This window comes from Salvia hispanica, chromosome 4 (genome assembly GCF_023119035.1).
Source record: "Salvia hispanica cultivar TCC Black 2014 chromosome 4, UniMelb_Shisp_WGS_1.0, whole genome shotgun sequence".
Classification (NCBI taxonomy): domain Eukaryota; kingdom Viridiplantae; phylum Streptophyta; class Magnoliopsida; order Lamiales; family Lamiaceae; genus Salvia; species Salvia hispanica.
In genome coordinates, this window is record NC_062968.1 from 5,104,517 (window position 1) to 5,232,302 (window position 127,786).

The 127,786-nt window shown below is 36.4% G+C and overlaps 13 protein-coding genes, 7 non-coding genes and 1 pseudogene across 21 annotated transcripts; 13 read left to right on the forward strand and 8 right to left on the reverse strand.

Annotated features, from left to right (window-relative positions):
- The first annotated feature begins 6,271 nt into the window (after positions 1-6,271).
- On the forward strand, positions 6,272-7,741 carry LOC125185632 (putative F-box/LRR-repeat protein 23). The gene is made up of 2 exons (XM_048082192.1): positions 6,272-6,596; positions 7,120-7,741. The coding sequence occupies exons 1-2, from the start codon at positions 6,280-6,282 to the stop codon at positions 7,649-7,651; spliced, it is 849 nt and encodes a 282-aa protein (XP_047938149.1). The 5' UTR covers positions 6,272-6,279; the 3' UTR covers positions 7,652-7,741.
- A 1,703-nt stretch (positions 7,742-9,444) lies between these two features.
- On the forward strand, positions 9,445-11,193 carry LOC125220225 (putative F-box/LRR-repeat protein 23). The gene is made up of 3 exons (XM_048122389.1): positions 9,445-9,852; positions 10,564-10,858; positions 11,138-11,193. The coding sequence occupies exons 1-3, from the start codon at positions 9,445-9,447 to the stop codon at positions 11,191-11,193; spliced, it is 759 nt and encodes a 252-aa protein (XP_047978346.1).
- Positions 11,194-19,373: 8,180 nt separating this feature from the next.
- Positions 19,374-20,406, forward strand: LOC125220227 (putative F-box/LRR-repeat protein 23). The gene is made up of 2 exons (XM_048122391.1): positions 19,374-19,753; positions 19,860-20,406. Exons 1-2 carry the CDS (start codon positions 19,374-19,376, stop codon positions 20,404-20,406), a joined length of 927 nt encoding a protein of 308 aa, XP_047978348.1.
- Positions 20,407-40,759: 20,353 nt separating this feature from the next.
- Positions 40,760-40,830, forward strand: TRNAG-GCC. The gene has a single exon. It is a non-coding gene; the product is annotated as a tRNA-Gly (tRNA).
- An 18-nt stretch (positions 40,831-40,848) lies between these two features.
- Positions 40,849-40,937, forward strand: LOC125185799. The gene has a single exon (XR_007170296.1). It is a non-coding gene; the product is annotated as a small nucleolar RNA snoR114 (small nucleolar RNA).
- A 3,394-nt stretch (positions 40,938-44,331) lies between these two features.
- Positions 44,332-44,527, forward strand: LOC125185826. The gene has a single exon (XR_007170315.1). It is a non-coding gene; the product is annotated as a U2 spliceosomal RNA (small nuclear RNA).
- Positions 44,528-45,407: 880 nt separating this feature from the next.
- LOC125185825 lies at positions 45,408-45,604 on the reverse strand. Its single transcript, XR_007170314.1, has one exon. It is a non-coding gene; the product is annotated as a U2 spliceosomal RNA (small nuclear RNA).
- Positions 45,605-52,546: 6,942 nt separating this feature from the next.
- Positions 52,547-52,617, forward strand: TRNAG-GCC. The gene has a single exon. It is a non-coding gene; the product is annotated as a tRNA-Gly (tRNA).
- Positions 52,618-53,480: 863 nt separating this feature from the next.
- Positions 53,481-54,446, reverse strand: LOC125220229 (annotated as a pseudogene).
- A 4,266-nt stretch (positions 54,447-58,712) lies between these two features.
- LOC125220230 (calumenin-like) lies at positions 58,713-64,343 on the forward strand (the record flags this gene model as incomplete). Its single annotated transcript, XM_048122392.1, has 6 exons — positions 58,713-59,187; positions 59,638-59,740; positions 59,873-59,938; positions 62,767-62,934; positions 63,040-63,136; positions 63,956-64,343. Coding segments are annotated over 6 exons (1,035 nt in total), but the record flags the coding sequence as incomplete, so codon positions are not given.
- A 2,432-nt stretch (positions 64,344-66,775) lies between these two features.
- LOC125217680 (probable protein arginine N-methyltransferase 6) lies at positions 66,776-75,078 on the forward strand. The gene is made up of 13 exons (XM_048119199.1): positions 66,776-67,138; positions 68,322-68,387; positions 68,699-68,767; positions 69,421-69,456; positions 71,158-71,223; positions 71,735-71,803; positions 71,971-72,048; positions 72,383-72,461; positions 72,868-72,962; positions 73,649-73,733; positions 74,010-74,218; positions 74,544-74,662; positions 74,737-75,078. The coding sequence occupies exons 1-13, from the start codon at positions 66,845-66,847 to the stop codon at positions 74,777-74,779; spliced, it is 1,308 nt and encodes a 435-aa protein (XP_047975156.1). The 5' UTR covers positions 66,776-66,844; the 3' UTR covers positions 74,780-75,078.
- A 690-nt stretch (positions 75,079-75,768) lies between these two features.
- LOC125219499 (high mobility group B protein 7-like) lies at positions 75,769-77,571 on the forward strand. The gene is made up of 8 exons (XM_048121489.1): positions 75,769-76,012; positions 76,110-76,192; positions 76,373-76,424; positions 76,520-76,609; positions 76,711-76,768; positions 76,872-76,916; positions 77,003-77,080; positions 77,166-77,571. The coding sequence occupies exons 1-8, from the start codon at positions 75,906-75,908 to the stop codon at positions 77,367-77,369; spliced, it is 717 nt and encodes a 238-aa protein (XP_047977446.1). The 5' UTR covers positions 75,769-75,905; the 3' UTR covers positions 77,370-77,571.
- Positions 77,572-77,707: 136 nt separating this feature from the next.
- On the reverse strand, positions 77,708-79,646 carry LOC125219498 (DNA damage-repair/toleration protein DRT100-like). The gene has a single exon (XM_048121488.1). It carries the CDS (start codon positions 79,584-79,586, stop codon positions 77,829-77,831), a length of 1,758 nt encoding a protein of 585 aa, XP_047977445.1. The 5' UTR covers positions 79,587-79,646; the 3' UTR covers positions 77,708-77,828.
- An 827-nt stretch (positions 79,647-80,473) lies between these two features.
- LOC125185800 lies at positions 80,474-80,562 on the reverse strand. The gene has a single exon (XR_007170297.1). It is a non-coding gene; the product is annotated as a small nucleolar RNA snoR114 (small nucleolar RNA).
- Positions 80,563-80,580: 18 nt separating this feature from the next.
- Positions 80,581-80,651, reverse strand: TRNAG-GCC. The gene has a single exon. It is a non-coding gene; the product is annotated as a tRNA-Gly (tRNA).
- A 3,101-nt stretch (positions 80,652-83,752) lies between these two features.
- On the forward strand, positions 83,753-87,475 carry LOC125222226 (zinc finger CCCH domain-containing protein 17-like). The gene is made up of 3 exons (XM_048124730.1): positions 83,753-84,126; positions 85,179-85,289; positions 85,440-87,475. Exons 1-3 carry the CDS (start codon positions 84,007-84,009, stop codon positions 87,225-87,227), a joined length of 2,019 nt encoding a protein of 672 aa, XP_047980687.1. The 5' UTR covers positions 83,753-84,006; the 3' UTR covers positions 87,228-87,475.
- Positions 87,476-89,981: 2,506 nt separating this feature from the next.
- LOC125223023 (protein TOM THREE HOMOLOG 1-like) lies at positions 89,982-94,670 on the reverse strand. The gene is made up of 11 exons (XM_048125972.1): positions 94,264-94,670; positions 93,839-93,929; positions 93,656-93,708; positions 93,479-93,571; positions 93,320-93,391; positions 92,597-92,669; positions 92,474-92,519; positions 92,002-92,065; positions 91,816-91,869; positions 90,950-91,027; positions 89,982-90,372 (listed from the first exon to the last, which is right to left on the reverse strand). The coding sequence occupies exons 1-11, from the start codon at positions 94,426-94,428 to the stop codon at positions 90,280-90,282; spliced, it is 882 nt and encodes a 293-aa protein (XP_047981929.1). The 5' UTR covers positions 94,429-94,670; the 3' UTR covers positions 89,982-90,279.
- A 456-nt stretch (positions 94,671-95,126) lies between these two features.
- On the forward strand, positions 95,127-97,722 carry LOC125218977 (G patch domain-containing protein 11). Of its 2 annotated transcripts, XM_048120810.1 has the most exons (5): positions 95,127-95,304; positions 95,460-95,513; positions 95,934-96,050; positions 97,126-97,293; positions 97,507-97,722. In XM_048120810.1, exons 1-4 carry the CDS (start codon positions 95,200-95,202, stop codon positions 97,249-97,251), a joined length of 402 nt encoding a protein of 133 aa, XP_047976767.1. In that variant the 5' UTR covers positions 95,127-95,199; the 3' UTR covers positions 97,252-97,293; positions 97,507-97,722. The 2 variants fall into 2 exon arrangements, with proteins under 2 accessions (XP_047976767.1, XP_047976766.1); XM_048120809.1 differs by having other exon boundaries at positions 95,128-95,304; positions 97,126-97,722.
- Positions 97,723-98,415: 693 nt separating this feature from the next.
- On the forward strand, positions 98,416-99,305 carry LOC125218104 (ribosomal L1 domain-containing protein 1-like). The gene has a single exon (XM_048119700.1). The coding sequence runs from the start codon at positions 98,464-98,466 to the stop codon at positions 99,268-99,270; it is 807 nt and encodes a 268-aa protein (XP_047975657.1). The 5' UTR covers positions 98,416-98,463; the 3' UTR covers positions 99,271-99,305.
- A 643-nt stretch (positions 99,306-99,948) lies between these two features.
- LOC125220231 (SNW/SKI-interacting protein A-like) lies at positions 99,949-101,640 on the reverse strand. The gene has a single exon (XM_048122393.1). The coding sequence runs from the start codon at positions 101,638-101,640 to the stop codon at positions 100,192-100,194; it is 1,449 nt and encodes a 482-aa protein (XP_047978350.1). The 3' UTR covers positions 99,949-100,191.
- Positions 101,641-105,901: 4,261 nt separating this feature from the next.
- Positions 105,902-106,885, reverse strand: LOC125220232 (probable proteasome inhibitor). Its single transcript, XM_048122394.1, has 4 exons — positions 106,711-106,885; positions 106,474-106,636; positions 106,266-106,385; positions 105,902-106,028 (listed from the first exon to the last, which is right to left on the reverse strand). Exons 1-4 carry the CDS (start codon positions 106,883-106,885, stop codon positions 105,902-105,904), a joined length of 585 nt encoding a protein of 194 aa, XP_047978351.1.
- Positions 106,886-127,786: the final 20,901 nt, after the last annotated feature.

Consider the following 127,786-nt stretch of genomic DNA (forward strand, 5'->3'; position numbering starts at 1 on the left):
CTTTAGTTGATTTTAGATGTCTGATTAATGGAATTGCTTATGACAGATCAAGCCAGCTTTGACGTCTTGATGTCGGAGAGTATAATTATCCAGCTAGTCGTGATTTGATTCTAGCAATAATAAAATTTCCGCAATTGGAAGAGTTGCACATTATTAAGATGCCTCCGCTCAATGTCGTAGATTTTGAAAGCATTGGCATATCTTGCCCCGCGTTAAAATCATTCACATGACAATCTTTGGTATGACTATATAGAATTTTCTGAGCATGCTGTAGCGATTGGAAAAACGATGCCTAATTTGCGCAGTCTCCAACATTCCAATCAGCGGATGGGAAATCATGCGCTCGAAGCAGTTTTCAATGGCTGCCCCCACCTCGAATCACTTGAGCTTGATCTATGCCCTGGTCTTGATCTTCAAGGGTCTCTTGGCAAAAGATGTTCTAATCAAATAAAAGATCTCAAGTTCAATCCTTATGATTGGGATGATGACACTGACTCCTCAGATTTGGAGCATAAAATTAAGATCTTGGCAGCCTTGAAGTTGAAATCTCTCTTCTTAAGGAAGAGAGAAAAGTTTTCTAGAGAGAGAAATAAAACTAAATTAAACTAAACTAAACTAAAGAAAGTGATAAAGTGACTGGTGGTTCCTGAAATGTTAAAGTCTTTTTAATACATATATCCAATAAATAATATTTCCCTTCTTTTTTACTCTCCAAGGGAAGAAAATGGACATATGTAGCAAGTGGGATATATCCTTGATAAATGTGTGGAAGTGGCTTTAGTCATTTTCCCATCAGGTTCAAACTGGCCAGTCCAACGGCTTGGGCGGTTTGGGTCTTCTTTGCCTTCTTTCTCCACTTTCTTCCATTTCTTGTCATTTTTCTCTCTTTCTTGCATGTTTTTCTTTTCATGCCTTCATTAAGCAGCCTTCAAACCTAATGCTCCATTCCCTGCCAAATAGCATCTTTTTCATGCAAATATTCAATATATAATGCAAATAGTGATCAATTCCGAGTGACGAAAACTAGCCTATCAAACCTCCTCACACTTGGATCATACTTGTCCCAAGTATGTGGTTGGACTCTTCACTCAATTGCTAGTTTAAGTCACTCCCCTCTACTTTCTACACACACACTAATTAAAACAACACACAACACACAACACAAACCTGTACAAGACACAAACACAAAAGTAGACTCAAACAAAAACACACCAAACTACACACAAGGGTCAAGCTTGTCAAACACAAACTATACTCAACCTCCTCGAAATTCAAGCAAGAATGCAGCCCAACTAATTTTTCTCCTCAAAATATGGTTCATGTTGTCAGTTTTGTCAAGATCGTTAAGCACTACACATAAGTTCAAGTTTCACTCAAGTCACCTCTCAAAGTGTAAAGGGTTTCACTCAAAGCTCACCACAATCACTCGAAAAGATATCACTTAGTCAAAAATAGCTCGAAAGGGGCTTTGAGAGGGTTGTAATGTGGCTTTCGGACCTTTTGAATTGCATTGGATGGATCCTAGGGGTCCTAAGCTCGATGTAGAGAGTGAAACTATGCATTTGAAATGTGTACACACTCACAAAAATCAAAATCAAAACATGACGAACTTATGAACTTCAAATATGGCTTTGTCACACGTCAACTTCCTTCTTGTTTTTTTTTTCTTCTTCTTCTTCCTCTTCCTTTTTTTTTTTGCTAAAAACAAAACATTTAATCATACCTATTTTATTCCTTTTTTTTTACTTTACTATTTCTTCTTTCTCTTACTTTATTTCCCCCCTCTACTTTATTTAACTCTATCTCATATTTTACTTTCTTCATTTTAACTCATTTATCTTGAGATAGAAGGAGTACATAATTCATAGTGAATTAATTAAATATAGTATTTAACTTAGTTTAACGTGAATAATAAATTAATAGTACTACCAGTAGTAGTACAATTTTGTTGATGTTTGTATAGAATAAAATATAAAAGAATATTTAGTTTGTAGTACTAGTAAATTGTTCAAAATATGAGGGCCGAATATTATTGAATGGAAAAAAAATTAAAAGAACGGAAAAGGATTTGAGTGTATCTATGGAAATGAAAGTAAAGAGATTATTGCAGCTTAGAAATTAAATAGAGTGTGGCGTCGTCATTTGACTGCACTGACGTTTCAAAAAAAGGAAAAGGGGCTGTCATTTCATTTTTCTATAAATAATTTATAGAAAAATCTAGCAACCACTTATTTTCTTAGAGCACTCCCAATGGTGCCGGCTAAAAGTCGGTGTTTTTTCGCCGTCTATCGCCGATAATTCGGTGATTTTTCCTCCCGTTTTATCGCCAATCGGTGAAAAATCGCTGGATTATCGCCGAATTATCGCCGACCACTATGGGCGATAATTCGGCGATAAATATATTTTTTGTTTTTTTTTTTTTTTTAATTTCCCCCTATAAATACACACCTTCTCTTCATTCTCTCCCCATCCTCATCCCTTTTCTCTCTTCATTCTCTCCTCATCCCCATCCCTTTTCTCTCTTCATTTATTTTCTCTCTCTCCATCTATATTTAATGAATTTTGAATCGTCTTCTCATTCTCGGTCCGACGAGGAGATATCTCATTCTTCTTCCATTCCTGTACTATTTTTTTTTATTAATTTTCGTCGTTGTAATGTTTACCCGTGTTTAATACAACGAACTTTATTACTATTATTTGTTTTGTCTTATAAATTAAATTAGCTAGCTTTATTATATACAAAAATAAAACAATTAAATTAGTGATGATGTAAAAATGAAATGTTGAGTTAGGGAGAAATAAGGGAGAAACCATTGGAGTAGTTGGCTAAAAGTTAGCTAAAAATTGGGGATAAATTATGGTGCTGATGTGGCGCTAATGTAACAGGAGTTAGGGAGAAATAAGGGAGGTTTTAGGGAAACTGTTGGGAATGCTCTTAATCATCCAAAACTTCATATAATACTAAAATTAGACTAAAGGCTAATTTTGGTCTTTAACATATTGCGATTTTATGATTTTGATTCAAAATATTACTTTTTGAATTATCCAGTCTCTTACAAATAAAAGCGGATCACATTTGATCCGAATTTGATAGAACTGTTAAAATTTAACAATCAATAGATTTTAATTACATTGTGACCAGATTTTAATTACATTATGACCAGATTAAGAGTTAATATTAGAATTTTATTTTATTTTTTTAAATGAAGATTTTATTCGAATTATTTTTTTAAAAGAACATCTTGTCTTTCATTTTTAAAATGCGCCGCCCCACCCTAGACCTAAATTTTCAATTGTCTTTCAGCAAACATCTTGAAGAACTCCGTTTCCAGCAAATCCCCGCCGTTCACCATCTTCCTCTGGTTTAAATTGCCGAATAAAGAGCTTGGGTTATGTTTGACGAAATGACTCATAGAGACCGACCTCAATTTCGTGAACTCCACGAAGAAGAAAATCCGGCGCCGCTGCTCCTCTGAATAATCAATTTTCTCGATTTCAAAGATAGGATCGTTGAAGCCGCTGAAAATCTCTCTGCAAACAAACGATTCGAACACTAAGCCTTTGTGATCCTTTCTTTTGAATTTAACACCGCCGTGAATCGTGTTGGAAGCGGCGTCGATATTCCAGCTGGCGGATTCCATTTCGCGGATCAACTGTTTGGTAAAATGCCTCACAGATCTCAAAGCGTATTTAAGCACAACGACGAAACCATTAATGCTTAAACTATGGAACGACACCGAGAACTGACAAATTTCCGGCAGCCTAATCAATCGTCTTCTCCAATAACCTATTATTCCAGTTAATCACTTTCGAACTTTCCCTAAGCCAAGAAATCTGCGACGATTTGAGATCAATTTCCTGCTGCATTTTCCTCATTCTTTTTTAAAAAAATTAAAATTCTAATATTAACTCTTAATCCAGTCAAAATATAATTAAAATTCGTTGACTGTTAAATTTTAACAATTTCGTCAAATTCAGACCAAATGTGAACCGTTTTTAATTGTGAGGGACTGAATAATTCAAAAGATAATGTTTTTGATCAAAATCATAAAATCGTAATATGTTATGGACCAAAATGGGACTTTAGTCCTAAAATTAAATAATCACAATCATATTCTCGCATCACTTATTTTCTTAATTTTTCTATATTACTCCAACGCTAACAAAATCTTCAAAATGAACAGAGGAGCCACCCAATTCATTTTTCAATAACTCATTTATTTGATTTGGCAACATGAATAAGAAAGGTCGAGGGCAGGTGAACCGAGGAGTCTTCTATTTCAATTTTCAATACATTCAAATTATCACACCTAATCAATATATATACGCGAACACGAGCAAATATGGTAAGGGCATACTCCAATTCCTATCTATTCAACATGTTGATCAGCACCTCATCTCCATTTCCGTCTCCACTATCTCTGCCATGTACCGAACTGCCCCACGATTTGACTGCCAATATCTTGCTAAGGTTGCACACCGAAGAGACAGTGATGAGCGTGCAGCACATGGTGGAGATTCTGCAAGAATAATCCCTCCATTTGTTGCACAACCCCCCATTTTCGCAACATTTGCAGCTGTCATGAAGACGTTTGCATTAGTGACTGCGAACTTGATACATGTATTGTCATTTGCGGTTGCATACTCGACAAGTTCAGGAACATTTGCCGCTTTGCAATGGACTGTAGCCAGGGACAATTGGTCGAGCTAAAGCCTGCTGGTATAAATGTGGATGAATTTCTAAGCTATGTAGTCCACCCCCAGCGGTATAATTCTTTTATTCGCTAAGTAAACTTAAAATCTTTGTGATTTTTCTGTCACTGTTTCTTTTCCAATATTCTACTCTTTTGTCAGATCAAGTCAGCTTTGATGTCTCACGATTGTAGAGTATTTACCAAATTATGTATCAGGACAGGAAGTACTCCTTTGACTGATCTAATAGTAAAACTTCCACAATTGGAAGAGTTGCACCTTTTCATGAAGCCATGGGTGGTTGATCCTAAAAATTTTGAAACCATTGGCATTGCTTGCCCAAACTTGAATCATTTACACATTACAACTGTTTCTACCATTATTTTAATTTTGTACAATACTCTACAGCCATAGAAAAAACCATGCATGATCTGCGCCATCTCCGACTTTGTCAAAATTTGACCGGAGACAATCTACCGGAACCAATTCTGGATGGCTGCCTCAAACTCAAATCACTTGATATTCGGCAATGCTCTGTTGGGCAAAAGATGTTCTGATCAAATAAAGGATCTGTGTGACGACTCTGTCAGCAGCGTAACCATGATAGTGAGCATGACAATGTTAGCGAGCATAACTTTGATCTTTATTTGGAGTTAGCTTGTTATCATGAAACCACTTGTAATGTCTTTGACTGGGATTTTTATCATTTTTGTTGACATTATATTGATTCTACTAGTTGGAGCTTTTACTACTTTCTTTCTTTTATTTTTCTCCTTGAATAGTTTTGGGGAAATGAATTTGAAGGTTCGACTTTGATTTTAGTTAAACATTGGGATTCCAATGCAAAAACAATGTTGAGCCCAAGCCGTTTCACATATAAGGAAAAGAAAGCCTAATCACAATAGCAAAATAGTCCTAATTCATTCTAGAACTTGAAACTCATCTTATCTATGCGACTTTGCATGACCCCAAAAGAGCATTTCACAAAAAGAAAATAAAAAGAGCCTTATCATTCTATAAGAAGTAATACCATTCATCAACTCTTCAATTTAGAGCCATAACTAATTAATTTGTGGGCTCAAATAAAAGATCTAACGCTTGATTTTTTGAATTGGCGTAGGGAACCATTTCAACGGCATGATTATTGGGATGGCTCCGATGACTACCTATCACATTTATTAGAGTGATTATTATTAGTATTGTATGAAGATTTTGACGGTTATTGTCATTTCGAGTCCTAATTCATTGTAGGCCATTATTAGTTAACTTGAAACTCATATCTCATCTAGGCTATAGTCCTAATCTCATCTATGACACCAAAAGAGCATTTCACATAAAATAAAATAAAAATAAGCGAGGCCACAATAGGAGAGGTGAAAGCATTCAATCTCTATTAGTATCAATTAATTTAAAACTCATTTGTTCAATTTGAATATTTTAAATTATAGCAGTACTAGAAATTTAAAACATGACATGAATAAGAAGGGTGGTGGGCATTTGAATCGAGGAGCCTCTTATTTCAATTTTCAATAAATTCATATCTTCAAATCCACACCAAAACATTATTTCCATTTTCCAAATTGAACGATGGCCTCTTCATCCTCAGCCGCAATTCCGCCATCGCCGCCATGGACCGAACTGCCCGAGGAATTGACGGCAAATATCCTTCAAAGGCTGCGCACTGAAGAGATACTGAAGAGTGCGCAGAGAGTGTGCACAACATGGTGGAGAGTCTGCAGAAATCCGACCATGTGGCGCGCCATTGATTTGCACTATCGACGTTGCGCATTTGACGAATTTGAGAGCATTTTCCGTTGTGCAGTGGATCGTAGCCAGGGACAATTGGTCGACCTAAAGCTAGCCTGTTTTGAAGGGGATCGGTTGCTAAACTACGCAGTCGAGAGGTATGATTCTCTCTCTTTACAATGCTTGCTGTTTCATTTACCTTTGTGCTACACCAAATTTCAATTTTTAATTTCTCTTATCAATTACTCCATCAAATTTCATTTTCACTTACCTAATGCACATTTTATTTCTACTAACCCAATTGTGTTGATTGTTGAGGGATGATTAGTACTAATATTGATTATGGCTAATAATTAGCTTGTGTTTTGTCTTTAAAAATAAGATTTGAGCAATTGTTCTAACAATTGAACTAGTTTTGGCAACTTAGAACTATATATGTTGATTTCAAACTTGTAAGGTTTGTGTTCTAAAACTCAGTGAAACTTCAAGAATACCAAAATAAAAGGCGTGACTAACAAAGAAATTTTGGTGCTATAATTGAATATTTTCTTATTAATTGCACTTGTGCTGTTGTCACTGGTGTATGTACAAGTTATGGTGAGCTGATTCTTGCTTTTTGAACCTCTATTTTTTGGGGTTCCCAGAATAACTGATATGGTCTATGTTCATCTCTTTTGACAGATCAACTCAGCTTCGATGCCTAACACTTGTGGAATATGGTATCACGGGAATTACTTTGGCTCACGCAATGAAAAAAGTCCCACAATTGGAAGAGCTGCACCTTATGGTGATGCCAATGCTCACTCTCAAAGATTTCGAAAGCATCGGCATCTCTTGCCCCATGTTGAAATCATTTATCTACTACAACTACTCTGGGGTGCATCTAGAATTTACAGAGTATGCTGTAGCAATTGGAAAAACCATGCCTAATCTGCACCATCTCCGACTTTCTGTACATCGTATGGAAAATAAGGGACTAAAAGCAATTCTCGATGGTTGCCCCCACCTCGAGTCACTTGATCTTCAAGGATGCGCCGGTCTTGATCTTAAAGGGGCTCTTGGCAAAAGATGTTCTAATCAAATAAAAGATCTGTGGCTCGATTTAGCGGAACCAAGTTTTCAGCTTGACGATTGGGATGATGAGGACTTATATGTTTTCGACAATGCTGAAATCGGTTACGGTGATGTTGAATATGATCCTGATTATTATTAGGATGGTTATTACTATTTCTAGTCTTGAAAATGCTAGGTTGGTGAACGATAATATTGTTTTGTTTTATTGAAATGGTTGTTGGACTTGGCATATTTGAGCTACTCTATCTATTATTTTAGTCCTTTTGTAGTTTTGACGACATTAACTCAGGTTTGTTCCTACGCGGGTAAAACTAAATAACTAAATAACCGACGATGCTCTGGTTTCGACGAACAAGCAAAAGATATTCTGAAAAGAATAGGTGGCTGTATTCTGATTCTATCAGTTTGATGGATTGGCTTAAGGGATGGCATGATAACTACGATACTGAATTTGCAGTTGCTAGTGATTTACTACTATTATAGTAGTAATGCTTTTTGTTGTGATGTTTTTTATTTGGACTTAATTGTATTGTGCGTTATATTCAAATGGATTCACTTAGTTTCTACAATTCCTCTAGGTAAGACTTTCGTGAAAGCATTTACAAATTACAATGATAATAATCTTTATGAAATGATGTATTTGGACATTGTGCATGCTCAAAATGCTTTTATATATGCATTAATTCGTTTGTATTGATATGATAGTTTATTGTTATCAATTTTGTTGATGGTGAACTTTGTAAAACTTCTGGTAAATTAAATTTATTTTCATTTTGATAAGTCCTATCTTATCACTGGAAAACCAAGAGTGAAGATAGGATTGCTAGGATATATATATATAGTCATTCTTAATATGGACATGTTTGTTAATTTTGATGATATTGATTGCGATTATTATTAGTTGCTAAGATTTTGATAGTTATTAGCATTATTTATAGTCTTGTAGATGGCTATATCTGTTAATCCATATCATGTTTTAATCTATGCATATGAAAATGGCCTAAATATACAAACATAGTTAGAAGTCGAGGTTACAAAATTGGCTGCTGTATATTGATGTTGATTGCTGCGTGCTTTTCTCTTATACCTTTTGAAAGAATTTTGGGAGACAAACATAGTTAGAAGTCGTGAGGTTACAAAATTGGCAGCTGTATAATGAAATTTACTGTGCTATGAGTCAATGGAAGTAGTTAGTTTATCTTGTTCTTCTAAGGATGTGCAGTCCTATCTCAAGAAAGGGGGGCATTACTTTTTTTGCTCATTTTCTTATTCAAAGCCCTTGTGTGTGTGTTTTTTTTTTAATCTTTGCTTGGTATAGTTAGATGGTAAATGTGCATTTCACTTTTAGCACTGTCTTCTTCCTTTGTGCTCATTATTTGTCCTCGTTGTTTCTAGTATAAAATTGGTGTAGGTAGAGAAAAGCCTTTAACAATCTCTTCGCTGTTTCTGTAAAAATATCAGCTAGTATGATGCCATTATGCTCATTATCTTGCGCATACGTATTATTCTTCAACCTTTCTGAATTTTGATTTCCAGTACATCATGTGATTGTTTTGTTCCCAGTATTACTGTTCTTTGTACATGTGATTGTTTTGTTCCCAGTATTTAGTGGTGTTCGGTTTGCAAGATTGTATCCTAAATTAAATATACATTGTGATTGGTTCATATTCAATCACACAATTGGAATGATGCATTATGGGCTGCTCAAGCATTCAATAGAGATTTTGTAATCCATAATCCTAATATAAACGTAAAATCTGCTATCAGTTAAACAGAATAATATGGAAAGAGATTTATTGGATCTACAAATTACCATGTATAAACATTGACAAAATTACCCTTTTCCATTAATTTGCCGTAATTGTTACTAGCTAAATTTCAGCTCACTTTCCATACGTAGGAATTCACCTAATTAACCCCTAAATATTGAAGATGAGGAGCAATGGTACGAAATCGGAATCGATGATCCAAACTGAACCTCCAATTTCCACGGTGGATGCCTCTTCATCGTCCTCACAGCTTCCATTATCGCCACCATGGATCGAGCTGCCGGATGATTTGATGGCGAATATCCTGCAAAGGTTGGGTGTTGCAGAGATTTTGTTGAGGGCGCTGTACGTGTGTGCTACATGGTGGAGAGTCTGCCAGAGTCCCGCCATGTGGCGCTTCATTCATTTGGATCGTCACGGTTACCCGGCCAACGAATTTGATTGCATTTTCTATCGGGCAGTGGATCGTAGCCTGGGACAATTGATCGAGCTAAAGCTTTTCGGTTTTCATCTGGATGCCTTGCTATGCTATGCAGCCGAGCGGTATAATTCTCACTATTCTCTTGGTTTGGTTTGCTTTTTTTTTTTTCCTGCATGATAAACTTATTAAGATTAATTTTGTACTATTAGTAAGTGGTGATTAATGAGATTGCTTGTTAGTCAAAATTATCTTTGAGAAATTGTTTAGACTTATTTTGGCATGTTTGAACCATTTAATTTGATTGAACAATAGTGTTTTCAAACATCTGCGAAAAGTTGAGTGAATGCTAACAATGAAATTTTGGTGGTATATGTGATTGTCATTTTCATGCTTTGAAGTAATAGATCGAGTCAGTTTTAGGGGTAACTATGTAGTTTTTCTAAGTAAGAAATATAAAGAAAATTGGGTAGAACAAAATAATGGAATTTAGATCCCACTTTTATATTGTAAAAGAATGTGACTGAAAAGAGGAGTGAAAAATGTGTGACCTACCTACCATTTATAGCACAAGTAGCGGACGGATTGAAATGGATAAACGGGACTCTGGAGAGAGTACCTCTCTATGGAAGATTTTATTATTCATGGTATCTATTGCTATTAACTTGTTGGATGAACATGCTGATTTCTGCTTTCTCTGTGCTCATTCCTATTCTTTCTTTTTATAAGTGTTCTCTTGTTTTTGGTGTTGATATTCTTTTCCCTTTCCCTTTTCCCATAATCAACAGATCAAGTCATCTACGATGCCTTACAATTAATGTGTTTTCTGTTTTAAACACTATGTCGATAAAAAAACTTACCCAGTTGGAAGAGTTGCATCTTGTCATACTACCATGGCTCACTGCCGAAGATTTCGAAAGCATTGGCATCGCTTGCCCCATGTTGAAATCTTTTACATATTACAACGATTGGGTAGGCTATCCAGAATTTACAGAGCATGCTGTAGCCATTGGAAAAAACATGCCTAACCTGCGTCATTTCCGACTTTATTCTCACAATATTGAAAATAAGGGGCTGGAAGCGATTCTCGATGGCTGCCCCAACCTAGAATCACTTCATCTCCGGAAATGCTTCGGTCTTGATCTACAAGGGGTTCTAGGCAAAAGATGTTCTGACCGAATAAAAGATTTTATTTTCAATACTATTGGAAATGATGGCACAATGAATCGTCTTAGCATTCATAGGAATTAGTATAACAATGATCACTTCTCTATCTTCCAATAATTAATACAATTAGTGATTGTAATTAGGATTTTCATGGTTCTTTTCCTTTAATTATGTTAGGTTCTTGAATGAAGAATCTGCTTTGATTTTTCAAATGGTTTAGTAGGCACCAAATTTGTTTTTCCAGCTATTTACCTCTCATTGTTTTTTCCAGATATTGATTATGAACATGAATATGATCATATTGACTCCATTTGGCCGCCATCTTGATTGTGATCTGTGCTTATTATTGGTGAACTATGACGCTACTATGTTTTTTTAAATGCTATATTTGGCAGCATATTCTATTCTATCTGTCTTCATTCTTTGTTTGGATCTACATTGAGTTCCTTGGCTTTTAAATTCACTAATTTTGTCAATCAGTGGCACTAACAGCCTTATACAAAATACTACTAGTAATTTTATAGTTGCATCTTAACATGATGTCGGCTGTGTTGAATCCCAAAGATTTTGAAACCATTATATTCGTTGCTAGTAATACTACCTGAAACCCGAAGCTAAGGATATAAAATTTTGACCCGATAAAATTATACTCCCTCCGTCAGCCATTGGGAGTTCGAGAAGACTCTTATCTCAACATATTCTCTCAGTATCAAATTTTCAGGGACAGAGGTAGTATCATTTTTATAAAATGAGTGTTCAAAAGTAACGGGACTTCTAATGGCAGACTGAGGGAGTAATTATTAATCAATCTACCGATATGTTTTAGACAATATTGGTTATATTCATATAGAGTAAAATATCAGCACGATAAATCATAAAAATGAATCAATACACTATTGCATGTGTTCGACTTATAATGTGACTATGTATCCATATTTGGTATGTACACACTTAATTAACACAATCTTGAATCTTTCTTCGATATATATGTACACGCTTATCAATACAATCATGCTTAGATATTTAAAGACCCGACTCGCATGAGTTTCTAAGAATTTATTTGATTTGTGAATAAAGTAAAAGAAGAAAGTGAGTGGAATGTGTGACCCGTTTAAAGTATTAGTTTTATACTCCCTCCGTCCCATTAAATATGCAACATTTAGGAATTGGCACGATTTTTACGTAATGTTATTTTGTGAGTTAATGAATAGAGATGAAAAAGTAGAGATAGAAATGAAAGAGTAGAGATAGAGATGTTTCCATTTTAGGAAACGTTTCATTTTTAATGGAACAATCCAAAAAAGAAAACGTTTCATTTTTAATAGGGCAGGGGAGTATTAGATTGTGAGTGTAAAAAGTTGATGGAATTTGGGGTTTGCATACTAAAAGTAAAATAAAGTAATCAATTAATTAAAAGAATAATACGAATATATCTACTTAAGGATATGATCAGTTGATAATTATCTTAAATTGATACTCCCTCCATCCCCGATTAAGAGTCACACTTTGAATTGACATTCAATGTCTTCGTGTTGACATTAGGTTGTTGACATAATTGTCAGTTATCAATTTAAGATGATTGTCAACCTAACATAACCCTTCCTAATATCAATAAATATACATCAAAATTATATAGAATCTGCTATCATTTAAATAGAATAATATTGAAAGAATGAGAAATTTATGAGATCTACTAATTAAGAATTAACAAAATTACCTTTTTCCATTAATTTATTAAATTTTAAAATTAGGCTTAATTATAGACCATTGTATCTTCAAATCTAATGGTTATTAATTTGTAGTAATAGTTGTTATTACCTAATTGTAGTTATTATTTGATTATATATCCATAACCATGATATACCTAGCTAGGAATTCACCTAACCCCTACATATTCAAGATGTTGAGCAAGAGAACGAAATCAGAATCGATGATCCAAACTGAACTTCCAATTCCGACGTTGGCTGCCTCTTCATGATCCTCAGCCGCACCTACGCTTCCATTATCGCCACCATGGATCGATCTGCCGGATGATTTGAGGGCGAATATCCTGCTAAGATTGGGTGTTGCAGATATTTTGTTGAGGGCGCAGTACGTGTGTGCTACACGTTGGAGAGTGTGCAAGAATCCCGCCATTTGGCGCGTTATTAATCTGGATTGTCAAAATTACGACACGCCCAACAAATTTAACTGCATTTCCAACGGTAGACTAAGTCTAAAGTGTTACTATTGATACATAGGAAATTTGAAGTATTATAAAGAGACAATACGGGTAAAACGGCCCCGTATCATAATGTCACTAATTTTAACAATTTTTGTGAATTTAAATGCCAAGAAACTCAATCGAGATCCAAACAAAGGAATTAGAAGGAGAAGGATTTAGAATAAAATATGCTGCCAAATAAAGCATTTAAAAAAACAAAGTAGTAAGTACTCCCTCCGTTCCCTCATAGTTGAGGCGGAACTTTTCGGCACGGAGTTTAAGAAATGAATATTGAGTGTGTTAAATAAATAGATAAAAAAGTAAGAAAGAGAAAAAGGTAGAGAGAATAAAGTAAAAAGTGAATAAAGTAGAGAGAATAAAGTAAGAGAGAATAAAGTAAGAAAGAGAAATAAGTTAAGAGTAAAGGTCAAAATTGGTCCTGAAGATATGCTCATTTTATCATTTTGGTCCTAAATTTTATCTTTTGGATTTTTTGATCCTGAACATATGGAAATTTGATCATTTTGGTCCTCCGTCAACATTTCCGTTAATATTTAACGGTCAACCATTTTAATCACAATTTTGACCAACTTAAGTAATTTTTAATTATTTAATAACTCTTAATCATAACTTTAATTATTTTATTCATTTTTTTTTATTTTTCATACTTTATGAAGTCTCCGGCGGCTGTGGTGAAGTAAATCCCATTTTGTTCTTGCCACCCATTTGCACCGATTTTTCATACGTTATGAATCATGCACTTCCCCATCTTGTCGAGAATCTCCCTCAGGTCCAGCTGCACCGCGACGCAACCGACCAGCTTCCCGCCGCCGCGGAGGCCGCATCCGGCGGCGCCGCGGCGGTGGATCTCGATCTTCAGGGAGGAGGATCCGCCGCTTTTCTCGGCCAATTTCTCGAGGTCGAGCCTGCTGAGGGAGAAGCAGGTGTTGATTTTGCTGTCGACGGCGTCGGAGTCAGAGGATTGGACGGAGAGGTCGGCGAATTCGTTGGGGAAGGGTTTGAATTTGAGCTTGCAGTAGTAGGAGAGGGGGAGGTGGGGATTTAGGGGGAATCGGAGGGAGAGACTGGAGATGAGGATGCGATGGAAGGCGGATCCATTGTGAGGAGAGAGTGATGGATGGGGAAAGGAGAGAGGGGAAGAAGGTAGATAAATGAAGGAAATGGGAAAAATGAAGAAGGAGAAGGAGACAGGCAGCTCGCCGGCGCCGTCCTCTCTCGCGTTTTTAGGGGAAAATGTTGCAGACTTCCTCTTTTATCTTCTTTTTTAAAACTTTAATTTTTTATTTTAAATGATATATTCTTAAAATAATTAAAATTATGTTTAGGAGTTATTAAATAATTAAAATTGCTTAAGTTGTCAAAATTGTGATTAAAATGGTTGACCGTTAAGTATTAACGGAAATGTTGACGAAGGACCAAAATGATCAAATTTCCATATGTTCAGGACCAAAAAATCCAAAAGATAAAGTTTAGGACCAAAATGATAAAATAGGTATATGTTCAGGACCAATTTTGACCTTTACTCATAAGTTAATATATATGGATATGACTCAACTATGAAGAAACTTCCTAAAATAGAAAAATGACTCAACTATGAAGGAACGGAGGGAGTAGTATCATAGTTCACCAACATGACATAAAAGTTATAAAAAACACATATTCTTTATAATCTTATAATAAGCCAAATGACAATCACTATCTTCATCGCAGGATATTTGATAACCCAATCACTAACACTGTAGTCAGAAGGAAGCCTCAGATGTTTTATTCGGTCAGAACATCTTTTACCCAGAGCTCCATCCAGATCAAGACCAATGCATCTCCGGAGATCGAGTGGATTCAAGATGGGGGCAGCCATCGAGAATCGCTTCCAGCCCTTCATTCGTCATGGGTTGCCCCCAAAGTCCGAGATGGTGCAGATTAGGCATGATTTCTCCAATTGCAACAGCATGGTCAGTGCCAAATCTTCCCAATAGGGTAATCCGTAAGCCAATGATCTATATATGTAAATGATTTCAACATGGGGCAAGACATGCCAATGCTTTCAAATTCCTCTACACTCAGTGATGGCATTCTGATAAGGTGTAACTTTTCCAACTGTGGGAGTTTTTCTATTGCATCAGTCAAACCAATTTCAATTTTCTCAAATCCTGCGAGTGTAAGGCATCGGAGCTGACTTGATCGGTCAAAAGACAAATAGTAGAGGTAATCTATAAAGTTCATCCAAAATTAGAATGTTTAGCAAGACCTATGCTAATTCAAAAAATCCTTACTAGTTAATTGCACCCTCTGCATATTCCATTTCCTTTATTTAAGGAAAAACTTTATTATGTTTCAATCTTTATTCTCTACACTCAAACTATCAATTTCTTAATTTCCATCAAAGATGATTTAAACTAAATATTCATGAAGATAAATTACTAGTTCGACGGTTTTGTGTTATTAGAACAAATTAAAGCACAAAAAAAAGAAAGCAATCGCCAAGCAAGAAAGAGTAAAGAATCGTGAATTATACCGGTTGGCGACGTAGTTAAGAAACCCATAATCTTGGTCATAACTGAGAAGCTTTAGGTCGACCAATTGTCCATGGCTACGATCCACTATGCTATAGCATTAGCATACGCTAGCGAATTTTTCGTAAGCCCAATCTCGACAATCCAAGTGAATAACGCGCCACATCGTTGGATTTTTGCAGTGAATCGATTATTAACTATAGGATTCCTCATTTTTTTTTTTTTAATTTAAAGAGAATCGATTATTGATTAATTAATTACTAGTTAATTAATAAGTTAATGGCAGAGACTATTTAATTAATATCGTGATTAGTAATAAATTGATTATTATTTGTTCAGTAAAATTGAATTTTATAATGTTAATTTGGGTGATTCAATATTGATTTTGTATATTCTTTTGCTCTAATTTTCACTGATAAAGATGTATACCCACAAAAAATTACTGTATTGACCAAAACGATCCCACTTGTTCCTAATTGCTTTAGTTCTTGGCATTTACCGCTGTGTTCGAATTTAACTTTATAAATAATTAATCTCATTTATATAACCAAATAATTTCCAATGTTTAAATTAATTTAATTAACCCTCAATTCATTCACAACACTATACATATATATGCACCGAACCCTAAAAATCGAATATGTTGAGCATGGCCGCCTGTTCATCCACAGCTGCGCCTCCACCATCGCCGCCATGGACCGAACTGCCCGATGATTTGACGGCGAATATCCTGCAAAGGTTGGACACCGAAGAGATAGTAATGGGTGCGCAGCTAGTGTGCAGTACATGGTGGAGAGTCTGCAAAAATCCTGCCATGTGGCGCGTGATCAATTTGACATATCAAAGTTGCACGGCCAGGAACATTTGCTGTTGCGGGCCCCGCAAACTTGGGCGCATTTGCAGTTGCGGCGCTGACAGATTTTGGAACATTTGCAGCTTTGCAATGGATCGTAGCGAGGGACAATTGGTCGAGCTAAAGCTTGCCGGTTTTAAAGTGGATGGCTTCCTAAACTACATAGCTCAGCGGTACATAATATATAATAATTCTTTCCATCTGATGTGTTTGCTTTACCTTTTTGTGTGATTTAATTTTATATTTGGAAAAATAGTCATTTAAATCACCATATTTGGTCAAAATCCCACAAAATTTGAAATCCGCTAATTAAATCACCAAGTTTCAATTTTTCTAGTTTATCCCATTAATCAAATTTTAGGTGGAATCTTTGTTGACTTGAATTGAGATTTCAAGATGGATTGAGATTTAAATCACAAAGAAGCTAAATAATCCAAAGTGTAATCACAATGAGCTTAATCTTAAAGTTAGATTGAGATTTCAAGATGGATTAGATACACTAGATTTTGACAAAACTTAGTGATTTAAATGACTATTTACATTTTATATTTTAATGTAAATCGCCAAAAAAATGAATATTAGTCAATTTTAGTCTAATTTCATTTTCATGTTCCCAGTATTTTAATTTGTTCTTCTTACAGATCAAGTCAGCTTCGACGCCTTACACTCAAAAGCTATTATACAACAATGACTGATGTAACTGAGGCACTAATGAAACTCCCACAATTGGAAGAGTTGCACCTTATCACGAAGCTTCGCATCAGTGCAGAAGATTTTGAAACCATTGGCTTGGCTTGCCCATTATTGAAATCACTCACATACACCAACCGTTGGATTTCAAACGACGAATATAGATTAATCACGACTAGAAACTCTAGGTGTTACCAGGATATCGGATTTTCACAACAAGCTTTAGCAATTGGAAAAACCATGCCTAATTTGCGACATCTCCGACTTTCTGGATATATTTGGTTGGAGTATAAAGGACTGGAAGCGATTCTCGATGGATGCCCCCACCTTCAATTGCTTCATCTCGGGGAATGCTCTAGTCTTCTACCAAGTGATCTATACAAAAGATGTAATGAGCAAATAAAAGAGTTTCTATTCTAGTTATTTTAATCTTGTGACTTGTTATCCATGACAATTGACACGAGCCATCATTAATTAGACGCAGCTGAACTGCAGATATATTTAAGCTGAAGCCTCTGAACTTCAATTTGTGGCTCTATCAGTTTTATGGATTGGATAACTATGGTAGTCATTCTGAATTTGTTCATTGTTACTTTTGTTGTGATGATATTCAAGGTGAATATTATTAGTTTTGTTGTGAAGATTTTGATGGTTATTACTATTTCTAGTCTTGAATGTTGTAATGAGATTTTGTTGGAGGCGAATTGGATCCCCTGCTGTGGCAAAATGCACAGTAGGGGATGCTGTGTAGATCTTATCCCTTCATCGATTTTTATTAAGTTAGATTATTTTCTTTTATGCATAAATGAGTGACTTTGATCTACACAGCATCCCCTGCTGTGCATTTTGCCACAGCCGAAGATCCAAGTCCCTTGATGTATTAAATGAAATGAAGGTTGCCTAGTAGTACTACCATTATTAATCACAGGAATGGAAGGGTCGTGAGAAGCTACCATAGATTTTATGATTATAATTAAAAACACGAATACGAAAGGTCGTGACAAGGTGAATATTACTCCTATTAGTTTTGCTATGAAGATTTTGATGGTTATTACTATTTCTAGTCTTGAATATTGAATGAGATTTTGTTGGAGGTTTCATTGTATTGTATCTCCCATTTTGCTTGGTATGTAGCGAGATAGCAATGAACCCCTTTCTGTTTTTTATTAGTAGCATTGTACAGCTTATGACTCTCTCCTTATTTTTCATGCACTTGGAGCTGTTGTCCATTTTTGTTGGGTATAATTAATTCTTATAAACAATATGTTTCACTATGTTTCAAATTAATCAGTGTTTTTCTTCACAATTCCTTCCCACCTTCCTCTCCAAGATTAGCCCACATGTGGTGCACATTCCCAGCAACGTAGTTTGCAGAAAAGGGCCGGATTCATACCCAAGCTTCGCAGCCACGCAATGGGGAAGATAGAGCTCTCGACGTTGCTTTGAGTAATGGCGGAAATTTGAACCTGTCAATGGGGAAGAATTTGGAAAAACCTTTGCGGGGGAAAGGTGTTTGAAGATCTTGTTGGGGAGCTGGCGCGGCAGCGGTCTGTCGGCGGGGATGAAGGTGGGGGATTATGTTTAAGAGGGTGAGTTATGTACAACTAAATTAGTATACTGATTGGGTCAAAATATCACTAATCGGGCGTTGACCATCAGTTTTTAATGCAACTGTAAGAAAAAGACCACTCCAACGGTGATTTCACTTGTTTACGAATTGATTTTCAAAAAATGAATGTTTGGACCAACTTAGCATTTCGATTATATATTTAGGATCATTTTTTACCTTTACTCTTAATTAATCTCAACTTGGGTCAATAAACCATATCTAGTTTTAAACTAATGCAAATAGTTCTGTCATTGACTTAGTGGTCATTAATTTGCTTAAATAATTAATTGGGATAATAAGATAAATATTTTTAGAGTAAATAATAATTAAAATGAAACTGTTATAGTAGAGATATGAGATAATAGAAGTTGTGGGCTGAAATAAAAATCGATCGAATTGCTAATGGGAGTTATGAGTACTTGATATATTAAATGAAAGGAAGGTTGTCTAATAGTACTACCTACCATTATTAATCACAGAATTCGAAGGATCATGAGAAGCTAGCATTATTAAGATGTTAGATTTTATGATTATAATTAAAAACATGAATACGAAAGGTCAAGAAAAGATGAACCGAAACGGATACACCATAACACCAGCAGTATATTAAAATCGAAAATGTTGAGCACAGTAAAGACCGTAATCGTAACTGAACCTTCAATTCCCACAGTTGCATCTTCATCAGTCCTGCATCGGCTTCCACCATTGCCGTCGTGGACTGAACTGCCAGATGATTTGACGGCGAATATCTTGCAAAGGCTTCACACCGAAGAGATACTGGTGACTGCGCAGGAAGTGTGTAGCACATGGTGGAGAGTCTGCAAGAATCCGAACATGTGGCGCATCATGGATTTGGATCATGAACATTGTCGTCGGTATGGGCTCAAAGAATTTAAGAACATTTGTCGTTGCGCAGTTGATCTTAGCCAGGGGAAATTGGTCGAGCTAAAGCTGACCGGTTTAGCAGTGGATTTGTCGATAAACTACGCAACCGAGCGGTATAAGTCTTGTATTCCCTATCATGCACCACACATGGTTCTCTGTTTTCTCGTATATATCAAAATCAGCTCCTAGCAATTTATATATATTCTAATCTTTTGACAGATCAAGTCAGCTGCGATGCCTGACACTATCAGAGTCTCAAATAATGGGGTATGTTTTGCCTGAGGCAATCAAGAAACTCCCGCGATTGGAAGAGTTGCACCTCTGCGTGATGCTAATCCCTAATCCCACAGATTTGGAAACCATTGGCATTTCTTGCCCAATGTTGAAATCATTCACATATAGAAACCATTGGGTTGTGAATCTAGACGTTTCAGAGCATGTCGTAGCAATTGGGAAAACCATGCCTAATCTGCATCATCTCCAACCTTGTGGAAAGTGGATAGAAAATAGGGGACTAGAAGCAATTCTGGATGGATGCCCCCACCTCGAATCACTTGATCTTGGGAGATGCAAAGGTCTTGATATGCAAGGTGCTTTAGTCAAAAGATGTTTCGAGCAAATAAAAGATCTGAGGCTCCGTCCTGTGTCTCCACCCTCTATCAGCTATCAAGATGGGGATTATGACAGTGATTCGTCATATTATGATATCTACAGTTCCAGTGATAGCGATGAAGAAAATGATAGTATTCATTATGAATATAATTAGTGGAACCAAACCGAGTTGATATTAGGTTAACCATGTAACCAATCTGTTAGAACAGACTAGTTGTTTTGTGGCCAATACCCCTATTGTCATTTTTATTCACATTTGGAGTTTGTTTTTCCAGCTATTTACTTCCCATTGTCTAAAAGTTGATTTTCTAGCACTTATGATTCTACTTTTTAGATTAATGTTCTAAGAGCATTTCCACCGTTATACTAAACTTAAACCTATTTTAGTGTAAATGTTACCCTAAATATAATTTTACTCTTATCATTTCTCAAAAGAATATTCACAAACTTACTCACTTTTTATACTTTTCAATCACACCTATATATTTGATCTAAATTACACACTAATCCCATGATCTAAATTACACACCTATATATTTGTCAATAACTTAAATTAAATTAAATAATATATTGTAATAAGATTTTTTTTAAAGTAAGATTCTGTCAATTTTTAAACCAATAAACAATTATTGAAAAATGAAAATTATGTATCTGTAGTAGTATTAAGAATAATTGTGTACGTTTAGTAGTAGAATAGCACAGTACTACTTGATTTACTAACTTTGTTTCAATTACGTACGTGTAGTGTTATTAATACTAGTATTACTCCAGTGCTATGCACGGCTCATTATAATTATATCAAATTATGAAATATTTATAAGAAATAGTACGAAACATTATACTAATATACGAATCTAAAATTATAAAATTATACAATAATACATTTGACAAAAGATAGCAAAATTATATCAAGAATTTAACAAAATAATACATGTAACTGTAAGCAATAAAAAAAATTATAACTCATCAACTTTTTTCTAGTAGTTCTATTTGAAAATGTGTGTGAAATAAAATATATAATATCTATATATCATTTTATTTTGATTAAATGTGTGTGAAATATTTTCTTTCCTCTTTCTTACTTTATCAACTTTGTATTAAAATTTATGTCTTCAAAAATTCAGATTTTTAGGAGAGAAAGTATATAAGAAAAACATCTCTAATATGTAACCTAATAAAACTACTTGCAAAAAGCACATATAGTAATAGGTATATAATATATTATTTCTAAAAACAGTAAATATCCCAAAATGTAACTTTAAAAGATTGAATTTAATATTACAAAATATATGAAGATCTCTTTATAAAATCTTTTCATTTCATCACCTCTTCTAAAACCTTTTCACTTCTCTCTATTTTTACGCGAACCCAAAAAAACCTTTTCACCTCCAAAACCTTTTCATTTCTACTTCCCCAAATTATTACTAAACGTTTGATTAGCAGTGGAGTACCACTATTTAACTTCAAAACTTTTAATTGATGATCAATTTATCTTCAAAAAAACTTTTTACTTTCACCTCTCATCAATTTATTACAAAAACATTTTCATTTCTACTTCTCATAATTATCACAAAAATAAATAAAACCTTTTCACTACCTTAACTGTAATTAAAAATTGGGTTTTTGGCTTTTTAAACCAAAACCTTTCCCCGAATTTCGGTTTTTCCCATGAACTATGAGATTTGTTTTTAATACCACGAACTTTCATTTCGTTAGGATTTTCCCAACCCGGCCCGAATAGCACATTTCCGACCCGAATAGCATAATTCAAAATGTTAAAGTTGTGTCTTGTTTATTCAAAAGTTGTCATTTGTTATGTAATAATTGTGACTGTATGTATTATTGTGCCAAATAGGATCTAAGTAATCAATTTAGTGACAAATAGGATTAAAATTGACATGTTGACAACCCGGGTTTCGTCGTTGACCCGCCGAGGGAAAATCCCAACGAAATGAAAGTTCGTGGTTTTAAAAACAAATCTCATAATTCATGGGAAAAACCGAAATTCGGGGAAAGGTTTTGGTTTAAAAAGCCAAAAACCCTTAAAAATTCATAAATGATTTAAATATTGAAATTTATAAAAATAATATGGGTTAAATTTATATTACATATTTGATTGAAGTAAAAAAATTAATTATCATCATTATTATTGTGCATTAAATATTACTACTACACAACATTATTATCTAATATTTATAACTTTTGATACAATGGAATAGATTCGATCATGCAACAATATGAGTATATTGACAATAATGGTGCATAATTGTATAATACTACTATTATTAACTGAGATTTGATTCATTTATACTAAGGCCGTTATTAAACCTTGAAATTAAGTACATGTAAAATAATAAAATGTAAAACGCATTTTTACAAATTAATTAGTACTACTACAATCTTACCAATTACATTAGCTAAATATCAAGGCCAACTTATTCGGTCCATGCCCTTGAATTTCAGCCATCTTTAACTCATAGAACGAATAATAAGTTCGCCTTTGAGTCTCTTCTTCCTCCACGCCTCTAGAGTCTCTCTATCTTCTTCGACTTCTTATAGGAAGATTTTATGTGCTCCACTACTCCACTAAACCAACTACATGGAAGTTACATATAATTACTATAATTTATAATTATGAAGTCTTTATTTTATTATATTTATAATATTTATAATGACAGTTTTGTAAATATCTCCAAAACTCTCTTTTTTATATTTATAGATTAGTATTAAATTAATTTAACTATTCATTTTTAATACTATTGTATTAATATGGGCCACCCCATGAATTATTAAAAACTAATTAAATATTAGTAGAATTAGATTAGGTTATTATTCCTAATCTTTCACACCGCAGCTGTTCTTCCTCAAGTTTTTCTGTAAGTTTTCTGTATTTTATAATTCCTCTTCCTATCCTTTTTCTATTTTGATAATATAAATTGATTTGGACTCGGAATATGATAAACCAAAATTTGAAAAGTGTTTTAGGTATATTTTTTATTGTAAACCTAAAGATAGATATTTTTTCTTCAAAAATTGTAATATTGTTGAAGGTATTTTTCTACTGCATTTTAAATTTTACAGTATTGTTGGAGATCGTCAACCATTTAGCCTTATGACTATAGTGTTGTACCTATTGTTGTATGGATAATTTTAATATTATAGTAACATCTTAAAGTGTGATTGTTCTGTTTGCGGTAGATATTCAATCATATTGTATTCCATTTATGTGTGTTTGTTTATTTTTTGATTTATTTAATCATATCATTTATGTTGCACAATCTCTTATTATTATATTTCAAATTCATATAATGATAATATGATGTAAAATTAGTTTTCAACAAATTAAGTAAATTGTGCATGGCACTGGGTGGATATTAGTTAACTTCAAAAGTTATAAGAAAATTTACATAGAAAAATAATAAATTAACTTAAAAAGAAACCTTATTTGATTTTCTAACTTCCAGATAAGAAAATATTAAATGATATCAAATATTGAACTTTAGTAATTATTTTATTATAAAATAAATTTAACAAACATTTGGTAGCAATTAATGCAATTTGCCATCCAAATTGATGCGGCATATACCATTTAATGAAAAATTGCCTCTTAATATAAAAAATTCTTCAATCATCATTTCTACATTCCATTATTGATTCAAACTTCCACTTTAATTCATGCAGTATATCCTACATGAAATTTTAGATTAAAATACATTTTTTCCCGATCTAATATTTCATGACTCCGCATTATTCTCTCTCCTATGTCAAAATTCTAAATCGATTAAGAATTTAATTTACCTTACTTAAACAATTACACAAATTACCTTAAATACATGAATAATTAAAATCAGCAATATGAAAAATGTAATTTTATTATTATCATTATTATTATGCATGCCATGTTTACATTACAAAAATTATCTAATTGGAGTCGGTTACCCGAAATGCGCAGATACATGAACAACGAGGTGAATTTGATAGCATATTCTACATGGAACCTTGTTGGAATAAGTGAGCTTCGACAAGTTCAATTATACATTTGTACATTCAAATATAATATCCGAAATTAAGGAAATGTCACGCACCTTGTCGAATACCGATTCTAGGTACCTCTTAGTTCAAATATCTAAGATAATCAAATCAAATATAGATTTTATAACATGTCCAACATTTTATCCTAAGAGTTCAACAAGAACATATGATATCTCATGTCTTTAAAGTTTTTATAAGAATATTGAATTATAACATGTTGTATACATCGACAAGTATATTAAGTACTGAATAATCTTATATAGCAACACATTTATTAATTAATATACAATTGTCGGCTAAACGCAAGTGAATGTGAAGACGTCAACGACATGCGTGCGACAATTGAGATTTCATACGAATGATGACGACACTTGACCAAACGATGCACACATATCAACATGTCTATTAAATAGTGGATAATCATGCAATTTAACACAGTGTACTAAGTAATGGACAATGCCAGTTAAACGCAAGACAAAAGGAATTACACCAACCACAAGTAGTGTGACAGCAAAGATCACACGAGAATGATGGCAACACTTGACTAGACGCAACACGTAAAGATTTTTTTTTAACAATTATTGATTGTGAAATTGAGCATTGCGAGGATCATTTGTCTTAACATAAACATGATACCAAAATGACCTAAGTTTTACTTGATCATACGACACACACATGTAAGAATATTTTTTTAATAGCTATTGATGTAAACAGAGCATTGTAAATATTAGTTGTCTCGACGTAAAAATGATATCATAATGTCATAGATTGTACTCGATCATATAATTCAACACATGTATAATCATACCGACACGTGTATTAACTAATGGACAAAAAGACAGTTAAGCGCAAGGCGAGTTAGAAAACGCCAAGGATAAATTTTAAATTTTGAAAAGACTCTTGGGTCCAGAGCGGAAAGAACTGAGGCTCTGATACCAACTGTAACAGTCCGGGTTTCTAGGGTATAATAAATACGGCGACTGCTACCAAAACGGACTTAAAAGCAATAAATAAAAACATAGACTACGGTTTCATTTAAAGAGATTTAACCAAGGTATTAAAGGAACTACCAACAATAATAAGTCAACGGTTAAACCTAGAAAATTAAATGAAAAGTAGATACCATAGGCTGTGATAAAAAATTAAGGGTTCGACATAAATCCAATAAAACCACAGCAAGTCTCAATCTCCTAACTCAAAAGGAATAAGTTCAAAATAACCAAGTGATACTAAAGTGTTTCAAAAATTCAGCGGAAACGACCAAGAGAAAGTGAAGCCATGTATGAAAACACGATCACACTCGAAGTTCAAAACATCCATCTTAATTAATTAATGTGCTCAACACATGCCACCGCTCGTCGTCGTTCAACCTGCACATAAGGAAAACACATGCAGGGTTGAGTATTTTGGAATACTCAGTGAACTCGTTGCCAAAACATTTTATAAGTTATCACCCTTACCATAGTGAACTCGAGTTTTACAATTATAAAAATAAATCATCGAGTATCACAAAAAATATTTTCATAGACTGGCCATTCAAATACCTCCCATTTTCTCATCATTTCCACAATCACAACATTTCCATAGTGCGACGAAAGTGTGGCCACACTTCCGCTTATGAGACGGCCCGACTAGCAGGGCTCCCGATCCCACCCCGTGTACGGCTGGTAGGGTTGCGGTAGGGTGGCAAATGCGTGCGTGTCGGGTCGTGCTCGTGTCGGCCACGATAACGGCCACGAACACGATAACATGGCACTGCGAACACGACCCGTTAAAGAGAACCTCAAACGAACACGAACACGACCCGCTACCCTCGGACACAAACACGACACGGACCCATTAACGACACGAACCGTTTCGGGTCAACACGACACGAACACGACATGAACCCATTAATGACACGAAAATAAGTATTGAAAAATGAAAATAATAAAAATAATAATATTAAAATATTATGTGTTAATAAGAATAATAATATTAAAATATTATGTGTTAACGGATAACACGAACACGACACGAGCATTGTAAACGGATAACACGAACCCGAACGACCACGACACGAAATTTTCGTGTCCTTAATGGGTCGACCCGATAAGATACGAACCCAATAAGCTTTGACCAAAACCCATTAATTTCGTGCCGGTTCGTGTCGTGTTAACGTGTCGTGTCAAAAATTGCCAGCCCTAGTTTGCGGTCCTACTCAGACCCGAATTCGTTTATACATATCCATAGCCCTATGGCCCAATGAAGCGAACTCACAAACTAGGCATCATGCGCACAATATCATAACAAAACAAACATAGGCATGACATAACAGTTAAACCACCCTTATTTCTCCACATTCATAAATTTGCACATAAAAGAGTTTAAGAATAAAGTCCACCTCGACTGCTTAGATTTCAAGTACGTTTCTCTCTTTCGTTATTCGACTTCGCAACCGAGGTTTCACCTTTTAATCACATAGGCACGTATCACAAATCAGTTTCAACATCAACTCCTAAATCATGCATGTCTCAACGCTTCCCCTTTTTCCCACCAATCCAGATTTACGTTTATCATTCAAACCAAGCCATATTCATCACATAAGTTTTCACACTTCACAATCTTAGATCTAATATCAACTTATGTCACACATGAGTGTTAATCACTGATAAGGCTCGTTTCATGCATCGGTTTAGGGTAAAAATCTGTGCAATTGGGGCGAAGAAAATCTGCGTTATATAAGTTCAGGTGCGTAGTAAATCTGCCGGACCCAGGAGTTGCTGTTACCTGACCAGGCAAATGCAAAAGAGATGGAATTGAAGTGAAAATCAGAAGTCGTCGCCCGGACCTGGGAGAATTAGAAGCTGGCGGCAGGAATAGAATGGAGCATGAGCAGATTCCTTTTCAAGAGTCTTATTCAAGGGCAAAAGCGTCAAATTACCAGAGGGATGCCCTAGGGATCAGAGCCTCACCTATATAAAAAGGCTCCTCGCTCACTTTTGAAGAGAGTTCCATTTTTTCCTTAGTTCCACACTTTAAAAATTCTCATTTTTCACTTTCTGCTCACTTGGAGATGGGGTGATTCCGGCTACCGTGGTGGTTCATCGTCGTTAATTTGCTGCTGTGTAACACCGCCTTGTGAAGGCGAAGAAACAATATTTATTTTGCTTTGTTTAGTTTGTTTTCGGTTTTAAGTACTCGTTCGTTTTAGTTTCGTAACTCTTAGTTGTTGACTTGGATCTACTGGATTTGAACCTATCTCTGCATTTATGGAAGTTTACCTTTGCTTTTGTTGGATTTTGTTCGGTCGATCTTGTTCGGTTGTTTTTATTTTGCGTTGTTGAATTATTGTTGGAATATTCGGAGCTGAGATTTGTTTATTGGTTGCTGGAGGCTGTGGATGTTTGTATGGAGTTGTTAGGATTTGTTGAGTTATGTTGGATTTGAGTTGGAGTTTGGCGGATCTGGTGTTTCTGTTTACGTTTCTGCATGATCATGGCTATTTACGTTCTGTTTCTCTAATTCTCAGGTCCAGTAGCGTAGGTCTGTTAGTTGCGACTTTAATTTCTCGTTTTTAGTTTGGATCCGAAGTTTACTCTGTTTTCATGATGTTAAATGCTCTGTTTTCTCTGTTATTCTCATTTGATTCCTAAAGAAGATGATGTTTGGTGGTAGTTAGAATCAGATCTGCTTTATGTTAGCACCTTTCTGCAAGACCTTTTACTTTTCTGCATGTACTTCCGCTTTTCAGCTGCTTTTCCAGACCCTGGTCGTTTATGGAAATTGGTCCCCACTGCTTGTTTCTCCTTTGTTTGTCTAAATTAGGAAAGTCTGCCTAGTTACTTAACTCCAGTTGTTTTTTTTTATTCTCAAATATTTCATTTCTTAAAGTCATGCATGTTCCGTACGTTCTTGTTTCTTGGACCCAGTAGGTAGAGTAAAGTAGTTTAAGTCTCTCAGACCCAGTAGTTTTAGTACTCAACCCATAATTTGCGTGGCAGTAGCCAACCCCTTTTTCCAAAACATCCTCAAATGCAGTTTCGTAGCACCTTCATCCTAGTGGGATCGATCCTTTACTTCCCTGTGCTAGTTGTAGTATAGTGGGTTGAGGTTTTGAGGGAATAGAGTGCATCCAACGACCCCTTTCTAATAGTTCCACGGTTTTCTAGCCTTAGAAGTCTAGTCGAATCCTTTGGACCTGTTAGATCGCGTGATATCATACCGCACCTGCACTGCACTCGTTAAAGCTCTAGTGCTCTCAATCACACGTCACAACAACACACGCACACACGCATACACACGCACATACATTTTCTATGTCCCACATATCCCACTCTCACTCAATCCAGATGCATGAGGGTTCAAGAATACCGATTTAATCGGTTAGAAATAAGAAGATTAATATGTAGGTACCTCTTCTTGTCAAAACGAACGGTAGAAACGAAATAGAGACTTGATTCTTCAAAAAATCTTGAGGCTCAAACTCTAACTCTTCTCAAAAGATGAAGGATTTTAGAAGAAAATTGAGAGAGAGGGAAAAAGGGAGGGAGGCGTGTGCAATGGGGGTGGGGGCGATTTCTTTGGGGGCTAGGGTTAGGTTTCTCTCCTATTTATAGGGTTAAATAAAATCTTTAGGTATTTAAATAGAATATTTGGGAAGATTTGATTCTACATAATTAAATAAAATAAATATTGTGAAGTAGAGAAGAAGAAACAAAAATGGCGTGAACTAGGGTTGGAGAATATGAAATTTTCAAAAATCTTGGCTACTTATTTAGCCAAGATTTTGTTTGGTATATTTTTTCGGAGTAGAATAAAATATCACGGAGCAAAATAAAATAATAATTCTCCCAATATATAGGGGAATAGGCGCATAATATGGCTCTCTCATAAGGAATGAATTTTGAATATTAACTAAAAAATAAGATATGCCAAGATCTCTTGAGGTATGGTAAGATTTGCTAGAATATTTAATTTTAGGTATGGAAGGAAATCAATAAGGGATCAATTAAACAAATAAAAATAATTCCTCCTTCCCACAACAATAGGTGATTTTCGAAAATCACCTAGAATCAATAGGGTGTCGATTTTTCTTATTAAGAAATAGAGAATAATTGGGTTTTTGGATTTAATTTGGATAAATATCCCAAGAAAATTAAATTAAATCCGGAAAAAATAGGATTTCTCCCCAATAAGGTCAAGGGGTTCGAAAATTTCAAAAAGAAAAATGTGGTTATAGTATTTATGGAAATATCCCAATAATCTCACTCACCCTTAAACAATTAAATCACCACATAATTCTACTTTTAATTCAAATATTTTCATAAGCCACGTCATATACTCATCAAGTTTGACTTTTCAAACTCCAACGCAACCCTAGACACAACTTGGTCATAATAACTCATGCAATAAATTCATTCACCATTTAATTCACGTCTCCCACGTCATCAATTAAAATTTTACGGCTCTAAAATTAGGATTCGAATTTTCGGAGTGTTACAGAAATTGACAGAAATTGAAAAAAATTCAAAAAGTTTCCTTAAAAGAATCTCGTTTTCAAGTCCGCGCCAAAGCCCCAAATTCCTCTTCAATATAAGTATTTGAGAATCCAATAACCAAACAACTCTCTCTCTCTCTCTCTCTCTCTCTCTCTCTCTCTCGCCCGACCACAAACCCTAGCCGACACGGCGCACTGGGAGTGCCCCGACTGCTCCGATTCCTCATCATGCGCGGCGAGGCGGCGCCAGGAGCTGCTCGGAGGGCGAGGAGACGGAGGCTGGAGGTGTTTTGGGGATTTTGGGGGATCAGTTCAACTGCTCCATTTGCATGCAACTTCTAGATCGACCTGTTTCGGTACGCTTTTTTGGATTTTTGATTTCTGTGACTGATTTAGTTTTTGCTTTTCAAGGATCTGAGTTTTTTCGATGGCGGAAAATGATTCTTAATTGAATGGGGTATTACCTCCAGTAATTGATTTATCACTCTATGAGTAGGTGTTGTTGCATATTTTTTTTGTAGAATTACTTTGATTTTTGTTCATAAGATTTGTAAAATCTGAGCAACCGGCTAGCTGATTCCTGGCGCTGGCCGGTCCGCTCGCCGATCGACTGGCCGCCATTGCAGGCGGTCGATCGGCGAGCGATCGACCAACCATTTTTTTTAATTTAAATTTCAAAACACTATATATACGCGATTTTCACGTCATTTTCATTCGCACCACTTGTTTTAGCGAGTTTTCTCTCTCTCTTAATTTTTGTACAGAGAGCGACAACGCGAAATGGATAGCAACAACGAGTCTACTCCAGCTGACGAGCGGGACTCAAACTCCCACGGTGCCGCGCGGAGAGCTGGATGGGAGCCCGATGGGCGGCGGGTACTCACAACATGTACCCTTGTATGAGATGATGCCCGAGATGGCGGCCGGGGACACACTATGGCATCACGGGGGGATCTCGGATGATGTCGCGGGGAGGCGGCCAGGGGCGAGGAGTCACCGGGGATGCAGTCTGGGATGCAGATGATGCCCGGGTGAAGAGCCGGGATGCAGATGATGCGCGCAGATGATGCCGAGGTGGCGGCCGAGGGGGCAGCTTGATGATGCAGGGGACGCCGGGGGGGACAATGTCTATCGCGTCAATGCTTGATTTTTTTGATTGCTTCTTAGCACACTTCGACCCCCAGCGGAGACGCGGTACAACTGGGGTAGAGACTTTCTCCTTAGAGGAGCTGGGGATAGATCTCGAGGAGGCGGACACTCCCATTTAAGCCGGGGGGAGTAGGGGCGGGGCCGGGGCGCAGCAGAAGAAGAAGAGGAAGAGCAATTGGGTGGTCAGCAGAGTTATCGCGGCCGTGATGATGAAGACAAGCCAGCCACGGAGGAAGTGGGTGACGGAGAAAGACAACGTCGCACTGTGCCAAGGCTTGGGTGTCTGTTTCCAGATGATCCCCCTCGTTGTGAACTGTCAGGAGGAGTAATCAACATGTGGGCTAAAATGTGATGCAGCCTACTGCAGGAATTGCCCAGCGTGGGAAGCCCATACACCGGGAGGAGTGCAGGAAGGGTTTGGACCGGGCACGCGAGTGGCCGCGGTCTCCCGGTCTATGAGCTTGTACACCACGCGCCCTCACGCATGGAGACCAAGTCGGCCAAGCCGACGAGGCTGCCGTGTGAGGATAGCGTAGAAAGCCTTCCCCCGTGGCGGGGACTTATAAGGAGTTCACCTACTGGCGTTGCTATGTGGAGCTGATGGATTCGAGAAGCTTACCAGGCCAGTGGCCATGCTTTGGGTGGCCAAGAAGCGGCCGATCGAACTATGCACGTTGCTTACAAGCCGCAGCAACTGTGCTCCCCACGAATTTCCCCTAAGGACGCCTGTGGGAGTTCTCGTCCCACTCCATCGTTTACTCGCCGCACTCGCCCGGTTGGTCAAGAAAGCTAGGCGCAACGGTCACCGAGGGGAGTCGCCCAGGGGTCCCAGGAGGTCCGGTCGGCATCCCCCACTGCTGGCAAGTCGCCATGCCGAACTCGGCTACTTCGAGCGTCAGCAAACGCGGGCTCGAGATGCACAAGATCTTAGGCTGAATCGAGGGAGGCAAGCTGACCTAGTGGAGAAGAGGTTTCTTCACTCAATGCTCAGGAGAGTATGCGGGTCGGATTTGGATGTCGTCATGGCACGGTTGAGGGGGCTCAGAGGCAGGCTCGAGATCGCCGCAGATTTGAGGAGTCCCGAGTGGCGGTGAGAACGGCGGCCAACGGCGACGAGGAGTAGAGTGGGCGCGGGGGCTGGGTGTGTGGAAGCTTGGTTTTTTTTTATTATGTAATTTTTTTTAATTAATGTACTTTTTTTAAATTTTTTAAATTAATGAATTTTTTCGTATATGTGTCATACATTTAATTACGTATTTTGTGTTTAGTTCCGTAAAGTTTTATTTGTTTTTTAAATTTTGATTGTTGTGGTTAGCCTATGGCTAACCTATTGCTTGTCCAGTTGCTTGTCCTGATGATGTGGCAGGAGGAATTTTAGTGCTGATGATGTGGCAGGAGGAGTTTGTGGCTAACCTATGGCTGGCCTATCACCATTGTGGATGCTGTAAGGCATTTAGGAGATATCTTATTTAAATTTTCGGATAGGAACAGATAACATAGTTTTAAGGCAATTATTTGGTCCGTTTTTTATGTCAAAGTCACTCTACATGTTCAATAATTGCATATTTTATACATTTTGGTATTTTGACGTGTTTTGTGAGAAATGTGCATATTTGAGCCGAAAAAGAAGTCAAGACACAAAGTCTGGAAATCTGGAGTTCAGACGGTGACTGGCGACCGCCGCAAGGTGTACGACGACCGCTGGCGCCCGGCGGCCAGTGAAGTGTAGCGGCCCGCCTCGGAAATTCGTGCTTGAAACGGAGTCTCGTCCGGCAACCGTCGGAGGACGTGCGACGGCCCACCGCCGAAGAGACAGGGACTCTGGACTGCAACGCGGCGAACGCCGAAGAATGTGCGGCGGCCCGCTGGAGAAAGGCGGCGAATCCGAGAGCCCTAGATTCTGCTCCAATATTTACCATATTTTGAAGATCTTTTCATTCTACAATGAGGAATGACTTTCCCCTATAAATAGGACCTCAACCTTCATCAAATTAGAGCTTATTTTTGCAAAATAATTTCTAGAGATTAAGAGCTGGAGTACTTCATTATGTTCAAATTGTCTTCTCTTCAATTTATGTGTTTAGCTTATTCCTCCGTGCGTAACTAAACTCATAGGATTCTAGGGATGTGTTAGTAACGACTTTGTTTATACAATTCCAGTTTTCTATTTAATATCCGTTTTGTTTTTACTTTGTTTCTTCCCTAAGTTAATCTCTGATGCCGCATGATTGAGTGACACAATTATGTATGATTTAATATAACTTCGCTTCATAACTGTGAGAGAGTTCTAACGAGTTAGGTCCACTTAGTAGACGCTACGCGCTAGCTTCCATTAAAACGACAATCGTTAATTGAGAGTGAGGGCTTTTCAAGGGTCTTAGGATCTTGTTGGAGTTACGTGTTAGGATTGACAACCCTAATATTGTAATCAACGTTTGTATCGCATGAGCATAAGCTAGGTGACTCGTCCTATCAAAGTAATAACTGTGCTAGTTTGGAATTTGTATAACCATAACTGTGAACGCACATCCCTGGAATTCCCCTTATCTCTATATTTTATCTCCGTGATTTATTTGCAATTAGTTGTAATTTGCTTTCAAATATTTTTAGTTTTCAAAAGTTTCCAAAATCTTTCGGTTCTCTAGATAGTAATTGAGTTTTAGTAGAAGATAGACACTTTATGTTCGTCTTACCCGTGTTCGATATCCGGTACTAACCTTTGGTTATACTATTTCTATTCTGTATACTTGCAGGTATTTATAGTGCTAAAAAATAGTGCATCATGAAACTATCATTTTTCAAGCGAAACTATCATTTTATCGTCTGACTATCATTTTATCAGGGAAAAGTATCATTTTATCAACTGAAACTATCATTTTATGTCAATTCTGCCCTTATTGTATTCGAAAAATGATATTCTTATTTGATAGAATGATAGTTTTGCTTAGATCAAATCTAGACCATACATTTTTAAAGACCATACATTTTTAAATTGTATGGTGCAGATTTAGTTATAAGGTTATCATACAAATTGGTGTTGTCATAATGCACCTCTCTCTATTAATCCATGTCAGATTTTAATCTATGCATTTATCAAAACCGCCTCAATTTATGAGATTAAAATTTTAATTACCTTATTTATACTATGTTATATTTTTATTTATTAGTTGAAATTATATATTATTTTCATCCGATAAGAAGTGATTTGTATTCCTTTTTTTTACGTCACTATTCATATTGTTTGTTCAACTTGGTGTTTATTTTTGTTCCTGTGCTTTATTTTAACCATTAATATCTAGTTGATGCTCGAAATTTTTTTTAAAAAAAATAAGAACAAGAAAAAAGCATTACAAGACTTGAATGCTGGACCCCTAAAACATAATCTAATATTTTTTATTTTTCTTATTGAAATTAATAGAAAGTAAATAAATTATGGATTTTGCATTTTAGGCCTTACAGAATTTTCTTCAAAAACAAATAATGGGACAATTTAAAAAATATTAAAAACATCACGTATTATATTTAAAAATGTCTACTAATATAACCGTCATTTTACCAATATCAAATCCTCCCTCCGTTCCATAAAAATAGAGACGTTTCTTTTCGGCACGGAGATTAAGAAAAATTGTGTTAGGTGAGTTAATTAAAGGGAGATCCAAGTGGAAAATGGAAAAGGTAGAGAGATGAAGAGAAAAAAGTAAGAGAGAATAAAGTAGGTGTGGAAAAATGTGTTGACTTTTACTAAAAAAGGAAATGACTCTATGGCGAAGTGACTCTATTACTTGATACGCTCGGATTTTGCATTGTTTTAAGGCCATTATTTGACCGCCGGAAGACGTGCGGCGGTCCGCCGCCGAGGGAACAGACTCTCTGGACTCCAACGCGGCGACCGCCGGCCAAGGTGCGGCGGCCCGCCGGAGAAAGGCGGCGAATCCGAGAAGCCCTAGATTTGCGCCCAGATTTACCATATTTTGGAGATCTTTTCCTTCTACAACAAGGAATGGCTTTCCCCTATAAATAAGACCTCAAGCTTCATCAAAAAGAGAGAACTTCTACTTGCAAAATACTTCATAGAGATCAAGACCTAGAGTACTTCATTGGTGCAAGGAGTTGGAGAAGGATTTCAAGAACATCAAGAACGACAAGGATTCAACCTACGGGTTTTATTTGCTTTAGTTTTATGTTCAAATTGTCTTCCCTTCAATCTATGTTTTTAGCTTATTCATTTATGTGTAACTAAACTCATAGGATTCTAGGGATGTGTTAGTAACGACTTTGGTTATACAAATTCCTTTTTCTATTTAATATCCGTTTTGTTTTTACTTTGTTTCTTCCCTAAGTAATTTTGATGCTGCATGATTGAGTGACACAATTGTGTATGATTTAATATAACTTGCTTCATAACTGTGACAGAGTTCTAGCGAGTTAGATCCACTTAGTAGACGCTACAGTTAGCTTCCCTTAAAACGACACTGTTAATTGAGAGTGAGGACTTTTCAAGGGTCTTAGGAGCTTTTTGGAGTTACGTGTTAGGATTGACAACCCTAATCTTGTAATCAACGTTTGTATCGCATGAGCATAAGCTAGGTGACTCGTTCTATCAAAGTAATAACTGTGCTAGGGTATTGTAGTTGGAATTTTGTATAACCATAACTGTGAACACACATCCCTGGGATTCCCTTATCTCTATCGTCTTTCTCCGTGTTTTATTCGCTTTTAGTTGGTCTATGCTTTCTATTGTTTTTAGTTTTCCAAAAGTTTTCAAAACCCACTTGTTTTTCCAGATAGTATTTGAGTCTTAGTAGAGGATAGACACTTTGTGTTCGTCTTCCCCGTGTTCGATAATATAAAAATATACTACAAACAATCTATTGTCAAAATGAAAAAAGAAAGAAAATCAAATTCATACTCCTATTAGACTACTAAGAATATAATTAAAGTTAAAAAATGTACAAAATGCAATATATACCTAATCTTTTAAAAAGGAAATAGACTAATTGAGTTTTCAAATTTTATATCACATCAAGAATGTATTTCAGATTATAGTAAAATACAATAAAAAGCAGCATAGAGATTAAAAATAAATTGCAATAGATTATTGAGATAAAATAGAATAAAACTCCGATGCTAAGTGGATAAAATTAAATTAAATAATAATAATATAATAGAATTGCGCCTGTATGAGTAATGCTGCACCGAGAGGAATCGAACACCGGCCAAATGGTAGGAATGGCATGCACTCGACCACCAGACCAACATGGTATTTGTTAAATAATACCCCCTTGCTCCCATGTGGCTCCGCCACTGATTATAGGTGAGGCAAAATATTTTTTGTTTGGAATTCTAAATCAGTTTAAACCTAATCACACGTTTAACTCTCACTCACTCCAATTAATCATACTTTTAATGGCTTTTAAATTATATATATTTAATTTAATATAATATTTTTAATTAAAATAGCAATCTTATAAATTTCTATAATTTAATATAATTGTTAAAAATGTCAATTACGATTCTTTAAAAATGATTACAATGGAATTATAAATTATTTAATTATAGGGAAACAAAATAAATTAGTTACTTCCACAAATTTTGAATTTTAAATTTACAAACAAAAGGGCATTTTCCTAAATATCCCAAAACTCTCCTTATTTCTCTAAATACCCCCAAAAGTTCCATTTTATATATTGTATAGAAATGTATTTGAATGACAGTATAGGTATATGTTTACACGTGGATACTTACTCAATAGCTAAGCAAGCCTATATATGTGATTCATTTAAGCTACTATAAATTTTATATATTGCATTATCATTTGTGTGTATATAGAGGGACGACAGTTGAGTTTTTCTTAGGGAATATACTCATTCATCCATTCAAATATTATTTAGACGCTATATAGCATTAGTAACAAATAAACTCAAGAAATATGTCGTCGAGCATTCACTGAGATTTAATCAAGGATTATGAAGTGAAAAGGAAGTTGAGACGAGAATAAAATCTCATAATCAGGTGTGTATAAATCACACTTTTAATTTTACATATTTTATGTGCTTCTTTGCTAGGTGTTAAATAAAGTGAATAATTTGATTATATGATGTGACTCTGATATAATTATGTGTTATTTGATATAAATGGTGGAATATGGTATGGATATGTTATTGGTGCAATAGATATGTTTTATATATTGTAAATGAATTATATGATAGAAATATGTAATTGATGCAATTGATATGTTTGCACATGGTTTTGGAATTATTTGAATCATTGGATTAAAGAGGATCTGTGACAGTTATGCACAGGGTCTAATATCAATGGCAATGGACCTACGGGTCATATATACAATAGCAATAGACCTCCGGGTCATATATATGTATACAATGGCAATGAGACCTACGGGTCATATATACAATGACAATGGACCTTCGGGTCATATATATATGTACAATGACAATGGGACCTTCGGGTCAGATACAATGGAATCCCGGACAGATGTCAGGCTTGATTTGTCACAGAATAATAAACTGAATAGTGTGGCATTTGCATATGTACATGAAATTGTTTCCAATATTTGTTGGTTATTGTTATATATATTGGTTAAAGAATATATTGATTCTGAGATGTGGAATTAAAGGTAAGGTTTATATACACTGAGTTGTGGCTCATATAAACCACTAATATTTTTCAGGATTATGATATCAGTGACGTTTTTGGTTGACGTGGGTCATAGGAACTTCACATGTTATCAGGGTCGGCGGCTGACGCATTTTGGCAACCTTCTCCTCATCATCATTTTTGCATGTAGATAAATGTATAATATATAGAATGGTGAGAGGGTCCCCCTACGGAGTAGAATGTTTTGAAATATGTACATGATAAATGTTTATTTTTGAAATTATAAAATACGTGTGGATTATTTATTTAAAATTTTGAATTTATTTTTGGTAAGTGCATAAGTCATAAGAGTTGGGGTGTGACAGATCGAGTTAGGCAAAACCATTCCATAGCACCTAGTGACCGAGAGAGACATGATAGGAGTGGCTACAAGTCAAGGTACCATGATGATGGACTTGATAAAGGGAGTAGAAGAGAACTAGCTCCAAAGTTCCATGGAGAGTCTCACTCTAGGTGGATGAGGGATCATGATCATCATAAGGTGCATGAGTGGTTAATGGGGGAGGAAGTCTCAAGTAACGCAAGGATGAGCTCAAGCCCTCGACATGGTGGTGGAGACACAAGCCGAAGAAGCATCCCACCAAAGAAGGTGGACCTATCTCATCCTAGCTATCACACGAAGGTTTTGTCATGATTGTCATTCAATTTCCTTTCTTCAAAGAGCTTGATTCAAAGTAAGTGTGACGTTGTTAACCACAATGTTAATGAGCATGTCAAGTATAGGGTGGATTTTGTTGACGATGATAATGAAGAGCAATGTGAGGATGAAAAATATTCCACGACCTTACATGAAGAAGACGCACGCCCAACTTTCAATGATGGCATGTCTAGCATAGTGGAAGCCGATAACGAGTGTGAGCCATTGAATGCCCTTCAAATCTTGAACAACGAACCAAAGCCACACGAGGTTGATAATGAGAATAAGCGCTTGAGAGGGAATCGAGCGAAAGAGCAAAAGCTAGAAAATGAGAGCATGCTTCAAAAGCTAATAGAGTGTGAGAAAAGGCGAAAATGTGAGACGCAAAAGCCAAGAGAGAGTGGTGGGGGTGAGTGTGAATCCACGCTCTCAAGAGAGAAAAACCACAAACATGTGAGAAAAAAAGGTTGCTTTTTAGATTCTAACATCACCCATGGGAGGGCTCTAAATCGCCCTATCCTTGTTGCCCTTGGTGAGGAGAATGACCTTTATTTCACTAACTCTTATGACTTGTCTTTTCTCTTTGATGACTTTACGAGACAAGAATTGAGAGAATTAGAATGTGACCCCCGAGTTATGGATGTACCGAGTAACTTCTTATCGGTAATAAGCTCATGGAAGAAATATCAAGATGAATCACTCATTGCCCAAGGTTCAAGTTTACTTGATCGTGATTTGAGGACAAATCCTTCAAAAGAAGGAGGGGATGATGTGAATCCGGGTGTCCTAGAGAAGAATCGAAGAACCGAATTTGAGGACAAATCCTTTCACAAAGAAGAGGATGATGTGAATCCGGGTATTCACAATCATAGGATGCAACGAAATCGAGGGCCATGGGTTGATTGTGGTCCGAAAAGAAGGTAGAGATATGGCAAGGAGCCAAGCCAGATTCGGAGGTCTGACTCAAACCTGAATTTTCCTATCAAGATGGTGTCCAAATACTCTTCTAAGACTACCATTGTCTTCATCGTGACAAAAAAAATTAGCGTACTATGTGTTTAAATTTATTTACGTAATATGTACTTGTGTAAAAATTAAAGGCGTGACTGACTAAGTATATTAAATAATGTCATTTAAGTAGTTGAACAGTTTGTCCACATAGTATTTTTCATTTTCCACATCATACATAATTTATCTCGATATGAGATTATGGGACACTTATGAAAAATGTCAAAGTTCAGATATAATCGATCATTTTTTAGAATTATGGAATCGAACATAATTCGACCAAAGTTGATGATTTTTCTTGAACGAATGATGATCTTTGCAAAGTAAAAAAGAATTGCTTAATTGAGTGCCAAAATGTGAAGGTAATTACAAAACCACTAGCAAAATTTGTGAGAGTCATAAAAATGAAGTGCAAGAAAAATGAATAAATTGATATTCCACGTCGAAAATATACTAATGAAATGTTGGAGAGATGTCATGAAATGTCCTAATAAAGGAAATTAAAGACCACATATTTCATAGGGGTCATTGGATGATCTAGCCTAGATTGGAAACCTCTGTTGCATTAAGCGGAGTGCATGTCTAAGATCGGTCGGCCCAAGTGGTCAAGCATATGTCATGATTAATTCAGTTCTATTTTTTTACTAGAGCTGATATTTCTTTTAGTTGATTTGAAAAAGAATTACAGTGAAGGAATTAAGAGAACTTTAAAACTCTTTAATGATGGTATTTTGATATATCACAGACAAGAGTTATATGTAAAAGAAAAAATAGAGGAAAAGAGCAATAATTTTGAGTCATTTTGCTAGAATATCATAAACTATGTGATAATGTGTGTCGTCGATTCAACATGACTTTCTTTAATCATTAGTTATTAGAGCATTAACAACGCATCTGTCACGAACTATTTATGTGGTTGTATTGCTAAGTGAGGAAGGGGGCACCATTACACCTCTGTTTTAAACTATTTAATTACGTGTGACACTTATTCAATATTACTTTGATTCTTTAGTAAGGCCATCATTAATGTGACCATAAATGGGACCAAACAATGTGGATTCCCAGTGTTGTTTGGTCCTAGCGTGTTGCAAGACAAGGTACGGACTGGTTGGGCAGTGGAGGTCGGGTATGGATGGCGGTGTGGTGCATCCATTGACTGCTCTGCAGGTTGTCAGGACCGCATTAGAAGAGGTAGATTGTAGGTTGAATTTTTTTTTACATTTTTGTCTTCAAATATATTTATAATTCACGTTTACAACTCACTTCTTTCAACAATCTCAATTTCAACTTCGAACCAGATATGCAAGCAACGTTCAACAATTTTTGCTATAAGGCAATAAGTTCAATTAAATATTTCCTTTCTTATTTGGAAAAGAGAAACTAACTATTCGTCAATATATTTAATTACTACTCTATGATTATTACAAGCTTGACTATTGTAGTACTAGCAACAAAGCTATCTACCATATTAACTTGACAAAATTATGTGGTAAACAAATTGTTTCACTATTAGTGTCAATTCAAGAAGCACCAGTGGTCTAGTGGTAGAATAGTACCCTGCCACGGTACAGACCCGGGTTCGATTCCCGGCTGGTGCATTTAATTTAATTTGTGGGTTGCGGTGACGAGTCATCTGCGCCATCAGCGATGGTTGGGTCCATTGCGCCTTCTGATTTCAGAAGATAAATCCGGTGCATCTGAGCAACAATTTTTTTATTCTCTTTTATTTTAAAATTGCTATGACATTTTTATAAAAGCTATGTTGCCATCAAATGTTAAAACCACACACAATAACACATTTAATTTTAAATTAATTCAAATTTTGAGTCTCTTTATTCGTAGGCTTGTAGCATATGAATATGATGTAACAAAGTCTTTGTCAACAATCTTCAATAAAAATGTGAAAACCATAACCATTAGTCATTACATAATAATTCTTGTACTATAAAAAATAAGATAGTGAAAAATCATTATCAGATCAAAAAATAAACTACTGTGTCTTTAATCTTTAATCTTGTGGTAGTACATAGAAAATAGCAATATTCGGCTGAAAAAAAACTATCACATATATTTAATTTTTATTTCCAAAAAGAAAAGAAAATAGACCTATAATCTAGCCTTAAAAACAGCCTCCTAGATTACACATATATAAAGTTTTACTATTTCCAAAAAGAAATTTATCCTATAATCAGCCCATACACAACTATACACATTTATAGGGCCATACAACTAATTTTAGGCCATAGGATTTTAGAAAACGTGTGGTCTACAATTTTTGCCACGTGTAATTTTCGTTTTTATTAATAAAATAAAAAAAGATTAAAAAAAACGCCAAATTAGGGTTTTAGATGAAAATGTCGATATAGTGTTTCGGAAATATCAACACAATGCTTTGAGAAAGTCAACACAATGCTTTAAGAATGTTAACTCATTGCTTATATTGACATTCTACATGTATTATATTGACATATTTTTATAGTATGTTGACATTTCTGCTTTATGAAAAAATTGAAAAAATTTTGAATTTTTTTAAAATTTTGACGTCGGAACATATGCATGTATGATATCGTTGGAATCCTTATAAAATTATCTTTAATTTGATATATGTTATATGAATTTAACATTTTGAGATTTCTTTTAAAAGTTAGTTATAACTAAACATGTAGTTAATTGACATTAATACCCCTATTGATATTTTATGGAATTAATCCTATGGCTTTATTGACGTTTTTTGTTGATCGTATTGACATTTCGTGGTTGATGATCTAGGCCCTTAATTTGAATATATAATGGCTATTATTTAGTTGTAGTTAGCAATTAGATATTGAGTTTGCAATATAACACTCCCCCACATTTATAACAGTAACTCATTTTTGCATATTTGGACATTTGAGAAATTTATATGCCATATATACACACTATTAAACATACTACTAAATGTTAGCCTAGCTGAAAAATTGCTTGATCTCTTCTTCTTCTCCAAATATTTATGTATCTTCTTTTTCCAGATGACAAACTTATTCCTACCCAAGCTCTGCTTGTCGACCAGTTCAATCAGGTATATCTCTCTCTTCCTCTATTTGATCATAGGCAAAGAAACATGAATGTAAATGAAATTTTCAAAAAATTGAAAAAAAAAACATACTGGAATCACGATAGTTCAACACTAAAAATCATAGATTTTGTGCAAAATTGCAAAAAGAAGAAGAATGAGATGCCCTTTGCAGAATGGTTGGAGTTATTTCAATTCAACAATGAGTTGCGGTATTGTTGAAGTTGCCCCTTTCAAAAAGAATTTCTATTAATTCTTTGAGCTTTCTCACGGAACTAAATTATCTTCTAGAACGTAGTCGAATCTGATTTCGTGTTTCCATGAATGTAAATCATCATTGTACAAACAAATTTATAGTAAATTGGTAGCTTTTCGTATTCTTAATAACTTTTTGAATATAATGCCATTTATTATAAAATTAAACTAATAGTATTAAATGACTTTTAATTATTTGACATTTCAATCATTAATAGAAATCAATTTTATAACTAATAGATGTTGTCTGGTTATCCTAATAACATTTGAATAAAAACGTTTAGTCATGTGCGCATTTAATGCATTAAACTGATCAAAATTATTTTTTTTTACTCAATGTTCTAAACGCATGGTAAATTAATATTACTGTATTATAACCCTAAAAATTTCTAAACCATGATTGAAAAAATTAATTATTTTACATAGCGGAATGCATTTATACATGTGAAACTGCCGCATAGGATTACAAAATTGTATCTAAAATTATTACTCCTACTACAAAAATTTAATTTAATTTAATTGCAATGACACCCAAAACTTATAAATTGTTCAATTTTATTTGTGGCTCGTGGGGTTTTAGATTTAATTGCTTTGTTTGCTATCGTGTTACTTACAGTCTATTCTTAGAGCATCTCTAGCACCGGACGTCCCGGCAGGCGTTGGACCGGCATGCACGTCGGGGACATCCGCCATTAGGCACGAAGGAGACGGACGTGGCCGTCCCTAGTGGACATCGCAGATCCGCGGCATTCCCGGGACGTCCATCGCGATGGCGAGCGGACGTCCGCCATTGTGGCAGACCAACGGATGTCGCCGGCGGACGTCGCGATGCGATTTTTTGAATTTTTTTTTAACTCTATATATACGGCTCGTTGCAAACTCTAAATATACGGCTCGTTGCAAACTCTATATGTACGATATTTTTAAAAACTCTAACGCATGTATTATCGTTGAACTATATAGATTCAACGCATATGTATTTTTTTTTTTAAAATAAAATCGTTGCATTTTCCCCGTTTCGTGTCTAAATTTTAATTCTATAAATTGTTTAATTTGGTGAATTTGTGAATTTTTATTATTGTGGAAGTCCGTCAGGATGTCCGCCATTGTGCAGTGGGATGTCCTTATAACGTGGCAGTGCTGTGGGAGGTCCTTATGACGTGGCAGGAGGTGTTTTTGGGACCGTCGGGAAGGGCTACGGGACATCCGTCCCATTAGAGATGCTCTTACCCATCTTACTTATATATCCAGTCTTGGAACATGGAAATAGTGTAAAAATGGAGTGTTTGGAAATTAAATATCTCATCTTATAGATATCATAACTTTATTCTTAGTTTTGGATGACACAGAGATGCCTCATGCAAACCTTCACTTTTGCCTCACAAGTTTGCATCTCAGCTGACTCAACTCATGGCATTAACCAGGATGTAAGAAGCAAAATGTGTGAGCAAATCAAGTTATTGGAGTCCTAATCACCTAAAAGGACTATAGATATTGGATTACCAAAACCAATTTTACCTAACCACCAATACCAAGTTATTTTGCCTTCTTCCATAATCAGACACATTAATCTCTAAACTTGCTTCATAATCCCTAATTTGTTGTTAATGTGGGTTGTGGTGCTGTTAGAGTAAATGCAGTTAGAATGCCATTACACTTGGGATGAATATCTCGGAGGGCCTAACAATTTGCATGAATAGCAAAGTGGCATACAATTTCCCACATCGGAGACTTTAATATAGATTTCATACACACTTTCCAATAAAACAAGAATCATTTGTAGAGATTAATCATACCTTTCTCGGCCTTTTGGCTAAGATCAAGTGTAGTATCTGTTCTTATCAGTTTAATATCTGATATGTGAGTCATCGACTCACATGATATTAAATTTATTTTTTGAGGGGGAGAGTCTGTCACGGCAGCTTGCTGCTGGGGCTCTCGAGCGTCGCCTTGGTGTTGCACTACTTCCATGGCCAGGCGCACCCCACCCAATCCTCAGTCAAAATTTTAGTCTTTCTATATATCAGCAAATCTGCACTTGAACGTAACCTGTCATAAATGGTGTTTCTTTGTGTCAAGTTTAGAAATGCTTATACTACATCCACTCTATGAAGAATTTTAAGTCATACATGGCCATCTATTCTCATATTGCAGGTTTGTTTGTTATCTTGTCCTAGATATTTACTAGTTTGCATCAATCTAGTCACTAGCAACTTGGTACTTAAAAGTTAAAACATGTCGGTATGTGCCATGTGGTATGTCAAGACTTCATAAAATATGTGTTTAACCAATGTGTGATGTCATGGAAATGTTTGATAAGTTCATATAGATACTTTGATCAAGTTGCGAGTTTGTTGTCCAAGAACAAAGGAAGGCATAGTTCTGATCCAATAAATGTTATATTCAATGACTAAAAACCAATCATTTTCTTAAATATTGCAATCATATCAATAGTTTAAAACCTCAACCACAACTCAGTTGTATAATTGGAATGTTACATAGAGAGGAGATAAGATTAGCATGACCCATGCGCAATGCATAAATCGAGAAAGGTTGAAGTAATTTTCGTTCCATCATGAATTATACCAGTTGGGATTAAATCCTTTGCCTCTTAATAAAATATCATATGGAGTTCAGTTGCGAGGCTAACCGTTTTTTGTGTTCAGATTTCTCAAGCTGATTGTGTATTGACTTAGCTTTTTCTTTAGATTTGTGTTTGTATACGAGAGCAAAGAAGTTTAAATTGATTTCTGGAAGTAGCATAGTTTTTAGCCTCTTTCCATTTTCTTAGTTTAGATACTCCCTCAAAGCTATACAATTGCATGAAATTGAAGGAAATGAAAACACAAAATCTAAACTAAGAATTGGGTGGGGTGCGCCAGGCCATGGCAGTAGTGCAACACCAAGGCGACGCTCGAGAGCCCAAGCAGCAAGCTGCGTGATTGGGACTCTCCCCCTCAAAAAATAAATTTAATATCGTGTGAGTCAATGACTCACATATCAGATATTAAACTGATAAGAACAGATACTACACTTGATCTTAGCCAAAAGGCCGAGAAAGGTATGCTTTTGCACTACCTCAACTTCTTTTTTTATTTCCAACTTTCTTTTCACGTGTAGCTTAAAACCAAAGATGCGGGACAATTTAGCCAAACCACTCCAACAACAAATCTGCTGTTCACAATAACAGTTATTGTGTATGGTTTTTCCTTTTCTTCTTTTGCTTACATATAATTCATGTCTTCGGATAAATCACAATTATTTTTTAAAAAGTTAGCTAAGCTGAAATGTAGATGATGACGAACAAGAGAAACCATAGATCTTTTCTTATAAATGTTAAATTCTATGAATTGTATGAACGAAATCAATAAGAAACAAGATAGATAAACGAGTTAATGTGGTTCAGTCGTAAAACCTACATCCATGATAGAAGGCACTCAACCTTTATTCAATATGATGGCCGAAAATACAATGCAGCTGTGATCATAGATTGAGTTCCTTGTTAGATTACTTGAAAATTGAATTTTACACACTCTTCTCTTCAATGCAATCACAGACTGTTTTTTAAGTGTGGATGATCGATGCGGATATATGAGTATGGTGTAGCGGGACGCAGCAACAGGGGATCAAGAAGTAGCCAAAGGAGTAACCGTTGGTAATCTGTGAACTAGCCGTTGGGAGAAATTGGTTAGGAGCTGACTTAACCGTTTACGCAGCCTGTGAGCTGGATATGTACATGCGATGAATGCATAGATACATATATTGCTCTTGTAGAAAAACTCTCTCAGCTTATATGCAATTCCAATTTACTTCTTCTACATACTCTTCTCTCATACAGTCACACACAAGTCTAAAACATGATTCATCTCTATATGTTGGATCGGGCAAGAGAAGTGCTTCAAATGCATATACTGATTGAAAGCATGTGCACAAAGTTTTTGTACAGATGCTTTGTATAACCAACAATAAAATTGCAGATATACAGAAACACAAAATTTAAACTGGGACTTGGATGGGGTGCACCAGGCCATGGAAGTAATGCACAAAACATTTTTTTTTTTCGATAATTATACCAATTGAATATCAACCTTACATATCAATATTAAACTATACTACACTTGATTTTTTTAGCCAAGGAGCCGAGAAAGGTATGCCTTTACATAACCTCAACTTCTTTTTTTTATTTCCAACTGTCTTTTCACATGTAGCTTAAAACCAACGATGTGGGACAATTTTATTTCAACAGGCAAACCACTAAGAACTAATGTTAGGTATATATGCTACAATGTTGATGATGAAGAACAAATGAACAAGAGAAACCTTAGTTCTGATCTTATAAATGTTAAATTCATTGACCAAAAACCAATCATTTTCTTAAATGTTGCTATCATGGATTAAATAGTTTAAACACCTCTACCACAACTCAATCGTAAAATTGGAATGTTACAGTGAGATGAGACAAGATTAGCATGAGTAACGTGCAACGCATAAATCTAGAAATGTATAAGTAAATTTTCGTTCCCCCATGAATTATTCCAATTGGGCTTAAAATGGACTTCATTGCAAGGCTAACCGTTTTTTGTGTTCAGATTTCTCAAGTTGAATTGATATAGAATTTGTTTTTCTTTAGATTTGTGTTTGTATATGAGAGAAACGAATATAAATTGATTTATAGAAGTGAAATAGTAGTAATTCTATTCATATCTTAAATTTGAGTCTACGAGATACTTCCTCCGTCTGCGAATAGGATCCCGTTTCTCTATTTTGGTCGTCCACGAACGAACAAGAATCACGGTTCATTACTATAAATAGTAAAGAAGCCTCACATTCCATTCACATCATTTAAAACTAATACTATATGCAAATGAGACTCATATTTCACTAACTTTCTTCCACTTGTATTTCACTAACTTTCTTCCACTCATATTTCTTAACATTTCTTAAAATATGTGTCAGATAGAAATGAGATTCCTATTTGTTAAGGAGTAATTATTAAAGAAGGTCATCAACCTAGGCCTTAAGGATCGACCATTGACCCCATCTAGGTAAGTACTCCCTCCGTCCTCGATTAAGAGTCACACTTGCATTTCTTTGTAAAAATAATAATAAATAGTTAAAGTAGAAAAGTAGTAAAGTAAAAGAGAGATTAATGTAAAGAAGACTCTTCTCTAGATTAATTCTTTAACTTATTTTACTATTTATCGACTTTAACTATTTATTATTATTTTTACAAAACGAGTGTAGAAATGCAAGTGTGACTTTTAATCGGGGACGGAGAGAGTATGTTATATGTACTACTATTATAGTGTCCATTCATTTCATTTTATATGACTAAGGGTGTCTCCAACGGCGCCCCTCTCGTTCGCCCGTCGGGGACGGGCGACCTGACAGGCGCCATAGTGGGCGGGAAGGGCGCCCACGCCCGTCCCGTGTGCCCCTGTGATGGCCTCGCCCCTCCCGTCGACGTCCTACCTGACGGGCGCCACTGTAGCGTGGGTAGGACGTCCCACTCGGATTTCCCACCGATTTTTATTTTTTATTTTTTTAAACAAAACTCTATAAATACGGCTCGTGTCGAAATTTTAATTCCGTAAATTTTAATTTTAATTGTGAATTTATTAATTTTATTGCGGGAAGTCCTAGTGGGAAGGGCTAGTGACATGGCATAGAAGGGCTAGTGGGAGGGGCGAGTGGGAGGGGCGCCACCGAAAACACACTAAACTTCAAGATCTCATTGCTATTTTTCCAATGTGGGAGACCATGCACTACTACACAGCATTTTTATGTCCTTGGTAATATTGATTTGCAACACAAGATAATATAGGTAAAGGAACATTAAATTGCAGATATACAGAAACACAAAATTTAAACTGTGGGTGGAGTGCGCCAGGCCATGAACGTAGTGCAACACCAAAGTGATGCTCGAGAGGCCCAGCAGCAAGCTGCCGTTGCGACTCTCCCCGTCAAAATAGTCTCGTTTATAGACGAAATTAATTTTAATGAGAAATTGGTAAAGTATTAGACCACCTCCACAGGTGACATTCCAAACAATGTTACACATAAAAGACAAAATAAGCATAAATAAAAGTAATTCTAAAATAATTAAAAGCAACCGCCCCTCGTCTCTCGGTAAGGATCACCTACGGCAAATTGTGATCCATCTCCTAATACACACTCACAAACATGATAAATGATGGTGGGGTCCATCACTTATGTTTGTGAGTGTGTTTTAGGAGATGGATCACGATTTGCCGTAGGTGATCCTCTCCGCTCATCTCTAGGGTGCTCACCCTGCCGCCACTAGAAAAAGTGAGGGGCACATGCCACATGTCTTATTATTATTGGCCGAATATTGAAATATTTGTTATTTTTGTTTTTTCAATTTTTATTATTGATTTATTTTATTACTTGATTATTGGAGTACATGTATGTTGTGATAAATTTGCACAATAACAATACAATTTTACATCACATTTTCAATCTCGAAAATTTTGCACTACATTAAATTTTGATTGTTAATTTATTTTTTTCATTCATTATTACATTTATCTCTATATATCTTTTCAAATATCATGTGAATTATTCTTCCAAAAAAATCATGTGAACCACTCTTCCACAATATGACGTGAACTACTTCATATTTTATTATTTTATTTTAATTTTTTATTTTTTATTATTTGCTACCACATTGCGCTTCACTTTTCTATATATATCCCACTTAACATGTAGAACTCATCACAAAAGCAAACCAAATCATCCAAATTACCGCCCTTTCATTCTTGTTTTGATAAATTTGGTTTTATGGATCCAAATCATCCAAATTATCGCCCTTGTTTCCCAAACTATTTTAATTCCCAAAAGTATCAACAATCATGAGAATATCCAAGTTCGCAAAATTTGGATTATCAGAATCCCCAATCATTTTCAAATCAGAGTATTCACAAAACTTTGAATTATCTCCAAATCTAAGCCAAATTCCTACATCTACTGAAATTCTCACATCAAACAATGTCACCCAAAACTTGTTCGGAGATGCCCAACAAGCGAACAAAAAGAAGAGGAGCTCAAACAATGTCAGTTGGGTTGTAAAAGAAGATTTAACACTTATGTCTTCTTGGGTCTATGCAAGCGTAGATAGTGTGCGTGGTAAACATCAGAAGGGAGATGCACTATGGGTACGTGTGAAAAAATTGTATCACGAAAGTCAAGTAGAAAATCCAGCTGAAATTAACAAAAGAAATGTGGATTCTATGAAGAGTCGATGGAAACGACTTAAGTTTGTAGTTTGGTTTGTTTATTTTCACTTTAGTTTATAGTTTGATTTGTTTATTTTCTATTATTGTACCGTATTTCTTTTACTTGTGTATTTTTTATTATATTGTACTTCACTTATATATGGACGTGTAATAATTTTTATTAAAAATTTGAATTATAAAATAATTTATATAATTTTTTATATGAGTTTCTTAATATATTTGAATAAATATAAAATTTATATTAATTGAAAGTATATGAAAAAGAAAATATGTATTGGGGTCGAGTTGGGGTCATTGATGGAAGTAAAAGTTTTAATAAGCTGGAGGTTGTATATGTGGATGAAAGAGAAATGAGTATTTTATTCAAACGTTGATTGAGGTTGGGTTGGGTGAGTGGCACCAATGGGGATAGTCTTAGAGAATGAGAAAAAGTAGGTAAAGAAAGAGATAGAAGAAAAAGTGTGTAAAGTATGATAGAGAAGAAAGGTAAGTAAAGTAGAAGAGAGATACTTTTCATTTTCAGAAATGAGACCAATTTTTGTAGACATCCCAAAATATTAAAATTGATTATTTTCCATGGACCGAGAGACGGAGGGAGTATAATTTAGTTTATTTTTTTATTTGTATAAATATTGTTATTGTAACACTACCATCACAAAGTAGCAATTTTATTATCTAAGAATAAAAGTATTTAGTTAAATATATCATATTAGTAAATTTAATTTTAATTTTATGTTTTTTTATTAAAAATATATTCTTCAATTATTTCGACGTGGACACTGTCGTATGTACTTTGATTTATATTACTCACTTTCAAATTATTTATCGCTCATTATGTGTACGGTTTATGTCGTGATTGTTTTTGGCGTTATTGATACTAAAAATTCGCAATAATTGTTAACGTCGTTTGGAAATCCTAGTATCAAAATCCTACGTACACCACTGCATGATGATAAAGGCAAACAGGACGAAGATAGCATATGCCAAGCCGCCGCTTCAGCAGGGGCTTGGCCAGCTGTCCTCCTTAATTAAGCGGGGGGCTTGGCCAACCGTCCTCCTTAATTCACCTATAGCCCATGTTTGTTTGGCAGAAATGTAAAGTTGTAAAGGAAAATGATTACTGAGATTTTGATTTCTAGGATTGTGATTTCTAGGATTATGATTTCTGAGATTTATGCAGAAAATTCAAAAAATGATTACGTCGAATATGATTGATGAAAAATATGAATACAGTGTTTGGAAACATGTCAGTATTTTGAAATTATAATTTTCAGTTATTGAAATAATTTAATGAATAAAAAACGTAAAGTATATAATGAAATACTCTTATTAACTGAACTATTATTTTACATTAAAACTAAAATAAAAATTATAAAAATAAACAATAATTAATCTATATAATCAGCCAAATAAAACTAAAATAGCACAATTAATCAAAATAATCTTCAAATGTTTGACAAGGGGCATAATTGAACTTTTTATATAAAAAATATTCATCATAATCAAACTTGTGGCTATATAAATGATTAGAATTAATAAAATTTAGGAGAAATAAAATTCAGTTCTACATAATCAAACTCGTGTCTTAGTGTGTAGGTAGATGCTTAGAATTAATAAAATATAGCAGAAATAAAATAGTTACGGAGTAGTGGAAGAAACGCTTTTTCAAATTATGGGAAAAGAAATACCTAGGTTTAGAAAAGGAAAATGAATCCTTAAATTTCTACTTAGCTTTCCCTGATTTTAGGAATTAGTTTCCTTTCCTTATTTTCTTATAATTTTACCAAACATAGGAATGTAATGATTAGAAATTATAATACTTTCTCCATTTTCAACAAACACAAAATTTTACAATTGAGAATTAGATTACTTTCCCAGCACACAATCAATGTCAAACAAACATGGCCATAGTGTTTTACTATTTTTGGATTTTGTTTATAAGAGCATCTCTAAAGGGAGGGATAAATGGAGGGGTAAAATCATATAACAACCATATTTACCTTTTTCTCTATAAAAAATCATTTTTCAAGGGGAGAGGCATTTGAGAAGGTATTATATATTTTCCCATTTTAAAGAGGTATCTTTATTTCTCCATTAATGGATAGGTAAAATCATATAACCACCATATTTGCTTTCTTTTCATGAAAAATCATTATTAAAGAGGAAGGTATTTGAGAAGGTATTGCACTTTATGTTTTTTAATGCATTTTGTACTATTATTTTATTATTTTTAATTTATATACCTTTCTATATATATTTTGCCTTAAGCCTTGAGCGATACGGGGTGAGATTGCCGGAGAGAGAGGATTATTTTGTAGTATTTCGACACCTCTAGTCATAACTAAAAAATGTAATGTACTCCATCCGTCCCATAAAAGTTGAGTCGTATTCCTTTTTAGTCCGTCCCAACAAAGTTGAGTCATTTTCTTTTTTAACTAAAGACAAAACATCTCATCACTCTTACTTTATTCCATCATTTACTTTACTCTCTCTTATTTTTCTTATTTTTTCTATTTCTCTTATTTATTTAATATAAATTTTTAATCTCCGTGTCCAATGGGACGGAGGGAGTACTAAATTTGATTGTATAAACTTACGTTCTGATTCGGAAAAGAGAAACTAACTAAAGGAAAATTGCCCCGCTTTTACTAGCTTAACTAATACAGAAGCTAGCTGCAAAATTAATTCAAGTAAAGATTGACGAAATTATGTAAACATAACAAATTGTAATAACAACATCTGAAACAACAAGCACCAGTGGTCTAGTGGTAGAATAGTACCCTGCCACGGTACAGACCCGGGTTCGATTCCCGGCTGGTGCATTTAATTTAATTTGTGGGTTGCGGTGACGAGTCATCTGCGCCATCAGCGATGGTTGGGTCCATTGCGCCTTCTGATTTCAGAAGATAAATCCGGTGCATCGGTGCATCTGAGCAATTGAATTTTTAATTTTTTTTTATAAATTTATTTAGTTAATTTTTTATTTTGCTAACATAAGTATAGTATTTGTTCTTATTGGTTTAATATCTAATTTGGAGTCATCGATTGATATGATAATTTTGTTTAAATTATAATATGAATCATTATTCATAAATTTATTTTCAATTCACATGATATAAATTTACTTTTTGAGGAGGAATGACCTATCTGCAACCCACCCAAATCATAGTTGAATTTGGTGTTTTGAGATTGTATTTTGGCTTCTAATGTCTAAAACCCCTCTTGTAAAAACCCATTGAAATAACTTACTAAGTTTTCACATTCTGTAACTATATACTAACAACCACCACTAAAACAGAGGCAAGCTTGAAAATTTTATTGGCTTATAAAAATGTGCTATTTCTAAAGTTACATATACTAATTTTTGAGACATGGTTTCTATGTTATAGAGTACTATATAACCTCACATTTTATTAGACAGCCACCACTAAACAGAGTCAAGCTTGAAAAAATTACTGGCTGATAAAACTGAGCTATTTCTAAAGTTACAGATACTCATTTTTGAGACACGATGTGCCTATACAAGATGTGATGCAGTTGATCCTGTTACTACTAATTTCAAATTTCATATTAGACAAAAAAATGAAATAACAATTCATCTCCCACCAGATTCTTGTATAAATACTGTAAGATGTATAAATATACTTGTAAAGGCCACATAGAACCATAACACAGTATACCAGTATTACCTATGTTCGGACAATTGTTTCACCAAGTAAGACACGGGAACCTTGTTCATCCGAGCACCAGGAACCACGGGGCCATGAAATGGTGCGCCAACGCCACAATGAACATGAATTGGAGAGCCAACGCCATATGCCAGGTGTGGTGGTGGTGGGAGATATACTGGCAATGGTGCGAGATTCACTAGTGTGCCGACTGTTGAAACAAGAAGCCCACCGATTGGTTGTCGCATAGTTGGCAGCCCATACAGGCCAACAACTCCTGTGGCAGATGAGCCTCCTTCGGCCGAACCATTTGTTTGACCTGTGATCGGAACTGAAACATCTCCATTGCCATTGTTAATATTGGTGATGTCATGCATGCTTGATCGCTTCCTCTGTTTGTTAGTGGAGTTCAAGCGATTAAAATACTTTTGAGCATGACTGGAAATTTGTAAAGGTGTCCTTGTCCGCACAAAATTACGGGAAATGGTTTTCCAGTCACCTTTACTGCATTTGTCCAGCCCCATAAGAAACAACCTGTTTTTGGAGCACACAAGTTAGTGTAGTGTGTCATAAAGATGATGAACACCAAGTACAGAATAGTTCACCTGTGCTCATCCTCTGTCCAAGCAATCGCCTTACAACACTCCCGCTTAGAATACTTGCGTTTGTGACGGGAGTGACCGTTTGAATTTCCAAAATTGGCATCCTTCATGGTAGTTGCTTCGTCACCAGCATGACTAGTCGAACCATCTGACCAAGAATTATAACATGGGAATCTCTACAAAGTCGGACTCGATTGCTTCTATATCATTAACTAGAAGTTCATAGTGGTGTTTAACCTCTTCCACAGATTTCCCCGGCACCTCCGCTGCAATTTTCTCCCATCTGTCCGAACAGTCCTCACCATACGAAGCTATTGCATTCTCAAATTGTTTATCCTGATCCCTACTCCACACGCAGCCACTTGATTCCTCAGCCGACATCTTGTTTACATTCAAATCTAAAACCGCTAACCACAACAAATCCCCGAAAATTCTACTTCAGAGGCATTGTTCTGAATCCAAATATTTCAGATGGATGCCTCCAAGAACCACATGCTGAACAAGTCGAATACACCCTGTTAGAGTGAGACTAGTAAAATGCTAACCATATTAATAAAGAAGATTGGTTAGAACATGAGAAAACTGTGATAATGGAAGGGAAGATGGACAGTAAAATGGACAGATATAATCGAAGGGAAGTCAATAAATAAGATACAGTAATTTGGGTACTGTGATAATGGAAAGAGTGAAAAGCAACAACATATCAAATAAAGAGAAAGCAGCATAGGTCCGAAATGGATAATAACAGCATTGAAACTTAGGACATCTCTAACAATACTGCAAAACTTAAAATATGGAGAAGAAAAAATTATATATTTTAGGTTTACATTATATTGCAATGATATTGCAAAATCAATCCTATTATAAGTTTTTAAAGAAAAAATTATATATTTTAGGTTTACATTAAAACTATACCAAAAATACTTTTCAATTTTGATGTATTACATTTAAGTCCAAATTATATTATATATTTATCAAAATAGAAAGAGAAAGGGAAGGATGAGAAATTAAAATACAGAGCGAAAAACTTACAGAAGCGTAGAGGCGGAGAAAACGTGGAGAAGAATATGATTCTATTAGAGCATTTCCAAAGGGAGAGGTAATGGATGGGTAAAAACATATAACTACCATACCATATTTATCTTTTTTCCATGAAAACTCATTCTTCAACAGGAGAGGTATTTGAGAAGGTATTATACCTTTTCCCATTTTGAAGAGGTATCTTTACCTCTACATGGAGAGGTAAAATCATATAACCACCATATTTGTCTTCATGAAATATTAAGGTATTTGAGAAGTATTACACTTTATGTTTTTAATGTATTTTTTACTATTATTTTATTTTTTTAAAATGATATACCTTTCTATATACCTTTTTCCTTTGGAATTTATTCCCTCCGTCCCACTTTAGGAGTCTCAGTTGAGTTCGGTACGGGTTTTAAGAAACGTAAAGAAAAGTTTGTGAAAAAAGATAGTGGAATGTGAGTTTTACTTTTTTATACTCCCTCCGTCCACAAGAAATATGGAGTATATCACTTTGTGTATGACACGGGTTTTAATGTAGAATTGGTAAAGTAAGAGAGAGGGGGAGAAAAAGTAGGTAAAGTAAGAGAGATAGGGAGAAAAAGTGAGTAAAGTATAAGAGAAAGAAGAAAAAGTGAGAAAAGTATGAGAGATAAACTTTCCATTGTAAGAAAGTGATCTATTTTTTGTGGACGTCCCAAAATGGCAAAAGTGATCTATTGTTTGTGGACGGAGGGAGTATTAGTTTTATAATAAAATATGAGTGGAAAAAGGTTAGTGGAATATGGGCCCTAGTACCATATATGAAATATTCCAACCGGGACTTCTAAAATGGGACACCCACAAATAGTAAACCGGGACTCCTAAAGTGGGACGTTGGGAGTATTACTTTTAGGAAGGGTATAATTCACTTTTTGAGAAGGTAATTTTTCAACGTTGAAGTTGATCTTAGTTAACCTAATTTAATTATATTTATATTCCTAATTTAATTATATTTATATTTGGTTTGTTATTAATTAGTGGGTTGGCCCGTATTAATATAAATATATACACATTTTTGTTGATTGGTTAAACTAATATTATTCATAATTTACATATACATAATTGGAAGAAGTCACGTGCATAATTAGTTAGGTAGATTTTACTTTTCAAAATTAAGGATTGTTTAATTTAAACTAATATTATGCATAATGCTAATGCCTAATAGCAAACTAAATATGCTATCAAATGTAACAAATGGTTGTTAAACACTATTAATTTAAACGATACTCCTTAATATGGAATATTACAATTGAAAAACATAAGCTAAATACATAAAATAAAAATAGAAAATTAATAATTAAAATTACAATAACTAATAAAAACTTAATCTAATAATAATCTTATTAAGTTATTTAATTTAATTTAAGTTATTTATAAAGTGTTATGGGTTAGTGTGTAATTTAGATAAAACATGTACGTATGATTGAAAAGTATAAAAAGTAAATTAGTGGATAATATTCTTTTGAGTTTGAGTTTAGAATAAATGATTAGAGCAAAATCATGAATTTAAATTTAGTGTAATGGTTGGAGATGCTCTTAGATACGTAAATCATCCCTAAAAAAACCTTTGACAATACATTACACCAAGAATTCATTTGTTTTGTTCTCTGTGAAGTAACCAATTGGGACAAATTCTCAAAAATGTGTTATGAAAAAAAAAGTAGTACAATTAAAGCAGTGATCAAGAATTATACCCATAAAACTTTATTCACGTGATGACAACACCTGCATCCCTCCATCTCTTAACCATCTCTTAACTATTCATTCAATTTCATTTTTTATTTTTAATTCCAACAAATTCAATTAATAAAAAACACACTTCATTATAAATAAAATAAAATTACAATTTAAATACCTAAAAAAATAAAAAAGACATAATTAAAAAACTAGAAATTACAAATTGCACACTTAAACTCAAATAAAAAAAAATGGAGGCAAAGAAGCAGAAGAAGGAGTTCTCTAGTGACGATCATCTAACGGTTGCCAAATTTTGCCCAAATGTGCTCCATTAGATCCTCCTGGAGTTGGGCGTGGGCGGTAGAATCACGTGTCCTTGCCCGAATAGACAACCGCTCTTGCAAAGACGGATGCACTCCCGTTCGAGGCGGACTACTTGCGGTTGAGCTTCCCGGGGTTTCAGGGTCGAACCAATTTCCCGCCTCAGGTCCTTCGTCGGCGACAATCATGTTGTGCAAGATTATGCACGTATACATGATGTCGACCATATTCTCCATAAACCACTGTCGAGCCGGGGCTTTGATAATGTTCCATCGAGCTTGGAGAACCCCGAACGCTCTCTCCACATCCTTGCGAGCAGACTCTTGCTTCTGCGCAAAAAGAGACTGTTTTTCGTCCGTAGGCCTGTTGAACGTCTTCACGAAGGTTGGCCACTTCGGATAGATGCCGTCGGCAAGATAGTACCCCATTTTATACTGGCGATTGTTAGCGACGAAGTTGATGGCCGACGCTTTACCATTCAGAACTTCAGCGAAGAGGTCGGAGTTGTTGAGCACGTTGACGTCGTTGTTCGAGCCGGGGACCCCGAAATACGCATGCCAAATCCATAGCCGGTAGTCGGCGACGGCCTCGAGTATAACGGTGGGGTGGGTGCCTTTGTGGCCGCTCGTGTATGACCCCCTCAACGCCACAGGGCAATTCTTCCATTGCCAATGCATGCAATCGACACTCCCGAGCATCCCGGGGAATCCGTGCACTTGTTCGTGAAGACGGAGCAGAAACTGACAATCTGCGGTGGTTGGCTTCTTCAGAAATTCGGCGGTGAAGGCTGCCCGGACGCCTTTGCAGAAGTTCAACAAACAAAGTCGCCCAGTGGATTCTCCGACGTGCAGGTATTCGTCGAACGCATCCGCCGTTTGTCCAGTAGCAAGCTGACGGATCGCCGCAGTACATTTCTGGAGCGTCGTGTGGCTAGGACGGCCAACAGCGTCGAACCCTTCTCTGAAGAACTCTTCCCGTGCCGCCAATGTACTCGCGATATGCAAAAATAGCGGGCGTGACATACGGAAACGGCGACGGAAGTAGATATCTCCCCACACCGGGTTCGGACTGAAGTAATCACGTTCCAACCTTGCGGCGGCTTCCTCCCGGTTACGGTGGATGTATGTCCGGCGTCGCCTAGGAGGCGCGGCGGCTTCCTCCTCCCTACGTCGATCTTCTTCTAGCGATTCTTCCATTATTCGACGCATTTGCTCAAATGGATCCATAATTGATTAAATTTGGGAGAAGAAAAAAATAAAGGAATGATTTTATAGAAGTGATTGGAGAGGAAAGAAAGAGAGATGAGAGAATAGATGTGTGTTTGTGTGTAAAATGGAGAATGGAGAAGAGTATATATAGAATATAAAAAAAAAAAAAATTAAAAATATGACCGTTCAACGGTCATATTACCGTTTTTTATTTTATTTTATTTTTTTTTTTTGAAAAATCTGATTTTTTTTAAAAAAAATTGAATTATGACGTCATAAATCCGACGCCCACTCGCGGGTCGGCGAGTGGGCGTCACGCCAGCAGCCCGCGCGCGCCACGTGGCGCCGGGCGCGTGGGACGCGTCGGGCGTCGAGACATCTCGTCTCGTCGAGACGAGACAACAAATCCCACTCCCACCGCCACCGCCACCGCCGCCTCAAGGTCCGCTCCAACTTCACCTTCCCAAACCCCGCCGCATTCGACCCCGTCGTCGCCGAAATCGAGCGCAAGCGCGAGGACAGGCAGTGGGAGCACCAATACATCCACGCTCACCACCCTAACTCGACCTCCGCCGAGCCGGAGTGGGAGGATTTCATGAACGCCGAGGATTATCTCAACGACGAGGACAAGTTCAATGTCACTAGCAGGTTGGTGCTCCTCTTCCCCAGCATTGATCTCGATCCGCCCGATGGCTACGTCACTGCGACCGAGTTGACTCACTGGAACTTGAAGCAGAGCCAGAAGGAGGTGCTGCATAGGACCCAGAGGGAGATGGAGGTTCACGACAAGAATAAAGATGGATTCGTCACTCTAGCTGAGTATGAGCCGCCCACCTGGGTTGTTAATTCAGGTCAATTTTGATTCAAAGCTTCTGTCTTTGTTGTTTCCAAGCATTTGGAGTTCAATTTGATATTGGTATCTTTTTAGCGCACTCATCTTATACTTCGAATATGATGGCTGAGATTTTAAATGCAATAGCAACTCCACCATTGAACTCAAGCTAAAGTTATACTACCTCACTGCTAGTTTTTTGGTACTTTGAAATCTAGCCAGAAAGGAATTGTCTACAGTTAGTCTATTTCGTGATGTTTTGTGTGTTTACTATGTTCTTTTTTTATCAAGTTTTCCTGATGATATTCAGGACAAAGCATTTAGTCTAATAATAACTAGTTAGGGTAACAACTGTAGGGGATGCTGGGTTTCTATGGAATTAGATTTGGACCGGGACCAGAGTACTGAGCTTTGTCACTTTCAAAACATAGCAATTGCTTGGTAATGTTTTATTTTTTGCATAATCCAGACAATAACACATTTGGATATGATATGGGCTGGTGGAAAGAGGATCATTTTAATGCATCAGATGCAGATGGAGATGGCCAGTTGAATATCACAGAGTTCAATGAGTAAGTTTCTGACCAGCTCGGGAGCTTAATATTCAGTGGAAGATTAATCTTTGTATTCTTCTTCTGGGATTTGTTTCGGTTGGTGTTCTTTGTCAGATACTCAGCCTAACTCATTTTCCTTTTTTGTTATAGTTTTCTACATCCATCTGATACAACCAATCCCAAATTGCTTGAGTGGTTGTGCAAGGAAGAAATAAGGTACTCTGCCTGAACCATAATTTACTTTCCATACGTCATGATTTTTGCTTATTGCCCAATGAGTTGACTATGACATTTGATTTGTAGGTGAATAAACTTGCTTTGACTCTATGAGTAACTTTGAAATTGGGTTACTGTTGTAATACCATCTTTGGAATGACATGATCATAATTGAACTGTACATAGGACAAGCTACAACCTCTCAACTATTAAGATTTAAGCATAAATGTATTAACATTTGATTTCAGCTTTTGGAATGATTTATTCTGAACCGAAAACTTTTAACGAAATTTCTCATATTGAGCCGAATACAAAGATTCTAGCGCATTGCACGTATTTTGGATAAATACACATATCTCTAGATATAGAAGATTTGAAATAGAAATATAAGACTCGAATTTTTCTAGTGTTGTCTTGGATCCACAATTAAACCTATGGATCCTTGGGATTGGTATATTCTTTAATATATCCTGTAGTTTCTCTGAATCAAGCGAAGTATCATAAATCTTTCGACCCATCCTGTATATTGTCTTTTTCGTTCCGTGTTCGAATAGAGTCTTAATTTATTACTTGTTATTAGACGAGATTTTACGAAAAAATTCTTTCTAGGAGAGAACAAACATTTCTTTTTTTGTTCGATGCAAAGAGACAGAAGAATAAAAAGGGATTCCATCATATTCATATATCATATTTATAGTGAAGTCTTATCCCCGGATTTCCACAAAAGAGAATCCCTATTCACACTTCCTGTTAGTAGTGATTGAATTTCTATGTTTAGTTTGATAATAAATAAGATATTCAAATCAAAATAAAGAATTGTGGATCGAATGACTATTCATCGTTGCAGAGGATCTTTCATTCTATGTCTAAAAGTTGTTGTGGTGTGCTTCTATTGATTGTTGCAACTTGCAGAATATCTTTAATTCTATGTCTGAAAAGTTGTTGTGACATGCTTCTATTGATTATTGCAGAAGTTCTCTGATTCTATATCTGAAAAGTTGATTATTTCACCAATTTAATAGCTACTTGTTGTCTGAAGTTGTATTGGTTTGAACTATAAAATATTTGATGTATGCTGAAATATCACAACTAGATTGAAGTCATCAGTTAAATTGTAATGAAGCTCAACTAGGAAGTGTCTCACCAGTGCAGGCTTAAGTTGAAATACACAACGTCTTCAATCCTGATCTTGCTTATTGAAATAACAATAATAAAAAGACAAATGACTAAAATTAGTTGTTTAGAAATAACACTACTTGTTGAAATACACACATTTTGAGTTCCTGGATACATACTGATTCTTATTCATGTCAGGTTTCCATAATTAAATAGTTATATACACAGACACCCACACACTCTATTTGTGAGAACATTCTTGAATTATGATGATTTGCTCTGGGCCGAGTCCTAGAGAGAATCTTTGACGCCTTTGCTTTGCTGGTTCCTGACTGCTAGTACTTTTTTTTTATGGCCTGCTTGCCTAATCATTGACAAGTTTCAAATACAATTCTTCTTAATATCTATTATCGAATAGGCTAAATCGGAACACTCCTTGTATTGATGTGATTCTGTTTTTCTTTCTACCCTTAATGAAGGGTTTGTGATAGAAATGCCTCTGCAAATTAAAGTTTTAGCATAAAATTAGGTCATCTTAATATAAATGCAAAGCTACGTTCAACTTTGGTCTTAGTTACTATATTAACTTTAAATATGTGAAGTTGAGCCAGAAGACTTTTATCTTTATAATCTATGATGATTACACTATTTGAGTATGCTTAAAAAGCAATCACAGGTTCTCCTTATAGAGGGTATTGGCACTATCGTTTCTGATTCATGAGTGGGTCTTTTGGCTTCAAAATAAAATCCACAGGGCTAGATGGAACACATTGCAGGAAATCTTTATCATTTTTTACATCTAATTTGCTGGATAATGACTATTTCTAGAAAGTTATTCCAGCAGTTTCTTTGTCCAAACCGATTTCAGAATATTTGATGACCCAACCATTTATATTTTATAGTGCAGAGACCAAGTTCAAAATATTTGACGAACCATCCATTTATTTCAGATAGTGCAATTTGTAGATTCTCATCTTGAATTTCGATATTAGATCAGTATGGTTTTAGAAAATGATCTCATTAGCTTGCTTTTGGATAAGTTCTGTAGATAAGTGTGAGGTATCTTATTGGTACAGTTTTGGTTAGGTCTCACTAACTTGATTCATGACAAACACATACAATTTGTTTAGCATGTCACATATCTGGTTGGGTGTGAACTTAATTCAATAAGGAGCTGGTCATTCAATATTGTGTTGTCGACAAATAAAAAGTCTTAGATTTGATTCTTGACGACTTTTCTTTAAAAAGTTCTGTGTACAACCAAACAATTAGCATACTGAATTGCTGATAATAATAAACTACTGAGTGGAGACCTCTTGTGCAACTTTAGATGTTTATTTCAATTAAGTTGAGTTTAGAAATTTATGAGAAAAGATTGCAGGTTAGTCAAGATGCTTTATGGTGTCTTTGGGTATCTGGTGCTTTATGGTGTCTTGGGTATCTGGACCTCAAGTTTCTTTATATTTGTATGGGAGATAGAGCATGGATCACTACTAATAAGCATGGCAAAAATGTGACTATTTGGTTCATATTTGTTATGAATTTCTTTCATTTTCTTGTACAAAGTTAAATGCAGTAAAAGATTTTCTCTGGTTAGATAGCCAATAATTTCTATTTTCAGTGAAGCGGGCTTTATACATTTTTCCATTTTCTGTATGATTTAATTGAAAGTATACATAGCTAATTTCCTCATTTCCATCTACTCACTTAAGGGAAAGAGATACCGACAAAGATGGGAAGATTAACTTTAAAGAATTCTACCATGGAATTTATGACTTGATTAGATCACATGATGAAGGGGTTCATGATTCGTCACATGAACCTGCTGAGGAGGCCCCAGCAAAATTATTGTTCAGTCAGCTTGACAAAAATGGTGATGGGTAATCTACTGATACATCTAGTCCTGAATCGATTGGATGGTTGATTGATCATCCGGGACAAGTATTTTTTTAAAATTGGGAAATGACTAGAAATTTGTGTTGCAGTTATTTGTCACATGAAGAATTGCTACCGGTTATTCAAAAAATACATCCCTCGGAGTTCCATTATGCTAAACAGCAGTCAGAGTACATCATGCAGCAGGTATGTTTTGCATTTATGTTCAATTTCTTTGTGGAGAAGTATTTTAGAACACATTGATAGTCATGTCCTTCGTTGCTTAGCACTTTAATGAGTTTCAGTGGGATGGACTGGTTGCAATCTGTACAATTGTTCAATGTGATTAGTTGATTACAACAAAAGTATTCTGCTTGCTTCCTCTCTTGAATTTTAGAGTATGGATCTTGTGTTTCACCGGCAGATAAATTCTTCAACTAGTGTTTTGAATGAATTAGTGGGCCCTTTTCAATTTTAAAAGTGACATAACTCAAGACCAATAGTGTTAACTTCACGGTGGCTGATCAATCTTTTCAATGGCTTTCTTCTAGGTTAGCCTTCTTATTATGATGGTATTATATTTATAAAGGAATAGGTGAAGAAAAGTCCAGCGCTCCAGCCTATTCCTAGTTTTATCTTTAGATGGTCTTTGATTTGGAAGAAGTAAGAAGTAAAGATTAAAAATCATATGTAATATTTATCGTGGTTTATTTTTAACGTTTTAGATCTAATGTTATTGTGTGCGCTTTTCAAAAAGTCACTGCTTTGATGTCTATATGTAAGAACCAGTTGTACAGCTGAGTTACATGTCATCTTTTATTTTAGATCATTTTTCATTCATTCTATGCTGGCATTTGGTCCTTTCTTCTTTTTTACTTACCAATTCCTCTGGTCTTTTTCTCCAAAAATAATTTCACCCTCTCTCCATTGGCATTAACATACCTTACAGAACCTCTAACTTGAGCCTTCCCTGAAAGACTAGCTACCTATTCAGACACCACTGAAGTTTGAGTCGTAATTTTGCAGGCTGATACAGATAACGATGGGCGTCTGAGCTTGCTAGAGATGGTTGAGAACCCATATGTTTTCTATAGTGCTGTATTTGATGAAGATGATGATGAAGAATATGATTACCATGATGAATTCCGCTAGAACCACCCACGGTTGGGTGGCAGCCAAGGTTGTGGTTTCACTCAGAAATACAATATGCTTCTTTAATCCTTCCACCTCAAACAATTGGTGCAGTTCTGCTGGTAGTGACACACTCAAAAATTTTGTTCCTCAAACTTATACTGTAACACCCCCCTCACCCCCCTCCAAAAAAAAGGTGTAGATTATTTGTAACTATGATTTCTCATAATTTACTTGTAGTTTTATAGGGGATTGATATTTTAATCAGTGAATTCTTGGCAAACATCATTTTTGGAAATACTAATTTATCATCTATTATCGGGCGGTTCGGTTGCCATAATTATTTGTGGTTAAAGACCATTATTAATTATTTGTGATTAAAAGTTGTGATTATTCTTATCTCTTGTTAGATTGTATTTTTTTCAAAAGCTTAGTTTATGACAGTGTATTTTGACCCTTACTTCATAATGTTTGTATCTTATGATTAAATGACTAATTTAATCATCTACAAAATCTACTGAGATGTATCTCACTATTATTATCTTATAGAAACCGAACCCCTTGACTAAGGCGTTGGATAGTTTTTTTGCTCTATAGTACGAGGCAAATAAAATTTCTGCAGTCAAATCGTTTCACACTCCATTTTGATCATGAAATATACATAGAAAATTATCAATGTTTCTGATAAACCAACTAAATAGGAAAAGTTTCGATTTACTGATAAACCAAAAACAGTCAGCCATGAGCCAACACTCTCTCCTTCCTTCTCAAAACAAACAACCAGATGATATCACTAAACCCGCCAAGGCTGTGCAGCAGAATTTTCTCTTCATTACACATGTTCATCTCGATCACGTTATACACGACTTCTTCAATGACTTTTCGTTTTCTGAAGTATATCAGCTGGTGTTTGTTTTGTCAGATGTGAATTATGTGGCTTCTTCTCTTTTGGCGCTCATGTAATGGTCAAGAATGATTTGTAGAAATATGTCACAAGGTTGAAGATTGATTACTAATATCCTAGTGAAGAGGTGCAGTTCACTGCCAGATCTTTGGAGATCTTTGTAAGTTTAATTTCTCATTTAATAGCTTAATCTCGAGAGATTTTGCATGTGTTAAATTTTATGCATGAATTAATTGTGCTATAGTGGTAGAAATACAACTATATGTATGTTCATAAATTTTGATTTATTTATTCGGATTGGATCCGAATAAAAATGAAGATATGTCGTTGAATCTGTAAATAAACCTCAATACCAAGAGCGACAACTAGAAAGGGGAAAGGGTGGGGTTGTTTAAATTGAGCGGGAGTATTAGAGGGAGAAGCTGACGTGATCCTCATCGGTAATGTACAACGACGAGGATGTGTAGCAGCAACGAGTAGAATAACTCCGATAGAAATTCATAGGATGGATGAATGACGGTACAAACAGGGATGGTGAACCGTTTGAGATCGTGGATTTGTAGAATGATGTCATAATTGGGATGGTGAATCGTTTGATAAGTCGAAAATCAAACTCCAAGCACCATGCTTCAAGGAGATGAGACAATGAATTTTAAACTCACATTTTTATTGATAAATTATTCTCCAACTTTCGTTCAGAACGAGGTGTTCATTATATATAGACAAAAACCTAACCACTGAAAGAAAGAAAATAAAAGGAAAACTTAAAATATAAGGAAACAATATTAGATAGGGCTAAATCCCTACCATCTACTTATCCTATTTGAATAGGAAACATGTTTAATACCAAATCAACTATTAAGGAAAATTAATTACTTCACCAGCCACAATTTTAGGATTTATGGTCTTCACGAATTAGACTGCTTTGTTTTTAATTTTTGGCCCATTCACATGCCTTTAAAATATATTGAAGTATCGTTTAACTCAAATTCATTAATTCGATTCATATGAAGTTTCACTTTAATATTGAAATGATGATTCTCGAGTTGCATTCGATCTATTGGGAGCTTCAACTTTATTTTAAAATGTTGATTCTTGAATTACATCATGAGATTTGATGAATTTTCATAGTTTTTTATTTTGCTATGGATTTATTTTTTTAATCAAGTACAAATTTCACATAAATTGAGAAAATTTAAACAATTTGTCACAATATACCGGCGTTTATATAAGTCAAGTTTCCGGTCTAAATTCTTTCAATTAATAATTTAAGGTTGAAAAAAGGCTATTGAATTAACTGAATAAGCGGATGCAAAAAGAATTCAAGTACAAATTGCAGGGTGCATTGATGAAAAATAAATTGCCCGTGTCGAATGGATCAGAGAAGGCAGGGTTCCCCTACAAACCATTCGAGCGAAAATATATTTCTGTTAAAAATACTAATATGATGAAATAAAATTAAATAATACTTACTTATCTAAAAATCAACGAACCATTAGAGCGAAAATATATTTATGTTAAAAATACTAATATGATGAAATAAAATTAAATAATACTTACTTATCTAAAAATCATTTTATTGCTCTATAAAAGGATATGAAAAATTAACATAATAGGAAATCTTAATTCAAAATTTAAATCTAACTCAGATCAATTAAAGTAAGCAACTTTTACTCCATCATCAAAATTTAAAACAGACAGGATTATTATTGAAAAAAAGTATACTAACATAATTAAATAGATTATTTTAAATCTGAAATATATTTATGTAGAGTTGTGATTTGCAATCGTATTGAAATAGAAGTAGTAGTTTAAAGTAAAGGCTAAAGGCTGTGTAGAGAAGACGCCCTCGTATTTCCCTCTTCAACTCTGTCGACCAAATGTTTCAGTCCACCAGCAGCGGCAATGCCAGCGGAGGCGGCGCTGGACTAGGCGGCGATGCCGCATTCCACAATGGCTTCCTCCACGGAGACGGCGCTCAATTGACTCGAACTCGCCCGCGCAGGGGCACCCGCCGCAGGCAACATGACCAAGGCGGCGCCGCTTCCGACCCTAGGGTTTCCCAGCTGCAGGAGCACCACGATACGGAGCGGCCTCCTCGTCCTTGTACGGACTTCGATGTCGCCTATTTCAACTCCTACGCTCACCTTGGCATTCACGAAGAGATGATCAAGGTACGGCTTCTGCTTGCGCTCAATACTGCGTTTCTGTTGTTGATTCTTGGTGTTAACTTTTGGTCTTTGGACTGTAATCAAATGCACGTGCGCCTTGTGCCAACGTTTGGTTTTTAACTTTTTAACTATTTAACTATATGAAGGAAAGATGGGAAAAGGGAAGTATAATTGCTATGTTTGATAACTGAAAGCATCAAAAGAAAACATTCATACTATGGTATAGGCTGCATTATTCAAGATTTTCTTGCTCTTTTATTATTTTATGAAATATTATCTTTTGTGATTTTGTTAGAATTGACGCACTTTGGGAGTTATATGTTCGGGATTGAACACCATTTTTATGTCATAGTCGTACTGAGTATAGCCATTACTAGTGTCTTAGCTAATCTACAAAAGGCAATAGGTAAAGGAAATGTTATGTGTTCATTGACATTGGCACACGCACACAAAGGCCGTATATGATTTGTTTCTCCATTCATTTAGGTACTTTGGAAGCCTAGATCTCTGGGCCTGATAGCCTAAGCTCCTTTTCTGCATATCATCTTAGTTAGAAGCTTAACTGAGTCCTAATACTGGTTTTGAACATATATGTGCTGGTATTGTAACCATTATTTTGTTGTTGATGTGGAACTCTTAAGCTCTTGTTTTGCTAACTTAGTTTTAGCCTTGACCATTGAGTTCTTTCTTCTGTTTATAACTCTCTATAAATGAGCAAAGAGGGGGGGGGGGGAATTATGTGCAGGATAGTTATCAGTATATTACCCCAAAGATGTACCACTACAAGTACCCGTCCTCTACCTTCAACGATAGAAGGTTTATCTAATCAATGAAAAAGCCCAGACCAGTTTCACTTTGACTAGTTCATAGGCTCGGTGAGATTACTTTGGATAGATAAAAATCTGAAGAGATTGTTGGCAACTTAATCCTCAGACGAAAACTATCGTATTCAGAGGGTTTTCTCCTTGCTTTTTGCTGTCTATATTCATATTCTTAAGGTGAAAATTTTGGGTCTATCTGGTGTTGGAATGTTTCATAAGGTACTTTGAAGTTTTTCAATCTTTTTTCTTGTCCACCTTAAACCTTGTTAGCATCTAATGTCTCTGATTTCATCGGTCAAATAGCCAATACAGTTATGCAGATGTTTAAGTTGAGCCTATATGAACATATGTATCTTATCTTGCAGGACCGCACACGTACAGATACATACAAAAATGCAATATTTCAGCATCAAGATCAAATTGCAGGAAAAGTGAGCATTTGATTGGTGGTCCATTAAGTGTTTTGATCATTAAATTGTCTGTGACAGGTTTTAATCCTGATATTGACACATCACTGCTGGTATCTGCTTCGTTCTGATTAATGGTTATGCCTGTTATACAGTTGCTAGTTAAAAATTTAGTGATATATGTGTTGATGGAGAAAAAGAGACGAAGTGTATAATGTCTCCTTGAACTAATTTCTATGTTCCCTCCTGATATACTGGCTAAAGTTGTCAACTCCTGATATTTAATTGCTGAATTATAAATATTCTCAACTTGAATGGTGGTTCTTGTACTTCAGGTTGTTCTTGATGTTGGTTGTGGCACCGGAATTCTCTCTATATTTTGTGCCCAGGCTGGAGCAAAGCGGGTATGATCCTCTTACTATTTACTGACCTTGTCAAGACACCGGATCTTACTGGATGTGATTTTGTCATATAGTATATGGTTATTCTGCCGGAAAGAACTGCGACCTTCAAGTTGTTATTATGTATGCTTTTTTACAAGCCCAGATATTCATATATGTAGATTAAATCCAGTGTATGATTTTTAAAATTCTCAAATAGAAGTAGAACCTTGGACATTCAGCATGGATTTATAAAAAATGAATGTCTATAATGCCACATGTAGTGCTTTGTATACTTCTCATGTTGTATTTGTGTTCTGCAAAATTAGCACATGTTTTTCAGACAATTCTACTCAATATTCCATGGAAGCATCTTTTTGTTTCAAAGCGGCAATGATCCATGAGATGGACAAGTTCCATAAATCACAGTTTTTAACCTTGAAATACATGCCAAATATTTCTGAGATTGGGGCTCAAACTAATTCTCTTAAATTAGTTTTTTAGTTTAACTGTTTGCACTTTCAATTTACTTGGAAATTGGGTATCGGTAAGTGTTCCTTAGATTGCTATACTAGGAAGTATTTATGAGATCAAGTTGTTGGGCTAATGGTATTTTGTCCGAAATTCGTTTCCTGAGTAGATTTTGACTGTAATATCTTCTTCATGTTTGCTTCCAGGTGTATGCAGTTGATGCCAGTAATATTGCAATTCAGGTGCTTTTGTCTTAATAGTTGATTGTTGATTTATACTTGTTTAGACATGCTCTATCAAATTGTATTGTTGAATACTGTGTTATTCTTTCTTCCAATCCACTTACAAATCTGTGATTTCCATGTGAAGATTCCTTCTTGTTACGGGAATATTTAATAATGAAAGCGTTACGTGCAGAACTCGGACAGTCATAAATCAACTTCTTCCATCCTAGCTAGTACAATAAGGGGCCGCTACTTTTGGTGATTAGTCTAGATAGATAACAATAGTATATGCTAATCCCTAGTTGACTTAGACAGATTGGAACTTTGGGATATCCCAAGGCCCTTGATAACTCATACAGTTTGAACTAATTTTTCTTGATACATATCCCTAAAAAAAGGCTGGATGGGAGAAATCCTTGTAATGAGGATAAAAATACTCAATCATCTATCTTATCAATCATGAAAAGTAAACCCCCCCCCCATGGTTCTCAATATTTAAGGGATGAACCAGTCTTTTGTATCGTTTCATACTTCTTTGAATTCTTTCTATAAAGTATCATGTCTTTTAATAAAATCTTACTGTTTTTTATTGACGAAATCTATTGCTTATTATGAAAGAGCTGCCAAGTTTTAGCTTTGTGCAACAAATAGACCAGAAATAGGGTTAACCACCAACAAATAATGAGTTTAAACCACTCAACCTTATAAATGAACATGTCAGACATCTCTTGAAAAATGATATGCTTCTTGGTGTTCCTGCACCATTGCAGGGTTAAAAAAGAAAATGATTTATAGGATCTAAGGTGTGATGCAATTACTGCCTGTGTTTCATGTCCTTATACATTGCCACACTATATAAGTCAAGTATGATTATTCTTAAAGAGTTTTGTATGAGAAAATGGATATAACTGACGGTTAATCAAGATACATTCTTAAAGCAAATTCTTAAATCAAGCCTTGTAATCAAATTTTATTTGAAGCAGTCATAAGCTTATAAATTAGTTAACTAACCTATTGAAACTTGTCTAATAATGACCGTAACTCAATTGTAATTATATTGATTGTTCAAGGATGTATGCAGATTATATTTATAGGAATTCAACCTTTGAAAATTTGTTTTCCCCTCAATCTTCAAGGGAAGACTTTCTAATACAGAAGCTGAATTTCTGTACAGCTGGGCTGGGTGAACACTAAAATGCCATTGTTTGCAGAATAGAGCTGTTAAAGGAGAAATGGAGTTGAATAGAAAGCAGAAACATTATGTGATGACTGATGATGATCTGGTGCTATATAGATTATGCTTGGTTGGTCTTCTCCCAATGAGATTTTGGCATACTGCCTGCTATTGAGGGAAAAATTTGGATATTGGAATTCAGAAAATCCCAGCAGTGTGCTGGGAGAATTTGAAATGCATATAGTTTGAAAAATGATGGCTTTAAAAGAGGAAAGGCTGTTGATGATGGCTTATAATGTGGATAATAGATGGAGTACTAGACTGAAAGTAGAATAGCATCCATCGAAATAGACTTTTGGCTTTTTATGATTTGGGGAACAAAGTATATGCATATCCATGACACCTTTTCATTTCGAGTTTTCATTTTTACAAAATAGAAGGAACACCTGGCATGTGTCTTGTAGCTTACTTAGGCTTATTCTATTATTCATTTAAGTGTTTCCATGTGGTTCTGACTGATGATAACTATTTAAACTTCATTCCAGGCAAATGAAGTAATCAAGGCTAACAACTTGTCTGACACAGTTATTGTATTGCATGGACGAGTTGAGGTAGGATATTTACTAAAGTATGCTATATCTTGTTTTTAATGTTCATAACAGCTGTTTCGAATCTTAATAATAGAAAATTTGTTCAGTGTTTGGACTTTGAGAACTTTTATAGCTGAATCAAACTACATAAATTTTGTACTAATAGATAACTTTTGAACATAATCTCCGCCGGGAAGTGATACCAGGAGGTAATGAATAAGTAACAAGGTCTTAGCATGAGGATATTGACTTGAATGTTCAGAATAATTAGCTAATGCGACTTTGCATACTTGGTATTGGTGGATACATTATCACGTGATACAAAATTTTTCTGTATTTCCTGTTTATCAACACCAAAGGCCAATAGGTTTTCATAATCCTTAGATCCTTGTAGGTAATTGTCCAAATTGATCCATAAGTTGATAAATTCTTAGCGTGACCATACCAATACCATGTCCTTGAATTTCAGAATTTGTCTTTTTGTTATTATATATTGTTGGTAGGAGCATTTACATTGTGCTGTCAACTACAGGATGTCGAGATTGATGAGAAAGTTGATGTAATTGTTTCTGAATGGATGGGCTACATGCTTCTTTATGAGGTGATATGACATCTGCCAGTTTTTTCTGGGTTGAATTGTATAATTGCATTTCTTGAGAGTCGAGACATGTCAATTGATATGAATTTCAATTTAAAATTTAAGCCTTCGGTTATTACTTGTAAAAACTTTGGACTAACATGGTATATGCATTGCTCTACCATCATCAGAGCATGCTGGGGAGTGTTATTACTGCCAGAGACCGATGGTTGAAACCTGGAGGTCTAATCCTTCCATCATACGCCACGGTATAATTTTACTTATTCCTATCCCTTCTCTTGCTAGTGGCTACCCGAACTGCATTGGGTCCATTGATGGAATATGACATGGAATATGATTGGATTTTGGCTATAGCTTCTGCTTAATTTTTTGTTATACTTGTTTTATTTTATTGCTATTGTATTTGTAACCATGAATTGATATATGTATGCAAGAACTTTCTATTGATATAGTGTACTAGTTACAACAATCACCTTGGGATGTGCATCAATATCATCTTAGGCATTTTGCAGTTAGTGTGGGATTTCTTATGCTTACATTCACTGGATTAGTGGGTGTAATGTTGTCTTTGAACATTTGCAGTTGTACATGGCCCCTGTCTCTTATCCAGAACGATATAGTGAAAGTGTTGATTTTTGGCGCAATGTCTATGGAATTGACAGTGAGTGCTTTTGAATTCTTTTATCGAAACATTCAGTTATTTGCTGCATTTGCTAGGCTAAGATAACTTTCTTGGTATGCATAAGGTGCTCCCTTTGTATAATGTCATACAAATGTAATTTGGTGTACATGTATAGAACTATAGATACAGTTATTCTTTACTACACAAACAGTCATTCCAGTTCAAAACCAATTCACAATTGAATTCACAGTCATCTGTTATTATGTTAGAACATCAGATTGCAAATATGACGGTTCTACTATTTGCATGAAAAATAGTACTCCTAGTTCTGTTCTTAATTGAAATTATATCTTGAACTAGTGTATAAGAAGATATATCTTTGCATTTGAACTAGTGTATCTTTTGAGTTTGTAGTGCAAGAGTTAAGGTTCATGTTTATGTGTAGTGTCTGCAATGATGCCATTAGCAAAGCAGTGTGCGTTTGAAGAGCCGTCTGTTGAGATGATCAGTGGTGAAAATGTATTGACATGGCCTCATGTGGTAAGTCGTTCAATGCATGTCTTTGATGCCTTGTCTCTTCTATGTATCTATGTTTGAGATTTTCTGTGTTATGGCATCTGCACGAAACTTCAACCATGTTGTTTATGTTATTATTGAAGGTATTTTCTGAGTGTGTTTTATATCTCCTTTATGCTTATCAAAATACTCGTGTTGAAAAGCTTTGTGGTTTTTACCAATAAAGAGTGCTTGTTAATGGTTCCCTGGCATTCAGATTCTGCTATACTACTATGATTTCATGTTCCACTTATCACCTGAGTATCTTGTGTTCTCCCATTATGTTTGTAAAGGTAACCAAAACGGACTCAAACCAACAAACAATGATTTATTTAAAGGAAATGAATAACCAGAATGAAATAACAAGGAAATCAGGAGAAGCTTCAAATGGATGAGGTCACAAAAATAACCATAACCCATCTATGGACTGGCATACTTAACCAACATTATACTAGAAAATAATGAATATATGCTGATTTCCCTGATTTTCTGGAGCGCTGATAATCTATCTGCAACACACTGCTGTCCATTCTGAGTTTATGCAAACCATTTGCATTGATGAATTTCTATGATTGACATTCTGAAATTCCCAAAAATATTGTGTATGCTGCCAATTGCTTTAACCAATCAGTAGCGATAAGTTATGCAACTTTGTTTTGATTATGGGACAGGTAAAGCATGTTGATTGTTCGACCCTTACAATTGAGGAGCTACAGACTGTTTCAACAAGATTTACATTCAAATCAATGATGCGAGGTAAAATTCTCATTCCCACAGTCTTCCATTGTTTCTTGGATCCCGTCTGAGTTAATTTGTTTATGCACTCTTCTGCATGTGCAAGTAATACTTTTCCATTGCTAACCCTTTTGATTGGTTGGAGCATTTTCTCATGGTTGATATTTTAAGTTTTTTGTTTTCTGAGCACATAAATAGTTACGCTATTAAATTACTATTCTTTGTTTACCTCTATAACTATGTAGATACGAGTAATGTATTTTCTATTAAAGCCTCAATTTTATTCTTCATTTGCAGCACCATTTCATGGGTTTGCTTTCTGGTTTGATGTGGAGTTTGGTACTTCTTCGGTAAACACTTCCAAGAGCAACAATGCACAACTTGCACTTCTTGCGGCTCCAGATGATACAGCTACGGAAACTGATAAAACAAAGAAGCGAGCCAATCCCAGTGAAGGGCTTGTGCTGTCTACCGCTCCTGAGGCTCCCCCAACACATTGGCAACAGGTGTCCCATATATCTTGCACTTTTTTCTCCTCCTATCATGCCTACTCCTGCTAATACTATGTTTTCAAAACATTAGACCAGTATCAGGATATACAGCTTTGTATTATTCCAACCTTCGACCCACTGTGGTTTGCCAGCAAGTGAGCCTTCTCTAGGTTTATCCTATCCCATCTGCAATTAATGTGCTGGGATAGGTTGGTGGCTGACGCTGTCAAATTCCTTGAAATCGAATCACCTAGAACTTATTTCTTTTATCTCAGTTCAAACTTAACTCCTTCGTCGTTATCTGGCACTAGAACTTATTTAACATGCTTGACATTGGCAGACGTTGATCTACTTCTATGAGCCGATAGAGGTGGAGCAAGATCAGGTGATTGAAGGTTCTGTAACACTGACACAAAGCTTGGAAAATGCCCGGTTCATGAATGTTCATCTAGAGTACTCGTAAGCCAAGCTTCCTCTCTCTTTCCCATATGGTTCCTTCTTATTATTAACATGAGTTTCTCACCTACGCGCAGATCTGGTGGTCGTTCTTTCGTGAAAGAATCAGTAATGCGATGATTGAGGCCCAGTCTTTATGAGCTGATTGACTTGACTGACATCCATTTGAGGAGTCTTGGATGGTTTGAAAGGTGGCTTTGTGGTGCATATTGCACAAGCTAGAGAAAAAGGGGATATTGATGGTAGAGGTAGAGAAGAGAGAAGAGATATATAGGGTTTGTGTCCAACAATTAAAGATGGGACCTCTAGATTTGCTCCTTGTTGTACTTTCTTTTTATGACTTTTAAATGGCTAGCTTAGCTACGCTCGTGTACCATTAGCAACACTTGAAACTTTTGGAATTTTTGCAATTTGCTAAATCCAGATCTTGTGGCATTTTTAGAAATGTTATTGCTCGTAATCTGTAGTTTTCTCATAGGTTTGTAATTGCAGTTTCATAAAAAAGACATTTTTGGAATGATATAAATTGTAATACTACTGCATAATTAATAAAGTAAGAGAGGAATAGAAAAATAAATAGTAGTAATTGAAATATTACTAGTATTATTTATTAGTGGAGTGAATGAGGTTTATTAGAGAGAGTGATTTTTAAAATAAAATTGTCTAATTTTGGTTTCATCTATTTGTATGTATTGCCTGAGAGATACCATAACATGATTTTAGGAGAAATGGTTTAGGTGGAGCAAGGTGATAAAAATATAATTAAATATTTTAATGAAGAGAAAGAGATTTATTTTTAAATTTAGTAAGTGGACATTTTAAACGAGATAAACAAGTAGATATGATGGAAAGAGCAGTAGGAGTATACATTTAAGTATACTTTTATACTCCATTAAGCAGTAGTAAAAATGAAAGGATATTATTTAGTGATAGTTACAATCATGCTCTCATATCCAACGGCTGTGGCAGTGCCCAAATCATCGATCCGCGAAATCAATTTTTCATTTTACACTTTTGAACCCAAATACAAAAACTTGGCGCCAATTCGAAACCACAAAAATACTCAAATTGAGATTGGCTCTAAAATTGAAAATTACACAAATTTTTGCAGCCTTCCCTCCCGATTCTCCATCTTCTTCTTCTATCACTGAGAGTATAAATACACTCATCTAAGCCTGCCTAAGCCCAACCCAGTAATCTCGCCTTCAATTTTTTCCTTCATTTTTCGGAAATTGCAGATCTGTAAATGGCGGGCGGCGCAGCATCATCCAACGCCTCGAGACAGAGGAAGAGAGTGGAGGCTGAATCCGCCTCTCTCAAACGCGCTAGAGACGGCAGCGCCTTTACCAAATGGTACTCTTCTTCTCCGTTAATCTTACTTTTTGTAAGTCGATCTCTAGGTTTTAGTCTGTTTTACTATTATTATTTGATACGAGAGAACGTTTTGCAGCGAGGAATGCCACAAGGATGTGGCGGTGGCTTTGATTAGCTTCCACAACTGTAGCCTTGATGCTAAGATTAAGATGAATCTAGGTATTTCAATTTTCGTATTTTTATTTTCTGTTGTAATTACTTTGTTCAAAAATTTTAATCTATATGCGTTAAGACTTAAGGTGTTAGTTTGAGTTTTTTTTTTTTTTTTTTTTTTTTTTTTTTTTTTTTTTTTTTTGTGGTGTGGATTGCTGTTTAGTTTATCGATCTCTATTTATGTAGAGTCTCAGGTTGTGGAAATGGCTGAGACAAAGAAGAAGGCATCGGCAGAGAAGTAATTTTCCGAAGCTATAATTATGTCTTTTTGTTTTATGTATGGGATTTGAGAATACAGATTTAGAATGCTAATTAACACCTAAAATGATGCAGAAAGAAGACAAAACAAACTGATTCGAAGCCAAAGAAGGCCAAAAATCCAAATGGAAAGAAGCGTCCTCCCACTGCTTTCTTCTTGTTCATGTATGCACTGATCACCTGCCTTGAATCTGTTTTACTTTTATGAGTATATATGAATCGGTTTTGTGTAGTTGTTAATATGTTAGCATTTGAATGATTTGTAGGAATGACTTTAGGAAATCGTTCAAGGAGGCTAATCCTGACTGCAAGAGTGTTGCCACGGTAATGCTGTAGTGTGCGTGATTACTGTGTGAACTATCTGAGAAACATGATTCTGGTTTCAGTCATTTGAGTTCCATAAGAATTTCTTGTGTTTGTTTTTTAGGTTGCAAAGGAAGGTGGTGAGAAGTGGAAATCAATGAATGATGATGTAAGTCAGAATTCACAAGTGTTAGTGTGTTGTGGTGAACTAATGTAAGATTCTTCACTGACTTGTATTTCCTACTTGATATATAGGAGAAGAAAGTGTATACTGATAGAGCTGCAGAGCTTAAAGCAGAGTATCAAAAGGCATCAGAGGCTGAAAATGAGCAAGTATGTCCCTTGCTTAGGTTTATTTATGTGGTAGATATGTTTATATGGTTTGCCATTGTTGATGAGGGTGTTTATTTATATATAGGATGATGATGACTCAAACGAAAATGAGGTCAAGGATGATACAGCTGAAGATGAGATCAAGGATGATGCAGCTGAAGATGAGATCAAGGATGATGCAGCTGAAAATGAGGTCAAGGATGAAACGAAGGAGACATCTGAGAAAGAGATTAAGGATGATATAACTGATGAAGAAGTCAAAGAGGAAGAAATAGAAGATGATGAATAGTCCACCTGGCTAGTTGAATGCTAAATATAGGCAATTAGGACAGCTTTTTAGACCTTATGATGCTCAATTTGCTTCAAGCTTCTTGTATATCTACCTTCACTTGTGCACTGCTCATATTGCTTTGAGGAAATTTTGTGAAAGAGAAATGGTGCATTTGGTGTTTTACCCCATTCTACTGATATACTGTTGCTTTTTGGTTAAATTTGCCTGCATATCATTTATCTTTTCAATGTATCAACTTTGAATGAAGAATATATGGTAAGTCATAATTTGATCTTTATTTGTAGAAAGTAGGTTAATGTGAAAACTGGATTAACTTTGAGCTGGAGTCCTTTGAATGAAGAATATGGTAAGTTACTGCAAGAATTCAGGTGGGAAAGTGTAACTAACTCACAGAAGAAAAAAAAGATAGTAATTTAACTTGTGCTCATGGGATAATGAGCATAGAGACTCAGCATATCAGTGGCCCATTTTTCTCTTCATTTTACTCTTGCAAGGTGGCAATGGTTTTCCACACAAGCACAAGTTGTGAGCATATGCAACTGGTGGGAATATGTTCAATGGCTTTCCTTGTGGGATCTTCCCACACAATCTGTTTGCCCTGAAGCTTGCATGCCTCAGTGCCTTGACTCCTAACAAACTGTCTGGGATTCTTCCAGTAAGCCCGTTTATCGACAGATCTAACCAATGCAGCTGCACAAATGATCCTAGACTAGCTGGGATTGTGCCCGTTATCTGGTTTCTTGAAATGTCGAATTTTTCCAGCTTGGCAAGGTTTGAAACTGAATCTGGAATATGACCTGATATCTTGTTGCTTGCCAGGTTCAGCACCTTCAATTTCATCCCCACAACGAATTCAGGAATCCTGCCAGAGATCTGGTTGTTGGACACATCCACGACCTCCATGTATCTGCTTAGTATCCTCGAAAGAGAGCCAAAGAGGCGGTTTGAATGGAGATCAAGAGCCGAAATCTGGCCAGGCAACCTCAATGTGGAGACATCAGCCTTGATCAAGTTGTTGGAGATCTTTGCAGTCCGCAAACTAGCCATGTTTGCCAAGAAACTCGAGATCCCACTAGTGAAATAGTTGTCTGATAGGTCCAACGTGGCCAAGGAGTCCGGCTTGGTGAAGTTTGGCAGCGCGCCACGCAGCTTACAGCCTGCTAGATGGACATCAGAGAGCTGCCGGTTTCTGATCCAACTAGGAACCGCCCCTAAATCAAGATCGTTGTAAGAAAGATCGATAGACAGAATCGAAGGGAGCCCCTTTGCAAACGCTGCATCAGGCAAAGAACCAGTCAGCAGATTTCTTGACAAGTTAAGGTTCCACAAGCTATGCAGCTCAGCCATGGATTCTGGGATTTGACCAGTGAGCTTGTTAAAGCCCAGCCTCAACACAGAAACTGATTTCATATTCCTAATTTGTGCAGGAATCCTTCCAACCAGGCGATTCTGATCAAGCGACAGCTCAGAAAGCCGAACTAAACTGCACAAAGAAACCGGTATCTGCCCAGAGAACTGGTTCCTTGTAAGCACAAGATATGTCAGATTTTGCAGCTGTCCAAGAGAATCCGGTATTGATCCAGACAACATGTTGAAGCTGAGATCAAGAGAGTGCAAGCTTCTGAGATTCCCAACAGCCTGAGGAATTGAGCCAGTGAGCAGATTCTTAGCCAGATTCAGCTGCAGGAGATTCCTCAAATTCCCCAATGCAGGTGGAATCTGGCCGTTAAAACGGTTACCACTCAAGGACAATATCTGAAGATTCCTCAACTTGCCTAAACTGGAAGGGATGGCTCCTTGCAGTGAGTTGTCATCAAGAACCAGTTGAGTGAGGCGTGTGAGGCCGGAGAAGCTGTCAGGAATCCTCCCAGCAATCCGTCTCATGCCGCTGATCACCATGATCTCCAAGAAATGCAAGGTGCCGAGAGAGGGAGAGAGAACTCCCTTCATCAACACACCACCATGGCTCTGCAGCATCAATCTGTTGACTCTCCCGCCCTGGCCGCACTCCACGCCCTCCCAGCCGCCGCTGCAGCAGTCATCGCCACTCCACGTGGAGAGGAAGCCGGTGGTGTCCTTGGCAATGCCGGCTTTGAATCCAAGAAGAGCAGCTCTGTCTGCAGGTGAGCAGCCTGGGATTTCTGACTGTGAAGAAGCTGATTTCAAGAATGTCAGCATCATCACCACAAGTACAAGCCACATCACAAACTGCATTTTCTTGAAAGCTGGATTTTTTGGAATATTTTTTTTGTTGCAAATAAGTGTACTAGGAAAAATCTGTTGGGAAAGGAAGTGGGAAAATCAAATGAATGATGTGGTCTGAAAGAAAAGGGAAGAAACACTCCCATATTTATAGTGAAGTGAAAAATTAAAATTGTGGTAAAAATTGTAATCTTGGTAGTGAAATTGAAGTGAATCACATGTAAAATTTTCGACCGTTTGGATGTTGTAGTAGAGCGAGCTCTTCACGAGTATTGTGAACTGCTTTGTATCGTTGGAGCGCCAATACCCATTCAAATTTCTTCTAAGTCTATTTAATTCAACTCCATCATTGTTTTTCTAGCGATTCTAACTTTCCATGTCTTCTCTACTTCATAATTTGTAAGTAATTGAAATTTTTGCCTAAAATAAGTCAAAAGATGATTTTTAATTAAAAAATACATTCTGCAAAATTTATAATAAATTTTTCATTAATCTATTTTTTATATATGATGAACTTTTTTAAGAAAAAAATTAAAAACAAAGATTTTGTTCAACATCAAAATAAAGAGAAGAAAATTGATCTTTCGGATTTTGAAGTTCTATATTGTTGTGATAATTTATCGCACCCCCAAACCAAAAATTCTGGATACGCCACCGATTTTTGGTATGACTAATTTTCATATCGATACTGTACCTCATTTTCGGTATACCGTACTTCGTACTGAAGTTCGGTATACCTTACTTTTGCGGTATACCTGACTTTCAATATCAATTAAAATAGAAAATAGAGTTTTTAGAATATTATTTATATTTTATAATTTTAAAAATAAATTAAATATAATTTATTCATAATTATATTTATATTTCACAATAGATTTTATAATTTAAAAACATCTATGTTGCTCAGATGCACCGGATTTATCTTCTGAAATCAGAAGGCGCAATGGACCCAACCATCGCTGATGGCGCAGATGACTCGTCACCGCAACCCACAAATTAAATTAAATGCACCAGCCGGGAATCGAACCCGGGTCTGTACCGTGGCAGGGTACTATTCTACCACTAGACCACTGGTGCTTTTTGTTTGTTTAAATCCAGTGATTACAATTTGTTATGCTTACATAATTTTGTCAATCTTTACTTTAGTTTGTTAATTTTGCAGTTATTGGTGATAGTTAGTTTCGCTTTTCCAAATAACAAAGCAAGTATGTGATCAAATTTAGTGTAATTTTAGTTGCGAATAGAAGTGGCGAAACACACGCTCTCCATAAAATCCTATGATAATTTTGTACATAGCCATCATTTTAAGATGTACATGTGTTAAGGCATTTGCATAAAGCTTCAACCATGTTGTCTAAGAGAGTTGGGTTCGTTTGTTGGTCAGTTGCAATATTTCAGTTAGAGTGATGTCAGTGGTGCACGCTTCTTCGAAACGGTTGGTTAGCAACCAATGATTTGAAGAGCTCAACGAGTGGGCAATTCTATTAGGGCATCCTACAATGGGGCGGACTATAGCCCGCCCTAAGTCCCGCCCTAAGCATTTTACTACTTTTTATTTTGTATTTATATAATTTATGCAAATATATCAAGCAAAATAAATAAATAAAAAAATAACACAATTAAGGCAAATCCTACATTTACTTAATTAAAAAAAATTACAAAATTAGAAATTTTTAAAAAAAGTGCACTACATATAAAAAAAGGAGGCTAGTCTAGAGTAGTCCCAACCTGCGGCTGAGGCCATCGATCATCCGTTGGATGCCTTCGATTTGAGCCGGGTTGGTCGCTTGCATCAGGGCGTTGTGCGCGTCCAACAACGTCCTATAGTCGGAGGAGGCCACCAAATCCGTGTAGGCATGTGACGCAGCCTAAGACGTGGCCGTGGTCGCGCTCGGGGGCGGGTCATGTGGCTGGTTAGAAGCAGACGAGGATGTCGCTTGCCCTTGCCCTTGGCAGCCTTGATGCCAGGGGACGCCGGGAAGACATCGTTGTGCTCGAACTCTCATCCTCGAACACATAATGGTTGAGGACCATTGGAGATGCGCCACTTTCGCTGCTTGTATAATCACCAAAGGTGCGCTTCGACGCCCTCTTCTTCGCCTCCGTCGATTCGGGCAGCATACCTCCAACGAATCTCCCTCAAGAGCGCCCAGGACTGGTAGTGCTTGAAGTCGCCGTACAATGACATGTACGATTGGATTGCTTTGTCGCGCACATCCGCGAGACTCTCGCCGCTGGCCTGCTCCCTCTCGCACTTATCGTACTCCCCCGCGAACAAATTGACCTGCTTCTTTATTTGGTTCCAGTGCTTGCGGAGCGGCTCCCGTTGGCGCTTGTAGGCGGTCGGCGGCTTGGACGCGTTGTATTTCTCGGCGATGCGCTCCCAATACGCAGTAATCTTCTGATTGTTGGCGAACACTGGATCCTCCGAAATATCAATCCAACATCTCGTAGAGACGATGGATTCTTCCAGCTAGTAGTTCGTCCTGCCCGGGGCGAACTCTTCATTCACCGTCGTAAGCGGCAACTTCTTTGCCTTGGGCCGCCTCTTCTTGGTCGCGGAGCCCGAGGTGTCGTTGGTGGCGGCGGCGGTGGAGGGAGCTGCAACGGCGGACGCGCGGTCGCGAGATGGGGCCGGTGTGTGGGTGGGAGAAGGCTCCATGTCGGACAGCCCGTACGAGTCCGTGCTGAAATCGGGATTGTACTGGGTGTTGGTGTCGAATGGCAGGTATTCATCGGGTTCTGTACCCAACCATCGTGCACCACCGAACATCGGACTATTCGGACTTGGGTAATCTCTGGGATTCATTTTATTTGAAATGTAGAAAATGTAGTGTGAATTTGAGAGTGAAAGAAGTGAAAAGTGAGAGGTATATATAGGTTTTGAAAATTGAATAAAATTAAATAAATAACCGAAAACGCGTGTGCATCGTCCGCCGCATCGTCCGCGATGCTACAGTGGCGGACGATGCGACAGATGATGGGACATCGTCCGCGCTTCGTCCGCAGACGATGGAGAAGCCATCGTGTGCGATGCCACAATGACGAACGATTGTGTATGACATTAGTGAGTTAATTGAGCTATTTCTCTTAACATTACAAAACATAAAACTCACATAACCCAAATTTGATAGGGCTGAACAAAAAATCTAATGGATTGACTTCATTAACTGAAACTTATCCTTAATACACTAGTCAAACTTTTTTACTTGCTTCTCAATTTGAAAATAAGGTTTTGGTGTTTGTGGCATATGTAGGTGTGGGTAAAAATAACGAAATACATATACATATCGAAAAGTTCGTATCAAAGTTTTGCATACCATGATTTTTGATATGGTATGATAGCTTCGTTACAGTCTCATATACCGCGATAGTCCGTCCCTGAAAAATATGAACTTTCTAATTTTCAAATAGTTTAACGTATACATTACCCTAAATATCATTTTATTTACACACATTATACCATTATAACTACACTATTAATGATGTGTAACTCACTTTCCATTAACACTATTTATACTATCTTTTAACTCTATTCAGTTTACCAATTGAAGTATATATTAAAACTCATGCCGAATCAAAAGTTCACACATTTCAGAGATGGAAAGATTAGTTTTTATTCATACCGAATTTTCAGCATTTCATACCATACATACCTGCGGTTGAAAACTAGTACTATAGACTACATTTAAAAAGCAGCCGAATACAGAAGCTCGATTGGTAGGCATGAAAACTATAAATCCATAAAAAAAAAACTTGTGAATCCTAGAAAGTATGGGCCGTTCCACTATTCACCTGTCGATAGATATGGATCTGCAAACTATATTTTGTGAGAATAGTAATTACGGAAGGTGATTATATCAAACTATTTGTTATCCTATATGTCTAAAAAAAATTACTCCCTCCGTCCCAAGGAAGATGACCCCTTTCTTGAGCGGCACGGGATTTTATGCAAATTTATTTTGTGTGTTGAGAGAGAGAGTAAGAATAAAAGGGTACTCCATTTCGTTACACGACACCGATCGTAGCATTAATCGATTGATAACAACAAAAATAAAAAATAGAAAACTAATATAGACAATAATTGAATTCAAAATTTTGATGGTGTTTTGGTGTAAATATTGAAAGAGTGAAAAAAGGGAGCAGATGAGATATTATATATAGAACACACATTCATACAAGGCCTGGGCTGTATTTCAATTTTCATCTCATCTCCCTTGTCGTCCTAGCTCACCTTCTCTATCCTCTCCTCTCCCTCACCTTCAAGCAGCGCAATCGTCTTTGGAGGTTGTATTTGATGCCGCAAAAGGGGGCGAAACAGTATTAGGAGGAACCCTACCTCAGACTAGCCGCCTCAACAATTAAAACCCTAGATCCATCAGATTAACATACATATACATATATTTTTTTCGTTGATTTTCGAATCGAAAAGATGGCGACTTCTGCGCCTCAATCTCAATCTCAATCTCAGCCTCCCTCCGCTGAGGAAGAACTGCTCAAGAGGAGCACCGATTGTGTTTACTTTCTTGCTTCGCCTTTAACTTGCAAAAAGGTCCTTTTTCCTTTCCCTGTTTTTTTCCTTTCTGCTATTTTTACAGTGTTTTCTATGTGTATTTTCCGCACTTCCTGTGATTTATTTGAATACGGACAAATTCGATTTTTGTTAATAATTCCACTGAGAATTAGATCTTCCTTGGGGAGGATTGTAATGTTTTTCCGTAGATTCTCGGAATTTATTGAAAGATTAGGGCCTTAATTTAGGATTTATTTTCAAATGTTGGTTAATTTCGGTTAGGATAGTGCTTGTAGTTTGGCCCTGGGAAAATGACGAATTTTGCATACATAAGTTTGATCTCTTTTTTCCTGCATTCATGTCTTTTTCTGTGCGTATCAGAATTTGATGTTATCATTAAAAGTGATGAACTCACAACGTGCTTGGGTTAAGGAAGGTATGGAGGAACGAATGACTAATTCACCTATGAAAATTGTAGATTATGTGTTGCTGTTTTGTTTCTTAGTTTCCTTTCTTGATTAGTGTGAGGAAGGAAGATGAATCATTATGTTGATATGAAGGATAAATTCATTGATTTCTAAGATACTACATTTGCCTTCCATTGGATAAGATTCTGCTGAGCTAGTAGATAAAAACCCATTTTAATCATAAAACCCTCCCTGCAACAATACATCCCTTTGCTGAAAATATTGTTATAGATTATGTTCTGTGTATGCTTGTTGATTGCTTTATATCTTGTAATTTTATCCTTGTGGGAGTTGGGTAAAATTTTGTAAAGATGTATATTATATTCGAAAGCAACTCCTTGCCCAGATTAATTCATGCCAGCCAATTTTTTGATTCTGTAGTCCAGGAATTTTTATCCTTCGTAGTGTTTCTCCTTAGAAAATTTCTTGATGCAATAATTAATTGGAATTTCTTTAATAGGATATGTACCTGTGTTCAGTTCTGAAACAACTGATTTCTTATTGGATTTCAGATTACATTTAAATTCAGTTTTGCGCATTCAAAGTGAGTGATGTGATAATGGCGTTTACCATGGACCAAAATTCCACATCAATGATTTTTATGTATTTGAATTCTTCCTGCAGGGAAGCGAATGTGAGTACCGCCATAGTGATGTTGCACGGATGAATCCAAGGGACTGTTGGTATTGGTTACATGGCAACTGCATGAATCCGAAGTGCGCGTTCCGTCATCCGGTTAGTCTTCTGATATGTGTCTCATATAAACATATTCCTTTTAGTGATAACTTTTCCTGGATGAGCCTGAACTTGATGTATCTAGTATTTTTGTTGATTGTGCTGCTTAATAAGATATCCTTTCTATCTCTGTACTTTTTTTTTCTTCAGCCTCTTGAAGGATTGCTGGGAACCCAAGGGCCTACATCTGCTGGACCCTCTGCACCTGTGCCTCAGGCTGTTACAGGGCCTGCATCACATGGCCAAAATGCCTTTTTCAACAAGCCATCTGCGGCATGCGTATTTTTTCAAAAAGGGCACTGTTTAAAAGGTGATTGGTGCCCATTTCTTCATGCGCCAACTGCCTCAAATACCAAAGCAATACCTGTTCCAGTAACAGGATCTTCTGTTGACTATGCAAATATAAGTAAGCCTTCCAGCGGAGTTGAGAAGCCTTTGCAACAGAAGGTTACACCTATAAATGTAGCCAAATCATTTATTGATGCTGCACGAGTAAAACCACTGCCTGCAGTGGAATCTACTGCTCCTAGATACGAATCTGCTGTAAGCAGGAAAGCTCCACAAACATCAGGGAGTAATGTATTCTCCGGGTACAGGACTGCTACTCCTGTATCTAATGGGCACCCAGGCAGCTGGTCTAATCGTGCTCAGCAATCTCACCTGCTCGATGAACCTGAAAGCATGTACAACAAGGATGCAGAAGAAGTTTCAAGGGAGCCTTCTCCTGGATTTGATGTTCTCGTAGACGATGAGGGAAGAGATTCTGAGTTCTATCCAGGTGAAGATAGATATGGGATGTCGAGAGAACATGAACATGGGAGTGAATATGAAATTAATCGCTCTGCTGACTACAGCCTGATTGCTGCTAAAGATGATGATATTTATCAGGGTCGTCATGGTTATGACTCACTTGAGCACCGTAAGGGACAGTATGCTTGGGAGCAGCACCGAGCTTCCTCTGAAAGGATGTCTGGTGGGTCTTATCATGAAAGGAGGCCATATGGTCGGCAAGAGAATCATGGTCAAGTTGATGAACATGATCTCAGGCACCGTCTAACAAAGCATAAGAAGCCTAATGGTTTAAGATCTGTCATTAATCATGAACATGCCCGCGACATGCATGTAAGAGAGAGAAGCTACTGGGGTTCACATAGGGAGGAGCAACGAAATACCTCGAGGGAGAATTCTCATGGAAGTCGCCTTCGAGGGAGAATACGACTTCCTGAAAGATCGTCTTCTCCAAACAACAGGGATATGATTAGGACTACTGATCGTATCTCCTCACAACCAGGAAGAATCCGTGACAGAATAAAAGGAAGGCCAGAAGAAGCTTCCAATGGTGGTGCAAAGAACTATCCAGGTCCAGACTCAAGAAGAGACTTTGTAGGTGAGAATAACGGTGATTTTGCTAAGCCAAAAAGCCTAGCAGAACTGAAGAACCAGAAAAATGCTGATTCTAGTAGACAGGACGAGACCGGTCAACAATCACTTGGCAAGAGAAAAAATGTGAGTGATTGGCACCAACATAGTGAAAATGATCTTTCATTTGAAGGACCTAAGCCACTACAAGAGATTCTAAAGCGGAAGAAACGCGAAACAAATGGAACTATTGTGGGTATGAATTCATCAGGCACTGAGGGTGTCACAGGGGAGAAAGTCCAGGAAGAAAGAGAGGGTGCAACAGAGGTGCCCAGTACTCAAGTTCAAACGATGGAGGCAGGAGAGGGTAAGCCAGAAGCTGAAGATGGTGAACTTGGTGAGGATCCGGAACCTGAACCCTATGAGCAGAAAGACGGGGAGTCCGATTATGAACAAATGGGCGGGGAGGATTACGCGATGTATGAGGATGGTGAGAATGGAGATGCTGTAGAGGAATACGTTGATGAAGAAGAAGACGATGATGAGTTTGCAAAAAAGATGGGCGTTATGTACTCCTGAAATCCGAGTCTCTTGACGCAGCCTTTTGTCTTGAGAAGTGGCAAGTTTATAATAGACTCTCCTAATTTTGATTTCAGAAGTAGAGTAGTGCCGAATGTACCATTAGAAACCTCCTTTTATTGTGGAGTATTAAACCTCTGGCTGGATCTTTTCTTTTTCCCTTTTTGTAGTTCCTCTATTTACCAGTTAAATTTCTCAGAGTTTATGAAGATGAATAATAGTTGTTGGCATCATGCCTTTTTCTCCCATATTTCTTCTTAGAGTGTCAGTGGTGGCCCTCTTGGGAATGACCAAGCCACCATTTCTTGGGCATGCCCAACCAAGTTGGCCCTACCCTTTGAAAATTTGGCCACTACAGTAGTGGCCTTTCGGGCCACCAATTAAAATTATTTTCTAACATTTTTTGTTAAATTTTAATTTTAGCTATAATGAAAATTATTTGCTTATAATAATTAAAACACATAGTGCATAATTAATATCAAAAAAATTATAACAAAATTTTTGCTGTATTATTTTAAAAGGGAAAATTATACAACGAAAATTTTCGATACAACACTAACAACACAGGGAACCCATATCATGCTGCGTCCCCTCTATGGTTCCAGACCTCTTCAACCAAATCAGCCTGAATCAAGTATTCATTACTGCGTGGTACACCCATCTGCAGGGGATGGGTTGCAATATCGTGACTTGTGCTAGCACGATCTTCCGGTGCCCAGCGCTCTGCAGCAAAGCCTTCATCATCTATTATCATATTGTGCAATATGATACACGCAGTCATGATGTCTGCGACATTATTTTCGTGCCATAGTCGAACCGGGCACCGTATAATGGCGCTTGGCGGACTCCAAAAGCCCGCTCAACATCCTTCCTAGCACCCTCTTATTTTTTTTGCAAAATAGGTCTGCTTCGGCCCAACTGGTTGTTGGATCGTCTTGACAAACACGGTCCAGCGAGGGTATATTCCATCGGCCAAATAGTATGCCATGCTGTACTGCGTGCCATTGGCTACGAATCTGACTTGCGGATCCTCACCTCGGGACTCATCATTGAAGAGATGCGACGATTGTAGAACGTTGATGTCGTTGTTCGACCCAGCGACACCAAAATACACATGCCAGATTCGCAAGCGGTAGTCAGCAACGGCTTCAAGGATCATCGTGGGATGTCGCCCTTTGAAACCAGAAGTGAACTGCCCCTTCCAAGCCACCGGGCAGTTCCTCCACTCCAGTGCATGCAATCGATGTTGCCCAACATCCCGAAAAATGATGCACAGTCCCGTGCATATTTGTCAGTCTCTGGCATTCATCGGCCGTTGGTTTCCATAGGTACTCCCCTTTGAAGATTTATTTGATACCCTTGCAAAACTGTTCTTAGCGTCTTAAGGGCAGCTGTTTCGCCCATCTGTAGATATTCGTCGAACATGTCAGCAGGCCCGACATAAGCAAGCTGCCTAATTGCCACGGTGCACTCATGATATGCCGACAATCTGGGTCGACCAGTGGCATCATGACGCAAGGTGAAGCACATGTACCGCTGAGACAAACACGTCGCAATATGGATGAAGAGTCGTTGCGACATTTTGAATCGCTGACGAAAAATCTCTGGCGGATAACGGGGGTTATCGCCGAAGTAGTCTTCCATCAACTGCTGGTCGGCCCCGGCATGGTCACGATATCGCTGATGATAGATCGGCCGAGGGACGACCGCTGCCACCGCATCCTCCTCGTCGGCTTCAGCTTGCACTATTGCAACTAGTTCATCGAACTCCTGATCGATCGTTCGTTGAAAACTTTCATCGTCGGAATCCATGTTTTGAAAATAAATTGAAATCAATTGGAAAGAGTGGAGCTTGGTTTGTGGTAAAAAAAATGGAGAAAAAATGATGAACATATATAAAATTTTGAAAAAAAAATAAAAATAAAAATTCGGAGGCCCAAGGGCCGCGGCTCTCAGCCCCTGCAGTGGCGAGCCGCGCCTCGCGTCCAAGGGCCTCGGCCTGGCCGAGAGCTCGGCTCTCTCTCGTCCACCCCCTGGGCCGTCTCCTTCTCTCGCTTCGGTAGTGGGGGGCCGCGCCTGGGCCGACTCCGGGCCAAGGGCCGCGGCCCTCCCACTGTGGACACTCTTACTTAAAGGATCTCTGTGGGAGTATGTTTTTTTTTAAGCCAAAATTTTCAGTTCTAGTTGTGGTTGTGTATAATTGGGAACTACAGTTTGATGTCAAGACCGCATTCTTGCACGGAGGAGATTTGGACGAGAGTGGTGCAAGGCTCATGAATAGTGTTGAACAATGTTTTGAGCAAGGGTAACATTGCTAATGCTCTCAATTTTCTCAACGTAGCTAATTATCTGGAGATGCATGAGCTGATGTTGTTGTACAATAACTTTGTACAAAGAAGCTTGATAAACACCATGGCTAACAAATATACTTACTATAAAATGAAAAGAATTATTATTATTAATTTATTTCATTTATTATTATTATTAGAATTATTATTATTCTGCTAGCAAATTAGCCTCTTCCAAAACAACCACAAACATTCTGTTGTGTACATATATTTACTGGCTGCACAAATAGTTGTGCATTTACCAAAACAGATAGTACAAAGACCAAAATGACGTGGAGTAGTATATTATATCTTGACCACCTCAAGAACATGTCTTGTCAAATATGAATAAAATTGGTCTCTCAAAGAATACTTTCCTAGAAAACCTTATATTATATGTAGAGTAATTAATAATAATTGCATTCGGTAAAGAAAGCTTGAGGCTAAACTCAATAACAAATGAACCAATATAATCAATTGTATTCAACTCGGCTAACAAACACATACACAGAGGGCAAAAGAACAGAGATGACGGATTATGCACTTCTAATTTCAAAAGTACATTTTCCACTTTGACGATTCGAAAGCAAAGAGAGAAATTTTGTAAACTGCGAGTGAGGGGGTTGGATATGGACACAACTTTAAATGATTGATCATCACATTTCTGCTCCAAATTCATCGTATCGCAACCCCTCATATCCAACCATGTCCAGCACTTGGCTTTGTCACCTGATAGGATGATACTGTGTGATCCCACGTTTCGGAGGCAGCTTTCTTAATATGAAGAGCACCAGTGCTGACGGCAATATCTCCACCAGCTGCAAAACCATTTCTTAACCACATCACCCCTTCTACAACACGATCACAATCACAGAACTAAGTAGCATAAGAAGTACTAGTAATTAACAAGAGAGCACATCCACACACTATGATTCAGTCAAACTGGTTTCCTTGAGCATTCAATATATATTCAAGTATCTAAGACTTTCTGGATGAGAAAATAAATCTGAAGATTACATTTCTGTATTTAGACGTAGTACTGCTCAAGTACAACAAGCTTCATTATTTTAAGGAAGATTAATTTTTCATTTTACATATAGTCTTTAGTCCACCAAAATACAAGTGTGTTGTTACTTTAAGGTGCAAGTGCGGGGAAATTGATAAAACAATATTCAAACAACTCTTAAGATAAGGTCTCTATACCAAATTTGTAGTACAATATAGCAGGAAAAATTTCTCAACACCAACCATCTACACCAAAAGAGCCCAGATATAAAGAAACCGAGATAAATCAGATATAATGACAGTTTCACTTATTTTGTTTCAGTTAGGGTATGAGGAGCATGAATGACAAATCAGTAGCAATTCTCAAAATAAAAAGCATCTGAATCCTACCAGATAGTAGATAAAATTCAAGATAGGATGATCCAGAAGATCCAGATCAGCAGCTGGGTCAAATGCATCGAAGCACATCTGTAGGATGTGTCACAATGGAAGAAACAAAGTCAGGAAGCAAACACTGGAATATTTGAGTCAAATCTAAGACTACAATACTATATATAAAGAATATGAACATTTAATATGAAGATTAAAGCACCCAAAACAAGTACACTAACATGTGCATACGTATAGAAGGGTGTATAGCAGATATGAGGGACAATATAGAGTTATTCTATTAAGCATCCTAGAGCACAAGAATATCACAGCCCTCTGTCCAGAGACATCAGCCACACCATTTAAGACCAGAATTTAAGGTAACTTCTAAAATGGGAAAGACATTTGGCTATTTCCAAATATATTATTACTTTGTGAAATACAACTCTCTGTACTATGTGATCTACATGCATCTGTAAAGCATAAGTAGAATTTCGGGGACAACAAGCCATTTTTATCTATCTTGGTGATTTCCGTTGAACTTATTTGGGGTTAATTGCCGGAAATAACACAATGCTTCTGAACTTGAAATTTATCATACCTTTAGTTAACTACCTAGATGGGGTTGAGTTCAGGAATGATTTGCAAATCAAATTTCTTTGAAACGGCTTTATTATCAATTTCAGAATATCTTACATAACCCTCAAAATAAAAACGGAGTTATCTTCATGACCAATAAACAATTTACCGAATGAACTAATAAGGATTTTCAAAGTCAAAATGACTAGAAGTCTAGAACACAAACCAAAGTATATCATTTCACAAGTTGGACTAAACACAAAACAAGCAAATAGCAATCTGAATCTAAAGAGTAGGATAGGACTTACCATAATGCATCGAACCAGAAAACACACAAAACAAATTGTGGTTACATAGCCAACCTGGGTGAGCAAGAGAGAGGAGTAAGGGAGAATTAGAACATGGACAACCAAATAAGAAAACCCCACAAGAAAAAGAAACTTAAAAATCTCCTAAATAAATCAACCACCACCAGTCCATACTCCACACCATACCTCCTGTAGTTTCTTGCGGCGTCCTTTTGACTCCACGGGGAATCGTTGTAGCATTAAGAATAACCTTCACAAAGAAGACATCAGGTTCAGGTTCAACATGAATCCACAAAATATTACTACAAGTAGAAGAAACTATATGAACATTTTTCATAACCCAAAACTAACCGCACATGAATGAAATACAAATTAGGTTCAAAATAAACTTTGTAAACCAGATTCCGGGGAGAAAATATGCAGACAACATTTGAGAATTTTATAAAACGACTCTGCACTACAATTATAGAATCTTGCAAAGTTATACCGACCAATTTTATCGCAGGCACTAGCGTCAACAGGTTGACACTATAAATCATACCCTCCCCCCTCTTACAGTTTAGACAAGGTTGTCATTAGTTCAAGTAGTTAAGGGGTTAAAATTATTGCATAAGTCTGACTATAGTACAAATCAATTGTCTAAGGGAGGAAAATATACCTTCCACCATAGAGAAGAAACCCCAGGGCAGCAAATAAAGAAATACCTGCACATTTCAGGTTCCTCAAACAAAATGAAAAAAAAAAAAAACTTATGCATGTAGACAAGATTAATGTAATGAACCTGCAAAGAACATCTTGGATAAAACTACCACTACATGTACAGGCTTCCACCATAGAGCCAACCATAGGATCATCTGCAACAAATTACAAGAGAGGTCATTTGAGAAAATATGTTCTTTATGAAATGCATGAATTTGAAACAGCCAGCACCCTACCGATTTACTAAGGTCTAAGATAGCTTATATTTTAGGTGTTGCAACTTGCAAACACAATCAATATCTTTTAATCGAAATCCATCGTCATAGCACAGGGTGTACATCAAGGGAGAATGACTTCCCACAAGAGTAGAAACTGGAATTTGCCAATCTTTCAGAATATAATGGTTCTATAAATAAAGAAATTGTATAAAAAATTTGCACCCAAAGAGTGATATCATTGTCTAAGAGAAAATAGTATAAATGCATTCAAGAAATGTGGTTTTAGATAGGTCATAGGTGGAACATAAACAAGAGCAGGTTCAGTACACTCACTACAACAACTCACAAACAAAGAACCTTTATGATTACTCGAATAAATTCCTCTCCAGAACAGATCTAATTAATGAACTTCATCTGATCTAGGCGTTCATTTCTAAAGCAGCCCATTCTAAAAATCAAAGAACCCTGTCACATGACAATGCATCTTTGTATAGAAGTATAGAATAATACATTTAATGAACTTAAAAATGATCACATGATCCTATCATCTACCTCACACGAGATTAAAAATGGGCAAGATTGTTCACCTGAATGAAATAAACAACACCATTCACTGTGTAAAAGGTGGGCCTCAGACCGTCCGTAGATACAGCACGAGCCTGCCATATTTTGAAAGTAAATATTTTGCCAAAATAGGATATCACAGTCAAAGAAAGAAAATCATAATGAAAGGATCTAGGTTGAACCTGATAGTATATTTCTGCCCAGAACAGTACAAGCAGCGCATACGTCGTGAAAAACGCAAGACTTGGCAAATCAAGCAACACATGATGTGTAATCTTCCCAACAAAACAAATCAATCAGAACATCTTATATTATTACTCCAACATTAAAGAGATAAAAGAAGGGAATACAATCGATACCTCCGGATCCAACTTCTGAACGTCCCGACGAAATACAAACACTAGGCAGCGAACTAACAAACAACAAAACTTAATAATTATTTACATGACAAGGAACTAAGAAACTATAAAAGAACATTCGGCAGGTGAGGTAAAAATTGCATCTGAAACAGGAAGTTCAAACTAAATGCACATGATACACACCTCCATTGACTAAGAAATTTAGAAAATGGAATACTTTCTGAGTCGTCCAACCATACTCGGGTACTCTCAACTGTATCCTAACCAGTTGCACCTAGTACAAGGAAATGCAAATAACAAAATCAATTCAATTAACTGCCAACAAGATATTTCTTCATAAGCTAGCAAACTTGGAAGATTCTACAAATATAATTAAAAAAACAATGACATCGAATGAGAAGTATTCCCACGAGGACAAATTCCAATATAATGAAAAGTATACCATAAAGATCAAAAATTTAACTTCGACAAGGAAGAGTTGGATTTATGGGTAAAAAAATCATTCCGCACTATTTATTTGAATTTATCCTGGAAAAGCCAAAGCTTGATAAAAATTAACGTCGATGCAAAACAAAATCAAATCAAATCAAAAGGGCGTGAATAGTTACAAGAGCAACAATGGCGACGATCCCATAAAGCGCAGCGAGAACATGGAAAATACGGTCTTGCCAAGCGGCAGAGTGATTGACTATGTCCCACCAATTCGTGGCGGCCTTGAGGTGGAGCGCCACGACGGCCTCCTCCGCCGAAAGGCCAAAAAGCCCCGCCACCATATCAGCAGGCCGGCCAATCAGAGAATTAGGATTGAGAAAAATTGGTCCAAAAAAAAACCAGAAATTGGGGGTTAATTGGAAATGCGGTGAGGGAAGGAAGGGCGGAGAAGAAAGTATATGCGATGCGTAAACACGTGGATGCGTGTTGGATTTACAATTTACAATTACAAGGGAAGGAGAGAATGGATTGTGTTTTGCCAATCAAAACCAAATAAATCTCGAGACTTCGATCACCCTTCCTTCCTACCGCTTGCCTCTATTTAAATTATGTAAACTTCGAAATTTCTAAATTTTTCCAATATAACTAGTAGTATATAAATCAATCAAATTAAAATTAATATATATTTCAATCTGCATATAATAAATCATGAGAAAATAATACGCGTGATAAGATTCTTTCCATTAATATTTTTTATCTAAATAATTCAGTTTAGAATTTTTTATTCCATAAACAATTTCGATCAATAATTTTTTATGTTATGAATAGCTCCAATTTAGAATTTTGACAATCTAATTTCTCGAATTAATGATAAATTTTACGAGTATGAAATAGTGTACTGTATATATATTGCGCATAGAATTACACAGCTAAGCAAACAATAAATAAATAAATAATGCTAGTACTAAAATTTATGTTTTTATATTTTTTGTATTTTATCTTCGAGTATTTCAGAAATTAAAAAAGGAACATATTGAGTTAGCTTCAATTTGGGGATACATATTTCGTATCGTTGTTAATAGGTTTTCTCTAGCTTAACTAACACAACGGCAATGGCGGTTGATGATGATTGTTCTGCGGGATTGGGTACGACTAGGGCTTCGCATCTGCGCACTTCTGCTTCCACCCCCATAGATTCCTCAAATATTGGCTTTCAGGTCTGAAATTACCTCTGTTTCCTCTTCTCCCTTACCAAATACTACTCCTACTTTTCTTACTTCCAATTTTACTTTCGTCTGATTTGATTCAGTTGTATGTGTTTTATTTTTATTCGTTGTAGTTTTTCCTCACATGAATTTTTTGGCTATTTCAGTTGTTAAAGAAGCAAGGATGGAAAGAAGGAACTGGTCTTGGTGTTTCCGAACAGGTTTGTGTTTCTAAATTCTAATCACTATCTATCCAGTGTTTTTCTTTATGTCATATTTTTATGATCCACTAAAGTTAATGTTTTGTTATTGATGGATTTGAGTTCCCAAAATTTGTGAGGAAACAGAAAAGTACTCTTTTTTAGGGATTCTGATGCTTGTGAGATCTTATGTGCAAAACAGAGATAATTTTGGAAATTTGGAAACTGCAATTAGTTTGAAAAGTCATACTACTAAATGTTAAGCAGCGTTTTTATGTGGCATATATTGCAGTCATGGGTAGTTTGTCTTCCATGGTCATCAAAGAATGTAACACTTTGGCCCTGCTATTCGAAACCATTTTGCATTGCACATGTAGTTTTAAGATATTATACCTCTTTGCTAGTGTACTTGGTGTTGATAGACGTCCTTAATTAACACAGGGCAGGCTGGAGCCAATAGCAACTGCTGTCAAGAAAAACAAAAGAGGTGTGGGAGCAGAAGAGGCAAAAGTTCAAATCAAGAAATCAAAAGTTAAGAAGGATAAGGATGATCCGGAAGTAAGTAATGAATTTCTGTTTGGAAGATCAATTGATTTTTTTGGTGTACTTTCAGCTACATGGTACTCCTGTTTAACTGTTGTAGCACGTGTATGTTATTTTTCGTTAGGTTATGTTTTGTGCGGTACGATCATATACTATTCAAACTGCAGCAGGTTGATGAAATGGAAGAAACTTTCAAGTTGCTAGAATATTTGTTCAGTAGAATTGCAAATCTATTTAGATTTGTATGCGAAAATTCGTAATAATTGTTGACGAAACCTTACTTCAGGGTTTCAATTGTCAAAATAAATGAGAGCTTAGAAGTGACTGAACTGAAGTATCCTTTGAAACTTAAATGATAATGACATAGATAAAACCTTTAATCAACAACTAATAATTTTGATACTGGACATAATCACAAAGAACAGTGTTAATGAGATGAATAATGCTATAGAACTTGTTTTGAAGACGTTAGAATATACCTAACAATCTTGAAAAGGGTTTTTTCTCAAGCTTTCGGAGATGTCTTTATGAGCAGTATAGAACTACCAGAAAATTGTATCATATTGTGAAAACACTTCAATTATTTGGATTCCTTATTCCCTAAATGCATCAGGACAACCAACAACTAGGAGTACTAGAGCTAGGGAGAGTTGAATAAGGATGGATTTGTGATTGTTGTATTGTGGGACAGTCAGTTTCCACATATTTGCATGGCATCAGCATTATGTAATAGTTGATTGACTGTGTGATCATTGAATCTGCATGTTGTAGTCTCTGATTTATCTACTACGACAAAATATCAATGTAAAAACTCTAGGTAATGCCTAATAGTGAAAGGTCCTGATATGCAAAATATTAAGTTGCTTGGCATAAGCAGATGCAATGGAACCAGAATCAAGTTCAAATGATAAAACCTGGCAAATGTATAATGGTGTTTTTCCAAAATGTTTATTTAAGGAAGTACTCCGTATAATTTTGATCTTTGGAGTCCATCATGGTGTTTGCTACGGTAGTTGAGAACTTGTGATCATTGCTTGCATTCACTAGGATTAGTAAATATCCCTATTCTCTAACCAGTTCATCTTTTCAGTCACCTAAGATTAAAGTAAGAGGCGCCTCAAAGAAGATAAGGAAGGTTCAAGAGTTTGAAAAGAAGATGCAAGAAAAGGAATTTGATCGGGATTTCTTCAGGATGTTCTGGCCAGATAACGTCTGAACATTTGTTTGTCTCAGGAGTCAGGAAATTGATCTGGAAAAGGTACTTCAGGAATCCATGATATTGGCATTTCTGTTCTGTCCAATGACAGTCGTGAAAGTGCTATTATGAGTTATGGTTTAGCAGCAGGCCTTCATTGTTATCTGAAGCTTTCCTTCCAATCGAAAGTTATTTCTTTTACCGTGTAACTGGCTCTCACCGCAGTTCTCACATAATGTAAAATGAGTGAGAAAATTGGTTCATTATTTTTTCCAGGTAATTCTGAAAATCAGTGTAGAGTTGGCGTATGTCCTCTCCTTTACTAGTAAATGTTATGCAGTGGCTTTTTTGTGGACAGCTCATGAAGGAAAAATAGTGTATATGTATATTGCAAAAAAAGAGGTAACAATGGGGAACACTAATTCTTCATTTGTCGAGTCTGTAGAAATTAATTATGAATACATTTTAACTTCAATTTTTGTTGTGACACAATACTTGTGCTAGATGGTTTTATAGATATCATAGATTGTCATTTTGGACCTAAATTCATATCCAGGGATATAATTTTAATACTGTCATCGGTGTTTGATACAGTTTGGACTCTAATCTTGATCCATATGAAAAGACTTAACTACTTATTTTTAAGCATAATTTAAAGGTGTAAGATACACAAACTTTAATAACTGAAGCGATTGGTTGATTAACTGATTCGATCCTCCAGATGATTTAAGGTTTGGTTTCTATACTCAATGATTGATTATTAACCGATTGGTTAGTATAAGAACCTATAACCGATCAAATATTATAAGAACCGAGTAACTAAAACTCATACACAACTCATTGTGTACTAAAACTCATACACAACTCATTGTGTATGAGTTGATTAAAAAAAATCGCTCTTATTCGTGGGGTATCTATTTGTAAGATTATACTTGTACGTAAAAATTTAAAATGAAAATTAAGTTTTGAAATATAGAAATAAAAATAAATTTTAGAACCGAAAATTGACGAACCCGAAAGTGAAATTAAATTAAAAATCTCTGAATGGATTTTCGATCTCATGACAACCGAAAATATTCTATACAGTTATCCGAGAACCAATGAACCGAATTACAGTCCTACTTAAAATGGGCAAAAATGTGGAAGTCATAGACCCCAAGGACCAGTTGAAAAAAATACAGACTATAAATCTATCCTATTATTTCCAAGCGCTCGAAGCCCACTGTCTGCTTCATGGCCGCACCTTCGAGAGAGAGAATCAACGAGGACGGCGTCCGAAAAGCCACGAACGCCCTCCTCAAGTGGAAGAAGAAGTCACTCCTCTCACATTCCCACGACGGAAACGCCGCTAACGAAGAAGAGGCCGACGATTTCATCTACCTCTCCGTAACCCTAAAAAAAGTCCCGCCGCGAAACCTCTCCGCCGCTCCCCACCAAATCCTCCTCCGCCGCTCGCTCCTTTCACAAGACTACACCGCCTCGAACATCTGCCTCATCGTCGACGGGAAGAGAATCACCGCCGAATCGGCGCAGAAGATTCTGCTCGCCAAGGGCATCCCCTTCGTAAAAAAGGTGTTCAAGCTGGGGAAATTGAAATCCGATTACGATTCCTTCGAATCGAAGAAGAAACTCTTCGATTCGTTCGACTTGTTTCTGGCTGACAAAAGCGTGGAGGCGGTGCTGCCGAAGGTGCTGGGGAGGGTGTTTTATAAGAAGAGGAAGAAGATTCCTGTGGCGGTGGATTTGAGGGGCGATTGGAAGGAGGAGTTGGAGAGGGCGTGCAGGTCGAGTTTGTGGTGCTTGAGCGGCGGGACTTGCAGCTCGGTGCGAGTGGGGAGATTGGGGGAGATGGAGAGTGGGGAGATTGTGGAGAATGTGTTGGATGCTGTTGATGGTGTGGTTGGTATTCTTCCGAGAAAATGGGGTGGGATTAGGTGTTTGCATTTGAAGTTATCGGATTCATTGGCATTGCCTATTTATGAGGATGAGGTCTCAGTCTCTGATGGGAAATTGGGATCTTCTTTGGTGAAGAGGAAATAGTTTGGTGATTTTATTCAGTTGCAAGTTTTGGCCAAGATTAGTCTCTGATTGATGAGTAAGTTAGTTGCATATGTTTACCAGTTTTGAACTTTTGTTGGCTTTGATGAATGGCGATTCTTGTTTGTTCTTGTCAAAGTTTGATTTTGTGGCTGGTTGACATAATTAATACTATGAATTGATGTTGGAGGAAAGATTGTGTCTTGATTTGAATTCTGGGATTATAAATTCTTGAAACATGAGAGGTAATTGGGACTAGGGTTGCTGTTGAAGAAAATCTAGGAAAGAGTGCTCTTGAACATGTAGAAGCTGATATGTTTGATTTAAGGTCAAATTGCAAATTCCACATCATAATTTTGACATTTTTCTCATTTATTTGTGTGAGGATGCTATTCTGCATGACTTGAGGCTGAAATCTGTTAATTTTTTGCAACAAAAATCATTGCTTTTAGTATGACAAACTAATTCAATGAAATTGGAGATAGATTGAAAGTATACCCTCGATATAATTGGTATCGTTTGAACTAATCTTGTTTGAATCAGACTAAATCAATGAAACTGGAGAAATTCTGATCAGTTTATAAAAACTCAACAATCATTAAAAAAAAATTTACTCTTACCATTGTACTTAGTACTTATCATCTTAATTTCTTGTATTTTTTTAAATGATTTCAGGCGATGCTCATCATATAACCTTCAAACTAGAACTGTCGATGGACTAGAGAAAATGACAACTTTGATATAGTCAAATATACATGGGATAAACGATGTAGAGGCAACAAAATTATCTATATACTTGATCGAGGATAATCAAAACACAAATACTTATGAGCAAACAAGCTGCAGCAAAACAGTCGTATAAAGAGAGGGTTTGGTCAAAATAAGCTTTCAAGCTTGGACATAAGGTAAAGGTAATCTACCTCCTCAGGGTAGATCTTTGTCTGAGCCATCTCGCTTGGATCCGCCACTCTCCTTCATCCTGACCTCCTTCAAGAATTCGTCAAGACCAAAAGGATCTTGTTCCTTGTCAAACTCAACAGGCCCGTCTCTAGGGCCAGACCGCTCGGATGTACCAGTGAACGCCCTGTCAACCTTGATGCATATTATCTTATCAAGCTGTTCATCAGCACCACCATACATCTCATCATCGCGGTCTTTCTTAGGCTTGAACAGAGTAGTCAAAGCAGATTGAGCAGTAAACAGGCCCTTGTCGTAGATGTTGTAGGCGTCATCCGTGCCAGAACCAAAACCCGAATCCATCCCTTTCTCCTGGTTGAAGAGCCTCTGATCATACATAACTTCACCCCCTTTTGCACCAGTGTTGGCCATCCCAAGAGCCACTTTCTCAGTGATATCACGGTCTCTATCCCGGCTTATCTTCCCCTTCTTCCTCGCGCCACCATCTTTCGCCTCCAGTCTTCTTTCCCTCACTCTCTCTCTTTGCCGTGTCAATCTTTCCTCTTTCTTATCTTCTGTTTCCTTGGGGCCATCTCTATCCCTTTCACACACCACAATCATATCACCATCATCAGCAGAAGCTACTCCACTTTTCTTAATTCTAGCCTTCTGTGCCAACATCCGTAGTTCCATAACTTTCTTCTCCTTTTCCTTCATCACCATCTCCTTTTGAACCTTTGAACGCGCTGCAACAGCCTCTCTAGCTTTCTGTTCTCCAACATACAGAGCCTCGGATAACTTAGCATGATTATCACTAATCCGAACCTCCTGCAGCCCACTGCCATCAGCAGCCATCCGTTTGTCGAGAGGAATCACATAACCTTTAGAATTCTTCCAGTTAGATATGCAAGGTGGGATTTTCCACTCCTGTTGGTCCTTCACAGTCACGGGCCGAGGGGGGGAATGCATGACGGGGACTGGTGGAGAACCCGAACCTCTCGGAATTCTCTTGTGCTTGAACTTGGGAGGCGCCAAAGGATCTACCGCCATTCCCAACACGCGAATGATTCTCCCATTAGCACAAGCCGACTGCTGAGACGGCTTATACCTGATGAACTTAGATTCCGCAGCATTCAACCTAACATTCACAATCTGCTCTAATGCAGCATTGGTTTGCTGTGTTGTCTCATCAATCTCCCTCTGCTTCTCATCAAGATCCATGCCATCCTCTTTCGCAACATCCTTGGCAAAGACTGGAACAAGATCCGAGTGCTGAGAATACACAATCTTCTTCGCATTCTCATCCTGACTCAACGAATTTGCATAATCAATCCTCCCAATCCCAAATAGATACTGCGCGTAGTGAATCTCAGGAAAAGCCCCTCCATCCCCAAAATCCACAGGCTTCGACGGCTTAAACCCTGCCCGTTTCATATAAGGAGGCACTGAATTAGCCGAATTATTGAACTCCACCATAATTTATGATCAAGGTTCGATTCGATTCGATCAACGATAAACAAATGGAGTAGAAATTTTTCGAACGATCAAATCAATCGCAAATTGAAAAAAAAAACTACTCAAAATCGCGGAGAGGAGAAACAAGTTTGGACTTTGGAAGCGTAATGAATTATAATACATTGCGTCTCAATTTATAACCCACCATAATTTACAATTCCCGTAAGGAAAGAAAGGATCGAATATGGAAATATATCAATACAGTATATTTTTTCCCTTTACATGCTTAGTTTCCATATGTAACTTTAATAAACAATGAACTACTGGTGTATCTTGATCTCTTACTTTTCCACATAAACGATATTTGATCTTTATTTTCTATCAGTTTTGATACATATTAATCACATTTTTAGTACCTAATATAATTTTACTCTAAACAAATACTACATATTTCCATTTGTGTCATAAATAATATTTTTAGCATAAACAAAACTAGTACTCCCTCCGTCCCAAGGTATTAGACCAACTTTCTTTTTTGGGATGTCCCAACATATTAGACTCATTTCCTTTTTTAGCAAAAAGCATCTATCTTATTTTATTCTCCACCTACTTTTTTCTCTCTTCTATCCCCTACTTTTTCCCTCTCTCATACTTTACTCTCTCCACTTTAACAATTTAAATATCAATTCCTTAAATCATGTGCCCAAAAGAAGTGAGTCTAATACTCCGGGACGGAGGGAGTACCAAAAGTGATATTATAATATTATAATATTTCACTCATTCTCCTCACTCTTTATACTATTATTATTAATCAATATTCATATTATTATTTTAATATTATAAATTAATAGTTAATTTATTTTTTAATATAATTCAAATATAATTACAGTTATAATTGTATTTAATTATTATAATATAATACACTACTAGCAGTAATTAATAAATAATTATAGTATAATTATTTAAATTATGAATCATATAATATAATAATAATAATAATAATTATTATTATTATTATTATTTTATATTAAATTAATAACTAAATAGTCTTGATAAAAATTTAAAATTGTGAATTGTATTCATAATGTCATAAAGAGTTGAATATTTTTGGTTAGGTGTTTCAACCCTAAAATGAGTATTAAATAATTTAATAAAAAATATTCAATTGATTTAATTACTTTAAATAATTAATTCAATAAGGCGTTTTGTTCTTGATTTATGTTGTGAATGCAATTAGATGTATGTATAAAACATTAAAAATAAAGTAGAGAAAGGAAAAAAGAGGAAACATAAACTAAGGAGAAAAAAGAAATGAAGATAAAATACTAAAAAGAAAGATAAAAATGAAAAAAAAAGAAAGAAGAAAAAACTAAAGAAGAAAAAAAGAAATAAGAGGGGAAGAAAAAAAATCACATCTTTGGTACTATTTAAATTGAAATTTTCAAAAATATCCTCCATAACAAAAAAATCACATATTTGGTACCTAAGGTTATTTTGGTCATGGGTTACCAAAAACAATATAAAATAAAAATTAGATATCATCTATGTGCGAAAGTGAAAGATCATGTACCAATTATGTAGTTCACTCTTTAATAAAAGGTAAAGAAATGGATTATGGAATATAGATCTTACTTCTATTTATTAATTTTAGGCAAAACACATCCTTAAGACTTTAGATTGTTTATTTTAATAGATCTTTATATAATTTTTTCGTTTTAATAAGTCCTTGCACTTTTATATTCGATACATTTCAATCCTTATTTAACAGAACTGTTAACATTTCCGTTATAATATAACACATCATATATTAATTATTTAAATATATTCCACCTAATATCCTAATTAGAAAATATCAACATAACATAAATATATATAAAAAGGCAAAAGCAAAAACAAAAGTAATACTATCATTTGAACCAAATAGTATTAAATTAATTAATATTCAAACTTTAATTAAATAACCTATGCATATATCACTCTTCTTTAATGAGTTCCAACTCTTACAATCAAACAACAAATTTCTTCGTCTTATTGCGCCAGTTTAGGTTTTATTTATAATTTTTTGTTTGTCTTTTTTTATAGTTATGTTATGTTGATATTTCCTAACTAGGATATATCTAAATAATGAATATATGACGTGTTACTTTATAATGAAAAAGGTTAACGGTTTCGTTAAATAAGGATTGGAATATATCGAATATAAAAGTAGAACGACTTACTAAAATGAAAAAATTGTACTAGGATTTATTGAAATAAACAATCAAAATACAAGGAACTAATAAGGATGTGTTTTGCCTTAATTTTATAACAAAATACCAATAGGAGAAGCTAGTGGTATATGAAATTCATTTAAAATAGTAAAAATAAAAATAAAATAGTTATTTATAGATAAACGAAAAAGAAAATATGATATAATTATATGTAGACGGGCCTGTTATATCTCACATTCTCATTTTGAAATATCCCTTTCACTTTACTTTTGTTATTTTATATAATAAACCTCAAAATAGAATGTTTTGTTCAAATTTTTTTAGTACTAAGTTAATATATTAAAATATGACATGTTATATCGAAGCCAATTTCTTTTATTTTTCTTAAAATTTATATCGAAGCATTATGTGACATGTTATAAAGTATGGAGAAAGTATAAATTAATCATATATACTACGTCCATAAGGGGAGTAATCAATTGCTAACTAGTAATTAGCAATTGCAAACTAAGACTAAATCTTAGCCATTAGATTTGCAGATCTAGTGGTTGAAATAATGCCACATGGATTATATTTTTAATTAAAAAAATTAATAAATAAAATTAGAGGGTATTAATGTCAATTCCCTCTCATTAAAATCATCTTAAAACTTTAAATTTACGTAACTATCTCGATTTAAATTATTTTTCGCAAAAAATATAGCAAATTAAAGATAATTTTATAAGGATTCCAACGAGATCTCAATTGCATATGTTCCGACGACGTTCGGATGATGAAATTTGATATTTTTTATTTTAGTTTTCGTAAATGTTGATAACCAGATTTTTATCAACAAATACATCAAAAAATCTCAATAAAACCATTAAAAACTATTAATGAATATGTGTTGATATTTTCTTGTACTAGTGTTGATATTCTTATGTCATATTGTTGATATTTGTAATACACTATGTTGATATAAAAAAAAACTCACGAAAATTATCATATGATAACATAATGAAGATATTACCATTTTGTTGATATTTTGTCTACTATTTATTGAGATTCGTAAGAATTAATCTCATCCACTCATTTTAAAATCTAAGGGTGTAGATTTGGCCTTGATTTTGGATTAGGGTGCTATAAGCATTAGAATATGACCCTCGTGCATAATAACTAGAAAAATACATATTAATAACTAGGGGAGTGATCAATTGCTAACTAATTAGCCATCCCAAACTAAGACTAAATCTTAACCATTAGATTAGAAGATCTAGTGGTTGAAATAATGTCACATGGATTATATTTTTAATTAAGAAAATTAATAAATAAAATTAGAGGATATTAATGTCAATTCCCTCTCATTAAAATTATCTTAAAACTTTAAATTTATGTAACTCTCTCGATTTAAATTATTTTTTCGCAAAAAATATATCAAATTAAAGATAATTTTATAAGGATTCCAACGAGATCTCAATTGCATATGTTCCGACGACGTTCGGATGATGAAATTTGATATTTTTTTATTTTAGTTTTCGTAAATGTTGATAACCAGATTTTTATCAACAAATACATCAAAAAATCTCAATAAAACCATGTAAAAATCTCAATAAATATGTGTTGATATTTTCTTGTATAAGTGTTGATATTCTTATGTCATATTGTTGATATTTGTAATACACTATGTTGATATAAATTTTTTTTTACGAAATTTATCATATGATAACATAATGACGATATTACCCTTTTGTTGATATTTCGTCTACTATTTATTGAGATTCGTAATATTTTAATCTCATCCACTCACTTTAAAATCTAAGGGTGGAGATTTGATCTTGATTTTAGATTAGGGTGATATAAGCATTAGAATATGACCCCTAATAACTATATTAAAATACTAAAGAAATGTCAGTACACTATTTTTCTGTATTTAAATCTGCATGCTAGAGAAAATCCGATTAGATCAGCCTAAAATTAATTATAAGAAGTTGCAATTCCAAAATTCTACTCCATATATATTTAATTTGTTTCCGTGATATTGCGAATTGAGCTAAAAATTATAATACTCCTATTCTTCGCGAAAGTTAAATTTCTTAAATTTCCGGCCAAACTACTCCTCTATTTCCTCGGCTGTAGACTCTCCATCCGTTGACCGTATCCGAGCCATTATGGAAGTGCTCCAAGTCTGGATGTAACCCTCCTCCAGATCTTGGTGGATTTCTGGATACATTCATGTTAAATTGTGTCACATATACATCATATTAGACTAGTATTTAATTGTCAAGAGAGGAAAAAAATTTAAACTATGGTAAAATATAGTCATGGACAGTTCGACTCATTACTCAACTAGACAACAAAGCAACTTAAGAAACGGATACATGAGGCCTAGATTAAGATTACGCAGAGAAAGCAAAAGAAGCAAGTAAAGAGCAACGATCAACCAACATAAATAAATACCTAGATGCAGCATCCAGTTTGTTTAAAACTTCCTTGTTAATATTCTCCACTAGCTTCCACAGATTCTTGAACTGCGAACCATAATTGCTCCCGGCATCCTCTTGGACATATTCACCAGCACTACAAACCGATATACTAGTGAGTCGAAAAACCCTTTATATGTAAGCAAAGATAATACTATCAAAGTTCTTAAACTTATTCAACTTACTCCAATTCAACATGCAGAGGCTCGGAGCCTCCTTCCTTGAGAACATCAACGATCAATTTATCATTCATCACAAGGCACTTCACGAGCACCTTTTTTGAACCCTTCGAGTATACGGAGGCATACTTATGTTCGACATCGTTCCAACCATCCATCCCAACTTCATCTGACAAATTGAACATATTAAATTTGGAGAAATAGCATTCCAAACCCTAAAATAGTGAAATTAGTGTAAATTACCTTCGCAGGATACGGAAAGAGCGTCGTCGATGAAAGCAGGAGGACCGGTGGCGTGGAGGACGTATCCGGTGGCAACAAAGGACGAGTGGACGGTGTACGCTGCCTTATCAAAGGCGGTGCGGAATTGAGGCCGCGCCGCCCGTATCACTGCCAAAATCGACTGCTCAGTAGCCATATTGTAGATTTTGGGTGTTGTAGCAAAATACTTCCTCTACTCTCTTTCTTCTTCTTCAAGTCTTTACAAATTTTAAAAGAAATCAATACTAATATAATGAGATAGAAAGAGGGCGTGGCGGCGAGGAAGGCTCCGGTTGAGAGAGAGAGAGAGAGAAAGAGGGAGACGGCGAGAGATTTGGAAGAAGGCGGGAGGCAGGGAATTTTAATCTAAGATCACTAAGAGGGAAAGCTATATATAATAGGTATACCATGTATTAATTTTTACTTGTTAAAAAGTATATCTTTTTAAAAATAACATATTCCATAAAAAAAGGTATATTTTAAGGTAAATTATTTTTAAAAATAAAATAATAGTACAAAAGAAGACAAATATGATAGTTATAAGATTTTATCTTTTTAAAATGAGAAAAGATATAATATTTTCTCAAATACCTTTCTATTGGAGAATAATTTTTCATGGAAAAAAAAAGTAAATATGATAATTATATTATTACTTTACTTCTCTCCTTCCATATGCTCTAATAAGGAAACAAAATATTTGCATATGCTCTAATAAGGAAACAAAATATATGTATGTATGTATATATTTTCACATTCCATAGTTCTCATAATTACGATATCTTCCAAAAGTAAATTTCCTAAACTGAAGCCAAAAGATTATATATCGATTATGACTTAAACTATTGATAATTACAACAAAATATTCTACAATTATTTTAAAATTTATTAAAGTACGTTATTAATAATTTGAATAATATGCACATACTTCAAGAAACTCCACCTTGTTTACAATAATAAATAAAATAAAAATTCATTCTAGAAGTCTAATTAGCTGAATTATAAGCTCAAATAAGGAAACAAAATATATGCATGCAAATTCCATAATAAAACTGCGAATTTTTCATAATTACAATTTCTTCGCGAAAGTTAGATAAATGCTCAACTATTTTCCATGTTGGAGTTTGACTAGGAATCAATCCCTAATTAAAACTTATAAAAACCACCTATAAAATGTAATCTCCAGTACAAGTTACCGAAGTCAAAACACATAGAATTATCATTAATCATGAGGAGGAGGAGATTTCCAAAGAAGAATGAAGTTTCATATCTTCAAACTACACCTCGTGAATTGACAACACAAATTTTATGTTGAGTAGCAGCATCCTCAGCAGCCGATATCTATAGCATTAAAATAAGATATGTCTTAATTTTCACGATTGGTTTAATACTTGTTTATTAAAGTTGGCTAATTTTATCATACAAAACTTTTACTATATGGAGTAGTATTTTTTTTATCTTGTCTATCTTGTATACACTGGCGGACGCACGTTGGAACAAGGGGGTACTAGTGTACCTAGGGCTGGGTCGATACGATATACCGTATCAAAAATTTTGTTTCGTTATCATACCGAAAATATCGATATGAAAGAATTTCATATCGTTATTGTTTCGAAAGTTTCGGTATACCGTATTTCGGTATACCGAAATTTCGGTATGGAAAAATACTATACCGTTACCGTTTCAAAATTTCGGTATATCGTACCAAACTTCGGTATACCGTTCTAAACGGTATATCGATATTTCGTACGATATACCGAAATTTTATACCATTTCGAATACCTACCAAAAAATATAATTTCAAAACCGAAAAATAAAACTAAAATTAATATAATTTTAACATAATAAAATAAACATTCTCCACATCTTAATAATAAAAAAATATATAATTAAGTTATATGGATATATTTATGATTTAAACTTTTAATCTTAAAAAAATAAATTATATTATTACTATTATTATTATTATTATTATTATTATTATTATTATTATTATTATCATCATCATCATCATCATCATCATCATCATCATCGGTATATACGGTATAAACGATATGTATCGATAATTCGATACGTATTGATTTTCGATATATTTCGGTATACCGATAATATCGATATATATCGTATATTCGATATAAAACGGTATACCGCGGTATAAGAAAATTCATATCGTTATCATACCGAAAACTTTCGATACGGTATTGTATCGTACCGAAAGTTTCGGTATACCGAAAATTCGATATTTTTCGATATTTTTCAATACGATACGATCGATATACCGTTTTTTCGGTATATTTACCCAGCCCCTAAGTGTACCCCCAAATCTCATTCGTTTAAGTACTATTTCCAGTGGTAAAATGCTCCAGAATTCTCTTTTCCAACCCGTGTTCGAAACCTCGTCGGGGCAAATAAACCTATTTAACTTCACACCTCAATGTATAATATTTTTAGCTATGTTTAGACGAAAGAATCTTTTCAATTATTTACCATTCTTTATAATATTAGACTCCTTTTTAAGTTATGTAAATAGGTTTGTGTTAAAATGACAACACCTCTTAAAGTGACACTGTGACACTATATATCCAGCAATATACTATATTATAAACGCTACGCCGCAATATTATAAACGCTATACAACAATCTATAGATTGTTGTATAACGTATTGGATATTGCTGGCCGAGAAAAAATTGCTGTATACATACAGTGTTGTGTATTGTTGGCCGAGATTTTTACACTTGAGCATTTTTTTTATTGCCACATGACATATTATTTTTCGTCCACGTGTACAAATGATTGGCTAAGAATGGTGGTATGGTGTTATTTTATGTGTTGTCATTTTAACGCACCCCATATGCAGATATCTAATAGTAATTATTTGCGCACCTATTTTCTGTTATGCACTTCATTTTTTAGTTATTCGGTTGTTTAGTGGAGTAGCATGTTTTATATAATTTGAATTTTCATATTATATTCTATTATTTATTTATTTTAATTGCTTTGATTTTACGGTATTATTTTTATAATTTTATGTAATATTATCTGTAGCACAACTGGTCCTCGAAAAATATTCTTGTTTTTCTAATGATGCTCTATTATATAATTTTGTTTAATTGCTTTGATTTTTATATTATACTCTACTACTTCATTATTTTATGTAATATTATTTGCAGTACATTTCGTATCTAAAAAAATATTGCTATTTTTATTAAATTTCTAATATTATTTTGTAGTATATTATTTCATGTTGTACGATTCGTACCCCAAACCAAAATTCCCGAATCCGTCACTGCTTGTATACATTTGATTGAACACGCAAGTTTACAACGCTGCATCTATTTAAAGTTAAAATAGATAAAAAAAAAATACTAGCAAGCCCTATTTTTAACACATGAAAATCTTGATTCAAGATGATCAACCATTTCACTTGTTTCTCATTATACTATACTTTTACGTACTATCTTGACTCTCTTTTACTTGTCTTAGTTAAAACAACATTATTTTACTTGATTTATTTATTTGTTTTTGGGGTCACAGTTGTAAAAAATTAAGAGAAATTGCTGAAGATAGAGACATGCATGTTTAGACAAATTTCCGATCATAAAGTGGAGTCCATTATGTGAGAAAAAATAAAAGTTTCTCAATAGATGCAAACAATCCTCTAATCCTGAAGTGTGGTATAGAGAAGCATTGGTATGTATTTTAATTTGTAAAATATGCTCTTTCAAATTGAAAATAGTAAAATGATGCATACATTAACATGTTTAATTGGTTGGTGTGACAATTGGATTTTTTCAACAAGACAGACCTAGAAGCAGCTATTCCAAACTTGGATGAGGCCGTGAAAGTAGGGCATGTTAGAGCCTTGTATGCTTGTTGTATTATCTCTCTTATGAGTTGGGTCAATCAAGTAAAACAAGAGGGGATTAAATTGATGGCAAAAATGATTAGGAATGGATATACAAAGACAAGATTGAGATGGTACTGTCGAAAACTGATAGAGGAATTGAGACAAATGTGGATATACAATCTTGTGCTCAAAGATCCACCCATCTTTTGTAGCAAACTCCATCGTTGCTACCGAAAAACTAATATTTGGTCCGACGAAGATGAAGAAGACGATTGTGAAGCTTGTGCTGCCGATAGACATGTTCAACTTATCTCTTCTAGTTGTGCTAACTAGTTTCCGTATTTTCTTTATTTTTTCAATTTCTTTGTTTTAGTGTGAAAATGATTTGCTTAATTTCTCTGGTTGTGCGATGATATTCCTCTAATCTTATTTCACATCCTTAATCCTAGTTTCCATTTTGTGGCTATTCAACTCAAATTTTATGCTATACTATAGTTATTTAAGACTTGATCGATTCATGGTTATTAAAAAATTTATCGAAACCTAAAAGTTATGGATTCAAATCAAATGGGATTAAATCAAGTAATGCTTGTTCAATAGTAAAATAATGCAAACATCGTCTTATACTACCCCTATTTTCAAGACATATTGAATCAAACATATTGCGTGACTTCTAATTTATAACATGTACTGGTTTTGTTTATGTTGAAAGTAGATTTACTGCAAAATACTAGTGAGTGAGTGTGTGAAAATAAGGGGTAATAGGTTGTGTAAAATGTTTCACCATTATTATTGAGTAGTCGAATAAAGAATGAACAAGAAAAATGGCCATAGAGGAGTCCGATCCAATGATTGAACATGCAGAAGTAAAATAATTCGATAAATACTGTTGCCAATAATATTACTTGTATTAAATATTAAAATTAAGTCCTATCAACATGGTGGTGATAAAATAAACTATTGATAAGTAAAAAGCAACTAAAATTTCATCACCGTGCATTTGAAAAAGAAAGAGAAAAAAAACAGAAGTCGGGATTTACATGGAGCCCATAATATATACACCAGACAACACACTGAAATTGAAAATTTAAAAAATTTACGGTTGCTGGCGACATCTTTTAGCTTTGCAGTTGTGCATTTTTCGCTACTCTATCTTCCTAATGCTCTATGTTATATCCTACCATTCTTTTCCATTTTTTGCTAGAGCATTTTTTGCTACTCTATCTTCCTAATGCTCTGTTATATTATATCTTCCTAACCCATCTTCCATTATAATCTTCCTTCCAAATAAAAAAAAAAAACGGCTCAACAATATAGAGCGTTCTTAATTTTATTAGTGATCAGGAAAACCCTAAAATAATGAAATTAGCGTAAATTACCTTTGCAGGATACGGTAAGAGTGTCGTCAGCGAAAGCGGGAGGACCGGTGGCGTGGAGGACGTATCCGGTGGCAACAAAGGATGCGTAGACGGTGTATGCTGCCTTATCAAAGGCGGTGCGGAATTGTGGCCGCGCCGCCCGTATCACCGCCAAAATCGACTGCTCAGTAGCCATAATCAGGGTTTCGTAGTGTCTTACTCTATAGATAAAATATGTAAATAATGGACATGTAATGTAACTTTGACACTCAAAATGAACCAAATAATGTTCTTAAAATAGTACAAAATCCGAGCGTATAATATGCAAGCTTCTCCATTTCTCTCTGCGCGTTTCCTCTCTCTCTCTCTGCGACCGTGTCCCATCCGATTCATCTTTGCGACTGTGCCATAACGGTTTGTAGTGAGTATCTCGTGCTTCAGTTACTGGGATTAGGGTTAATTCGATTGTGATACGTTAGTTTGGGTTTCATCCCGAGCTTGAATGTGTTGAAAGTTGATTCAATTAATTCTGTAAATATTGGATAAGTTAGGAGTTGGTTATTATTATTAGATTAGTACAGTGTCAGTTATGTTGCAGTTCCTATTTATTAGGAAAGTAGTTATTTGGTAGTTATTTATGTAGCATTATAAAAGTATGGTTGTATACTTAGTTTGTAACAGATCTTACTCAATTAATAAAAACAACGTTTCTAGCTTACAACAATTTCTTTACTCTAATATGCTTTTACCACAATAGAATGATCTTCTATGTTGGGTGGATGTTGATTGTAGTCAATATCTTGCCTTGCGGCAATCTTGGTCAGTAATTGGGAATTTGGGATTATAATTTATTTGATTGCGTCTTTCAATAGCTTGTTTAGGTTATTATGCTTAGACAATGTAAAATGGTTTGTGTGACATCATAAGTTGTTTGTAAATCACATTAGTTATGATCTGCACTTTTGGAAAAGATATGAACTTGGCAATGAGCATATTCAAAATTATCTACTGTTATGTCAACTATGAGTGTTAATTGGTTATTGCTTTGAAGGCAAATGCAAAACTTGCACCGTGGAGATATGGAAAAGAGATGAACTTGACAATAAGCATATTCAAAATTATCTACCATTATGTCAACTATGAGTGTTAATTTGTTATTGCTTTGAAGGCAAATGCAAAACTTGCACCGTATAGGAGAAGAATAGTGATCGAGAATTTGGATGATATTTGTACTCTTTTCTGACAAGAGCTTGTTGATGGACAAGGTTGAAGAACACATCAAGAACACACCTATTCTTACTTGACAAAAGCGATGAAGAAGTCGATATTGTCGTGAGAGAATTGTTGGCCCGACAAAAATGAAAGGGGGCTACATCCTCAAGTTCTCTTGGATCGAGGAAGAAACAATCAAGGACTACGATCATATCTGATTGTATGAAGCAAATGACTACCGACTTTAAGGACTATATGATGACGGAAAAGAAAAAGAATGAGTTTCTTCTTGATAAGAAAAAAAAGGGGGTTAATCCCTAAGTAATTTTGGCAAGGTGGAGAGTATTGATTTGGATAACTCGCAGAAAATCAAGACTGTGGATTTGATGATGCACGATCACATATTGTTTGTTTTTCTGCACTCGTTTTGTAAAAATGATAGTAATAAATAGTTAAAGTGAAAAAAAAGTAAAGTAAAAGAGAGAATAATGTATAGAAGACTCTTCTCTAGCTTATTCTCTCTCTTATTTTACTATTTCTCGATTTTAACTATTTATTACATTTTTTACGAAATGAGTGCAGAAAAGTAAATGTGACTGTTAATGCGGGACGGAGGTAGTATATGGTAAAGAACTAAAGACCTTTCTTACTTATGTTTAGATGCAAATATTCTTTTTTAATTTATCTCATTACCATAACCATATATGACTGACATGATCATGATTTGTACTTGACTATATATATATACTTCATGTATAGGGGTGTGTTATATTGCTAACTATTTAAGTTGCTAACTCTGCTAACTCATCAATACAATGTATTAAAAATGTCAATACGGTGACATCAAAATGTGAACACATAACCAACGGGTCGCAGCACAGTTGGCAGCGCGGAGCTGTGGTGACCACGAGGTCACGGGTTCAAATCCTGCCACCTGCTGGGAGACTTTCGGCCTTAATCCGCAAGCCCGGTCGAGCAGGATTAGTCGGATTCGTTTGGTATACCTGTGGTTAAAACCAAAAAAAAATGTCAACACATAATATCAACACATTATATTGAAGTTCAACAAAATTATGTGTTGACATTTTAATGTTATCGTGTTGACATTTTTAATACACTGTATTGATGAGTTAGCAAGTTAGCAACTTACACCTATTTTAAGTCCATAGGATTTTAGAAAACTTGTGGTCTACAATTTGCCACGTGTAATTTTCGTCTTTATTAATTAAATCGATTTTTTTTAAAAAAAAACTATCAAATTAGGGTTTTGGATGAAAATGTCAATATAATGTTTCGAAAAATATCAACACAATGCTTTGAGAATGTTAACACTATGCTTTGAGAATGTTAACACATTGCTTATATTGACATTCTTCATGTATTATATTGATATATTTTATATACCATGTTGACCTTTGTTGCTGTACGGAAAATTGAAAATTTTCGATTTTTTTTTTCAAATTTTGACATCGGAACATATGTAAGTGAGATCTCATTGGAATCCTTATGAAATTATCTTTAATTTGATATATGTTGTGCGAAAAAATAATTTTAATCGAGAAAGTTATATGCGTTTTAATATTTTGGGATATTTTTCAAAAGTTAGTTACAACTACTTTGTTGTAAATTGACCTTAATACCCTTATTGATTTTTTTTTTATCGTATTGACATTCCAGGGCTAATGATCTAGGCCCTTAATATGAATATCTAATGGCTATTATTTAGTTGTAGTTAATAATTAAATATTGAGTTAGCAATATCTAACTCATCATTTAATTGCTAACTACAACTAATTTAAGACCACCGGATTTTAGAAAACTTGTGGTCTACAATTTGCCACGTGTAATTTTTATTTTTATTAATTAAATTGAAAAAGATAAAAAAAAAACTACCAAATTAGGATTTTGGACGAAAATGTCAATATAATATTTCGAAAATATCAACACAATGCTTTGAGAATGTTAACACAAAGATTTGAGAATGTTTACACATTGCTTATATTTACATTCTACATGTATTATATTAACATATTTTATATACTATGTTGACATTTGTGCTGTACGAAAAAATTTAAAAAATTCAATTTTTTTTTTCAAATTTTGACGTTGGAACATATGCTAGTGAGATCTCATTAGAATCCTTATTAAATTATCTTTAATTTGATATATGACGTTATAAAGTTATGAGATATTTTTAAAAAGTTAGTTACAACTAATTTGTTGTAAATTGACCTTAATACCCTTATTGACGTTTTTTGTTCATAGTATTGACATTTAGGGGGTTGACGATCTAGGCCCTTAATTTGTATATCTAATGACTATTATATGAGTGTAGTTAGCAATTAAGTATTGAGTTAACAATCAATTGGTAACTCATCATTTAATTGTTAACTACAACTAATTTAAGACCACCAGATTTTAGAAAACTTGTGATCTACAATTTTCCACATGTAATTTTCGATTTTATTAATAAAATCAAAAAAGAAAAAAAAAACTACCAAATTAAGGTTTTGGATGAAAATATCAATATAGTGTTTCGAAAATATCAACACAATGCTTTGAGAATGTTAACACATTGCTTATATTGACATTCTACATTTATTATATTGACATATTTTATATACTATGTTGACATTTGTGCTGTAAGAAAAAACTAAAAATTTTTGATTTTTTTTTCAAATTTTGACATTGGAACATATGCAAGTGGGATCTCGTTAGAATCCTTATGAAATTATCTTTAATTTGATATATGTTGTGCGAAAAAATAATTTAAATCGAGAAAGTTATATGCGTTTTAAAGTTATAGGATATTTTTCAAAAGTTAGTTACAACTAATTTATTGCAAATTGACCTTAATACCCTTATTGACATTTTTTTTTATCGTATTGACATTTCGGGGTTGATGATCTAGGCCCTTAATTTGAATATCTAATGACTATTATTTAGTTGTAGTTAACAATTAAATATAGAGTTAGCAATATAACACTCCCCATGATATGAATCAAATAATGCTTGTTCTACTGCATGATTCTCATATTTTGTACATTAAAATCATCTATCAATTAATCATTAAAGCTTGATTATTATATATTAGTTGATAGATGTATATGTGGAGTGGGGTCTGATTGAAACTGTTTGTTTCCTATCAAGAAGGTGTCCAAATTCTTTTATCTTACCACCATTATCTTCATCTTTGAAATATCTTCGTGTGGGTATATTGTACGCCCCAATCAGAGCTCGGATGAAGAAGTTATGACCATTTGATGAAGGTTGCGTGAAGCAGTCAATCCCGGCAAAAACGCCCATCAAAATCACCCGGCTCCAGTAGAAACGTCCGGGTTGGCATAAAAAACGCCCGGGTTGGCACCATTTTGAGGATCGAGCGTTTTTCTCGATAATTGCCGAATTTCAGTGTTCAAATTGGTTTATGGGGCGGTTTTTGGAGGGATTGAGACATATTCAGACACGAGAAAAGGGAGAGGAAAAGAGAGAAAGAGAGGAGGAAGAAGAAAAGGAAGAAATTCCGGCCAATCTTCCGACGATCCATATCCAAATCCCAATTCCACTCAATGAGAGCATGTTTCCTATGGTTTTGGTTGCAAATTCCACCATGTGTTTAGGCTAAACTCTCTATGTTGCTCCAAGTTGTAATCTAGACTTTGTATGGATGTTTTTACACCATTGAACTTATTAGAAAAGGGAAGATTGTGATTGACAAAATATTTTGTAATTAAATTATAATACTTGGTGTCCAAGAATACTTGAAGCTCAAGAATACTTGGTGCTCAAGAATACTTGGAGCACAAGTACCACCATATTTACTTGTTTGTAATCCCTATTTAAAGGGTGCTTTATACAATGAAATCATCATCCTATTCAAAACAACCGTTCTCTTTTCTTCTTCCCTTTCAATTATGTTTTCTGTACCATTTAACATGGTACCAGAGCAGGACTCATAAAAGTTTCATCATTGTCCCTAAACCTTTCCCGACCTTTTAAACCAAAACCTGCAGAAAACCATTCAATATGTCAGAAAACGACGAAAAAAACAGTTCATCCCAATCGGATGAAAATTGCTCGGCAAATCGCTGAGATCATGAGCCGAAGCCTTTCCCTGATAATACCACCCAAACCAGAAACCACAGAAAACCCACCAGAAAAACCAGTTGTGTACAAAAATTGATACACAACCTCTCCATGTCGGAGGCAACAAGTTAAACGGAGACAATTACTCCGAATGGGCCGTGCTAATGAAGACGGCTATAAGCGGCAGGGGAATGGTATCTCACGTAACCGGAGTGCCGCCTCCCCCGCCACGAACAGATCCAGCCTTCCCGCAATGGCAATAAGCCGACCATTGCGTGCAAAATATCGAGCCACGACTGATCAGTCGGGTGTTGAAGCAACCGACTGCCAAGCACATATGGGATGCATTGGCGGTCACTTACGGAAGCGGTGGAGACAAACTCCAGATTTACGACCTGCACATCAAAGCCAGTATAGTGAAACAAGGAAGTCAATCATTGGAAGAGGTATTGTAACATCCCGAATTTCCGAACCCTAATTATAGAGCCCTAGAATTTATTATTGATGACGTGGGAGATGTGAATTATTTGATGAATGAATTTATTGCATGAGTTTCCTTGACCGGGAAGTTTGAAAAGTCAAACTTGTTAATTAGGTGATGTGGCATGTGACTTATTAAATTATGAGGTGAATTATTTGTTTAAGGGTGAGTGAGAATATTAGAGAAAATTTCCATAAATACTAGCCACCTTCTTTCTAACCGATTAATCGGTCTTCTTGAACCCTCATGCATCTTGTTTGAGTGAAAGTGGGATAAAAGGGATACGTGAATAAATATGCATGTGGTGTGTGTGGGCGTGCGTGTAGGCGTGCGTGTCGTGTGTGTGAGTTGTGTGGTGTGGTGTGTGCAAGATGGCTAATTACTCTTGTGTAACTTATGTTGGTGTTAGATCTAGAGTTGAGATGCGAATGGAATTTATATGATGATTATGACTTAAGTTGACTAGTGATAATAAGATGAATCGATGGGAAAAGGGAAAGTGTAGAGACATGCATGAGTTAGGAGTTTGTGTTGAATCTGATTTGTGATATGTGCCTATGTGATTACAAAGGTGAAACCTCAGTTGCGAAGCCGGATAACAAAGGAAAGAACATACTTGAAACCTAAGCAGTCGAGGTGGGCTTTACTCTTAAAACTCTCTTTTATTTTGTCAGAAAATATTGATTGGTGTTATAAGGGTGGTTTAACTGTTATGTCATGCCTATGTTTGGTTTATTGTGATATAGTGTGCCTGATGCTTAGTTTGTGAGTTCGCTCCATTGGGCTATAAGGCTATGGATATGATTATACGAATTCGGGTCTGAGTATGGGCCGCAAACCCTACCAGGCTGTGTACACGATGGGATCGGGAGCCGTCCTTGCTAGTCGGCCGGTCTCGTGGGCGAAAAGTGTGGCCACACATTCGTCGCACCATGGAAATATTGTGATTGTGATTGTGATTGTGATTGTGATTGTGGAAACTTATGAGAAAATGGGGAGTTATTTTGACTGGCCAGTCTATGGAAAACATATTTTGTGATACTCGTGATATTCTCTTATAACTGCTTAAAACTCGAATTCACTTGGTAAGGGTGGCATAACTTATAAAACGTTTTGGCAACGAGTTCACTGAGTATTTCAAAATACTCAGCCCTGCATGTGTTTTCCTTATGTGCAGGTTGAACGATGACGAGCGGTGGCGGGTGTTGAGTTGGGTAACTAATTAAGATGGATAATTTGAACTTCAAGTGTAGTTGTGTCTTCATACATAGCTGCTTTTTTTCTCTTGGTCGTCTTCCGCTGAGTTTTTGATACACTTTAGTGTTGTTATGGATACTTTGCACTTATTCCTTTGGGTTTTGAGGTTTGAGAATTTTATCTTGGAAACCATGTCATACTCTTGAGACTTTGCTCGTTATTTATGATACCTTCCTATTTCCTATTTAAGCTTCTAGGTTAAGTTGTTGTTTTATTGCTCTGATGTTTCCTTTAAATGCTTTGGTCAAAACTCTTTAAATGAAACCCTAGCCTATGTTTATTTTTTTAGAGTCCGTTTGGGTAGCAGCTGCCGCATTTATTGTACCCTAGGAGGGCGGGCTGTTACAGTTGGTATCAGAGCCTTAGTTTCTTTCCGCTCTGGACCCAAGAGTCTTTTCAAAAATCTAAGTTGTCCTTTTAAAATTTTTTCTAAACGAACTGAATATGGAAGGCTCAATACCGCAACTCGTCTCGTTCAACCACGAAGAAAGAGGTACGAAATATTTCTATGATTGAAATTTTATACTCTTGGAAATTTTGGTGGAAAATGTCATTTGTTGTGAACATAGAAACCATGCCATAAGTGTTGAGCATATTGTTGTGCTTGTGAAGCGATGTTTCTTAAATGATGATTCCTAGGAGTTTGGAAATATTATGAACGTGAAGCGATGCTTCTTGAATGGTGATTTGTTGAATGTTGTATGAGAACTTGTGAAAATTGTGAAATGCGAATGTGATTACGTGAGATTATGTTGAAATGTTGAGAGATTATGTTGAAATGTTGCGATGCTTAGAATTGGACTTTTGAACCTAGCATGCCCTAGCTATACGATCACAGTGCTTATATCAACAGTAGAAACGTGGAATGACTAGTGTGAGGCGATTAGAGTACTTAGGCACTGGACGAAACGCGAATGGAAAACGCACGAATAGTTATCTTAAGAACGAGAACTTTGGACGCGACGCTACCTTTGTACCATCACCTTTTGACTTTTATACACATTCGCAGCACCATTTGAGATCACACACTTGCTATTCTTTTCCACCCTTTGTGACGGTGTTGACTTTTTTTCCTTCCCTTCTTGTGTAGATGGTCCAACCCTATCATGCCCTGATGCGTCACCGTTACGCCAAGAATAGGAACTTTCCGGTGGAGCGCTGTAGAGAGCTGGAATGGGACGGAAAAGAGTTCCTCCTGAAATTCGTCACTGATTTCTACGGTCACTGGCTGGACGCTTACGCATATGGAACTACCCACCACGAGGGAATTATGCGACTCATCCACATACTACCTTTCCCTTGGAGCGAATGGACCGCTCAAGCTGCAGTTTCATATATCTGGTATAGCCCGCCCAAGTACACGCCTCGAGGAGACTTTGTCGGCCTAATAGGAGTCTCACTTCCGGCCATGTCTGCCGCCATTGACGGACCTCCACTCCATCCGCCAACGCAAAGGTACTCGCCAGGAGCGGCGCATCGAATGAAGTATCGCGATGATGAGGAGCCACACGTTGCCCGCGTTCCCCGTAGAAGGACCCTTAGGATGCGCGTTTCGGCCCCTTGAAGAATCATAAGAGAGGCCGAAGAGATGCTTACCTCAATCCCTTCGCCCCTAAGCGACGAGAAGAAAGACGAGGAGATGGGACCTGCAGGGAAGGGAGAGAGCTCGAACGAGGAAAGTGTTGGAGAGTCGGAAGAACCGGAAGAGGACGAGGGCGGAGATGTCTAGTGCTCGAATAGTGATTTTTGTTTTCCTTTCCCCATGTTTTGAATTCTAGAACCTCTATTTCCGTTGTCATTTTCTTTCGCAATTGTTTTGTCCTTTTCGTTTATCGTACTAAGACCTTTTGAGGCCACCTTTGAGATTTAATGGGGAATTTGCACCTTTTTATTTTATTATCTTGCAATGAGCCGTTCTCACTCTTTTCTATCCTTGTTGCGTGAATATACTAGTTCGTTCTATTTTCTTCCAAATATTTTCCGTCTTGTGATGCAGTTTTATTATGCTTTCTCTTGCGCAACTGCTTTATTCCTGCAATTGCTATTGTGTAGTCTTTCTTTGGACCCTACTTGTGGAAGGAGTTAAACTCTTCTTTCAAATATACCACATCACTACTTTGGGTTTGAATAAGTACGCTAACAACTCGAGTGAATGAATCAGAATGCCGCCTAGATGCAACGTGAGGAATGAGGAACCCTCTTCCCGGGCTTCGGAAAAAGAAAGCGTGACGCAACCAAGGCCGCCGCCACCACCTCCACGAGTAGATAGGGAAGTCGTGAAACTATTCCTTGACCAAAGGCCTCCTACCTTCGACGGGATGGGTGAACCCGCAAAGGCTGAAACCTGGATACGCGCTTTGGAGCGCATCTTCAAGACCTTAGTGTGAAACGATGTGGAGAAGATGATCTGCGTGACGCATCAACTGACCGGGTCCGCTGACTTTTGGTGGGATACTAAGAAAAAGACCATGCCCCAGGATCAAGTAGACGGGATGACTTGGGAGGAATTCAAGACCGAGGTTTATGACAAGTACATACCCAAAAGCTACCGCAAGGCAAAGGCAGCCGAGTTTCACAACCTCACCCATGGACGTCTGTCCGTGACCGAATATGACCGCGCACTTTGTGACATGACCCGCTATGCGCCGGAACAGACGGATACCGATGAGAAGCTGGCCGATAAGTTTCGTTAGGGCCTAAGGCACGAGATTAGGATGGCATTAGCAGTCCGTGGGACCCTTACGTACGCCGAGGCGCTGGCCCTCGCACTGGATGTAGAGGCAACAATGCCGAAGGAGAGGAGCGCGGGGAACACTACAATGGCACTACCCCCGCCACGCCCTAACCATGATAAGAGGAGGTGGGATGAGAGTAGGATTCACTATGACAACAAGCGATACCGCCCCACTCAGAACCGACCGCCGTACGAAGGAGGATAGACTTCGTTCAATCCGAGGAGCGACCCCCGGGCCAGGCCACCCCAGTGTAACGTTTGCGCCAAGTACCATTTCGGGGAGTGTAGAGGACCGAACCCGACTAGGTGCTTCAACTGTGGAGGGAACGGTCATTTCTCGAGGGAGTGTCCGAGCAAGAACATGGGAACCGGGTCGAGGCAGAATCATCCGGGTTTCCGTCAGCAGCCGAGGGCGCCACCGACGGGCTCGGGAGTGAACCGGGATCAACCACCGCGGCTGCAGCAGCCTGTCCGCCCAAGACTTCCCGCCCCGGCTAGAGCGTACGCTATGAGTCAGAAGCAGCCCAGGATTGAGCAAGGGAATTCCGAGAGTGGAAATTTGGCAGGTATAGGCGAAATCCTCGATACCCCTATTGTTGTTTTATTTGACACGGGCGCATCTCATTCGTACATATCTGAGTTGTGTGTGCATACCTTGAGCTTGCCTGTTAGAAAATCTGAACATAGGATGATGGTGTCCTCACCAGTAGGAGGGATAGTAGAGATTTCCCGATTTTGCACGAACATAGAAATCGCACTAGGAGAGCTTAAATTAGTTGCTTACGATCTGCGAGTTATGGCGATGAGAGATGTCGACGTAATCTTAGGAATTGACTAGTTAACCGCGAACTTTGCGACGATTCGTTGTAAGGATCGACAGATATCCCTACAAGCTCTGGGTACGGAACCCATCGTGTACCACGGAATCTCGATGAACCGGCGAACCGCCATAATCTCTGCATTACAAGCTACCGCGATGATGAGGAAAGGCTGCCCTGTCTACCTTGTCTATCTCCACGGAGAAGAGAAAGAGGAAAGGAGACTCGAAGACGTCGCTGTCGTACGCGATTTTCCAGACGTTTTTCCCGAGGTGTTACCTGGACCACCGCCGGATAGGCAGTTAGAGTTTACGATCGACCTTGAACCTGGAGCCGCACCCGTATCCAAGGCACCGTACCGAATGGCGCCTAAGGAATTGGAGGAACTAAAGATACAACTACAAGAGCTCATGGACTTAGGTTTCGTTAGGCCCAGTGTTTCGTCATGGGGCGCACCGGTGCTCTTCGTTAAGAAGAAAGACAGGTCAATGAGAATGTGTATCGACTATAGAGAGTTGAACAAACTGACCCTCAAGAATAAGTACCCATTGCCAAGGATAGACGACCTGTTCGATCAACTCCGAGGAGCCGGCGTGTTTTCTAAGATGGATTTAAAGTCCGGAAGCCACCAGCTGAAAGTGCGAAAGGAGGATATACCTAAGACCGCATTCCGTACCATATATGGTCACTATGAGTTTGTTGTGATGCCGTTCGGTCTGACGAATGCCCCAGCAGTGTTCATGGACTTGATGAACTGAGTTTTCCACCCGCACCTAGATACGTTCGTCTTAGTGTTCATAGATGACATCTTAGTTTACTCGAAGGACGAGAAGGAGCACGCGGAGCACCTACGAATCGCGCTGGAGACGCTGAGGACGGAAAAGCTGTACGCCAAATTCAGCAAATGTGAATTCTGGCTGAAAGAAGTGAACTTTTTAGGGCACATCGTGTCGGCAGAAGGAATCCGAGTGGACCCCGCCAAGGTTGAGGCGGTGCAACAGTGGAAGTCGCCATTGACACCGAACGAGATTCGGAGTTTCCTGGGCTTGGCAGGATACTACCGAAGGTTCATAGAAGGGTTCTCTAAGATAGCAAGACCGATGACCCAACTCAAGAAAGGAATCAAGGTGAACTGGACACCGGAGTGTGAAGCGAGTTTCCAACTCTTGAAGGAAAAGTTGACCACCGCACCAGTGTTAGCTGTGCCAGAGCTTGGAGTGAATTACGTAGTTTACACCGACGCTTCGAAGGTCGGATTAGGATGCGTGTTGATGCAGAACAACAAGGTGATCGCCTACGCGTCGCGACAATTGAAACCGCACGAGTTGAACTACCCCACCCACGATTTAGAACTAGCCGCAGTAGTGCATGCCCTAAAGATTTGGAGGCACCATCTCTACGGAGTTAGGTGTGAAATCTTTACGGATCATAAGAGTTTGAAGTACTTTTTCGAGCAGAAGGACCTGAACATGCGACAACGGAGGTGGCTCGAGCTGGTGAAGGATTACGATTGTGGCATCAACTACCACCCTGGCAAGGCAAATGTAGTGGCAGATGCATTAAGCCGTAGAGACCATTCGCAACTCGCTGCTTTTCTGACAGAAGAGGAAAGTTTAGTACGATAGTTAAGTAAGTTGCAAATAGAAGTAGTAAGGACACCCGAAACCGTGGAGGGCCGAATCGCCGCGTTAGTAGTAGAACCTGATCTAAGGACGAGGATCGTTGCAGCACAACGGATAGATGTGAGATTGTAGGAGATTCGAGTTGGAGTACGAACCGGTGAATCCGGAAATTTTAGCGAGGCTTCCGACAACGCTCTCACCTTTGAAGGGAGACTGTGCGTGCCGAACGACGAGGGACTTAGGAACGAGATCATGAGAGAAGCCCACGAAACCCCATACACTGCTCACCCCGGGAGTACAAAGATGTACCAGGATCTGAAAAAGTCGTTTTGGTGGAACGGCATGAAGAGGGATGTCGCAGCATTTATGGAGCGATGCTTAGCCTGCCAACAGGTGAAAGCCTTACACCAATTACCATACGAGAAACTACAACCGCTCGAGATACCCGAGTGGAAATGGGAGCACATCGCCATGGACTTCGTGACGGCGTTGCCGAAGACCCTAAAAGGGAACACCGCGATCTGGGTGATCATAGATCGACTTACCAAGAGTGCACACTTCATACCGATCCCCGTGACCCATGGATCGGATAGGCTAGCTCAGACTTACATTTAAGAGATCGTACGATTACATGGAGTCCCAGTGACGATTACGTCTGATCGTGACCCGAAGTTCACCTCAAAGTTTTGGATTAGTCTACAGCGCGAGCTGGGAACACACTTGAATTTTAGCACAGCTTTTCACCCACAGTCCGATGGACAATCCGAAAGAACGATACAAAATCTCGAGGATATGCTAAGAGCCGTGGTGCTCGACCGAGGCGGAAGTTGGGAGACCGCACTTCCTTTGATCGAATTCGCTTACAACAACAGCTTCCAAGCCACGATCGGCATGGCACCGTACGAAGCCCTATATGGAAGAAAGTGTAGATCTCCACTCTACTGGGATGAAGTTGGCGAACGAAGGGCACTTGGAATCGACGCAGTCGAAGAAATGGTCGAAATCGTTCGACAGATCCGTGCAAGGATGAGAGAAGCCCAGGACAGACAAAAGTCGTACGCGGACGTTCGACGGACGGACTTACAGTTCCACACCGGCGATAAAGTTTTTCTCAAGGTATCCCCGTCGAAAGGGATAACGCGTTTCGGGGTGAAAGGGAAATTGAAACCACGTTTTATCGGGCCGTACGGAATTCTTGAAGGAGTAGGACCCGTAGCTTATCGTTTAGCGCTGCCGCCCAGCCTTGGGAATGTGCACAACGTCTTCCATGTATCGCAGTTGCGGAAATACGTGTTCGATCCGAAGCATGTGATTCGCTACGAGGAAGTTTCCGTAAACCGGACCTGAGCTACGAGGAGCAACCCCAGATGATCTTGGATCGGAAGGTTCAAACCTCGAGAAATAAATCCACTGCCTACGTGAAAATACAATGGAGAAACCACGGGCCCGAGGAAGCCACGTGGGAGCTTGAGGATAAGATGATGGAACTATACCCGGAACTCTTCACATAGAGGTACCAAATTTCGGGACGAAATTTCTTTTAAGTGAGGTAGGATGTAACATCCCGAATTTCCGAACCCTAATTATAGAGCCCTAGAATTTATTATTGATGACGTGGGAGATGTGAATTATTTGATGAATGAATTTATTGCATGAGTTTCCTTGACCGGGAAGTTTGAAAAGTCAAACTTGTTAATTAGGTGATGTGGCATGTGACTTATTAAATTATGAGGTGAATTATTTGTTTAAGGGTGAGTGAGAATATTAGAGAAAATTTCCATAAATACTAGCCACCTAATTCTCATGATTTTCGAACCCCCTTGATTTTTGAAGGAGGAATTCTATTTTTCCGAATTTAATTTAATTCTTGGGATATTTATCCAAATTTAATCCAAAATCCAATTATTCCTTATTTTAATGAGAAAATCGACACCCCCTTATTTAATAGTGATTTTCGAAAATCACTATGTTGGGAAGGAAATAATATTTTGCTTATTTTATTGGTTCCTTATTTGATTTCTTTCCATATCTAGAATTTAAATATTCTACCAAATCTTTCCATACCTTAAAAATCTTGCCATATCTTATTTTAGTGAATATAAAAAATTCATGACTTATTTAAAAGGCATAGAAACGCCTACTTCCAATCCCTAATTGGGGGAATTCTTAATTTTTATTTTGCTCCGTGATATTTTATTCTACTCCGTAAAATATACCAAAACAAAGTCTTGGCTATTTTAAAAGCCTAATTTTCGAAAATTAGGGGATTTGCCCTAGAGTCTATTTTTGTTAACTCTTCTTCCCCACTCCACAATATTATTTTATTTAATTGTGGAGAATAAAATCTTACCAAATATTCTATCTTAATTACCTAAAGATCTTGTTGAGCACTATAAATAGGAGAACTCCTAAACCTAACCCTAGAATTTTCGCCCCCCACCCCTACTACACGCCTCCCTCTCCTTCTTCACTCTCTCCAATTTTTCTTCTCCTATTCTCCAATACTTTGTCATCTTTTGAAGAAGAATTGATGTTCAACCCAAGAATCTTGAAGAACCAAGGCTAATACTTAATTTCTACCGTTCGTTTTTCTCTTAAGGTATTTTTATATCCATCTTCTTCGTTTCTACTCGATTCCTCTTCTTTCTAACCGATTAATCGGTCTTCTTGAACCCTCATGCATCTTGTTTGAGTGAAAGTGGGATAAAAGGGATACGTGAATAAATATGCATGTGGTGTGTGTGGGCGTGCGTGTGTGTGTGCGTGCCTGTAGGCGTGCGTGTCGTGTGTGTGAGTTGTGTTGTGTAGTGTGTGCAAGATGGCTAATTACTCTTGTGTAACTTATGTTGGTGTTAGATCTAGAGTTGAGATGCGAATTGAATTTATATGATGATCATGACTTAAGTTGACTAGTGATAATAAGATGAATCGATGGGTAAAGGGAAAGTGTAGAGACATGCATGAGTTAGGAGTTTGTGTTGAATCTGATTTGTGATATGTGCCTATGTGATTACAAAGGTGAAACCTCAGTTGCGAAGCCGGATAACAAAGGAAAGAACATACTTGAAACCTAAGCAGTCGAGGTGGGCTTTACTCTTAAAACTCTTTTTTATTTTGTCAAAAATATTGATTGGTGTTATAAGGGTGGTTTAACTGTTATGTCATGCCTATGTTTGTTTTATTGTGATATTGTGTGCCTGATGCCTAGTTTGTGAGTTCGCTCCATTGGGCTATAGGGCTATGGATATGATTATACGAATTCGGGTCTGAGTATGGGCCGCAAACCCTACCAGGCTGTGTACACGATGGGATCGGGTCTTGTGGGCGAAAAGTGTGGCCACACTTTCGTCGCACCATGGAAATATTGTGATTGTGATTGTGATTGTGATTGTGATTGTGATTATGGAAACTTATGAGAAAATTGGGAGTTATTTTGACTGGCCAGTCTATGGGAAACATATTTTGTGATACTCGTGATATTCTCTTATAACTGATTAAAACTCGAGTTCACTTGGTAAGGGTGGCATAACTTATAAAACGTTTTGGCAACGAGTTCACTGAGTATTTCAAAATACTCAGCCCCTGCATGTGTTTTCCTTATGTGCAGGTTGAACGATGACGAGCGGTGGTGGGTGTTGAGCTGGG

Coding starts and splice junctions, on each gene's coding strand:
- LOC125185632 (XM_048082192.1), top strand. CDS start 6,280: ATGGCCTCTTCATCCTCAGCCGCAATTCCGCCATCGCCGCCATGGACC. Junction 6,597..7,119: donor CTAAACTACGCAGTCGAGAG/GTATGATTCTCT, acceptor CTCTTTTGACAG/ATCAACTCAGCTTCGATGCC.
- LOC125220225 (XM_048122389.1), top strand. CDS start 9,445: ATGAGGAGCAATGGTACGAAATCGGAATCGATGATCCAAACTGAACCT. Junction 9,853..10,563: donor CTCACTATTCTCTTGGTTTG/GTTTGCTTTTTT, acceptor AAACTTACCCAG/TTGGAAGAGTTGCATCTTGT. Junction 10,859..11,137: donor TGATCTACAAGGGGTTCTAG/GCAAAAGATGTT, acceptor TGTTTTTTCCAG/ATATTGATTATGAACATGAA.
- LOC125220227 (XM_048122391.1), top strand. CDS start 19,374: ATGTTGAGCACAGTAAAGACCGTAATCGTAACTGAACCTTCAATTCCC. Junction 19,754..19,859: donor ATAAACTACGCAACCGAGCG/GTATAAGTCTTG, acceptor ATCTTTTGACAG/ATCAAGTCAGCTGCGATGCC.
- LOC125217680 (XM_048119199.1), top strand. CDS start 66,845: ATGTTTCAGTCCACCAGCAGCGGCAATGCCAGCGGAGGCGGCGCTGGA. Junction 69,457..71,157: donor CCAGTAATATTGCAATTCAG/GTGCTTTTGTCT, acceptor ACTTCATTCCAG/GCAAATGAAGTAATCAAGGC. Junction 72,963..73,648: donor TATTGACATGGCCTCATGTG/GTAAGTCGTTCA, acceptor ATTATGGGACAG/GTAAAGCATGTTGATTGTTC.
- LOC125219499 (XM_048121489.1), top strand. CDS start 75,906: ATGGCGGGCGGCGCAGCATCATCCAACGCCTCGAGACAGAGGAAGAGA. Junction 76,013..76,109: donor GGCAGCGCCTTTACCAAATG/GTACTCTTCTTC, acceptor AACGTTTTGCAG/CGAGGAATGCCACAAGGATG. Junction 76,917..77,002: donor GGAAATCAATGAATGATGAT/GTAAGTCAGAAT, acceptor CTTGATATATAG/GAGAAGAAAGTGTATACTGA.
- LOC125219498 (XM_048121488.1), bottom strand. CDS start 79,586: ATGCAGTTTGTGATGTGGCTTGTACTTGTGGTGATGATGCTGACATTC.
- LOC125222226 (XM_048124730.1), top strand. CDS start 84,007: ATGGCGACTTCTGCGCCTCAATCTCAATCTCAATCTCAGCCTCCCTCC. Junction 84,127..85,178: donor CGCCTTTAACTTGCAAAAAG/GTCCTTTTTCCT, acceptor TTCTTCCTGCAG/GGAAGCGAATGTGAGTACCG. Junction 85,290..85,439: donor AGTGCGCGTTCCGTCATCCG/GTTAGTCTTCTG, acceptor TTTTTTCTTCAG/CCTCTTGAAGGATTGCTGGG.
- LOC125223023 (XM_048125972.1), bottom strand. CDS start 94,428: ATGGTGGCGGGGCTTTTTGGCCTTTCGGCGGAGGAGGCCGTCGTGGCG. Junction 92,520..92,596: donor ATCCAAGATGTTCTTTGCAG/GTTCATTACATT, acceptor TGAAATGTGCAG/GTATTTCTTTATTTGCTGCC. Junction 92,066..92,473: donor TTTCTTCTCTATGGTGGAAG/GTATATTTTCCT, acceptor TTCTTTGTGAAG/GTTATTCTTAATGCTACAAC.
- LOC125218977 (XM_048120810.1), top strand. CDS start 95,200: ATGGCGGTTGATGATGATTGTTCTGCGGGATTGGGTACGACTAGGGCT. Junction 95,305..95,459: donor CCTCAAATATTGGCTTTCAG/GTCTGAAATTAC, acceptor TGGCTATTTCAG/TTGTTAAAGAAGCAAGGATG. Junction 96,051..97,125: donor AGGATAAGGATGATCCGGAA/GTAAGTAATGAA, acceptor TCATCTTTTCAG/TCACCTAAGATTAAAGTAAG.
- LOC125218104 (XM_048119700.1), top strand. CDS start 98,464: ATGGCCGCACCTTCGAGAGAGAGAATCAACGAGGACGGCGTCCGAAAA.
- LOC125220231 (XM_048122393.1), bottom strand. CDS start 101,640: ATGGTGGAGTTCAATAATTCGGCTAATTCAGTGCCTCCTTATATGAAA.
- LOC125220232 (XM_048122394.1), bottom strand. CDS start 106,885: ATGGCTACTGAGCAGTCGATTTTGGCAGTGATACGGGCGGCGCGGCCT. Junction 106,386..106,473: donor CCTCTGCATGTTGAATTGGA/GTAAGTTGAATA, acceptor ATCGGTTTGTAG/TGCTGGTGAATATGTCCAAG. Junction 106,029..106,265: donor AAACTGGATGCTGCATCTAG/GTATTTATTTAT, acceptor GAATGTATCCAG/AAATCCACCAAGATCTGGAG.